The sequence below is a fragment of the Mesoplodon mirus genome, assembly GCF_964341445.2.
Source record: "Mesoplodon mirus genome assembly, chromosome: 2".
In the NCBI taxonomy this organism is placed as follows: domain Eukaryota; kingdom Metazoa; phylum Chordata; class Mammalia; order Artiodactyla; family Ziphiidae; genus Mesoplodon; species Mesoplodon mirus.
In genome coordinates this window covers 817,721-961,899 of record NC_138977.1, presented here as the reverse complement: position 1 = coordinate 961,899, position 144,179 = coordinate 817,721, and the positions used below count along the sequence as shown (strand labels likewise).

Sequence of the window (144,179 nt, the reverse complement as noted above, 5' to 3'; positions counted from 1 at the left end):
TGGATGAATAAATTACTGCATCGTAAATTATATTAACCTCTTTCTCTTCAAGTTTGCATAAAAATTGCTTTCCCTCACTTCCTGCAGGATTCTAAATATATTAAATCCACTGCTGATCACTTTTGGTTTCTTCCAGCCATCTTTAAACCAACATAAAGATGAACAGTTTAAATCATTCAATTCTCTCATTATTTTTGAGGGTTTATCTAACATCACTTTTCTGTTGTAGAGACAAACAAGTTGCCTGGCCTTTGTGGGGATCCAGTCATCTGCTCCCTATACAAGCAGATTATTGGGGTGTATTGGACTCTCACAAGGGGGAATGAGAGCCAAATTTTTCCAGCTGGCATTCCAGAAAGAAGTCATCCAGACCTATTAAGGATACATATTAAGCATTCAAGGAAAAATCTGGTAGACAAAGTTCCCTAATCTAGAAGAACTTACAGTCTAGTCAGGGAAACAGACAACTAAAAAAATAATTACATTACAAGATAAATAATGCTGCAATAAGGTGCAAACCAAAGTCTAGTGGGACTCAGAGGGCAGCTTCACTTTCATGCAGATCCAATGTGGCTAAGAGACTTCATCGCTTTATTTAGTTACCTGTTTACCATCTGGTCTGCCCCTACTCTAAAATGTCAGATCCTTGTGTATTTTATTTACTTCTCTGTCCCCAAGTCCCACAACAGTATTGAATTAATGCAGGTTGGCACCATTTCAAATCTATAGGTTCCAACCTCAGCTGGGTCTCCACAGCTGTTCAATAAACCCTTCAATCGACAAATTCCATTCCTTGAGTCATAAGAACACCCACCCCCACATTCACTTCAGCAAATGCTCTGGCCCACTCACATCACAATGGCAATGCTCCCGCAAGGGCTCCAGTGGGTCTCCAGCAACTATATTTAGGGCACTTCTAATACATATCTTGTTTGGCCTCTCTGCTGCATTAGACAAAGCTGACAAGTCCCTCTTTTAAATGTGTCTCCTGTGGCTTACACAAAACATTACTCTCCCGGTTTTCTTTCTCTTGACCTGCTGAATCAAAATCTCCATGGACAGGACCCAAGCATGTGCACTGTTTTTTTTCTTTTTTAATTACTTTTTATTAGAATATAGTTGCTTTACAATGTTGTGTTAGTTACTACTGTACAGAAAAGTGAATCAGCTATACGTATACATATACCCCCTCTTTTTTGGATTTCCTTCCCATTAGGTCACCACCAAGCACTGAGTATTGTTTTCAAGAGCCGTAGGTAATTCTGGTGTACAGGCATGGTTAACAACCACTTTCCCTGGCTTTCTTCCCTTCTCACTTTCTTGTCCAGAAATGGGTTTAAACTTCAGGAGGAGGTAGAGGTTAATGTCAGGATGGAAGTAGAGGGAGAGGACTAGAAAACTTGCCTTAAAACCACCTTTGTACTGAAAAGACATCTCTTTTACTTGGATTACATGTTTCCAGAACACTACGATAGGACATTTTAATCAAGATGCCCTTAGACACAATTTACATGAAAGCAATTGTTGTAAGAAAATATTAGTCACCATACAGAGAATATTGTTATTACCATGGTGATTATTATTTAGGAAATAAACTGTCCTCCACCACTGATACCCCTGCGCTTGCCCACTCCCAGCTTTCTATCTAGACCCGAACTATGAAACGCTTTCTTTCTCCTTCAAGCGCTAATTCCTCATCCTTATCTGATGGCTAGTCTTTTCCAGATGATATTTTACAGGCACCAGGCACCCCCAATCCCAATAAACTATTTTCTCCCCTAAACTTATTTTCTCTCTCTGATATAATTCATTTAGTTATAATAATATGACTATCTACCCAGTCACCTAATTTAGGACTCTCTCAAAGCCCAAAGCAATCACTGAGTCCTATTGACTATACTTCTAATTACCGTTCAAATCTCTTTCCATCTCTCTGACACTGTTTTAATCTAGACAATTAAGTCTTGTTTAAACCATTGGATCTGCTTTTGACTGGCTAGACAGCCCCTAGTATCTAAACATGCTCCTTCCTCTCCATTGTCAACCTATAAAATACTGCCATAGCTATCTTTCCAATGCACAATCTGATTATACCTGTCGCTCCCCTTGTTTAAAGACCCACCAGTGGGACTTCCCTGGTGGCGCAGTGGTTAAGAACCTGCCTGTCAATTCAGGGGACATGGGTTCGAGCCCTGGTCTGGGAAGTTCCCACATGCTACAGAGCAACTAAGCCTGTGTGCCACAACTACTGAGCCTGTGTGCCACAACTACTGAAGCCTGCACACCTAGAGCCTGTGCCTTGCAACAAGAGAAGCCACTACTAAGCCCACGTACCTCAACAAAGAGTAGCCCCAGCTCGCTGCAACTAGAGAAAGCCTGCACACAGCAACAAAAACCCAAATGCAGCCATAAATAAATAAATAAATATATATATATATATATATATATATATATATATATATATATATATATATATATATATATATATATATATATATATAAAGACCCACCAGTGGCTCCCCAGTGAGGACCAGAACCAAATCTCCTTAGTCCACATTTCTGCAAAGAAGATATACAGATTGCCAACAAACACACAAAAGAATGCTCAACATCATTAATCATTAGAGAAATGCAAATCAAAACTACAATGAGATATCATCTCACACTGGTCAGAATGGTCATCATCAAAATATCTACAAACAATAAATACTGGAGAGGGTGTGGAGAAAAGGGAACCCTCTTGCACTGTTGGTGGGAATGTAAATTGATACAGCCACTATGGAGAACAGTATGGAGGTCCCTTAAAAAACTAAAAATAGAACTACCATACGACCCAGCAATCCCACTACTGGGCATATACCCTGAGAAAACCATAATTCAAAAAGAGTCATGTACCAAAATGTTCATTGCAGCTCTATTTACAATAGCCCAGAGATGGAAACAACCTAAGTGTCCATCGACAGATGAATGGATAAAGCCATAAAAAGCCATAAAAAGAAACAAAATTGAGTTGTTTGCAGTGAGGTGGATGGACCTAGAGTCTGTCCTACAGAGTGAAGTAAGTCAGAAAGAGAAAAACAAATACCATATGCTAACACATATATATGGAATCTAAGAAAAAAAAAAGTCATGAAGAACCCAGGGGCAAGACGGGAATAAAGACACAGACCTACTAGAGAATGGACCTGAGGATATGGGGAGGTGGAAGGGTAAGCTGTGACAAAGCGAGAGAGTGGCATGGATATATATACACTACCAAACATAAAATAGACAGCTAGTGGGAAGCAGCTGCATAGCACAGGGAGATCAGCTCGGTGCTTTGTGGCCACCTAGAGAGGTGGGATAGGGAGGGAGATGCAAGAGGGAAGAGATATGGGAACATGTGTATATGTATAACTGATTCACTTTGTTAAAAAGCAGAAACTAACACACCATTGTAAAGCAATTATACTCCAATAAAGATGATAAAAACAAACAAACAAAAAAAAAAACTCCTTAGTCCAGTAGGCAGTGCCCTTCATTATCTCACCACAGCCTCATCAGCTTCTTTTCTTCCCAAGGTGTCTACCAGCTCTTATGTTTTGAAAGTTCTAGAAAAGTTCACTGAATTGTAAACATTCAAATATATTCAAGACCTAGGCACAAGCTCATCCTCCAGAAATGCACATTTCTGGACAATCAGGTCATTTTTCTTTGCTCGTCGGTTGTATTTCACATGCTAAGTTTCTTCCACATCATTTAGTCTGATTTCCCTATAGCAGTTCTGCCCAATTCCATTTTAAGTCATTACTACATTAGCGAAGCTCAGAAACACTGCCATCTTGTGATCAAAGAGGAAGGTGGAAAGCAAAGTGATCCTCCCTTCATACATTTTTCCATCAGTAAGAGGAGCTGAGAACTGGAGAGATCCTCTCACTATTCCCCTTTCCCTTAAAATTAACAGCCACTTGATCACCAGTAGAAACTCCAAATTACAAAACTCTACATTCAGTGTCTCTACCATTAATTACTCTCTTTTGTAGAATCCTACTGATTTCCATCAACCAGATTATTGAAGGATATTGAAGGACACATTTATTTAAGTACCTTTTGCAGGCTCACATGTCTTATTGGTCCAGAGAACATTTTTAGAGTCTTTTAAGAAGCTCACATGAGCTCCAGGCCACGGCTGTTAGCTCTATGAGGGCAGCAATGTATTGACTGTTTACCAAGATAAACACAAAACAGGGCATATAAAAAGTCCTAAAGAACTACTGATTGAAAGAATAAATGAATGACTTACATGGACAGCAGATATGGTGACAACTTCAAAAGTGGAGGCAATTTTTTTTCTAATATTTTTGAAACCACTCATTTTATTTTGAAATTTTAAGTCCATCTTGAAACTTTCACATATTCCTTAATCTTGACCCAAGCACCAGCAGCACCTGGAAACATGTTACTTTTAAGGTGGGGCTGAGAAAAAATAGTAATGGATGTGCAGAGAGATGAAGTGACATATCTAAATGCATATCAAAACTAGGTTCAAGGTCACTGCAAGGAGAGAGTAGGCATGGCTGGGCAGAGAGTAAATGGAACATTTAGAAATTCACACACTCTTACTTGTTACCGCTTTGAAAAAAATTCTTTGTCAGAATCTTCTCATTTCTTTCTTTAACTCTATTTCTCAGCTATTGTTTCACTACATACACCAGCTTATTTTAAGAAAATCTGTTCTCAGGATGACTGTTTTCAAATGACTTAGAACTGGATTAATCATAAGCAGCACTGTAGCCACCGGGCACGTTTGTGCAAAGATATAAACTAAGCTGTTTTGAAAGGTCATCGGTCATGCTAAAGCTCATCTGTATCATGTGACATCATAGACCAAATGCTTTATAAATAATTTGTTTTTCCCACAGTCAATAACTAATTACCAGTTCGTGCCCTATAAATAAATCAACATTGAAAAGTAAGTCTGAGTGGATTCATCAGGGAAACAATTAGCTGACTGACCAGAGAGCAAACTCTTGGATCACTGCTTGGCTTAGTTGCTCTCTTCATGTTTCTTTTTTAAATGGCCTTCTCCTCCCTCCATCATTATTATGATAAAATATGCAAATAGAAAAGATGAGGCAATGGTAGCCAAAGATGTGAATTTAAAAATCATTGATTCTAGAAAATGTTTTTGGCTTTTGAGTCGTTGAGAATACGAAGCAGTTTTCAGGACACGGAACAGAATTCACGGAAAGTCGGGTGGACAGCCTGACAATGACTTAATTCACACTCACAGCAATAAGCCAAAAAGAAAAGTATATGCAGAAGGAAGAAATGGCAGCGATCCTGTCAGTAGCTCCACTAGTTTTAAGTGTTTGAAACAATGTAACATTGTCTCTGAAACTCAATTATCCTTCTTAGTCTCCTTCAAGGATCTTTACCATTTAAAAAAAATTAAGTTTTCAAGACGAAGGGACTCCCTTGGCCACAGCGAAGACTTTGTCCAGGCTGGAGGCCAATCTCAGAGGAAATCCAGGCCCTTCTCTCTCTCTCAGTCTCCTCAAGCCCCACACCCATTGGATCCATTTGGCTAAGTTGTCTGTGCTACTTCTGACTTGCTTGTACACACGTAAAATTCCGGCTGGCACAAGGAACATGGGGTGATCTATTCTAACAAAATACCCCCGATTTGGGTACAATAGAGACTTTCATGACCGCTGAGCCCTGGACAAAACGCAAATATCTGTTGCCTGGCGGAGTTAAAGTCAAAATAAACCATCAGAGGAAACAAGCAAGTAGCAGACTGTAAAGCCAAGAAGCGAAGCTGGCCTTGCTCCAGAAGGTCAGCCATGCTCTGTCCAGATGATGGGAGAGGGGTGTGAGGGGGCCAAGGCACCTGCCAGAGAGAGCTGGGAGAGACTGTGTGCCCTGATGGGTTTTCAATTTTCATCATAAAATGTTTTTTTCCCATCTTCACTGAAGTATAATTGACAGATGAAAATGTACAACTTGATATTCTGATCTACATATACATTGTGAAATAATTACCACGATCAAGTTAATTAACATATCCATCACCTCACATAGTTACCATTTTCTTTCTTTTTGTTCTTTTTTTTTTCTGATGTGGTAAGAGTAATTAAGATCTACCCTCTTAGCAAATTTCAGCGTCCAATACACTATTGTTACCTGTAGTCACATTGCTGTACATTAGATCTGCGGAATTTACTCATTTGCATAGCTGAAACTTTGTACCTCTTGACCAACAGCTCACCATTTCCACCTTCTCCCAGCCCTGGCAACCACCATTCTGCTCTCTACTTCTGTGAGTTTGACTATTTTAGATTGTTCATATAGATGAGATCATTCAGTATTTTCTTTCTGTGGCTTTTTCACTTAGCATAATGACCTCTGAGTTCATCCATGTTGCTGCACATGGCTGAATTTCCTTCTTTTTTAAACCAAAATAGTATTCCACTGAGCATTTGTGTGTGTATATCTCTGTATCTCTATCTCTACCACATCTTCTTCATACGTTCATCCACGGACACTTAGGTTGTTTCCGTATCTCGACTGCTGTGAATAACACTGCAGTGAGCAAGGAGTGCAGATATCTCTTTGAGATGCTGATTTACATTTCCTTTGGAAATATAGCCAGAAGTGGGATTACTAGATCATATGGCAGTTCTTTTTTTTAATATTTTGATAAACCTTCATACTATTTTCCATAGGGGCTGTACCAATTTACATCCACCAACAGTGTACAAGGTATCCCTTTTTTCCACATTCTCAACAACTCTTGTTATCTTTTTGACATTTTGATACTAGCCATTTTAAAGGTGTGAGGTGATGATAGCTCACTGTGGTTTTGATTTGCATTTCCCTGATGATTAACGATGTTGAGCACCTCTTCATGTACCTGTAGGCCATTTGTATAGCTCCTTTTAAAAAAGGTCCTTTGGGGCTTCCCTGGTGGCACAGTGGTTGAGAGTCTGCCTGCTGATGCAGGGGACACGGGTTCGTGCCCCGGTCCGGGAAGATCCCACATGCCGCGGAACGGCTGGGCCCATGAGCCGTGGCCGCTGAGCCTGCGCGTCCGGAGCCTGTGCTCCGCAAGGGCAGATGCCACAGTGGTGAGAGGCCCGCGTACCGCAAAAAAAAAAAAAAGTCCTTTGCCCACTTGTCCATTTTTGCTTTTGTTGCCTGTTCTTTTGGTGTCAAATCCAAAACCATCACCCAAACCAACATCAAGAAACTTTTGCCCTATGTTAAGTTCTAGTAGTTTTACAATTTCCAGTCTTAGGATCACAAGATGTTCATCTGAACTGCCAATTTTTCACATTCAGCCATCTGTCATGCAGATAAAATTCCCAGGACAGTTTCCATACAACCCCGGGATAAAGTGGCAAACACTCAAGACCCTTGAGTGGTAAACCATGTAACTAACTAATTTTTTTTTTTTTTTTTTTTTTTTTTTTGCGGTACATGGGCCTCGCCCCTTAATACATTCTAGATGAAGCCTTACTTGGCTGTGGTAGGTAATTGTCTTATACTTGCTAGCACATACTAAGTCATTTATGACTCTCCACATTTATGGCTATCCTGACAGTTCATGATTTCACCCCTAATATGTAGAAGAGTCTACCTTCATAATTAGAGAACACAGTTGGGAGATGTAAGTGCTGGTGATTGACAGGCTAACTCTCTGGTGGCCCCATGTGCATCTTCTCATGAACAGAATTCAAAACCCGTAGTTAACCAAATTTAAAAGAGTGACAGTTTACAAACTGTCAAATGAAGAGAAGCTAATAAATTGTATTTCTGATTACATATGTACAATCATAAGTGACACTAGTGTCAACTCAAATATCTTCAGGAACCAGCAAATAATATTGATGTGTGAACCAGTCAAGTATAAGATAGTAGGGAGTAAGTGAAGTTAGTAATGTGTGCCCTTCTTAGTAATATAGATATCTTTAGCAGGATACCTGCCTTGGACGGGCACAGATATGCAAGTCAAATGTGGCCTCTAGACCATTATCATTATTGTATTGGGAAAACTTACATTTCTCTTGTGTGTCTTTTTTACTACTCACACAGAACACTTCACTTCTAATTACTAAACGTGGGGATTTCCCCCACCATCAAGCAATTCTCTGTGACACCAGCTAGGTGTCCTAGAATTTAACTCAATTCTGACACACTCTACATGGAGAGAGCATCAGAACCCACCAGTCAAGGACTCAGTTCCACAAGGCTGCCCCCACCCCACTTCAAACACTGATCACAAGGCCAAGTTGTCACCTGTGCTTCAGCTACTGATCAGAGGTTCCCAGGATCCCCTCCTTGGGTTCAATTCATTTGCTAGAGTTCCTCACAGGACTTAGGAAAACTGTGATTTATGTTTATCCGTTGATTAAAGGATATGATAAAGGATACAGATGAACTGCCAGGTGAAGACGTCTGGGAGGGTCCCAAAAGCAGGAGCTTCTGTCCCTATGGATTTGGGTTGCATCACCTTCCTGGTATGTGGATCTGGAAGCTCTCAGAAGCCCATACTTTGAAATTTTTATGGAAGCTTGATCACATAGGCAAAATGGATCATTAACTCCATTTCCAGTCCCTCTCCCCTCCCTGGAGAAGTTGAGGGGTGGGGATGGGGCTGAAAGTTCCAAGCATTTAATCACAGCTTGGTCTGTCTGTGACAAGCCACCATTCAGGAGCCCACCCAGAGTTGCCGCATTAGAGCAAAAGACGCTCCTAGGGCTCTCAACACTTAGGAATTTACAAGGATTTTAGGAGTTCTGTGCCAGGGAGTGGGGGCAGAGACCCGAATGCATAGTTTCTGTTATCTCACGTTAATAGTTTCATTTTTAGACTATCTTCATCGGTTTTTCTCATATTAGGGTAATGTAACTCAGAAAATGAATTGAGTAGCTTTTCCTTTTTGAGCGCTCTGACACAGTTTTATATTGGAAGTTATCTTTTCTTTCAAAGTATGAAAGAGTACCTAGTTAACACCACATGGAGAAAGTGCTTTAATAATTCTTTTCGTTCTCCCATAGTTTGGGGGACATTAAGGACACCCAGCAGGGAAGAAGCATGTGGAGATTCTGAACAAGGGCCCCAGACTCAGATCATAGGGGTTCACACCCTTTCTCCCCTAGTTCCAGGCTGGACAATTCCAGTCACGTTTCCCAGGCTCCCTGACACTCAGCTTCTTCATCAGTAACGTGGGACGGGAACAGTGTTTACTTCACGGAATAGACCCAAGGATTACAGGAGACAGGGAAAGAAAGGTCTTAGAACAGGGCCTGGCAAATATCAAAAGCTTAACACGTGATAGTTATCATGATCGCCACCATCACAGCATCTTATTTGGCCTAGGAACTGATGTTTTCATTCTGGGATTCCTCATGGCTTCTAGTTGAGTTGCCCCTGGGCTCTCCACCCAGTGAATCAATGGCATTCATTGTTTCCAGGAGGACATTGGGTAAGACCTAGAACAAGACCTCAATTAAAGTGCTAAATTAATTTTTGTAAATCTGTAACAGAAATAGCAAACGAGGAAGCAAGGCATTCACTTTCAGGAGCCTGGCTTTGTTAAGAGAGACAAGGATTTGTGATTCCAAAGGCCCAGAGAGTGGAGCCCCTGGGCATCAAGTCCATGCTGTAAATCACACCAAGAGGAAGGGCACACAACGATGTACTCAGTCTCCCTCCACACCGGGAAGAGACGACAACCCTTGCTGGATGGGAGGGCCAGGAATGGAGAAGATGAGAGAGAGCAAAGGCAGGTAGACACCAAGAAAATGGCCTCTCCAGGGCCCCCTCCCTGAACCCGCACCTTGTCATCAGCATCTCAACCCCAGAAAGAGGCAGTGCTGAAATCCCGCACGTGTGTAGGGATACAAAAGCACAGGGGCGGGCCCAGAGCTCCTGTCTGGAGCTCCAGGAGAAGACAGCCTCCCAGGGGACCATGTGACAACCTGAGCCACGGGAGAGACAAGCAGCTGCATCCCAGAGCTCCAGCTCGGGAGAAAGGTGTGTGTGTGAAGGGGGAGAGCTCAGAAAAATTCATTTAATTCCTGGTCCGACTGTATTTCAAATCAGAAGTGAGTGAGTCTTGTTGAGTTGACAAAACTCAACAAAATGGTTTTGAGTTTTTCCTACTACAAGGAAGGTTTTTTCCTACTACCAGGCAGAAATAGGGGCTTGAGGATGACACCAACTTGCATGAAAATAAAGTGGCCAAACTCAGTCTGTGACTGTTTATGAGTCTTCTCCTTTATTGCTATTTATTCACTGATTTCTCAGAAGGTGGTTTTTTCTCCTTCCCTTTACTCTGCTCTGGATGGTTGGCTGCCAGCTCTAGTTACTAAGGAAAGAGCATCACCAACTTAACAACAGTTTAGTCTCTCGATGGGGTCTATGCATCTAGTTTTTCTCTGCCCTGGTCTCTTCTCTACACGTTGCAGCCATGTGGAAGGAGTAGTGTTTTAAACCTCCACTACTGCTATGGATCAATTCTTGCTTGGATTCTAACCTAATATTGATTCTCTGTGGCCAGAAACAGGGTGCTGACCACCTGCCGAGTGTGTCAGTAAACACCGTCCCCTGGCATCACTGTTCAGTCACGTCCTGTCCAACGTCTTATGGGAACAGAAGCTCACAGAGCCCTTCCATTTGGCCATTTCCTAACAACCCACACTTTAATTTATATAGGATAGATCAAGGCGTCAGAGATTTCTTGCTCTGGCTTCTTCTACTTCACCTCTCAAGCTGACATATACTTTTTCAGGTTAAAAGACTTCTGGAGATGTATACGTGCGTGAAAAGAATATTTTTTGAAGAAAGAGTTTTCAGTTGTATGGAAAAGGAAATATCAGCCTAGAATTGCTTTATGGTGGCATACGATATATTTTTATAAATGTGGGCTTACCCTATGAAAGCTATGGAATTAAGATTAAAAACGTCAGCGTTTTTTTGACTAGTGACACATGGGTTTGGCCCAGTTATCCATTTCAGCAGGGGCGGAAGCCCCTCCATCCACAATGGACAGTGTTGTCCAGAAGGAGAGTGTCCATTGTGGACGGAGGTCCAGCAGAGCCATGGGGGAGTGGAGGTCCAGTTGGGGCATTTGTGCTGGTGGTGCCTGGGCCAGATGTTTCACTGACTAGTCCTGCCGTCCCGTGCCCTGGAGTGTCCATGCAGATGCATTCGAGCACAGGATCTCTGCTTCCTCTTCTCTTCCAAGGCAGTAAGCTGTTTCACTGGATGGGACACCGAGAGAGCGGATTATGGCAGTGCACAATGAGGAAAGAGAAAAAGAGATGAGGAAATCCAAGAGAGAATCTCAACCTGTCTTGAAATCCTTGTTCAACCCAAGCATGAATACCAGCATTACCTTCCGTGCCAGCCAAACACGGAGATCCAAAAATAAGAACCAAAATAATCAGGCGCTCAGACTATGCTGTATTGAGTTATCTTGAGGGAGAATTTTGTTGCTGTGACCTGCTGTTCCTACTGCTGCTGTGAACCTTTAGATTTAAATCTGTAGGAAACATCAATTGCTTGATTGCAAAAGATACTTGTCCTCTCACGTTCTTCCCCTCTGTAACCCTGAGTCACATTCATAACATACCTAACTAGTTATTAAAATGATTCTTCCAATTGGAGAGGACTACAGGAAAAATAAGTATCTAATGTAGAAATACGGTGAGAAAAATTTCAAGACGGAGGTAAAACTCAGGGAGATAATACTGAAGCTCTTCATTCAGCCAAGCCTGCCTGACTGAAGTTTCTCCATAGGAATCCCTCTGCAGAGCAGCGGGGGAGGGGAGGGGGGGGTGCAACACTCAACTCTGCAGTAATGGAAATCTTCCAAGTCCGAGCTGTCCAATATGGTAGCCATTACTTCATGAGACTGTTGAGCACTTGAAATGTGACTTGTGTGAATGAAGAACTGTCTTTTATTTTATTTAAGTTAATTAAAACTTAAAATTAAATAGCCATATGAGTCTAGTGATTATGAACTGCGTTGCCCCAGAGGATTTCCAGACCTTGGTTATAAAAATGCTGCTCCTTTAGAAAGGACAAAGTTCCAAGGGGGTGGGAAAGAAAGAGGCCCCAGCACCAAGCATAGGTATAAGGTAGGCCACTGCATTTGACCTTGGTGGTGACCCTGTTTGGAGCCTCTGAGGATTCCAGAAGCTGACACTGAGAGGATGGAAATGGGCTAAGATACCCTTTATGATTCTCTTCCAGACTCATGAGAATTCTACTCCATTCATTGTGTGTAATTGTAATTTCTCCCTTCCTCCAGACATTTTTCTCATTTGGAGAAATGTTGGTTGCTAGGAGACTGAATTGCCTTTTCAAGTAGAGTATTTTAGAGAGGAAAAGTTCACATGATTTTCTTCTTTAGTAAAATGAAGATTTGTAAAATGTTTGAATGCGTAGTGAAAAAGTCAAGCTTTTACATTTCTTTGTGTATTTGTTTTAGCAATCATAGAAACTTTCATTTACTTTTCCTACTGCTTCACACTGCAAGAGAGAAAACAAAAACTGACTGCTTTTTCTGTAGAATTTATTAAGGAAGAGTAACATTTCCAGGCTTCTTCCCAGAGATGGTGAGGTGATATCCATCTTGCTCACCTCACAAGGGAGCTGTGAGTGAGAATCAAAAGTAAAAACATTTATAATGGAAATGGAAACTGAAAAGCACCATCCACCAAAAATATATTAGTATTGCATTCAATGGCTCATAGTTTTATCCAACGACTTCTTCTTACCATGATTTTCATAAATTTATAAAATCAATCCATCTGAACACATCATTTAGTAAACAAAGAAAATGCAACTTTGAGAAATGAATAGGTTCTTCCAGGCTCCTAACTTCCAGACAAAGATTTCACTGTTCCACAGCAACTTCTTGGGGGGTGTGAACAAAACTCTTAAATGTTTGGGTTGACTTTTATAATCACTCTCAATAACATTTGAATCCTGAAAACAGAGTTGTGTGAATGAAATAAGATTTCCTATATAACTCACCTAATTCAATGTCTGACATATAATAGGTGTTCCATTAAAAAATAGCTATTAACTAATAATAGTAATGATGATAATAACTTAGCTAGTAAAGGTCTTTTCTTTCAAATTGCTTGGCTCTTGCTTTGAAGATCCAGTTGCCGAAATTTTTTTTCACTAACAGAATTCTCTGAGTATTGTTCGAAGAAATTTGACAATGTTAATTGATAGTCAGAATCTGTGTACCTTGCCTTTCTGTGTATCTAAGCAGCAGGAGAATTCCCCAAAGAGGGAATAGGAACATTTATTTGACAAAGAAATATTTTATAATGTAAAAATCATGTAGTTGAAAGAGCTGTTTGATAGTTCTATTGGATGCCGTGTTTTTCTAGGTTAACTATGGCTTTTGAGGAGCCCAAATTACTTAGAAAGTGTCAGCGGTGGTGAGCGCCCTGGAGGGCCTCTTCTTTGAAGGAATTAGTAAAAACAAGCACTTTGACACAGTCACACTGCGAAAGGTGACACTAGCTTAACGACAGCATCCCACAAACACAAGGAACCACGTGCATGCTGCCCCAAGGTCTCTGGACCTACCCTGAGGTTCTCAACCTGGTTGTGCCTTAGAACTGCCCAGAGCTTTTATAAACACCCAGGCCTCTCCCCTGGCCAATCGGTACTCTCTCTGGGAGGTGAGGCAGGTCCAGGCAGCTTTAAAGCTCCCAGGGTGAATCTAATGTGCTTTCAGACCCATGTTAAGAACAGGGGTTCGAAGGCATTCCGATTTCAGGTTTCTCTGATGTACAACAAGCACATCCAGGCCCACAGCACCACTCTGGCCGCAGCTTAAAGAGCTCTGAGAGCAGAAGTCCTCTGCATCACCTCATGAGAGATTGCTACCATGCGATGAGCACAGAATCTCCACCTGCCCCCGTCTTCCTCCTCTTGTAACTGAGCAGGACCCTGTAAGGCCTTCCCAGAACAGACCCCCTACACATGTCCTCCGCCTGCCTTTTTTCTGTAGAAAAACTTTCGCCAAAGAATACATTTAATCAGAGAAGTGAGAAAATGCAGAAAGAAAGGAAGACAGTCAAGCAAGACAAAATAATACTTTAGCCATTAAACAAAAACAAGGACCTTTAGTTCTTCCTCAAGGGCTATAGATAATATTCTGAGCCATGTCCTTTGAGCCGTCTTGCAGATACTGAAACCCCCACCAGGTGGAAGAAGTTAACTGTATGCTGCCCACAAGCACACAGATCCCAGACTACCAGAAGGTTGATAATGCTGACCCCCATTACCTCACCACCGACCAATCAGAAGAATGTCCATGAGCTGGTCACACCCTGCTCCTTGAGCACTATATGACTCCTCACTACCCCCTCTAGGGCAGGACACACAGTCTTGAGGGCATTAGCCCACTGTGGCCCCCTTTGCCTGCCAAAGCACTGGAAGCTATTCTTTTCTACTTCATCCAAAACTCTGTCTCTGAGTTTCTATTTGGCACCTGTGAAAAGAAGCCAAAGTTTGCAATGCTCTCTCCCTCTCTCCCTCTCTTTCTCTCTGCCCACCTCTCCACACTTGCTCTTGAGCTTTCTTCTATCTCTTATTCACATCTCTCTCCCTTAACCCTCTCAGTTCTGCCCTGAGAAACCTTCCCCACAATATCCTCTTTGATCTTCCTTCTTTCTCTTCCTTTTCCCACTTCCTGTCAGTCTATCTCAGGAATCTTTCTTTTCTTCCATTTCTACATATTAGTTCCATTTGTGAGCCAAGCTAAAATCTTGTGGGGGAAAAGGCATTGGTCCAGACTTATGTAGAAACACTGAAAAGAAATGGGTTCAAAAGGAATCAATGCCACCAACTTTTAAAACCCTTGAAAGTAGCCACAAGTCCCATTTGGAATCTCTTCATCCTCTAATTAGACTTGCTTTTCCTTAAGCACCAGCATTCAGAACAACACACTGATTTGTTTTTAACATAGCTTTAAGCTCTTTTCTTTTAATTAAGGGCATTGGAACATTACTCTGCTATCTTTTTCATTGCTTTCACGTTCAATTCTCCAGTTCAGTACCTGGATGCCTGCAATCCCTGTGGCAGTAAAGAAGTGGGAGATGGAGAAATTTAAGATATGAAGGAAAAACTGGTTTGAGGTCATCAAGACTGAGAGCTAAAGCCATTAGTCATAACTATTAGTGTCCATGTGACATTCCTTACCCTCTTGAATCTTTTGAGGATCTCCCACCTAGGCCATTTTAGGGAGATGCTCATAAATTTATTTCACTTTATTAGAAGTAAAATGCATGCTAAAAGGCATTGGTCTCTGTGTCTGTTCTCTCATTGAAACTGATCAACAGATTTCTGGAATTTTCACTCAGCAGTTGTTTGTGCCCGTCTCTGCCTCTGTGTTCCTCAATCCCTCAAGCTGGACTTCTTCCCCAGTTCTTCTCCTGTTTGCCCCAAGAGAAGTTAACATTCTGCCCTGGTTTTGCCACCTCTGAATCCTTCTCCCCTTAGTTATCTCACTGAACTCTAGAAGGAGTGGCTTAAAGCTAAACTAAATAAGAATTTAATTCCTTGAGATTGTTGTAAATGTATACAGAAATGAATTCAGTGTACCAGGACTTTGTTTTAGTAAAAGAAGGGAGGAGGATTAATTAAACAGTTGTTAAGCGACTGACCTAGGAACCTACATAAAAGAATGGCGATGTTTTTTTGGAAAAATGGATTCTGAGTTCCTAACAGCCAATTTGCAGCAAACACATGGCACAAAATTGGCGCATAACTAGTCACTATATACTTGCCATCTGAGAGTTATAAACTGGCGACTGCCTAAGGTGATACGAATCCAAATGTGCTGTGTGAACAAATAAGATAAATTTGCCTTGAAAAGCCTACTGAGGAATTCTTAAATCACACTAGCTAAAAATATTTGGAGAACAGACACTGAAGGAGCTGGGGGTGAAAGAAGCCAAAGGAGTAGGACCATACAGCGAAGTTGATGGGTTTCAACATCTTCCATCTCCAAGGTGTGAGCATTTTCTACCATGGTCATCCTGTGCCCAGACTTCCTTGTTGTCACCATCAACAATGTACCAAAACCCAACAACAACCCAAATCCCTCCAGAAAGCCAAAGGTTAAAAAAATAGGATTTAGTGTTTAAGAAATAACAATTCTTAAAACTAAGTTAAAAATGGAGAAAAAGGGGCTTCCCTGGTGGCACAGTGGTTGAGAGTCCGCCTGCCGATGCAGGGGACACGGGTTCGTGCCCTGGTCCGGGAGGATCCCACATGCTGAAGAGCGGCTGGGCCCGTGAGCCATGGCCGCTGAGCCTGCACATCCAGAGCCTGTGCTCTGCAGCGGGAGAGGCCACAGCAGTGAGAGGCCCGCATACTGCAAAAAAAAAAAAAAAAGGAGAAAAAATAAACAGAAAGGGCCAAAAAAGCCAAAGTTATGTTAAAACAGCTCAAAGAATAACTCAAAGAATAAAACTTAAAATAATGTAGATTATACTTTAAATTAAAATTTCATAAAGAATACTTTGAGATGTTACAACTAATAACACAGAAATACAAAGGATCATAAGAGACTCTATGAACAGTTATACATCAACAAATTGAACAACCTAGAAGAAATGGATAAATTCCTAGAAACATACAACTTCCCAATCATGATGATATAGAAAATCTGAATAGAGACCCATTTCTAGCAAGGAGATTAAAAACCAGTAGTCAAAAACCTCCCAACAAACAAAAGTCCCAGATCAGGTGGCTTCACTGGTGAATTCTACCAAACGTTCAAAGAAGAATTAATACCAATCCTTCCCATATGCTCTCAAAAAATAAAAGACGGGGAACTTTTCCAAATGCATTTTAAGAGGCCAGCATTACCCTGATACCAAAATCGGACAAGGATGCTACAAAAAAGTTTAAAATGACAGGTCAATATCCTTGATGAACGTAGATGCAAAAATCCTCAACAAATTATTAGCAAATTGAATTTAATAATACATTAAAAGTCTCATACACCATGACTAAGTAGGATTTCAGGGATCCAAGGATAGTTCAACATCCATAGCTCAGCCAATATGATATATCATATTAACATAATGAAGAATAAAAATTATATGATTATCTCATTTAGATGTGTAAAAAGCATTTGATAAAATTCAACATCCACTTATGATAAAAACTCTGAACAAAGCAGGTATAAGGAGAATGTACCTTAACAATATAAAGGCCATATATGACAAGCCCATAGGTAACATTATACTCAATGGTGAAAATCTGAAAGCTTTTCCTCTAAGATGAAGGATAAGACAAGAATGTCTACTCTGGCCACTTTTATTCAATGTAGTATTGAAAGTCATAGACAGAACAATTAGGCAAGAAAAAGAAGATCAAGAAATTTAAATTGGAAAGGAAGAAGTAAAGCTGTCACTATTTGCAGATTACAAAATATATTTTAGAAAACCCTAAAGACTCCATCAAAAAACTTGTTACAACTAATAAATGAATTCAGTAAATTTGCAGGATACAAAATCAATACACAAAATTGGTTGCATTTCTATATACTAATAATGAACTATCAGAAAGAAAAATTACAAAAACAATCCCATTTACAATTGCATCAGAAAAAAAAAAAAACTAGAAGAAATTTACCCAAGGAGGTGAAAGACCTGTAAACTGAAAACTATAAGACACTGATGAAAAAAATTGAAGAAGACACAAATAAATGGAAAGCTATTCCATGCTAATGGATTGGAAGAACTAATACTGTTAAAGTGTTTATACTACTCAATATACAGATTCAATACAATCCCTATCAAAATTCCAATGGTATTTTTCATAGATATAGAACAGTCTTAAAATTTGCATGGAACCACATAAAACACCAAATAGCCAAAGCAATCTTGAGAAGAAGAACAAAGCTGGAGGCATCACACTCCCTGATTTCAAACTATATTACAAAGCTATAGTAATTAAAACAGTATGGCATTGTCATAAAAATGGACACATATCAGTGCACCAGAATAGAGAGCCCAGAAGTAAACTCACACATATATGGTCAAATAATTTATGACAAAGAAGCCAAGAATATACAGAGGGGAAAGGACAGTCTCTTTAATAAATGTTGTCAGGAAAATTGGACAGCCACACGCAAAAGAATGAAACTGGACCACATTTTTACACCACACACAAAAATTATCTCAAAACAGATTAAAGACTTTCCTGTAAGACCTGAAACCATAAAACTCCTAGAAGAAAATATAGGTGGTAAGCTTCTTGATATAGGTCTTGATGATGATTTTTTTAATCTGACACCAAAAACAAACGCAAAATAAACACAAATAAATAAGTGGGACTACATCAAACTAAAAAGCTTTTGCACAGCAAAGGAAACCATGAAAAAAATTAAAAGGCAACCTACAAATGGGAGAAAATAATTTCAAATCATATATCTGATAAGGGATTAATATCAAAAATATATAAAGAACTCATACAACTCAATAGCAAAAAAGATCCAATTAAAAAATGGACAGAAGATCCGAATAAACATTCTTTTCAGAGAAGACATATAGGTGGTCAACAGATACATGAAAAGATGCTCAACATCATTAATCATCAGGGAGATGCAAATCAAAGCAGCAATGAACTATCTCCTCACACTTTTAAGAAAGGCCATTATCAAAAAGACAAGAAATAACAAGTGTTGGTGAGGATATGGAAAAAAGGGAACCCTTGTGTATTGTTGGTGGAAATGTAAATTGGTGCAAGCCTTATGGAAAACAGTATGCAGTTTCCTCAAAAAAATTAAAGATAAAACTACCATATGATTCAGCAATTCAACTTCTGGGTATTTACCTAAAGAAAATGAAAACACCAACTTGAAAAGATATCTGCACCCCTATGTTCATTGCAGCATGATTTACAATAGCCAAGATATGGAAGCAACCTAAGTGTTCACTGATTAATGAATGGATAAATTGTGGTATATATATATATAATGTACATATATATATAATTATGGTAGATATATATTATATATATATATATATATATATATATATATATATATATATATACATAATGGAATATTACTCAGCCATAAAAAATGGAATCTTCCCATTTGCAAAAGCACAGATTGACCTCAAGGCCATTATGCTGAATTAAATAAGTCAAACAGAGAAAGAGAAATACAGTATAATCTCTTTTATGTATAGAATCTTAAAAAAAATCTATAAATAATAAATGTTGGAGAGGGTGTGGAAAAAAGGTAACCCTCTTACACAGTTGGTGGGAATGTAAATCGGTGCAGCCATTATGGAAAACAGTATGGAGGTTCCTCAAAAAACTAAAAATAGAATTGCCATATGATCCAGCAATCCCACTCCTGGGCATATACTTGGACAAAACTATAAATCGAAGAGATACATGCACCCTTATGTTCGTAGCAGCACTGTTTACAATAGCCAAGATTTGGAAACTACCTAAATGTCCATCAACAGATGAATGGATAAAGATGTGGTATATATATACAATGGAATATTACTCAACCATAAAAAAGAATGAAATAATGCCATTTGCAGCAACATGGATGGGCCTAGAGATTATCATACTAAGCAAAGTAAGTCAGAAAGAGAAAGACAAATGTCATATGATATCACTTATATGTGGAATCTAAAATACAACACAAATTAACATATCAATGAAACAGAATCAGACTCACAGACATAGAGAACAGACTTGTGGTTATCAAGGGAGATGGGTGGGGAAAGGAAGGATTGGGAGTTTGGGATTAGCAGATACAAACTAGTATATATAGGATGGATAAACAACAAGGTCCTACAAGATTTGGTACAGGGAACTATATTCATTATCCGGTGATAAACCATAATGGAAAAGAATATATATATATGTATAACTGAGTCACTTTGCTGCACAACAGAAATTAACACAACATTATAAATCAGCTATACTTCAATACATTTTAAAAATAAATTTAAAAAACAAAACAAAACTATTAGATACAAAGAGATACAGAGAACCGACTGGTGGTTGCAAGAGGCAGGGTGGGGACAGGAGAAATGTATGAACTTTTTTTTTTTAAGTAAATGTATTTTTTTAAAGAAAATGACAGTTCAAATAAAAGGCAGAGATTGTTAGATTTGATAAAAGAACAAGACCCAACTGTATGCTGCCTAAAAGGAAGCCACTTTAAATATAAGCATACAAATAAAAGTATAAGGATAGAAAATGACATACCATGCTAATAGTAATCAAAGGAAGCTGGAGTGGCTATGTAAAAACAAAACAAAACAAAACAGAAAAACAAAAATCAAAGAATATTTAGTGTGGTGAAATCAAAAAATCTTTATTGAATACGTAAATATTTTAAAAGAAAAAATATTTTCTATAAATTCTGTTAATAGTCGTTTTGCCAGAAAAAAAAGGCTATCATAAATATTGATTTCTAAATGCTTAATTCACTAGAACACATTAAGCAAGCAACTAGTAAGGCTGCTAGATTGTGGAAATTCTCTCCCTATCACTAAATTATCATAGTACTATTTAAAATAGTTCTCTGCTTATACATATGCATGTCCTTATACACAGTCCACACAGCTACCTAGGCAAACACTAAATGACTGTCCTATAAACAGTGCATGAATTATAAATCCCTATAGATGAATGCACATAACAATTTGATATTACTTTTCAAGACAGCAAAAAAATAAGATGTCTTGCTCACACACAGAAATTTTCTATGCAGGCATTATTCCCTGGTTATTCAGAGCTGCATTGTTAATGCTATTTAATTTTAATAGCCTGTTCAATTCTGAATCCTACTTGCAGAATGTGCATTCAGTTCTTCCTGTTTCATGCTTGACTTGTCCACACACTTGGGAGAAATTTCTATTTTGATTTGCATTCAGGATATTTTTAAGTCATCAATTTGGAAACAACTAATATCTGATAGCACAACCAAATAAATCTTCTCCCATTCATATCACCCAGGAAAACCAAGATTAGTAAGTATGAATGTACTTTCTAACCCTCAGTTTTTGTCAATATTTCTTTAGGATCAAGGAGGTTTTGCCTTATATTTTTGCATATACAGAAATAAAACTGAAAAGCACACACATATATTCTATTTTTGAATTAAGTTTTTGGCTGATTATATCGCATAAAAATATTCCCTTTATCTATCTATCTATCTATCTATCTATCTATCTATCTATCTATCTTTGGTCTGACAGAATCTAGTGTCGCTAAAGGAGATCACCTGAGTAGGATACATCAGATATGTTTTTAATGGTCATTAAATGAAGTCTCAAGAGTGAGGATACCTAAGAAGATCCATTTATTGGAACTATGTAGAAAAAAATGTTAGGAAAGTAAAATTGAAGTGTCTCTTTCATGGATTTAGTGGAAATTCTCTCTGAGAAATTGATAAATTTCACTATGGAGTGGTTGCTGTGATGCCCCTCAAAATCTATTAACGTTAAGCTCTTCACTTTAAAGTGTAGGGCAGGGTTTCCATTATTTCAAAATGACTTTGAAAATTATGATGTGTGTTCTAAGTGAACAAAACAGGTGAATGGATGACCCTTTAAAAAAAAAGATTATCAAAGTCCTAAAAAATAATTAGACTCTCTCATATGGTTTATTTAAAAATTTGGCTTGTCAAAGGGGTTCAGGTTCTCAGAGGCCAAATGGACAATGCAAAATTCCTTGGGAGTTGTTAAAGGCCTATTACTGAAGGAAACAAGGGAGGGAATTCACATTTACAGTGAACCTATTATTGCCAGGTGTCATCATAAAATTCCTTTTACTCTGGAACTGAAAATAGCACAGATGGGACTTCCCTTGTGGTGCAGTGGTTAAGAATCTGCCTGCCAGTGCAGGGGACATGGGTTTGATCCCTGGTCCAGGAAAATCCCACATGCCACGGAGCAACTAAGCCCATGTGCCACAACCACTGAGCCTGCGCTCTAGAGCCCATGAGCCACAACTACTGAGCCCATGTGCCACAGCTACTGAAGCCCACGTGCCTAGAGCCCATGCTCTGAAACAAGAGAAGCCCCCACAATGAGAAGCCCGCACACCACAATGAAGAGTAGCCCCTGCTTGCCACAACTAGAGAAAGCCCATGCACAGCAACAAAGACTCAATGCAGCCAAAAACAAATAAATAAATAAATTTATTTAAAAAGAAAAAGGTCTCACACTTCCTAATTTCAAAACTTACTACAGGGCTTCCCTGGTGGCGCAGTGGTTGAGAGTCCGCCTGCCGGTGCAGGGGACATGGGTTCGTGCCCCGGTCTGGGAAGATCCCACATGCCGTGGAGCGGCTGGGCCCGTGAGCCATGGCCGCTGGGCCTGTGCGTCCAGAGCCTGTGCTCCGCAACGGGTGAGGCCACAACAGTGAGAGGCCCACATACCGCAAAAAAAAAAAAAACAAAACAAACAAACAAAAAAACTCACTACAAAGCTACAGAAATCAAAACAACAGTATCGGCATAAAGACATACACCAGTGAAATAGAATAGACATCAGAAATAAACCCTTGCATATATGGTCAAATGATTTTCAACAAAGCTGTCAAGATAATTAATGGAGAAAACATAGTCTTTCACAAATGGTATTAAGAAAACTGCATCTCCAAAAGCAAAAGAAAGAATTTGGACCCTTACCTTATACTACATACAAAAATTAACTAAACATGGATTAAAGACTTAACATAAGAGCTAAAACTTTAAATCTCTTAGAAGTAAACACAGGGGAAAATCTTCATGACATTGGATCTGGCAATGATTTCTTGGATATGACACCAAACACACAGGCAACAAAAGTAGAAATAAATAATTTAGCCTACATCAAAATTAAAAACTTCTGTATATCAAAGGACACAATCAACCGAATGAAAAGGCAATAACTGGAATGAGAGAAAATGTTTGCAAACATGTATCTGATAAAGGGTTAATATTAAGAATATACAAAGAACTCCTCAAAAACAAAAAAAAAAAATGCCAACAATACAATTTAAAAATGGACAAAGAACTTGAATAGACATTTCTCTGAAGAAGATATACAAATAGCCAACAAGCACATGAAAAAATGCTCAACAGCACTAATAATTAGGGAAACACAAATTAAAACCATAATGAGATACCACCTCACACCCACTAGGACAACTACTATAAAAATAAAAATAAAAACAGAAAATAAGTGTTGGCAAGGCTGTGGAGAAATTGCAACCCTGGTGCACTGCTCATAGGAATATAAAATGGTGCAGTCACCAGGGAAAATAGTATGGCAGTTCCTCAAAAAAGCAAAAATAAAATTACCATATTACCCAACAATTCAGCTTCTAGGTATATACCCAAAATAAATGAAAGAAGGATCTCGACAAGATATTTGCACACCCACGTTCATAGCAGCAGTGTTCACAACAGCCAAAAGGTAGAAACAATCCAAATGTCCAAATGACCATTGACAGATCAATGGCTAAACAAAATGTGGTATTACACACACTGTTAAGGTCAAATACAAAATGACCAAATTTGAAAATTCCCTGAGCAGACAAAAACCATTTAAAACACATAAGTGAAACAATTTAGCTTATTCTTTAAAATGAGCTTTACTTGTGCTGCTTCTTGTAAATGTCACTGAACATCATAATCAAAACTTAAGCTGTTCCCCAAAATTGACATGAGGTAACGACTTTTAATGAGTCCCCTATCACCAGGAAAACTCTAATGTTATAACCGATTATTGTAAAGAGTAAACAGCCTCTGCATTTTCACTATATATAAGCTGTCTGTAACAATATATCTCTGAGCTTCTTTCCACTCTTGGTTTGAGAACACCCAGTCTGTGAACTGTTTTATATGCACAATAAACTCTTACTAAATACTATTTTATTGATTGGGTGGCTTAATTTTGCTATTTTTGGGTTTTTGACAATATATGGCATATTGTTCAGCCTTAAAGAGAGAGGAACTTCTAACACATGCTACAACATGGATGAAACTTGAGGGTATAATGCTAAGTGAAATAACCCGGTTACAAAAAGCCAAACACTGCATAATTCCAATTGTATCAGGTATCTAGAGTAGCCAAATTCATAGAGACAGAATTTAGAAGGGTGGCTTCTGGGGGCTTGGGGAGAAAAGAAATGAGGAGTCATTGGTTAATGGGTACAGAGTTGCCATTTTTCAAGATAAAATGAGTTCTGGAAATTGGTTACACAAAAATGTGAGTGTACTTAATACTATTGATGTGTATACTTAAAGGTGATTAAGATGGTAAACTTTATGTTTATTGTGTATTTTATCATGATTAAAAGAAAATTAGAACAAATGAAAATTTGTGGGGAAATACAGGATGTTAGTGACAGGAGGCCCTGGCTTTTGAAAACAAAAATAAAGCACTGTCCTAAATATCCCCAGGGGAACAAAACCTTGAGCACAGTCAGTAGGATCCTGATCCATGTGAGTTAAAGCAAGTCTAGTGTGAGGTAAAGGCTCTGGAGACTGAAAACGGTGTCAGGTGTCTCCAGCTGATACTGATTTCAATACAAGAACAGAAGTTACGAGATTTGATTCCCAAGTCTTTCTCCCATTTACTTACTTTACAATCATAAATCATATATATTAAATTTTTACCTATCATATAAAAATAAAGCAACCAGCATATTTAAAATTTGTTACTTGAAAAAGAGCAACTTGAGGAGGAAATGAATGAGAACCAGGACTTGAAAGCAAAAGAAGGGATTCACCTTGTTATAAAGCAGAAACTAACACACCATTGTAAAGCAATTATACTCCAATAAAGATGTTAAATAAAAAAAAAAATTTAAAAAGGGAGTTTAAGGAGGGGTTTATCTACCAGGTCCTGGGAAGACCAAGGATGTTGAGGATACAGAGAAAGTTACAGCAAACGACATGAGGATAGAAAACCTTTGAAGAAAAGAAGTCTCATTAGAGTGTTAGAAAGATTTTTTAAATGTTTTTCACTTTGTTCTGAGAAGAGTGTGAAATTTTTGCTGATGATTCTATAAGGTTGGCTGGGAATTTTTTTTAAAAGTAAAGCTGGTGTCAGGCTTTGCTTTGGATATTTTCACCTATATATGTTTTTCTGCCTTTAATAAAGTAGTATGTATATTTTATTTCAAGAGATAGCAAAGATCACATTTTTATGGGTTAGTGTGACCAAATCAGAAGAATGTTGTGGTTTATTCAACTTGTCTCCTTATTTAAGGTAAAACAGTTAATCCCAGAGAAGTTAGATCTCTATTCACTGCCTGGGTTTTGATGGAAGGATGAGGGAGATGAGGATTCTGCAGGACGGTCAGGAGCTGGCGGAATGAGCATTCACTGCCCTGTGCGCACCCTGCCCACAGACAGGCCTCTGCGGGCTTTATACCTTTTGTGTGAGGAGAATTCCCAGATGCCCAGTTCCACTCCCCTGGCTGCCCCAGGACTGGAAGAATGGAAACCCTGCAGTGCATGCAAGAACGAGGGGAATTCGTAAACTGGTTATCCTGAGAAAGTTGATTTTGTCCACAAGTGACTTCCACCCTGTGCTGGGCGTGGGACAGGGACAGGGAACAATGGCAGGTGGCATTTATATTTTTCTCTGTTTACCAGGAGACTTATAAATGGAACTCTTCCTTTCTTATATGCCATTGTTAATAAGTACAGACCTCGGAGATTTAAAATCAGCTACCTGTGAAATTAAACTAGAATGAATTTTTTATTACTATGTCAAATCCAAGCCTCACTTTAAAAGTATTTAACAGAAAATACTTAAAGGAATATCTCACCATTTTTCATCCCTGATTCAAATCAAGTTATAGAATAATACTGACCCATCCACTCTCTCCTTCATACATATTTATCAATAAGGCAATTTTATTATCAAAAATTGATTTGTCTTAGTACCAAGCAATTTACAAACAGACTAAATGTGAAAAGCCTTCTGCACTCTGATCATTCGTTGACAGGCAAGTGACTAGATTCCACAAGTAAATGACAATGTGTGGCTAGATTCCACAAGTAAATGACAATGTACCCATCCAAGTTTAAGTTTAGAATCCAATATAAAGCTACAATTATGGTCAAGTGCTTGAAGAATTTTTCCACTGATATGAGTTTCTAACCCATGTATCTCACTCTTCTGTTACTATGCTTGATAAAAAAAAAATTCTTGCTCACTAGAATGGACTAATACTTAGGAAGTTCCATCCCTGGTTGCATAATTTAATAAATTAAAAATTGATAAAATGAGCTAGAAAAATCAATAATATTACAAAGCAATAAAATTTAAAATTAAATCTATGGCACATTTGAAAATCAAGTATAATTTTTTGCCCACACTGTAATTCCTATACACCCGAATAGTAATGTATGTTACATTGTAGCCAAACTTCTGTTTTTCATAAATGATTTTTCAAAATTCAGCAATGATTGGAAATAAATATGTACATATATATGCACATTTTGCATACAGTTCCAGAGTTTTCCCAGCTGAAATGACTAAAAGAAATAAAAACAGAGGAAACTCTTGTCTGTGCTGAAAGGAAGGAAGGAGGACAAGTCAAGAAATGTTTGCTGATGAATGAGTGAATCATGAGAAGATCTACTGTCTTATTAAAATAGATAGTAGATAACTTGCAATAGTCAGACCCAGAAATAAGATAGTTACTTCATTCCATCTGGAGTACATGCCTGCAGCTCTTTCTACTAGTGTTTGAAGTTTTGTTGATCATAAGTGAATATCAAATTTGTCAAACACCAGCGGAGAGCAAAAAGGGGGTGGCGCTCTGACCCCAGTAAGAGTGAACTCTGGTCCTTTCTCCCAGTCACAGACTCATTCTTAGAATCTTGTTTCTTTTTCCTCACCAATACTCCCAATCATGTCACTGCTTGAGACTTTTACTCCATCCTGTGTTCTTATAGCTGTTGTGGTATCCCCACCGTCTCATGGACACTCTCCACATTTTGTTCTTTTAACATTCCCAATATAAGGGGTTGGTTGTAAAACATCTCCACTTCACACCCTGTAAGAGTGAAATGAAAAATTCTACTACTAGTTCCGTATGGAAAACAATAGTTTCACTCACTTCCAATGCCACCAAAGGCATTGGAAGCAGTGTGACTGCAAATAGCTTTTAAGAGGATGGGAGACATCAAGGCTGTATATTCAAATCTCTGGTTTTCATACATAAAATGGTGTATTAAAAGTTGATAATGTCATACTTACTTTTTGGCAAGATCTATTGATACTATATTCATGGGTTCTCCTTTTGAGAATTTTCTCTTGAAGTAGGCATGCTCAATACAGAACAATACTTCTTAGGGGATTTGATGGATATTTTTCTTTTGTTAGTATTTTTTAAAGTAAACAGAAACTACACTGATAGTGATTTCCTTGAGCAAATGTGTTTTCATATTACCACAGTGTTAGAAGATATCCTGGTGGCAGGTGCTTGTAGTGAGATAATATCATAAATTTTTAATTTCTGTGTTTTTCTTCCCTTACGTCCTGACCTTTTCAACCATCACTCAGAGGCAATCATATTGCCCAGAGGAGAATTAAGATTGTTAGAGCAGAATTTCAAAGAGAAAGAAACTATTTGTAATATTATTTTTGACTCCCAAACTAGGATTTTAGATTTAAAAGAGAAACAGAGAAGGAAACAGGGGAACAGAGCAGAGTGTTTACAACATTTTCAAGGGAGAGAATCAACCAAATGCCAGATGTAGCCCCTGGCAGCATCAGGAAGCCAAGCCAACACTGGGGACCATCCCTCGTCATTCCTGTGAGCTCATCATCTTGCCCCTGGGAGCGAAGTTACAACTTCCTTTCACTGTGGTCTGCACCTTGACCATGGGTCATTCAACAAAAGACCCACCCACCTCCCTGCCCTGAGACTTTGATGAGCTCCCATCTGTATTGCCCCAGATGAGGACCCACTTCTCCTATGTCTGTTAAGATTCAATAAGGCTATATATAATAGAAAAGCTGAAGAAAGAGTAGCTTAAGGAAGATAGAAGTTTATTTCTCTATCATATAATAGAAGTCTAGAGGTAAACAGTCCAGGGCTGATATAGCTGCCTGTGGTCATAAAAACCTCAGGCTTCTTCTGCTGCATTGTCTTAGCTCTGGCTACCATCTTCAAGGTCACCTCTTATTCCTAGATGGTGGCTGGAGTTGCAACTATCACATTGCATTTCTGATGGAGAAAGGGTGAAAAATCCACCCCTCCCAACTGAGTCAACAACTTTTAATCATCCTTTCTGGAAGTCCCACACATTTCTTATTAAATCTCACTGGCTACGACTTTCCGCTGTGACTGCACATAGTTGCAAGAAAATCTGAGATGTGATGAATTATCCCTTCTCCCCACAAAAAAATAAGGGTTCTCTTACAAAGAAAGAGAAGAGAATGGATACTGGATATTAACTCACAGTCTCTATCATATGCCTTTCCCCTCAAAAACAAACAAACAAAAAAACAGGGTCTTTGAAAGGGAATTGGTTAGAATCGAATGTAGAGGTACATACCTGTGTAAGAGGCTGTATAGTGTGGAAATTCAACCTTGTTTCATCATAAATAACCAAGTAAATAAGTTTCCATTAATATCTTTAAATAATTAAACAGCAATTAGCAAAGTCAAAGATTTGATGTGTATTATATATTTATGTATTTTACATATGTATATGTATATATATATAATATATATATACACATGTGTCTATATGTGTAGATTAGCATATTCTGTAGCATCTATCAGTATAAAGGAATAACAGCTACCCTTCTCATTTCCAAATAAATGTAAATGAAATGTACTTTTTTGGAAAGCTTTAAATTTTTTTCCCAAGTGATTTTTTTCTTTTTGTAGGAGTCTTATTTTTGATGTAAGAAAAAAATCTTAATTAACATCAATCTTGGATGGAATTGCAGCACTAAATAGACAATTCAAATTGCTATAGTCTTATTTAATGGAAGAATAAATTCCTGTGAGTGGCATAAAAAATGTGCTAATCTATACAGTATAAATGTATATATATATATATATATATATATATATACATATGTAAAAAATATATATATATGTACACATATGTAAAATATATACACACTCTGTGGAAGAAAAAAAGCATGTGGTGTGGAAAGACACTGAAACACATTTTGTAGGGAAGCCTGTAAGTAGCCCGGATGCCTCTTCCAAGACTGTGGATGGTGTTGTACAGGGACATCTTGATTTGTGTCTAAGCAAAAAGAGCTGCTTTGCCAATGGCCTTGGGAGAGATAAATGTCCTTGCGTCCAGAACTAATTTACCAGCTCAGCGAGAAGTTGGAGTGAAGAACCTGCAACATTTTTTAGGCAATTATAAAAGACGTAAGCAGCAGTGACTAAGAATCATGGATGTCACTGTATCCAGGAATTAATAATTAATACTTATAGAGTGTTTACTATTTGCCTGGCCCTGTTATGACCACTTGACTATTTAATAGGCCCAGCAACTCTATAGGAAGGTACTATTATCACCTCTCTTTTATCAGATAGGAAACTGAGAAACAGAAAAGTTCAGTAACTTGCCCATGGTATGTTGCACAGTTAATCTTGGCAGGGCCAAGCATCAAACCAGGTGGGTGCTCTGTGGGCTGTGCTCTGAACCACTGTCTTCTCATCTTCCTGACACAATCATCAGGATGGTGCTGAAAGTGGAAAAACTGAAATGTCTGAAAGTTTTAAAGAAATTCTTAAGCATTATTTTAAAATGATGTCAGAGAGACCAACCAAATACTGCTTTTCTGAGTGGTGGGCCATTTCTATTACAGTTTCAGAAATTTCCAGTTGCTTCAGTGAGATATATGAACCCCCATGTTTATGGCAGTACTCTTCACAATAACCAAGATATGGACACAACCCAAATGCCCATCAACAAATGAATGGATAAAAAAGATGTGGTATATATACACAATGGAATATTACTCAGCAGTGAGAAAGGAAGAAATTCTACCACTTACAACAACATGGATTAACCTTGAGCACATTATGCTAATCGAGATAAGTCAGACAGAGAGAGACAAGTAAGTACTGTATGAGCTTACTTATATGTGGAATCTAAAAAAATCAAACGTTAAAAAAATGAAACCAGAGAGTAAAATGGTGGTCACCAAGGAAGGGGGGGGGGATAAAACTGATGGTGTTTAAGCATACAAACCAGCAATGAGTACTAAAATAGGCATAGAAATTTAATGTACTGTTTATTGAACATAGACAATAATATTGTACTATAAGTATGTAATGTGATGAATATCATTACGATAGTAATTATATTACAATATATAAATATATCAAAGTAACACAGTGTACACACCTGAAATTTATACAATGTTATGTGTCAAATTTATCTAATAAATAAATTAAAATGGGAGGGTCACAATTTAAAATCAGGTAGAAAGCACACCCATTCCCACATCATAAGACAGAAGGATTCAGTAAACTTCAATTTTTACCAAATTAAACTACAAGGTATGACTCTTACGTATCAATATTTCTATTTTGACACGTTAATATAATTACTAACCAAGTGCCAATATAATTTTTCAAAACAGATTTGTATTATAAATTTCATAGAACTTACAAAGGAACCCTGCATGCCCTGCTTCATCAAACTCTGTGGAATGCTCCAAGGTGTTTTTCAAGGATGTGAATGCAAGTGTGTGCATGGACTTTTTTTCTGTATCTTCTAAAACGAAAGAGATCAGTTCACATATGGCAACAAATTGCACACAGCAGAAGTTTAAACGTATTAAAGAAAAATTTGCTCAGCATTTAACACTTCTACACATGGGCCTGAAAAAAGAAAGTAAGAGCAAAGTTGAGAGAAGAAATCTTGGCCTTCTGTTAGATGGTAAGCATGTATCCAACTTAGGAAGAGTTATTATGGATCCAGTTGTTTTTGTGAGAAAATAGAGACAAAAATTCTTGGTCACTATTATAGCCCCAGTGCCATCAGCCTTGACTGTAACAGAATAAGTTGTCAAAGAACGCTTGTTGATAAAGGTACTAGAAAGCCTGTTTCACTGTGAAAAATTCTGAGATGGACAACAAGAAGAATACTATTGATTCAACAAAGCAATGATATCCTTAGTGGAATCTGTGTGGACATGCGTTGGTGCCTTCCAAGACATTCCTTTGCTTAAACAGCTTCCAAACCATTGGAAAGGAAAACTTGGTAGAGAATTCTGGAGCTAAGATTTGTCTTTTGTTGTCCACACTCCTCATCCATTCACTTTCATCTCTAATTTATCTCCCTCCACCTTTAAATCGAGACCTTCAGAAGGAAACAGTTTTCATACTGCATCATGCTATGGATTTCTTAAAATTCATTTTCTGCCAAATTTATGAAAATTTTAAAAAGGTTCCAGCAGTTTTGCTCCTGGCAAGTAAATGAAAATACCCAAATTTGAATCTTAACATTTTCCAAAATAGTTTCAGGAGACCCCAGCTAATTCCATAATGCTGGATATTGGGATATCTGGTAGTAAATCCTAAAGCATGTGACAAAAAGAACGCTCCAGAAACCTTTTCTATTCATCCACTCCTAGAGAGCCCATAACCCGAGGGTGCCTAGGTGAGGCCCATTTGGGTGAGGCATGAAAAGAACACAGAAATATCATTCAAACCACAACCTGCTCCAAACACAAAATGAAGGCAATGGTATTTTAAGAAACATAGATGACGAACCCACCATGACCCCAACACCAAAACCAGAAAAAGGTGTCACAAAGAAAGAAAACTACAGGCCAATATCACTGAGGAATATAGATGCAAAAATCCTCAACCAAATACTAGCAAACAGAACCCAAAAGCACATTAAAAGGATCATACACCATGATCAAGTGGGGTTTATTCCAGGAATGCAAGGATTCTTCAATATAAGCAAATCAATCGTGATACACCATATTAACAAACTGAAGAATAAAAACTATATGATCATCTCAATAGATTCAGAAAAAACTTTTGACAAAATTCAACACCCATTTATGATAAAAACCCTGCAGAAAGTAGGCATAGAGGGAACTTTCCTCAACATAATAAAGGCCATATATGACAAACCCACAGCCAACATCGTCCTCAATGGTGAAAAACTGAAAGCATTTCCACTAAGATCAGGAACAAGACAAGGTTGCCCAGTTTCAGCACTATTATTCAACATAGTTATGGAAGTTGTAGCCACAGCAATCAGAGAAGAAAAAGCAATAAAAGGAATACAAATCAGAAAAGAAGTAAAGCTGTCACTGTTTGCAGATGACACGATACTATACATAGAGAATCCTAAAGATGCTACCAGAAAAGTACTAGAGCTAATCAATGAATTTGATAAAGTAGCAGGATACAAAATTAATGCACAGAAATCTTGCATTCCTATACAGTAATGATGAAAAATATGGAAGTGAAATTAAGGAAACACTCCCATTTACCAGTGCAACAAAAAGAATAAAATACCTAGGAATAAACCTACCTAAGGAGACAAAGGACCTGTATGCAGAAAACTATAAGACACTGCTGAAAGAAATTAAAGATGATACAAATAGCTGGAGAGACATACCATGTTCTTGGATTGGAAGAATCAACATTGTGAAAATGACTATATTACCCAAAGCAATCTACAGATTCAATGCAAGCCCTATCAAACTACCACTGGCATTTTTCACAGAACTAGAACAAAAAATTTCACAATTTGTATGGAAACACAAAAGACCCCAAATAGCCAAAGCAATCTTGAGAAAGAAAAACAGAGCTGGAGGAATCAGGCTCCTGCACTTCAGACTGTACTACAAAGTTACAGTAATCAAGACAGTATGGTACTGGCACAGAAACAGAAATATAGATCAATGGAACAGGATAGAAAGCCCAGACATAAACCCACACACCTATGGTCACATTATTTTTGTTAAAGGAGGCAAGAATATACAATGGAGAAAAGACAGCCTCTTCAATAAGTGGTGCTGGGAAAACTGGACAACTATGTATCAAAGAATGAAATTAGAACACTCCCTAACACCATACACAAAAATAAACTCAAAATGGATTAAAGACCTAAATGTAAGGCCAGACAGTATAAAACTCTTTGAGGAAAACATAGGCAGAACACTCTATGACATAAATCACAGCAAGAGCCTTTTTGACCCACCTCCTAGAGAAATGGATATAAAAGCAAAAATAAACAAATGGTACCTAATAAAACTTAAAAGCTTTTGCACAGCAAAGGAAACCATAAACAAGATGAAAACACAACCTTCCAAATGGGGGAAAATATTTGCAAACTAAGCAACTGACAAAAGATTAATCTCCAAAATTTACAAGCAGCTCATGCAGCTCAATATCAAAAAAAAAAAAAAAAAACCCAATCCAAAAATGGGCAGAAGACCTAAATAGACATTTCTCCAAAGAAGATATACAGATGGCCAACAAACACATGAAAGGATGTTCAACATCACTAATCTTTAGAGAAATGCAAATCAAAACTACAATGAGGTATTACCTCATACCAGTCAGAATGTCCATCATCAAAAAAATCTAGAAACAATAAATGCTGGAGAGGGTGTGGAGAAAAGGGAACCCTCTTGCACTGCTGGTGGGAATGTGAATTGGTACAGCCACTATGGAGAACAGTATGGAGGTTCCTTAAAAAACTACAAATAGAACTATCATACGATCCAGCAATCCCACTACTGGGCATATACCCTGAGAAAACCATAATTCAAAAAGAGACATGTACCAAAATGTTCATAGCAGCCCTATTTACAATAGCCCGGAGATGGAAACAACCTAAGTGTCCATCATCGGATGAATGGATAAAGAAGATGTGGCACATATATACAATGGAATATTACTCAGCCATAAAAAGAAATGAAATTGAGCTATTTGTAATGAGGTGGATAGATCTAGAGTCTGTCATACAGAGTGAAGTAAGTCAGAAAGAGAAAGACAAATACCATATGCTAACACATATATATGGAATTTAAGAAAAAAAAATGTCATGAAGAACATAGGGGTAAGACAGGAATAAAGACACAGACCTACTAGAGAATGGACTTGAGGATATGGGGAGGGGGAAGGGTAAGCTGTGACAAAGTGAAAGAGCGGCATGGACATATATACACTACCAAACGTAAGGTAGATAGCTAGTGGGAAGCAGCCGCATAGCACAGGGAGGTCAGCTCGGTGCTTTGTGACCGCCTGGAGGGGTGGGATAGGGAGGGTGGGAGGGAGACGCAAAAGGGAGGGGATATGGAAACATATGTATATGTATAACTGATTAAATTTGTTATAAAGCAAAAAAAAAAAAATAAATAAATAAATAAATAAGAAAAAGAAAAAGAAGAAATTAAGATACAAATGCAAAATAAATTGTTGAAGACTTTGCTGTCATTTGGCTGTCTACATGAAAATGGGGGGATCTATATATATGACCTAGTAATTTTATTGCTAGCTATTATCTTACAGAAATACTCATTATGTACACAAAATCAATGATATGAATTCCAGGACAGCTTATAGTAACCAATTAAAAAAGAAAAAAATATATTTCTTCAAGTAGTGTAATATTTAAATGAATAATGACACGCTCACACTATAGAATACAAGATCATTAAAAACAATGAAGTAATGTACAAATACAGGGTGGGGGAAGAACCTTAAGTACCTTAACCTTGGTTAAGAAAACAAAGCATACCTCAATAGGTATAGTGTGATGTAGAAATCATGTCAGTTTCAGTTTGGGCCACTGTAATGAAAATACTATAGACCTGGTGACTTAAACAACATTTATTTCTCACAGTTCTGGAAGGTAGGAAATCCAAGATCAAAACACAGTGTACGGTGATGGCCTGCTTAGTTGTTGGTTCATAGATGGCCATCTTCTTGCTGTGTCCTCACCAGAAAGTTCTCAGAGGTCTCTTTACAAGGACACTACTCCTTTTCATAAGGGCTCCACCCTCAGAACCCAATCACCTCCCAAAGGCCCCATCTCCTAACACTATCACATCCTGATAGAATTAGAGGGGGGTTAGAATTTTGACATATTAATTTTGGGGCACTCATTCAGTCCATAACATTCTGCCTAAATACAGGTGTACCAATAAAGCCTATATATATATATATATATATATATATATATATATATATATACACACACACACATACATACACACAAGAATAGAAAAAATAGGCACATCAAATTGCAATGAAATTGCATTGCCAAATTGTTCATGAAATAACTTTAACCATTTACTTCCATAGCTTATGAGTGTGGCATTAATATAATTTGACAAGCAAAATATTTTTGGATTATATATATTTTGATTTAGGGAGAAAAGTTTATTATTTTTTTCAAAATACTAGAAGAAAGATTGACAAAATTGGGTTTGGCTGGGGTAAGCAGAAGAAAGCAGTGGTTTACAGTAAGTGTCATAAAGATCCCCCAGGGTAGGCATCTGTGAGTATTCATCTGTTTATCAATAAGGGCCATGGGTTCTACAAGGTTGAGACCCACATCTCTATTCTTGCTTCCTGAGAAATCTCATCCATTAATCTGGCCTCAAATACACTTGGTTCACATCTAACTTTTTCTTTGGTTTCAGTGTCTTTGAATGATTTCCCATTGCTTATGCATTATATGGCAGAATAAAAACCAAGTTCTTAACTGAGTATTCAAGGCCCTCCTCCAACAAGGTGCTCTTCCCACAGGACCAGACTCAATCCCGCATCCACACATCATCTTTACTCAGGTGCACCCCCCAACCTAGGCTACTCTGAGATTACACTGCACACTTCCTCACTTCTGGTTTTGATTTCATTGTCCATCTGGGAATGTCTTTCCCTTTCTTCCTCTTTCATTGTGCAAATGAAGTCCCATTCGAATGCCACTCATTCTGTAAAGGGCCCCTGATCAGAATGAACAGTCCTTCTTTCACATTCCTATGGCATTTCCAAGTGGACCTCCAGTGTGGTACTTGTTTTAGGACACCTCACATTCACTTATCATTGCTTTTTTTTGCCCACTCCCAAAAGAAGAGGTGAAAATGTTTGAGCGCCAAAGTAGGCAACCAAAAGCATGGATAGAAAGAAATTAACCAAGATGCACCTTCGTATTTATAGGTATCTTAAGCTAAAATTCTACATCGTTCATATAGGAGGTTGCTGGTTATTTACTTACAATCTGTTATCCCCAGACCCCTCAATCTATCCTTTGCTCTGTAACTGTGACTAGGGGCCAAAAAAGCCAACATTTCCTAGGCTTTTTTGCCAACTGGCTTCCAGCTAATAGAACACACTGTTAGGAACTCACAGGACAGGGAGATGGGAGGAGCCAGTGTTTATTCTCTCTACACCTCTCTCCTTCCTTTGTAGAGAAGCATTCCTGGGGGCGGGGGGTGTCCATTCCAAGTAAGGTTGCCCGATTTAGCAAATGAAAGACAGCCAACTAAATCTGAAATTAAGGTAAGCAATGAATGCTTTTTTATTATAGATATATCCCATATGATATTTGGAACACTCTTATACTGAAAAGTTATTGTTTATTTGAAATTCATGCTTATCTGGGTGTCTTGTATTTTACCTGTCAACTCTAATGACAAGGCCACAGCATTTTGTGTAATTATCTTCCTTTACCTTAGTTTCTGGTTCGATACTGTCCATTTCTGAGTCTTTGAGGATTGATTCTGCTGCATGAAGTAGGTTTCCCTTTTTAGCTTCCCTCATTGACCGCTTAAGATTCAGCTTTCTCCAGTGTGTTGGTTACCACTTGTCTACATGCCTTCTGATTTCCAAAATTTTATTCCTGTTTTTTCTCTTTGCTTATTCCTATCCTTGTGGTTTTATGCCTAAAACAAACAAAAACAATTCTACTGTCATTTTAATGAGGTTTTGGGAAGAAGTAAAAGTAGATGTATATATTCAATCAACCACCTGTATATTTATTTAATAGATTCTTGTTTTTTTTTTTTTTTTCTATTTTGGCCATTTTTCTTATATCAGCATGTTTAAATCTACTTCATTTTTTTAAATGGCAGGATAGTAGTCCCTGTGCCACCATCTCCATGCACTAGAAGTTACTACTATACTAATTTTTATTGAATGAACTTCGAGCTCTCTTTGAGAGCTGGGAGTTAAAGACACATGTGGAAACACTTTCTATGAATGTGTCTGGGTGTGGAACAGTTATGTATGAGTGAGGAAATAACTAATGGATGTGATTATCTGGTTGATAGTTTCTATTTTGACTGGACGTAGTAGTTACTTCCAATGAAATGGAAAGTAAAAGATTTACCTTAGCTTCTACTTTATACTCCTGTTAAAGGTTTAATGGATGTCATTCTAGATTTATATCAATACCTATGTTTTATTAAGATCATGCTATATATTCTGTTCCTCACTTCCCCAATACTCTGTGCCTATCTTTCTACATCAACATTAATGTGTACTACATTCTTTTAAAAAAAAGGCATGTTATTTCTTTGGTACTGAAAAATGTGTTAACCAATCCTCTATTCATGGGAAGATGCTCTGTATACCAAAGAATGTACATTAAAAGAGTGTATCATCTAGCATCAAAAAGAATAAAATAAAATATTAGAAATGCATTTAACCAAGGAGATGAAAGATCTGTACACTGAGAACTATAAAACATGGATGAAATAAATTGAAGAAGACAAAAACAAATGGAAAGTTATACCATGTTTAAGGATCAGAAGAATTAATATTGTTAAAATATCCATACTACCCAAAGTGATATACAGATTCAATGCAATCCCTATCAAAAGTCCAATGGCGCTTTTCACAGAAATAGAAAAAAACAATTCTAAAACTCATATGGAACCACAAAAGACCCCAAATAGCCAAAGCAATCTTGAAAAAGTAGAACAGAGTTAGAGGGCTCACACTTCCTGATTTCAAATCATGTATTAGTCAAAATTATATGGTATTGGCATAAAAACAGACACAGAGACCAATGGAAGATAATAGAGCCCAGAAATAAACCGAAATGTATACAGTCAACTATTCTCAACAAGGGTGCCAAAAATACACCACAGGGAAAGGACAGTGTCTAGAATAAATGATGCTGGGAAAACTAGGTATCCACATGAAAAGAATGAAATTGGTTCTTTATCTTATACCATACACAAGAAAAGGTAACTGTGAGGAGATGATACGTGAAGTACCTGACTGAGGTAGTTATTTCACTATGTATATGTATATATACATAAAATCATCATATTGTATGCTTTAAAAAAGAAAGAGTGTATCATCTACCCAAGACCCTATTCCATTTCAGAAGGTATCAATGTTTAGTTTCTTAAATGTCCTTCAACATACATGTCGTAGAATTTATATTAATAAATTTTACATTTAGATAAGTGTAAATAAATCTTAGACTAGTGCCCAGCTTTTTAAATTTTAATAAAATACTGGGATTTTTCGATATCAGAGCCCTACTAAGTTTCCATATATAACTATATCTGTTTCTGGGCTATCTATTCAGTTCTCTTGACTTGAATTTTTATTCCTGCATTAATAAACAACTCTGACATAACTAACTGTTTTTTATACCTGGTGCCCCCACCTCTCGTGATTCTGATCTTTTGAAAATTTCTTAAATATTATATTATTTACAATATAAACTTGACCATCAATTTGTCAAGTTCTTCCAACAAAACTCATTGAAAGTTTGATTGGGATCATATTAAATTTATGTGTTAATTTTCATGGAAACAGCATAGTTAAAAGTTTGTGTCTTTTCCTCCACGATCAAGGTGTGTCTTTCCATTTAAAAACCTTCAATCGAGTTTTACAGTTTTTCGTTCCTTTACATAGAGTTTCCACATTTCCTATTAAAGCTACTCTTAAATATTTTATAGGTTTTGTTCATAGTGTGAAAGTGGTTATTTTGTAGACAATATGAAACAGCTAGCTCACTGCTGTTGTCAAGAAATACTAATTTTCAGGTCCCATATTCATCTTGTATGGAATCATCTTATAGGGCATTTCCACGTTTTAACAGATTTTCTATCTGCTTCCTTTATATGCCTTACCTACAAATCATTATAATTTGACTTTTCTTATCCTGTTAAAACTCCCAGAAACATACTGAATTAAAAAATGAGTGCAGATATCCCTTTATTATTCCTGTGCCTGCCTCTGTGTTCCACCACAAAGAATAATTTAGTATATTAAATACTTCCTAATAATTACTCTTTAAGGAATTTTGACATATCTCCTCATTCTTTCTCTCAGGCCTGGTATTTTTCTTGAATTCTGTCAAATGACTTTTCTGCATATATTGGTTGATAATCTTGTTTATCTGAATTATTTACAATAAAATGTTGTCTGACATTTATCCAGTTTTCAGATAATTCTTTTTCCAGATACATAATTGAGTCATCTGCTAGTAAGTTTATTTCCTACTTCCCATTTATTATACTTCAATTTCTTACTTAAATCTAAATGTAGTGGAAAGTTATTTTTAAAAAAGTTAAAAGTAGTGATGACGGACATACTTGTCTTGTTTCTGATGCTAATAGGAATGCTTCTAGTGTTTCCCAATTAACAACTGAGGTAGTTAGACTTCATCAAGTTTTAAAAGTATCCATCTGTTCCTATGTTTAGTAAGTTTTTTATTTAATGAAGAATGGATTTTAAATACTGAAATGTCTCTATCTTCTATGAAGACGCTGATTTTTCTCCTTATATAAAACAATGTGGTGAATTACATTAATTTGTTTCCCAATAGGAAATTTTTCTAATGAAACCTTCCTTGCACTATTAGAATAACTTCCACTCAGATATGTGAAGCTTGATTTTTTTATTAGACTTTACTATGATTTTTGCATCAATATTCATAAACAAAATCATAATTTCCTTTGTGCTTTATGGAATTTGGGTATCTTTGTTATACTTACATTTTAAAACATGAAAGCTTTCCTTCTTTATCTAGGTCCTAGAAAAAATTAAAGTGCATTGTAATTAGAGTCTCATTCTGAATCCCCATGAGATTTGTGATGTATGCAGGTGGTTTTGGTAGGAGTTGACAATTCTATTTCTTCTATGGTAATCTGTGTTGGGTTTTTTGCGTGTTCTGCAGTCAGTCATAGGAATTTATAAAAATAAATTTAAGAAAACTTAATCATTTTATTTGACTCTGTAAATATAATGGCATGGATTTGGACATAATTGTCTCCCCTCTCCCCTTTATCATTTTTATTAGGATATCTATTATTCTTCTGTTTCTTAATTGGTTTTTATCTACTTTATTTTTGCACCAAAAAATTAACATTTAGCTTTATATACTAACCCTACATCTTTTTTATTTCACGATTGCTTATCAACTTTTATACTAACTTTTGAAGTTTCTTCTCTTTATTTTTTTTGCGGTACGCGGGCCTCTCACTGTTGTGGCCTTGCCCGTTGTGGAGCACAGGCTCCGGACGCTCAGGTTCAGCAGCTATGGCTCACGGGCCCAGCCGCTCCGCGGCATGTGGGATCTTCCCGGACCGGGGCACGAACCCGTGTCCCCTGCATGGGCAGGCGGACTCTCAACCACTGCGCCACCAGGGAAGCCCCTTCTCTTTTTATAAGACTTATGTTTTGTTTTTTGTTTTTTTTTTAAGAATTTTTATTTTATTTATTTATTTTTTTTTTTTGGCGGTACGCGGGCCTCTCACTGTTGTGGCCTCTCCCATTGTGGAGCACAGGCTCCGGACGCACAGTCAGCGGCCATGGCTCACGGGCCCAGCCGCTCCGCGGCATGTGGGATCTTCCCGGACCGGGGCACGAACCCGTGTCCCCTGCATCGGCAGGCGGACTCTCAACCACTGCGCCACCAGGGAAGCCCAAGACTTATGTTTAACACACTTATTTTCATTACTTTTGGATTAGTCAGTTAAGAGAAAGGGAAGTGAGGAGTCAGAGATGAGGTTAGAAGGTTATAAAAGGGAACAGAAAAATGGTGCATACCTAGAAGGGAACATTACATTTGGTGATTTTTTTTTAAAGACAGTCATATTTAAAAACATATATTAAATACTTATTTAAATACAACATACTTGTTGATGAGAATCATTTGGCAAAAAGGGAAGGGATTTACGGTGCAGAAAAGAAAGGGGTTAATTGTGGAAGCAAAGTTCTTGAGTAGGCGAGAGTATAAGGCTACGATTGTACACATACTCAGCAAAGTTGTTCTTAGGTTGGTAGTTCATCCTTTGCTAACAGGAGGCAGAAGGCGTAACTGTGGAAATGTGTGTGGTCACTGTTGATGGCTTACCTGAGGTGTGTGCTCATTAAACGAAAAATGAGTCGTTAGCACAGCTGTCTTTCTCTAACATTATTTTACAGCTTGAGTGTACTCAAGGCATAGGTAGAGTAAGAAATTTAGGTTGGGGTTCTGCCAAGTAAACTAAAAAAAGGCACATGAATGAAATTCTGCTTAAAATTTCACGGGGTTCATCACCATACACAGTGGATGAACTTTTTGCGAGAGGATTCAAGAACACCATAATACAGGACAGCATGAAGCAGGGAAATGGAGTTTTTCATGCTCTTCAGAATTTGATACTTGTGTCTAACGAACATAATAGTTGAAGTTCTGCTAGGAAGGATAACAGGAGCTATCATTCTCACCACCTTGTGCTAGTAATTTCTCCTTGGCCTTTGGACTAGGCTTTGGGATACTATTCACCTCTGATTTTTCTTCTTTTAGAAGGCATATTAGAATCTCCCAGGGATGCAAGTCTAGTGGGGTTTTCTTCTTTAAGTTTACAAAATACATGCTTATAGAAAATTAAAACATTATAGAAATATATAAAGCCAATCATGAAAGTTCTCCCATAATCCCACTCTCACAAAGCCACTGATAACAATGTGGTGTTACTTCTCCAGTATTTTTTAGAGCATTAACAAGTTACTCTACCAAAAAAAAAAAAAAAAAAAAAAAAAGCTTGCAGAGCTTCCTTTTTTATATAAGGGTAAAATTTGGACATCTTATTATTCCAGAGATATTTCTTACTCTTAATGGAAACGGCATGAAGATACCATAATCTATTACACCAGTCCCTTATTGTTAGGACATATGGGTTAGTTTTAATTAAAGACAAAGGTGAAATAAGTATGCTGTGTACAGTTGTCATATTATTCCCATTAGGCAGTTTCCTAGTAATTTCATGTCTAACGAGGAGTTAGCAAAAGATTCCAAGCATCTTCAATATACTCTGGAAAACGACCCTCCTAAAGGTTGTGACGACACTCCCACCTACAGCATGCAAGATGGTTTATGCATATTTGGAAACGCTTCTTCAAAATTATGGTATAATTTCTTAATTTGAAACAAAGTTTAAACTGATTGCTCCTGTAATTTTGTTTTCTAACTGTAGAAAGTGAAGTGTGACAAGTTTTCTTGCCTGATAGGGAATCAGGATCCTAAGGACGGGGTTTGTAAAACTCGGTACATGCCAGAAAGAGGCACAGGCATCAGAAACTTAGGGAACACTTCTCTATGAAGTCTTCACAAGCGACTGCAGCCCGTTATAGCTTCAAATACGTCCACTGGTATCTCCAGTTATTTCTCCAGGGTTTGATAGCTGTATTGGTAACCTGCTGCTTGTGGAATACAATTGAAACTCAAAACATGAGCTTTCCCTGCCACCACCAGCTGTTCTCATTCAACTGCAGCAGACAACTCCGTACTCCTGGGACACACACCTCTCACATGACAGTGTCTGTTCTGTCACTTCACACCTCATCTTAGAGTACCCTTTTTCTTCTCTGACCTCTTTCAAGGCTTAGCTCAAACACCGCTGACTCTTAAGAGGTCTTCCATAATCCTCCTCAGGGAAAATAAATGGGCTTTTCCTCTGTGTTACCCTGGCTTTTCGCTGGTGCCTCTATGACAGCATTTCTGTAATAAGCTACTACAGTGGAAGTCTTAAAGCAGCGGTCCCCGACCTTTTTGGCACCAGGGACCAGTTTCAAGGAAGACAATTTTTCCACGGACTGGGATGGGGTCAGAAGGGCAGTTTTGGGATGATTCAAGCGCATTACATTTATTGTGTACTTTATTTCTATTATTACTACATTGTAATATATAATAATTATACAAGTCAGTGGGAACCCTGAGCCTGTTTTCACTTGCCACTCACTGATAGGGTTTTTTTTTGTTGTTGTTTGTTTTTGTAATGGTACGCGGGCCTCTCACTGTTGTGGCCTCTCCCGTTGCGGAGCACAGGCTCCGGACGCGCAGGCTCAGCGGCCATGGCTCACGGGCCTAGCCGCTCCGCGGCATGTGGGATCTTCCCAGACCGGGGCACGAACCCGTGTCCCCTGCATCGGCAGGCGGGCTCTCAACCACTGTGCCACCAGGGAAGCCCTACTGATAGGGTTTTGATACGAGTCTGCAAGCAATTGATTTATTGTCTCCGTGCAGTCAAACCCTCTGCTAATGATCATCTGTATTTGCAGCCGCTCCCCAGTGCTAGCAACACCCCCTCAGCTCCACCTCAGATCACCAGGCATTAGATTCTCATAAGGAGCGCGCAACCTAGATCCCTTGTACGCGCAGTTCACGGTAGAGTTCGCGCTCCTATGAGAATCTAATGCCGCCGCTGATCTGACAGGAGGTGGAGCTCAGGCAGTAACGCCAGTGACAGGGAGTGGCTGTAAATACACATGAAGCTTCACTGGCTTGCCCGCCGCTCACCTCCTGCTATGCAGCCTGGTTCCTAACAGGCCGTGGACCTGTACCGGTCCGTGGCCCAGGGGTTGGGGACCCCTGTCTTAAAAGACAGACACATCTCACCTGTCTACTTCCTGAACAGTATCTAGTGCAGAACTTTACAGAACATGCACTCACAAACTGTTTGTGGAATAAACATACAGAAGTTAACGCTTCAAATCCTTTAATCCCAAATTATCAGTCACAGACACCAGTTTTTAAGGGATTAAAAAGACTGCTCCCCTCAAAACATGTCCTACTACAGCAAGCACTTCTGTAAGTTAAAAAAAAAAAAAAGTGTGTTTTAATAAAAGTGATAAGTCATTCTATCTTTAGGATAGTTATGTTCAACAAACCCACATATGCTTGATATCTGCACCTTTCCTCCTAGAATCTCAAACTGTTTATTTTAGAAATAAAAACATGGGGAGAGGACAGCTCATTGTAAAATATGAAAAAGCAATGATTCAAGCATGTGACTTTTTGCTTTATATTCCTAGCCAGAGCACAAATGACTGGATATTCTCATCAACACCAAGCTAAAAAAGAAACAAAAAACAAAACTGGAACCACCATGAAGACAACGCCACATTAAAATCTCTTTCTCTTGATAATTTCTGGCTTCCAGCTGACTGGATGAGTTTCTTCTGTCTAAAAATAGAAAAGTAAGTAAGTTAAAACAAAGTATTTCTGGTCTGCTTCATATTTAATAGGTTTCTTTCTAACAAAAATACGGCACTTATTCAAAATTATATTACTTGGCATTATATATTTAGCAGTTCTTTAACAATTTTAAGATAAGTGACAAACTTTTGGCATTATCTGAATCTAACAAAGGATGAATGCATTCGCTACAAATTCAGTTTACGGTTTTTCATTTTAAATAAAATTGCTATTTAGACATTCTAATAACACCAAAGCTTATGATTCTAGAATTTGCATAGTAATCAACTTATTTGCTGTGATTCTTAGTGTAAGATTTTCCCAATAACTCTAATAAGGAACGTTGAGATAAAATCAAAACTATGGATTTGCTGTCATCAATGAAACCAATAACGAAATCTATGAGCAGACACTATTCAAGATGACAAATACTTTAATATTATGAAGATTACGTTCCCTTCTGATAATTTCAGTAACTTTAAAATGAGAAAACGCTTGCAAAGCTGGCACGGCTGATTTATTCGATTATACTTTACAATGTGTATGAAACAGAGATCTTACCGCTGTGTCATCCTCTCTGTACACTTTAATGGTTTTATCAGCTTCAGCTGTTAATAACCGACTTTCAGACTGATCAAAAGCACAAGCAAATATTCCTGACTCACTGTCCAAAGACCCAGGCTGCACTGCTGCATGAACTCTCTGGAAATTGTAGCCAGTTCTCCAGTCCCAAAGATGCATAGTGCCATTGTCAGCTTAAAGGGAAAGATATAGTTAAACCTGGTGTCCTCTCAACAATTCAGCTTGACAAATGTTTATTAAGCACCACAGTAGTAACTGCAGTCACTACTACAAAGATATATAAAATGCAGGCACTCAAGCTCCTCTTAATATCAGTTTGTCTACTTTCATTTGTACTTAATTCAGAATTTATTATAGATCTCAAAAAGCACCACAAAACGACATTCAACTCCAGAACACACAACCGAACTTTAGGCGATTTCTGGCATAAACCCCTTAGATTTATCAATGTGGGAACTTAAAGAGAGCTAAACTATGAAATATGCTATGTGCATTATGAATATGCATGAACACGTGAACATTCAAACAAACGTTAAAACAGGCAAGTTCTGCTATAATACTTAGGTGTGATGACTTAGAAATTTTACTCACTAAAAGATAAAAATGACAGACTAAAACATATTTATCATAAAAATCTTATTTTACCTCCAGATACAAGCACTCCATCAGAATTTACTGTCAGTGTATTAATAATAGCATTGTGACCAGAAAGATTTTGAATGAAACTTCCATCGGGGAATTTCCACTGTTTTATGTTATCTGGAGAACCAGATGCAAACGTGTAACTGAAATAAGATAAAGAATAAAGTAAACCAAGTTAAATACAATGGTGTATTTTTAAAAATCTGATTATGGTTGTATTTTGCATGTGTAGTCAGGATCTATGCAGTTTTAGCAAAATATTATCATCATACCAAGAGATAAAAATATCAAGATATTTGTTCCAAGTTACATCAGATTTTTAAATTATTTTAAATGTACGTTAAGTCCTACATTGGAGTTTTATTTTCCTCTCATTTCCCCGATGCTCTACACTAAGCTAAAGCAATAAACATACAAACCCCTAAACTCACATAAAGGGCAAGGGGTGATGTAGCTATTTTCAAGAAAGAGAGAAAGCCAGAGAGAGGAGAGAGAGACAGAACAAGAAGGGAGAAAACGAAAGAAAGAGGCAAGAGGAAGAGAGAAAGGGAGGGGGAGGAATAAAGGGAATGAGGAAGACAGGGAAAGGGAGGAAGGACAAGAGTGAAAATAAAGGTAAGGGAGAGTGGGAAAGAGAGGAGGAGAAGCAAGATATGACTGTGACCAGGAAAGTGCCAGGTGATATAGTTTCATAGACAACAGGTTGTGGTACTATGCTCCATTTCTCAGGATACTCTGACTATAATGTTCATGATTACTACTATTTTTTCCGATTATATTAACTTCTTCCTTCAGAATTAACTATTCTATGTATAGCTCAGCGCCTAATAATATTTACGTCCATAACATTAAATAGCGCTATTAGCTTCGATTATGACATGCGACTTTTAACCATGATTTATTCGTATTATCTCATTTGACATCATTTTCACCATGTAGAAAGCTTCCCTTGTCTTATAGAGGCCATGAAGCAAATACTACACAAGGAAAATAAAAGAAATGCATGTTCATATGTGGCACAGGTGAAAAAATGACAGTGGCTAAATGACTACCAAAGTAGTATTCATGTTGATATTTCTGTATTATACTAAGAACTGAAGAAAGAAGAGAAGCTGCTTAGGAAAACACACTTACTGTCTTGGATGTAAAACCACAGCCCTGACTGATTTTTTGTGATTTGTTAATGTGACTCTTGTTTTTCCAGCCACCAAATCCCATAATCGTATTGTAGTGTCATGGCTTCCTGTAAGGAGAATACACACACATCCCCAAGATACACACAGATCAGAAAAAAAGAATGTGAAAGTTAAATATAATAAAATTGGAAGCATTCTTCCACAGACATATATATATGAAATAAAAGTCATATTAACTCTTGGCTAATTGTTTTCTATAGTTCCAAAATATTTGGTTGATTTTAAGTTTAATTATTAAAAGAATGTAATAAACACTTGTTGCACTGTCATCTGAATAACTAGAAAAAATCTGAATAACAAATAAAACAAATACATGATGTCATCCCCTAGTGGAGAGAAAGGAGAAAACTCTAATAATCATTTAGTTAATAAAACACACAGGAAGGAATTATTTTCTAGTCTTGAAGATTCAATGTTATTAACCATACTTTAAGCAAAACAAGACTCAAACCAGCTCTAAAAGTCTGAGAGTATTTTGTCTTCTAACTTTAATTTCCTAGACCGGTAATTTTGATACTATAAAACAATGCTTAGTTGTATCTAATAGCACTATTTTCTAGTCAGACATTACCTGATACAAAGATTCTATGATATGTAAAAAGTATGAGATAAAAACAATGGGATGAAATGTTACCACAAAAAATTTCAAGTGCACACAGAAACACTGTATATACAACACAAAGCAAGTCATAGTAAATATGAAAAGTATATAATCATAATGCACTCTGATATGAATATACTGTAAACTTGAAAAGTATCAATCATACCAGTAATAATTTGTGGTTCCGCAGCTTGACACCTCACTGTAGCCACTGCATTAGTATGTCCAGATAACGTGTGTACACTGGCTTTAGTTCTCACATCCCATATCTATCAAAACACAACAGACATACCACCAAAGAGAACAGGTATTCATATCTCAGGCAGGTAACTAGATCAATGCAAGCCTGGGAATCTACTCGACAACTTTGTGTGCCTGCCTTGAATATAATGAAGAAAGTGAGTAAATGAAATAATCACCTGTAAGCTGGCTGGGGAATGCAGATAGGAGGCAGCCAATGGGGAAAAAAGCTACAAGATCAGGGGACCTACTGACTAGAATGGGTATAATGGGGCTACTGAATGAAACAGCTAATGGACCACAGCTGTGGTGATAGACTGGCATGTGAGAGGTTGCATGTCAGGGGCGGGGCCTCCCAATTATAGACATAGTGGGGCCACAGAACTCAGAAGATGAAGACTAGGTAGGGTACTGATGTGTCAAGGCAACTATCTTTAAATTCTCTATCAAAAAATACATGACTTTAGGACCAAATAAGCATACTGTAAGATGCAATATATGTACAAATCAGCTCTATTCCATTTACCCGTGCAGTTGAGTCTCGGCTACAGGTCACCAGCACGTCGATTGTTGGGTGCAGATCTAAACCATACACTGCACTCAGATGTCCGTGATAGTGCCTTATAACCTAAAAAATAAAGAAAGAAAGTTAAAATTTCTACAATTAGGAAGATAAACAGGGGCTCATAATGTCTCCAATCCTTAACTTCATGCTTACCTTATTATACTCAAGATCCCAGCATTTGACTTGTTTGTCTTCTCCACAGGAGAACAGGTACGGGCTCCTCGTGCTCACTATCACACCACGCACCGTACTGATGTGCCCAGTTAATGACAGTTTTAACTTGCCACTAGCCAAGTCCCAGATCTGCAATAAAAAAATATTTAATTTTTCTTGTTTATTATTCCAAAGCAAATTTTTAGAATCTTGATGTTAAAATTGTCTTCAAAAAGTGAAAGATAAAAACACATAAAAATATGAAAGTTTGCAAAATGACCCCATCACCAAAAATAAAATCAGGGAAAAGAGAATTAAAGGGCAAGATCAAACTGGGAAAATATTTGCGTAGATGACAAAAAGTTAATATTCTTAATATATAAAGGATATCACTGATAGTAAAAGTATGAATACTGAGGTATTAAATTAGTCAAGGATGGCATCAACTTAAAAAAAAAAACCCTAAAAGTAGCAAATAAAGGTATCAAAAACTTCAACATCACTATAAATTTTATATACACAGTTTTTGAAAGATATGCACTTCTGCTTATCACAATAGTAAATATTTTTTAAAAGACACAAGCAATGTGCTGAAAAGGATCCTCTCGCATGCTGCAAGTATCAATTCACCCATTTTGGAAAATAATTTTTAACTTTGGGTGTCAACTTCAAGAATGTCTGACCTTTAATACTTTTTTCTGGGAAACTATCATAACAAAACACTTTAAAATACAGAAAAAGCGCTTTAGGCACATATTAATTACAGCGTTACTTTTGTTAGTGAAAAATCAGGAAACTAAAAAGCTTTAATGCCTAACAAAAGGAAAACAGATTATAGAATATCTAAATGATATAATACTATGGAACCATTTAAAAAAATGTTCAGGAGAGGAATGGATTGGGAGTTTGGGATTAGCAGATGCAAACCACAATATATAGAATGAATATGTAACAAGGTCCTACTGTATAGCACAGGGAACTATATTCAATATCCTGTGATAAACCATAACGGAAAAGAATATGAGAAAGAATGTATATATATGCATAACTGAATCACTTTGCTGTACAACAGCAATTAACATATTGTAAATCAACTATACTTAAAATAAATTTTTAAAAAAGATGTTCAGTTTTTGACAGGAATATGCCTTTGACACAATATTAACTGAAAAAAAGCTGGGAACAAAATTACATATCAATCATGATTTTTAAAAGATACACATTTACATACACAGGAAAAACAATCAGAAGAAAATGCAGATACACATACACAGAAATAAATGTTAAAAAGAAAATTCAAATATCTGACAGCGGTAGGTTATGTATGGGTCTATATTCTTTTTCTTTTCTTTCTTTCTTTCTTTTTGGCTGCGTTGGGTCTTCATTGCTGCGCGCAGGCTTTCTCTAGTTGCAGCGAGTGGGGGCTACTCTTTGTTGTAGCATGGGGGCTTAGCTGCTCTGAGGCATGTGGGATCTTCCTGGACCAGGGCTCGAACCCAGGTCCCCTGCAATGGCAGGCGGACTCTTAACCACTGCGCCACCAGGGAAGCCCTGGGTCTATATTCTTTTATACTCCTTTACATTTTCCACATTTTTTATAGATAAGCATGCTTTAATTGTGTAACCAGAAGGAGAAAAAAATATGAAGGAATTAGTTATAAATAGTCAGCGTGTACTATTTGGAAAAAAAACTGTTGCTTAAATACCACTTTTCAAACAGATATTTATTTGAGACTTTTTTTTTTAAATTTATTTATTTTATTTATTTTTGGCTGCGTTGAGCCTTCATTGCTGCACGCCGGCTTTCTCTAGTTGCGGTGAGCAGGGGCTACTCTTCATTGTGGTGCGTGGGCTTCTCATTGCGGTGGCTTGTCTTGTTGCAGAGCATGGGCTCTAGGCGCACGGGCTCAGTGGTTGTGGCTCGTGGGCTCTAGAGCGCAGGCTCAGTAGTTGTGGCACAGAGACTTAGTTGCTCCACAGCATGTGGGATCTTCCTGGACCAGGGCTCGAACCGATGTCCCCTGCATTGGCAGGTGGATTCTTAACCAATGCACCACCAGGGAAGCCCTATTTGGGACTTTTAACTGGTATAGATAATAAATTTTACTCCACACTCAGGTCTAAGAAATCAGAGAACTAGAACAGCAATTCCCACCAGAGGAAATAAAACATTAAAATTACATGGCAAACACAAAATCGTGTTTACATTTTTCTTCCTTCCTTATTACCTTTATAGTTCTGTCAGCAGATCCAGTAACAAACCACTGGTTTCCAGGTTCCACAGCAATACATCGAACCCAGCCAAGATGCCCACTGATCACCTGTATTTAAAAAGGTAGAATGAGCAGGCTCACTACACAGAAGCTAAAGTTTATTCAATTTCAACTCATCACACTTATGTTAAATATGATACAACTGAAGAGCACAACTACAGTGATCGAAAAAAGATGAATGGTTGGCAGGGGTGAGAAAGGATATAAGAAAACAGCACAGGGGTGTTTTTGAATCAATGGAACTTCTATTATCCAGATTGTGGTAGTGGTTACCCAAATTTATATATCTATTAAGATTTATTAGATCTATACACCAAAAGAAAGTCTATTCTAAGGTATGATAATTTGTCTAGCTGTATGTTTCCTACTATTTACATTTTATTTTAGATTTGGTACATTTTGAATCATTTCAATTTACTATAATTAAAAAGATAATTGGTAGGGCCACAGAATGTCCTGATGCATGGATTTTCTCCTTGGCCTTCACATAGAACACCTTGAACACTTTCCTGAATTTATTTTGTCTGCTCTCCATTTAGTAGCCTTCTATCAATATTTTATACTGTAGTTTATACAAAATACAAGTATAGCTTCCATTTAATGAAGTCTCCTTCCCAAGGTATCTTTTAAGATACTGTCTAAGCCCCTCCCTCCACCCCACCTCAGATCACTCTACCAGCCCTCATATTCACTCTGTTTCCTCCTTATTCCACTCCTCGGCTCTTGTTTAACTGGAAAGCAGTGATCATGTTTCATGTAGTGGAATAATATACAGATTCACTCACTCTGTAGAGTTTCCACGGTGGGTGCCACTGAGGTTTCGGCATCGTAGGGGCTTTTTTAGCCATCAGTGCGGAGTTCTTGGCATTGCCACCGTCCATAACAACCTAGATATAGAATAGATTAATTATTAAAAGATATCTTACCTAAGGTTTCATGTTATCAATTCAAAAATGGAAAGTCAAAGGATTTATGAAAGTTTTTTTCCTTAAGTAAAGAAAAAAAGATATCTGAAAAATACCTGCATACCTAGAAAATGAGTCTAAGACTTCCGATCAGAACTATATTTTCCGTATGTTAATTTTAACTTTAAAAAACAATTAAAAAATCTCAGAGAGGCAGAACGTTGAGAGCACGTATCACTGTGCACGGGTTCAAAACCCAACTCTGTCCATTACTAGCTAATGACCTTGGGTATAAATTATGTAACCTCTGTGCCTCATTAGTAAAATGGAAATAACAGCAACTACCTCATACAGTTATTATGAAGACTGTAACAGAGTAGTAAATGCTAAATGTAAGCTCTCATTATTATCTAAGTAAATATATGTGGATCAATGCCATTGCTTTTGTCATATTTTAACATTGTTGATTTCATACTACAAAGGAGAGACTGAAAGTTCCTTCTATTTATCTCCCACAAAGGTATTTCAATACTATCTTAAAGGGTATACTAGCTGATATAACCATATACTGCTAGCATCCACCTATCCATCCATCTAAAAAACACTGAAGCCTGTAAAGTTACTGCCCTCAAGAAGCTTATGTTATATCCTAAGGAGGCAGAAAGCCTGGGCAGATGCTGTGAATGGAGGCTAAAGACCCTGGTAGGAGGACTACAAATTCATTCACTTCACAAAGCAACTGCATAATGAACTGAGGAAGTAAAGACTGCACTCACTTCAAGTAACAGCATAATAAAGCAAACTGCATATTTTCAGTTCTTCTTTCTATAACCACTTTCACCAATACCAACAGTAGCTGCCATTTACTAACAAAGAATATATTTCTAAATGTTCATTTATAAGATGTTAGTTGTACAGCCTGTGAATATTATGATACTAACAGCACTCAACTCTAACCGTACAAACCAACTGAGAGTTTAATAAAAAAAACACTTTCGTATCTAACACGTACTAATACAAGCTTCCGAATAATCGTGCTTGCCTTTTTAATAGTGGGTAATAAAGAGCTTCATCACATTATCTTCATCAAAATAAATGTTATGTCCAACGTGCAAGTAGACACAGAATTAACAGAACTTTAAATTATTTTGTCAATTCACTAGCAACTTAAATTTTAGGGCTATGAAATATTAGCAACTAGCTCAGGCCGCTGTTCACTTGAACAAGTCCAAGGAAAATGTTCATTTATTTAATATTTAAGGTAAGAATCTTGGAATAAAGGGAAATAGGCAAAATGTTAAAGTCAGAAACCCACAGTGTGATGTGATTTGACACAGACAACTTACTGCCCCTGCAGGCTGTGACCGGTCAGAAGCCCCAGGGTGTCGGTATTCACCTCCAGCAGGTGCACTACGGTTTGCATCGACCCTGAGGCAAAAGAAACACCATATTCTAAGTAATTAACGTCTCCAGTCAGGTGTTCTGGAGGACTGACTCTATATTTTAAGTTTTTGTAAGCACTGGTAAAGGAAAATGTCATATAATATGTAACTACAAAAAACAAATTTAAAAATGAGAAAAAATGTGAACAGTAAACTATGCTTTCAAAATCTTTGTTATTTAGAAGCATAATATCTCCTACCTAGCTTGAGAAGTAGGTAATGCCACAGCTAAGGACTGTGCAGCTGATTCACTTGGCATTCTTTGGATCTTAGTGTCCGCTGTCAAAGCAACCCCTGTTGAAATAAAAAAAATCAACTCCTTTTGGTATCTATCTTTGCTTCCATTTACATGCATTTACAATAAAATAGTGGAGGAAAACATAACAAATAGGTAATGGTGATTATCTCTAGGTGGTGATATTACAAAAATTTTTATTACATTTTGTAGGTCTTTTGTTTCTTATTCTTTTACAATAAATATTGCCCAACAACATATATCTCAAATTTATCTCATATATTTAATCAAAACAGCTTAATATTAACATAGCCCAAGATAGTAAAGTTAAATTTCTATTATTTGGGATATTACCTTCAAATATAAAAATTAAGCAGTTCCCCAAATACTAACAGAATGTTTCGAAGGGTAAATGTAAATTCCTGCAACAAGAAGCACCAATTCATCTATACTTTGAATATGGTGAACTCCGTCCTCTAAAATTACTAGAACCTGGATATACTAAGCTTTTTGTCCTCCACCCTGTTATACTGGCCACTCCATTTGTGTGCTAATTCCTCTTCACATACAACACACTCAGGATATGTTTCTATCATACCTGCTTCTATACTAACACTTCTAACTTTTATAAGCTTCGTGATATTTATGTGTCTGACTAAACTTCCAGGTAATAAGCTTGTCTTAGCCTGGAGCAGTCTTATTGTCTTTGAATTCTTAGTACAGTGCCTGAAAAAAAATAGGTGCTTAAGAACATTTGCTGAATGAATGCATGTGAAACTTAGTTAATTATTATCTAAACAGCTATGCCTGGATGCCTGGTTACTGAGCTTATCTTATATTTTACAGGCAGTGGGAATCATATTATTGGCTCAGTCATGGAAATGTAAGTGACAATAAGACATTTTCAAATATGACAGCTACTTACCAGGTCCTGGTGGATATGGATGTGTACCTGTCACCAAATATTCAACTTCTTGTCCTATTAAAAAAAGAGAGAGAGACAAAAAGAAAATTCATCTGTGGCAAAATTATCTTATATACAAGTATCACGTCTTTTAATGAATTAAATAATATTAAATTATCAACTGGATATCTCAAATTTTCCCAACTAAGCCCAAGCCTCAGAAATAAGGTAAGTTGATCATTTTTGTTTTGCCTTCTGAAGACGATGTACACAGGTAGTTCCTTGATCATTTGCTGATGTGATGTCAAGAAAGCTTGTACATTTGCTATATAGCAATGGTGTGTAGAGAGGTCATCTTATCAAGTAATAATGCACTCAGGTTTATCTTCCAAACAAATGGTTTTCCTGTGGAATCTTGGATTATCTTTATTCACTACAATTTTAGTACTTAATATGATCTTTCTGAATTATAACCAAAACAGACAGATGAAAGAAAAATTCCCCACAGGTTAGGAATTTTTCCTTTAGTCTCCACTATGACTATCTCTATATCCTAAGAATTTCTGCCATCATTATACCACTGTTTTAATTTCCTATAAGGGAAAAATTCACCAACCAAACCAATAATCTCACTCACTACTCCAATGAGGAAATCAAGCGTTAAATAGGGTATGGTTCTAATAAGTCCGTCCAGAAGAAGCACTAATAAGACATTTCATTTTTCTATTTTTAAAATTCACATATAAATCCTGACATTTCTGACAATGCCATACTCACCTTGATTGGCAGGATACTGTTTGTGTCCATATGAATCTGATGCATTCTGAGGGCCTTTCTCTTTAAGATTTTCTTTTGAAGTAGGCATATGCAACACAGGACCATACTCATTCCGCAGCTTGATTGCCATTTTTCGTTTGTGACTATTTAAAAATTATAAACATAAAAATGTATCTTTGAGTACTTTAAATATATTCACCAACGTAAATACATTCACAGATAGCCAGGAAACAAGTTTTTACGTAGCTTAAGTTTGCCTAATCACGTAGAAAAAGTTACTATTAAGATTTTAAAGTTAAACAACATTTTAAAAAATTTCCAAGTGCATTTCCACATTTTGTTCACAATCTACCACACAGCATCCATTAAGTCAAGTAACAGTTTAGTTTGTTAACCAATTATATAAAAACTTTCATGTTGATTTATCAAAGGTCTAACTGATTTTAAAATATACAGAAACTAATATATCCTTTAAAAAACCTCAAAGTCAGTATACTTTCCTTCAAAGTCTAAGTATAAAAATACTGTCAAAGCTCCTATAGTAACCTTTCCTGGATATACCTAGAAAAATTAGTTCAAACTAATCCAAGTACTTAATTCAGCATTTTAGAAACAAATGCACTTATTATGCTACTTTTAAGGATAGTCCACTTGGTAAATTAAATATAAATGCTTGTTTGAGGAATTGGGTAGATTTTAAAAGAAGCGTAAAGGACAAAGAAGGAACACTGCACATAATGCAATCCCAGGCTGGAGCTGGAGATGTAGAACCAAAAATATGCCACCACTCAAAACTCTTCATCATACTAACGAGAAAAGATGGGAGTGGAGGTACTGGCCAGGTACAATTTCAGCTCAGCAAGGCTCTGAGAGCAGCAGGAAGCTGAAAGCACATACAAAGTGATGGATTGTAAAATATAACGCCTAAAAGGGAACTCTCCTAATTACTGGGTATTTGTAAAATGCAATTAACTAATGGGACTTTTACTGTAAAAGGCCAAAAAAATAAAGTTAAATCAGCTTAAATTATGCCCAAACACCACTCATTACTGAATAGATATCCTATGAGTTAGTATTACTTACTAATCTTTAAACCTTCCCCTCTCCCTGCTCTCTTCCCCCAATATCATAAGCTGAAATATTCTAGCAATTGAAAAGGAACTATCCCTACCTCTCTTCATCCAAAGGCACAGGTTTTCCATTATCAGCCACAAACATGTCATGGGTTCTCTTCAATGACCTGAACACAAGTGTGTGCACAGAATGTTTCTGTACCTCCTAGAACAGAAGAGTATCATTACATATCTAGCTAACCTAAACTAAAGTCAAATTAGTTATACACTTTACATGTTTAAATATGTAAAAAGCTTTGTACCACTCACCACAGCTATCTGTAGCAAGCTATAGGAGTCAAGTTCAGAGAAGAGGCTGGCTCCTCTTGGGCCAGAGCCCCAGGTATACCAGCTGAGTGATGCCTGAGATTAGTCATTTACTCAATAAATATTTACTGAACTCCTACTAACTGAGTGGCAGGTATTGTGCTAGAAACTAACAACAGACTGATGAAAGGCAGCCACGGTCCCTGTGCTCAAGAGGAAACAGGCAAATAAAAATAAACAAAGTAACTCCACATTTTAATAAGTGCTATGAAGGAAACAAGCAGGGGGCTGAGACAGAGGACAGAAGAAGACCTTAGGGTGGTAATGAAAGATCTCTCTGAGGCAGCTAAGCAGAGAGGGAGTTAGCCTTGCACAAAATAGAGGTAAGAACAATCCAGGCAGAGAGAAAAGGCCATGTAAATACAAAGGCGTTCGGTAACCGAAATAATGCCAGAAGCTTCATTCAGTACAGCTGTGTATGTTCGGTGAAAGGGTGGGTTGATGATGCAAGATGAGGTTGTAAGGATAGACAAGGTCTAGATAAGTTTTTTTTTATACCATTGCAACAGTCTGTATTTTTGCTCTAGATACACAGGGCCACTAAAGGGTCTTAAGCAAGAAAAGCTCGAACATCCTACGTTTTAAACTGATCAATTTACTGGGGGTGGGGGAGGGGTGACAGAAACAGAAGCAAGGAGACCACCTAAGAGCTAATGCATCAGCGCTGGTGGAAGATGATATGGTCTGAATTCATGTGATGGCAGTGGGCCTGGACAAGAGTCAAGAATTCTGAGATAAAACGTACAAGGTTTGCTAATAGTTGTTCAAGCTAGAGGAAAATGCAAAAATTCAAGAATGGCAGGTTTTCCCGGGGAAGAGCTTTAGTAAGACAAAAAATGAAGACCAGAGAAGACCGCCAGTTTTTTAAGACACAGAACCACTGACTCGACCCAGCAGGCAGAGAGTACCACTGGTCGAACATCGACAGAAACCCCGCCTCAGAGGACAGTGCCCAGCTCAAGTGCCCAAGGGCCAAATGAAACTGGAGGAATTATCTCAGGCTTCCCGCCCAGACAGAACCTCCAACTTGTGCTCTCATCCGGCTTCTCTGCCTCCCTAAAAACCTTAAGAGACTACCCGGCCTCGGCCAAACAGCCTCCCCTCGCAGCCGCTACTCTCCCATGACTCCCAGCACCCTCGATCCCTCACGCCCGCCGCCAAAGAAAAATAATCCAGAACAGATGGCCCCTGGGCACCCAAGTGTCACTTTACCTCGACCATGACGCCGCGGTCTACCCAGTCGCTCCGGCAAGGAAGAAACACCAACCAACAGAACGGAAACCGCCGCCACAACTACTCGGCCCCTTCCTGAATCGGGCGTCCTGGCGCCGGATGTGACGTAAGACTCTGCGCACGCGCGTTGGTGGCCCGAGGCAGTCTGGGGCCAAAGGGCGGGCTTTTCTCCTCGGGGGCCGCCTGTGGGGCGGAGCTTCGGGACTGCGGGGCGGAAGCTACCGGAATCGCGGTAGTAAAGGTTTTACTCGCTTCTGCAGAAGTCTTGAGATAATATCGTTTTCTGCCTTACTCTCAGCCTTAAATATTTTGGTTTAGGGCTGTGGTTGTTTGCACTCTGTTCTCTGGAATCTTAATACTTTTTTTTTTTCAGACAACCTCAGCAGTCAGTTCTAGGGAAGGTCCGGAGAGAGCGCGAAGGCTCTTACCCCTCCTTGCTTTCTTCGGGGGTCGCCTCCGTGATTTTTGTCGCCTGATTCCGCTACTTGGCTCAATTTGGCTGGAAGCATTTAGAAATCTTTGTAGTCTTGGTGCCTAAAAACAATTCCACTTACACTGTCCATTAAACACTTGTTGAGTGAATATTGCGGAATGGTTTCAATTTGAGAAATTTTGCAAAAGATTTTGGCTTTAACAGCATATGGCAAAATCTCAAATTTATTTTCAGCCAGCATAATTTTTTTTCCAATATCCCAACAATGGCATAACTCTTGGCCATTTCCTCGTTGTCTGATGATGAATGTGGCTTCAACAATGCCAGGGTACAGTTTGTCAAAGCTGGTGGAAGAAAAACACAACTGAAGACTTTAGCCATTTTTGTGTGTATACAGACTGGTGCCAAAGGATTGGCATTTTGTTTTATACCCAGATAAAATCTGCAGTTTGTGATCAGTCATGCCTATTTTTCCACATAAGAAGGAAAATTGATGGAACTGGACATTTGCAAACTTGAATAGACAAGCATTTTACTGGCTCTGCTTGTTCTTTAACCTTAGTCAGTTTCCACAGATCTTGTCACCAAAGCATGTTGTGTATACTTTGAGAGAGAGAAAAATCTATCAAAAGTATAGCAATGTGAATTGATCATCTCATTTAGGAATTAATTTTTAATTCATTACAAAAATTAAGGCCATCCTTCTATTTGAAAATACAATCATCTCTGAATTTGAGTGTAAGTTTGGCCTTAAGAACTGATTTTCTATAGCAGTGACCACTGATGGTAGGCCTTGCAAGGAAATTCCATAATTATAAAATATGTACTTGGGAAAATAAATCAGAGTATACCTTACCTATAGATAGAAATAACTATCCAAAAGAACATGACCAGCAAAGGGCAATAAAATTATAGAAAGGTAAGCAAGATTCTAATATATCTATGGCAATATAGATAAAGATGTGGTACATGTATACAGTGGAATATTACTCAGCCATAAGAAAACAAAATAATGCCATTTGCATCAACATGGATTGTCATATTGAGTGAAGTAAGTCAGACAGAGAAAAACAAATATCGTATGATATCGCTTATATATGGAATCTGAAAAAAAAGGATACAAATGAACTTATCTACAAAACAGAAATAGAGTTACAGATGTAGAAAATAAACTTATGGTTACCAGGGAAGGGGGAGGGATAAATTGGAAGATGGGATTGACATATACACACTACTATATATAAAATATATAACTAATAAGGACCTACTGTATAGTACAGTGAACTCTACTCAATACTCTGTAATGGCCTATATGGGAAAAGAATCTTAAAAAGAGTGGTTAGATGTATATTTATAACAGATTCACTTTGTTGTACACCTGAAACTAACACAACATTGTGAATCAACTATACTCCAATAAAAATTAAAAAAAAAAAAAAAAAAAAAAAAAAAAAAGAATCCCTGTCCTGGCTGACACCTAGAGCTGCCTTATTTGAGCAGTAGGGGTCACTGCTGCTCTTCATAAGCGTAGGAGGATTGTTCCCAAAAGCACACATGGTGAATACTTTATTAATATATATTGTTAAGTCTGTTTGGGTGAAACCAATAGTACAAATCTTAAGGAAAGTCTCCTTTAGTTAGCTAAGCTAAATTTTTTTTTACTCACCAATATAGGACATCTCTTTATTCTCTTTCAAAAATCAATAGCTTTTATGTATGCAGTTAAAACATATAATGGGGGAAAATCTCATAACAATAAATGAAAAGTATGCAAGTCATATGAAAAAAGCTTAAGGGACATAAAGCAGAAGATTTGAATCAATGAAAATGCATACCTTATTCTTGGATCAGAAGACTCAAAATTATAAATGTCTGTTATGTCATTAATCTAATCTTGGGCATACTTTATAGAAAATACTGTTAATTTAATTCAAGACATTTTTATTAAATAGTGTAAGATTTTTTAAATGAATGTTATAAAATACTCCAAATAAAAAGTTTTCATTTTCTACAGAGTTTTACTACTGGTACTATATACTTAATCACCTTAAGTGCTTTATTGTATTGTGTGAAAATACAGCTTCTGTTTCCAATGTGTGATTTATGCTTTTTTAAAAAACTCAGTTTGATTCCCAAACATTTGATCTTAATTTTCCCTTTGAAATAGTTCAGCAAACCCCAGAAGCTATCTCAGCCATTAATTAACTTACCTTTTAGAGGTTTATTTATTTATTTTATTTATTTATTTTTGGCTGCGTTGGGTCTTTGTTTTTTTTGTTGTTGTTTGTTTTTTGTTTTGTTTTGTTTTATTTTAACATCTTTATTGGGGTATAATTGCTTTACAATGGTGTGTTAGTTTCTGCTTTATAACAAAGTGAATCAGCTGTACATATACATATATCCCCATATCTCCTCCCTCCTGCATCTCCCTCCCACCCTCCCTATCCCACCCCTCTAGGTGGTCACAAAGCACCGAGCTGATCTCCCTGTGCTATGCGGCTGCTTCCCACTAGCTATCTTACATTTGTTAGTATATATAAGTCCATGCCACTCTCTCACTTCATCCCAGCTTACCCTTCCCCCTCCCTGTGTCCTCAAGTCCATTCTCTACATCTGCCTCTTTATTCCTTTCCTGCCCCTAGGTTCTTCAGAACCTTTTTTTTTTTTTAGATGCCATATATATGTGTTAGCATACGGTATTTATTTTTCTCTTTCTGACTTACTTCACTCTGTATAACAGTCTCTAGGTCCACCCACCTCACTACAAATAACTCAATTTCATTTCCTTTTATGGCTGAGTAATATTCCATGGTATATATGTGCCACATCTTCTTTATCCAATCAAATGTTGATGGACACTTAGGTTGCTTCCATCTCCTGGCTATTGTAAATAGAGCTGCAATGAACATTGTGGTACATGACTCGTGTTGCTGTGTGCGGGCTTTCTCTAGTTGTGACGAGCGGGGGCTACTCTTCATTGTGGTGCGCGGGCTTCTCATTGCGGTGGCTTCTCTTGTTGCAGAGCACGGGCTCTAGGCGCCTGGGCTTCAGGAGTTGTGGCTCGTGGGCTCTAGAGCTCAGGCTCAGTAATTGTGGCGCACAGGCTTAGTTGCTCCGCGGCATGTGGGATCTTCCCGGACCAGGGCTCGAACCCGTGTCCCCTGCATTGGCAGGCGGATTCTTAACCACTGCACCACCAGGGAAGCCCTGACTTACCTTTTAAATAGTACTCCCCTGCCATTAACTTACCAAAAAATAATGGGGGGTACTATTTAAAAGAACAATCAGGTGTCTCAGATTTGGCAGAAGAATCAAATGATCAAGTTTGGAAGTTTTGGTGGCTCCTGCTGCTGAAGTTGGTAGGCTTTCTCTCTAGAATGCTGCCATGAATATGACATCAGGCCAATCAACCTAATTATTTCCTTTGCTTATTTCCTTTGCAAACATAAAACTGGGGGAGAGAAGCTGATAGGGCTTAGCTTGGGTAAGGGATCTAACCCTACTCACTCACCTGTGGCTAGAGGGTCAGGGTATCACAATACTAACAGGACTGCAGGAGCCCCACTCCTGCATTTTAGGGGTCATTCCAAGAGAAGGGAGCAGCACTCCAACTGGTGTTGGTCACACCCTTTGTGGTTTTGAGTCTAATGTGACAGAAGCAAAAGAGCATCTCTGTCTTTTCTCTAGCTCCTGTGATTGGCATTGGGTTGAAGGAGAAAATGTCCTATTTTTCTCCTTATTTCCATGGTATCAGGTTCCGTAAGAAAAGCAAACTGATATCTACCAAGTCAATAGAAGGAGACTTTCCATAAGAGACAGAGCTAGCCCTACCCTTCTTCCCTGCAATGTGCTTTCCCATTTCAGATGCTAACCAGTTATGGCTGTCACTGTCACATTAGTCTCAGGTTTGCCCATCAAGCTCTGGTCCAAGCTGGCTTCCAACTCTTCAGTATTAATTTCCCCGTGGATAGTGGTTCTCATACTGTGGTTCAGGGTAAGACAAAAAGAAAAAAAAAACATACAGAGACTAACAATGATTTAATATGGTTCTCAAAACCTATACCCTCTTAGACAAAGAGAATCAGTATTTCATTTTATTTATTCAATCATTCACTCATTCTATGTTCACAAACTAGTTCAACAGATATTCGTGAAGTACCTATCATGTGGCCGGTGTCTGATGTAAACCACACCGTCATTCAAACCACAAGTTTCAAGTCCAAAAGCCTTTTCCTTTCTAGTCATTTTTCCGCTGGAAGGAGGTTAGGGTCCCTCAGTTACTGTTCCCAAAGCCTCACCTTTCCTGGTTCAGCACAGGGTCTTAGGTTCAGCACATATAAGTAGTTTTTATTTTCTGTCTTCCCTTCTAGACACAAAGCTTCATGAGGACAGGGCTTTTGTCTCTCTTGGTGACCAAAGTATCCTTGGCCTCTAGCACAAAGTAGGTGTTCTTTAAATATGTGATGAACACAGAATGCCTTGTGTGCTATAACTGGGCCTGACTTGAGTAGTAAAAGTGGCAACAACACATGCTTGACCCTCAGTGCTAGCAAGTCTGCACTTCTTGCCAGAGAGCTGTTGGGCAGGACAGATAATTTCTGTTTTTTTCTGTCACTGATTTACTGCCCTTGACTTACATAAGGGGATGAGCTAATGCGAAGAACCCTGCACTATTGATCTAAAAACGTAACTGAACAAATAGTACTCCCTTTCTCCTCCACCAATGACAACAACATTTTTAAAAAATTAAGTATTTTAGCGAGCAGAATCTCTGTAAATGCATTTCTTCTCTTTGAAAACATGGTAATTTCCTTTGTAATATTAGGCACTTTAAAATGTTAGTAGAGCTGTATATAACTCTATAAAAAAATCTAGCAAGAAGTAGAGTTAAAGAAACTCATAGTTATTATTCACTGCATCAACCATGCCTCTCACACAGACATGAATATCCAACCCACACCCACATATTACAGTGAAAATGTAAGTGAAAATAAAGGCTAAGGATGGGAGTGCCTGTCTGAGACACTGTAGTCTTAAGAAAAAGAGCTGACCAAAACAACGACAACAGCAAACCAAAAAGGTACAGGTCAATTCTTTATCATGTTTGCATTTTGTTGGGCAATATGGTCTAACAGGCACAGAGCATGAACTGTCTGGTCAGACAGACATGGGTCAAGTCCTGCTACCAGTACTTACTACTTGTATGCCTTGAGTACTTTACCTAACCTCTCTGAGACTCTGTTTCATCATCTGTAAAACTTAAAGCAGATAAATGATTATCAGAACTTGGAATCCGAGACCTGTTTCAATGAAGGCTAGTTCACCCATTCATTCTACGATTTTTTATCAAATGCCTACTATGGTCTGTCTTATTCACCAATGTATCCCCAGCTTCTAGCACACTGCCTGTCACATAGGAGGCCCTCAAGAACTATTTGTGGAATGAATGTTTAGTCTCTGGTGTTATGGAGTATAAATTCCAGTGATTTCCTTCCACCTTCCTGTTGATGGTGGCAAGAATGCCTGTCAGAGTAGAAAAGCAGTGAGACTTATGAGGGAACTTTCACGTTAATGTTGTACAAGTTACTATAATATGCTAGAAGAAACAAAACATTAACAAACTTCTGGGAATTAAATAATGGTTCTATTGCTAGTTGATGTAATGTCAGTGCTTGGAAATGAAGATAATATAATGTTACCTCAAAAGAAAAAGAATTTTTTAGTTGTCTTAACGTTGTCTGTCTTTTTAAATCAGCAAGAACCTGGTATCATTAAAATAAAACCCTGCCCAGATGATTAAAATAAACTTTTCCTCAGTTACATTTTGAAGGGAAATATTATTGCACCTTCTTTTAACTGACACATGCATACACATATATTTGCTTTCTCAGTCAGAGTATGTATTCTTCTAAGAAAAAATAAAACTAAGCTAATCATAATGTATAGTATTTACCCAGTACTAATGAATGAGATAAATTTGGAAAAATCCAATCAACTATTTTACTTAATTTAAACTCAACACTTTGCTTCTATAAATCTGAGTTAAAAGGATTTGGGAATGCAACTTATGTTACCCAGAGAAGAAAGAAATTTAGTGTGTTTCATACCATTATCAAGAGACTGCTTCAAAGTATTGTTTAAAACATATTCTCCTGATCCAAACCTGGATAGCCTGCTATCTTTTTAAGAAAATCACTTTAAAAAATTAACTACAGATGTTTCGCTTTGCATACCAAAAAAACCCAGGAAAATGCTATAAAGAGCACACTTGCTGGGATTTTTGTTTTGGCTTTGGTTTTGCTATTGATTCTTGTAAGAGTTGTTAATCCTGATTGCAAAAAACAGTGAAAAGACGACAGAGATGTATTTGTTAGCTTATAGGAAATTATGAAAGGAAATGGTGTCTGAGCTTCTATTTGAAATAGATATATGGAGGCTTCACTAATGTTAAAATAACATTGTTTTTATAAATATTAGTAATATAATATAAAATATAATATAAAAATAAAGTGTTAAATATGTATCCAATCACCATAATAATGATTTTGATTTAGGAATCTGTAATCTACTAATTATTTTAATAATGTTTAGAATTATTTAAACATTTTAACATATTAGTAAAGAACAAAATATGGAAAGTGGTCAGAGCAAAAAAAGAAGACTACATTTTCTTTTTCATGTTAGTCTATCATAGCATAAGGCATGAATATTATTGATAATTTTGTTATTCTAATTAATGTCTGAAAGATAATATGAACACATGGTAATATTATTCTTGAGTTTAATGGCCTTTTTAAAAACTGAATTACAGGATTACCTCAAAACAACACTTATGGTAAACCTCTAGTGAGTTCACAATGTTAGTGGGTGCCTTGTAAGTAGGTCGAATTTTTTTGTGCTTGGATTAAAAATATTTTTTTCCTCACACATTCTTTGGGAGCCTGTGTAGCATCCACATTAATTTACAGGAAATGTGATGCACAGCTCTTTTAGGAATGTCCCAATTTCCCATCATATTGTCCGATTAAATGAATTAAGGAACTTCAGTGTTGTTACTAAACTCGGCCAACAGGGAACAGTTGTATGACAAGTAAATAAGTCTTGCTGGGAACATGTTGCTTAAGGGATAAAATGGTTCAGCCAACAAGTGAACCAAAAAATTAAATGTTAACTAAGGAAGGTAATCACTTGGAAAGGCATAGCTAACAGAGGATTCAGGTATATATAGGATTGAAGATCTTTCAGTTAAGTCTATAGCAAAGGATGGTTTCTTGGAACTTCCAAAAATTTAAAACCATGAAACATCTACTGCTGCTACTATTGTGTGTTTTTATAGTTAAGGCCCAAGTTATTGATGACTACGATGAGGTGACTTTTAAATATTATTGTATTCTTACTAATATTATTAATATAAAATATAGCCAAAACATAATCATATGTGAATATTTATTATAATGATATTAACATTGATTTTAATTATGAAATTGAATTGTTAATCTCTAAGACCTATTTTATTTAAAGAATGTTGCATAGTATTTCTTATATAAAAACAAAATAATAATTTCTCATTTTCTGGTTTATCACCTTTATTTTCCCAGGAAGAAGATGTCAGAGCTAATGTAAAATGTGTTTTTCCAGTTGTTGCTATCCTGAGTACTATCATTTTCATTGAGTTCTAACAATATGTTATTACAATTTGAGAACAGATATCTGAAAATTTCCCAGACTATAAAATAATAAAAGAGCAGCATTTTAAAAGAAAAAAGCTGTAGTAGCTAGATGGCTCTTTGGTGAAGGAGGGTAATATAAAGCTCCTGATATTACAGGCTATTTATGAATGAAAATTGTAAACTAAATCTAAAAGCAGAATAGATCAAGTGTGGTAATAGAAGATTAAAAATTATTTTTTTCAAATGAGAAATTTATTTATTGTTATTATTAGTGGTTATCAAATATATCACTCCATTTAATTTATTCATTCATAGAACAGTTTTTTCCTCAAGTACTATCTTTGCTGATTTACTCCTACTGGTTTGAAGATGTCAAAAATACAAAAATGCATTTAGAGAAATGAATATTTAAATAATTAAAATTTTATTATCAGATAACTCCGGATCAAATTTCTTGTATATAGCATAGTATCACCATACTAGGAATAAAAGTACACAGTAATACATAAATGAAGTGATTCATTTTGGATCACTTGTTGAATTTGAAGGGAACCTAAGTGTTTTAATTATCAAACTATACATATAAAAAGATAGTTATTTGGTTAATTGAATTAGATAAGAAAAATGTAAAGAATGTGTAAGAGTAAACTTTTATAAAGTACTTGGCTAAGCACTTTTAAATTCCTGCTCACCAACTAATCTACACAGAGACAGTTTACTAGTTTAGCCTTCCAATTGGATTTTCTAGTTTTATTTATTTCAATAAGTGGTCTTCAAAAACTTCATATAATTTCTTTTAAGATGTTGAACATTTTTCATTTACTTTTCTCTAGTAAAGCTAAATCACCAACACTACCTCTTTAATTATATTCTAAAATAAAAAGGAAATATTTTTCTTCTGTTATAATTTGACTTGTAGTAAACAGATGAATCACATTTCATAAAATTTCTGTCTGGCTGGGACCATGTCTTTGACACAAAATATGTATATTTCCTACAAATCTTCATACATTATTATTTTTCTTGCAGTCACACATAACATATACTATAGTTTAATTTCAGCAGTTAAGCAGGGGAATCTTGATCCAACTTGCCTGGGTTTAAAGCCTAGCACTCTACCACTTAATGTTAAATATTATTCTAACTTACTGAATAAATGACAGTGAAATTCCAAACAGTCATTCGATGACTTCTAGGCCCACAAAATAGCTAGAGAGCCTAGTCTCTGCAGCAAATCTAGTCATTTGTTAATTTGTAATTAATTGCCAAAAGGTGTAAATACTGACAAAGGTCATATGATGATAATATAGGTAATCTAAGCCAGCACTTTTGTATTGCATTGCATATTTTCCACTTCACTATCTTTTAATGTAATATTTTTTCAATTAGCAAATAATTTTAATTGCAATGCACATACCTTGAGAATTTTAAATATGAGAAAATCATGGTATTTGATAAAGGAAATCAATTAGAAAAGTTCATGAGAATGATTTGACAATTTTGTTGATAGAAGATAAGGTTGAAGTTAGTAGTGGAAAAGCCACTTACACTGTAGTATCTGTTATGTGTGATTGCAATAAAAAAATAATAATAACTCAATATGTGCCAGGTATTCTTCTAAGGGTGTCATATGCAATAAGTCATTTAATCCTAACAGTCATCTTATATGGCAGATACTTATCATTCCTATTTTACAGATGTAGTAACTTGCCGAAGATCTTTATAGCTAGTAAGTGGTGGTAGTCAAGACTTGAAACCAAGCAGTCTGTCTTCAGAATACCTTATTCTTCTTCAAACATGTTAGAGCCAATAGTTGTCTTATTACAAATAAATCCTAAGTAAATTTTGCTTTTAATAAATCTGTATTACCTCTTAAATATTATTATATAGGAGTTAGCCAAATTAATCGTCAATTCATAAAAATTGAAAGTAAAAAAATAATTAACAATAATTACAGGAATTTAGTAATCCAGTGCCTTGAGAACATTTATTCCTCCTGACGGTATAGATTTCTTACTATTTTGTGTGTTCCAAAGTATAGGTTTCAGGAATCTGAGGCCATTACCTTTCATTATCTGATGCAACATTTTTTAAAGTCTCTTTTTAAAAACTACCCCAGGCGCGATAACTTTTTGCACTGTTTTTCTTTCTACTGTTACTGAAGAGACCTAAGGAACCTATTGACTTACGAACAACAACTAGCTAGTTGATGGACCTTAAGCAAATCCTCAGTCATTTGATAACCTAAGTTATAGGATGAGGGTGTTGGAATAGCTACATCTAAACTATCCTATAACACTCTACATTTTATTTCTGCCTGGTTCCCTGAAGTTTCGTTTGGATGCCCGTGGTCATCGACCCTATGACAAGAAGAGGGAAGAGGCTCCCAGCCTGAGACCTGTCGCCCCTCCCATCAGCGGAGGTGGCTATCAGCCTCGTCCAGCCAAAGCACCTATCGGCCAGAAGAAAGTGGAGAGAAAACCCCCTGATGCTGACGGCTGCCTGCACGCTGACCCAGACCTGGTGGGTGGGCCTCCCATGCGAAGAAGGCCTGTATTCATCATGTCTTCCTGATGTTGTGTTGACCCACATTACCATCATTTTTATTTTGTTTGTTTCTTTTGGATGTAAATACAAAACATAAACTTATTGGGCCCTGGGCTAAGGGTGCTTTTCTAATTTTCTTTGGTCTGGGTCCAAGATTACAAATTAGGACACATGAAACATCATGAAACATCATCTCCTTTGTACTTTGCCCACTTTGTCTGTTCAGATGGTAACATTTTCATAGCCTAATTACCTTTGTTCTGTGGTAAAGATTATTTTTAATCTTCAGAGGAATATAATGATGAGTCTAGAATTTCTGGTCTCACATAAAGAAAATCAAATTGCAAGTTTTTATATTGGCGAATGATATCACTGAATTTTCACTATGTGCTATTTTCACAAATATCCATAACCCCAGTCCTTCATCTAATGTTGGCTATTTTCTTTGTTTGCAGGGCGTGTTGTGTCCTACAGGATGTCAGTTGCAAGATACTTTGGTAAAAGAGGAAAGGCCAATCAGAAAGAATGTAGAAGAGTTAATTACTAATATAAAGTCTGTTTCCCAGACCTCTTCTTCCACCTTTCAGTATATAACTCTGCTAAGAAACCTGTGGAAAGAGAGGCAGAAGCAAGTAAAAGGTAGATGTCCTTGTGTTTCCTGTTTGATTCTATTATAAAATTGAAACTGTCAGAGTGCCATGGGAATGCACAACTCTGAGAAGATTCATGTTTCTAGATGAGTCCGAGTAGTTCAGTATGAGCCTGATTACCCCAAGTTCCTCACTTAGGCATCTTCACCTGCCACTTGTCTGACAAGCACTATGCAACTCTTATTCCCAGTCTGGCATCAGCAAGGATGATTCTCTATGAACATTTTCACTGTGAGTCCTTATTTTTAGTCTATAAAAAAATTTGTGACTCTGAAGACAGTATATTCACAGAGTAAAAATTTAGCATTTATAGATTTAACATTTGAGGTTTTGAATATAACTGTGTCCAGGATATACTCAACTGAATTGAAGATAATGATCTTACCCTTTGAATCCTGAGATCTGAACTTTGAGTGCTATTGGCTTGGTGGTTAGGAATCAGCTAGTAAGCCAGCATGGCATAGGTGTTTCAGGGAGTAGCAAACCCAAGTTTGGACATTTTTCAAAGGAATCATGGCATTTCTCTTGTGTATTTCAAGGCTCTGCTGTACTTAAGTAAGATGAATAAATAAATCAAGTGTATCTACTCCATAAGATGTTGCACTTCTGAGATGGAAAACCTAAGTCCTACTTTCTCCTCTTTTCCTCACCAAAGTAATAAACAACTTATTGTATTTATTATTAGGCATAATTTTTAGCTTAATCTAAGGTAAGTTACTATTATAGTAGCTAGATTATATGTTAATTTGTGTATGCCATGGGGCAAATAATTTCCCCTAAGTACAATTACATATCATGACTGCCCGATGTTCATTCTGGGTCTATTAGTTTATTCTCAGAAAATCAGAATCACAATTGTGTGGTTGAATATGTTTAGTTTTTTTATCGAGAGAAAATGCTAACCATTCCTACATAATTTCATTTTTACAGCTAATGAAAATGTAATAAATGAGTACTCCTCACAGCTGGAAAAGCACCAGTTATATATAGATGAGACTGTGAACAGTAATATCCCAACTAAACTTCGTGTGCTCCGTTCAATTCTGGAAAATTTGAGAAGCAAAATACAAAAATTAGAATCGGATGTCTCAACTCAGATGGAATACTGCCGCAGCCCGTGTACTGTCACTTGCAATATTCCTGTGGTGTCTGGCAGAGGTAACTAGTTAAGACACATATTTCTAGTAGGTTCCAGAAGAACTCACACTCTCTAAAAATAAGAGAACTAAAAGAAGTCCAGTGGATTTCCCCAACAGATCCTAATGACATCTTAGCACATCATGAAGATATCCCTAGCATGCCTAATGCACTTGCCAGTTTTTGATGAGTAGGAAGCAGTGTAATGATGGTGGTAGCTCCATGGGTGTAATGTACATGCTTGCTTGAAAAGATGGTGGAATCATGGATAGATGTAAGGATTTCTCCATCACGTGGGTTCTGGAAGTTTATGGATATCACAGGACACAAAAGGTAGAGAAGAGCTTTTTCACCCCCTTGGCAGATAGAATTCCTTGAAACTGAGTTTGATTTTTAGTAAAAGGAAGATTCAGTTTCTACAACATATTCTCAAATGTCTAAAATAAAATGTTCCTTAGTATCTATGTAATCAGTTATCTTACAAAATTAGTGACTAAAAACAAGGTAATGATGTTGTAGTCCCTAAATATAATGTTATCTTATGGTTGCAGAATGTGAGGAAATTATCAGGAATGGAGGTGAAACATCTGAAATGTATCTCATTCAGCCTGACAGTTCTATCAAACCATATAGAGTATACTGTGATATGAAAACAGAAAGAGGAGGTAAGTGTTGGATAGCTTTTGACATATTATGCTGAAATTATTTTGACACCATAAAATGTCAGGAAGTAAAACCTAGCTTTAACGTAGCTAACAATGAGCCATTTGATTTGGAATTCAATCTGATGTTTTAGAATATCTCTGATTCACAATTTAGGGTAAGATAAGGCACTTGCAGCTTCCAAAGATTTTGTGAGTTTTCCTCTCACATTTATTTCCTTATTATATCTATTTTGGAGCACTAAATATCAATGGGCATGAATTAAATGGACAAGGAATTCAGACATTGCCCTCAAAGCGACATTATTTGTTAGTGGTAATGTGTGTTATTTTGTTTCTTTCAACCAAAGGATGGACAGTAATTCAGAACCGTCAAGATGGTAGTGTTGACTTTGGCAGGAAATGGGATCCATATAAGGAAGGATTTGGAAATATTGCAACCAATGCAGATGGGAAAAAATACTGTGGTGTACCAGGTAAAAGCTGGGAGTACAAAATAAAATCATTCTTTTTTATATGTTTTCTTTTTTTTTTTCAATTTAAAAAACATAGTGTTGGTAGTATGTTTTTAGGAGTTTTAGGAGGTTAAGAAGAATTTACAAAAAGAGTAGAAAAGCTAATGATGAGGGAAAAAAGCCAGTTTTTTTAAAGGTTTTATTTTTGGTGAGATGTTATTTTATTTTTGCTTTAGGTGAGTATTGGCTTGGAAATGACAAAATTAGCCAGCTTACCAGGTTGGGACCCACAAAGCTTTTTATTGAAATGGAGGACTGGAAAGGAGACAAGGTGACAGCACTCTATGAAGGATTCACTGTACAGAATGAGGCCAACAAATATCAGCTCTCAGTGAGCAAATACAAGGGCACAGCTGGCAATGCCCTCGTAGAAGGAGCTTCTCAACTGGTGGGAGAAAACCGGACTATGACCATCCACAACAGCATGTTCTTCAGCACATACGACAGAGACAACGACGGCTGGTACGTGCTGCTTCTTCCCTCCTGCTTTTAGCACCGCTGCTAACATTGCTGCTTGGAGTCATTAATGATCGCTAATGTGATTAGTGACTCTCATTTCTTGGGTACTTCCTGTGTGCCAGCCACTGTACTAAGCTCTTTCTGGGTCACTCTAAAGCACTCCAGCTATAAGGTTGCCATTACTATCCTCATTTTACAAATGAAGATTAGAGAGATAAAGTAATTTACACAAAATCACTAACCATAAAGGATACAACTGGAATTTGAGCACAGTTACAAAGTAGTGCATACTTAGATAGATTTCCCTATCTCTAAATTGGACTGTGTATATCAAAACCTCCATTTTATTTTCCAGGGACCTGTAACACTAAGGGATCTGAAAGCTATCATTTCAGGATAAAGTAACAAACATAGATTAATCTGCCACATAGGCCCAGTTCTCTCCCTTTCTTTCTATAGGGCAGAGAAGACCTTTGTTGTGTAATTGTGACTTTACATATAGAACCAGAGGGAGGGAATATTGCACCCAGCACTTCTCTGTGTGTATTTTGCAAAGAATTAACTTGAGAGCACTGCAGTTCTAATAACCCTGAATAAATTTCCTTTCAGGAAAACTACAGATCCCAGAAAGCAGTGTTCTAAAGAGGATGGTGGTGGATGGTGGTATAATAGATGTCATGCGGCCAATCCAAATGGCAGATACTACTGGGGTGGCCCTTATACCTGGGACATGGCAAAGCACGGCACAGACGATGGAGTGGTGTGGATGAACTGGCAGGGGTCCTGGTACTCGATGAAGAAGATGTCCATGAAGATCAGGCCCTACTTCCCAGAGCAATAGTCCTCCACACATAGATTATTATTCTTCCCTATGAGACAACATTTTTACATATCATATCATCAGAATTTTTTTTCATACCTTATATCCCTCTAAAACTATCAAAATGTAGTAAGTGTGACTTTTTGGAAACAGTATTTAGGCAAATGACATTTAAAACAGCACATGATTTTCTTTCATATTCATCATTTCTATTGCATACCAAGATGTAACTAAAAGGATGACTGTGGATAGTCGGTGTTCATAATTTCAGTGGATTATGAAAAGTTTCAAATTAGTAGGAGAACTTTTCTATCCTTGTGGGAAAACTGTGAGGTGAGCTAAAAACCTGTGTTTAAAAGTCCACTTTTAAACCTCTCTTTATTTATGTAAGATCTGTCACAGAAAACTCAAAAAGATTTATTCATTAAACTGGTTTCTGTTACAATAAACTAATGTTTTCTTATTTTGTACTCCACATGGCCACTGAGTTAGGCTTTGAACTTGTGAGAAAAGAGAAGCATTCACAACCTCAAGTAGCTAATGAAGTGGCAGTGAACCCCTGAAGGTTCAACATCTCCCTCTGCACCATGAAAATCCACTGCTCTGCAGGGAACTAGACTTGCGGATCAGAGATCCCAAGAGGACAGTCATGGTCAAGTCTTCACCATTTGTTTTTTGAGGGAAACAGCAAGGGAGGAAGCAGCATTTGCCTGTTGCCTCTGGAAATTCGGCCTATTGACCTCAACTGGGTTTTTGTTTTTCACATGGTCACACCAGAGCTGAAGTAGAAGTGAATTTCTCTTCTTTCTACTTCTCCTCGGCAAATGAGTATATCAACTCAACTTCCTTTTACTCTGTATTCTCCATCTGCCCTGTGCAACCCTCTGACCCTTAGTCCTCCTTCCCTCTTGTAGCGCCATTGCCACTGATTTTCATGGGAACATTGTCCTGATGCTCATCTTCTTAACCTTTGCATCTAAGCAAATGTTACTCATTTCTATCACGGAAGTACCACCACTCCCTTAATTCCTCATCATAGCCAACTTCAGCTTTTACCCGGTTTCCCTGCCGTAGGTTCTGTCCCACCTATATTCAATTTGTCTGTTACTCTGCCATCACATATACCGTCCTAAAAACAGAAAATTCTGACCAAGTTACTTTCCTGCTTAATGTTAGCTTGTTATTATCTAAGTGTTAAAATCCAGATTTCTTAGCTGGGAGTGAAAATGGTTTGTTACTTGGTCCCAGCACTGCCTCCTACCCCTGCCCCCCTTCACTATACATCTGCACTCTTGTCCCAGTAAATTTTTCACTGTTCCCGGAAAGGTCAGGCCCTTTTATATTGTGCTCCCATTGTAAACAACATCTTTCCTCCAACACCATCTGACAAAATTGCTGGCCATTTCAAGCTTCGCTTTAAATGCAATTTGTCTGTTCTACACATCTTTCTCCTTTGCTGATAATGAGCTCTTACTCATCGTTGATTCCAGAATCATCTACCTGTCAGAAAGTCAGATTTTCATAAATTTATAAATATTCTATGAGTAAATCCAATGATTAGCAAGATCTTGGATAGCCCTTTTTTAGATAGAACCCATTTTCCAATAAAGGCACACATAGAAACTCAATATGCAAGATACTGGAAATTAGAAATTTTGCAGCAAGCCTGAGTGTATCAAAAGCCCATGAAATAAAGGATGCGGAGGTGGCAGGGGCCCAATCTAAGGGCAATACCCCTCAGATCTTTGCTCAACCCCCTTATGTACTCAGAGAGGACTAAGAGAATCCTAGAGTTTAAAGTAAAACCACAGATTAAAACCCACTAAAGTAGATAATCCGATGGTCAATTTCTTAGTTAATGTACAAGTAGCAGAAACACAGAGACCACACCTGGGTAATATGTAATATCTATCTAGAAAGAAGTAAGCCTTCTTAAGGTATCAGTTGGTAAGAAATGTTACCTATATGATTTTGCCCATTCAAGCTTCACAATTTCGAATACAATCAAAAGGTAGTGTCCCCTAGTTAGAATATATAAAACAGTATCTAAAAAGGTTAACTCATGACTTTTATGAAGATAATAAAAAGATGAGTTGAAAATTAATAATCCCACACTATGGCATGAGAACTATAGTATATTTATTATACAATTAAGACTGAAAGTATGGAATAAACTATAAAGGATATATGCACTTGGGATGTAAACTTCCCATTCCTCTGCATTTAGGAACCAAGGAAAACAAGTAACCAATATTAACTGAAGCCTTGTTTTTTAAGGTGAAAACACATGGGGCAAAAACGTAGATTATCTAGCATACCATGAGCCACAGTAGTTGAACTGACATTTCTGTTCAACCATCACACACACCGATCATCTAAACCTGCAGAGCTTATTTAGAATACAGAGTTCTGGAGTCAACCCAGGTTTATTACATCAGAGCCTCTACATGGGAAGATCCTAAGAATATATATTTTTAATAAATGTTCCCAAGAGATTCTGATCACCAGCTGGATTTCGGAACGAATGATTCAGGCTATATTTGCATTCACCTGAGACTCCCATCTTTCTTATCTAGCACTCTTCCCACCCAAGTGGTGACTATGAGGCAATATTTAGAGCAAGAGGTCATCTTTGAAATTACTGTGACTTCATACTGTGACCACTGCCTATCTTTAAGGCTCAACTTGGATTTAGCAGCTAGAACTACTATTTCTATTCTGGTATCTGTCAGTCTCAGCTGATTCTTTAGTTGGACTTAGTTTTTCTGAGGTGTAGAAACAAATGAAAGACGCTACCTACCATTTGTACATAGAGCTGAAGCTGTGATCTGAACACCATGCATTCCCCCACTGTGCCATGTGATCTTATGCTCCCTGCTTGATGCTCCCACTGTCACTCAGCTCTGCACCAAGTCACAACGTGTTGGTGCATAATTATGCCTAAACCTAGCAAATGGAATAAGTTCTGTTTATTTTTTTTATTTTTAATTTTTTTGCAGTACGTGTGCCTCTCACTGTTGTGGCCTCTCCCATTGTGGGGCACAGGCTCCGGACACGCAGGCTCAGCGGCCATGGCTCATGGGCCCAGCCGCTCCGCGGCATGTGGGATCTTCCCGGACCGGGGCACGAACCCGTGTCCCCTGCATCGGCAGGCGGACTCTCAACCACTGCGCCACCAGGGAAGCCCAGTTCTGTTTATTTTAACATTAATTGTGTTTTTAAATAACGAAAGTAGTACATATTATGTGTAGACGTTTTGGGAAATACAGAGAAATGTAGAACAATTTATAATTTCAGCACTAAGAGGGAAGCAGCTAATATCTCAGTAGACGTTTTTCTTTTTATCCTGTGTGCATTTTAGAACTTGAATATTTCACATTGTGGCATGGAAAATTTTCCATGTTACTTAATATTCTTCTATAGTGTTATTTTCTATATGATTTTTAATGGCCCTATAATATTCCATTGTGTGCCATGTACTCTTTTTTTAAGCAAGTGTCTCTCATTAGACATTTAGATTTTTCTGACCTAGTCCTAATAAAGATAATACTGCAATTAACATCCTTATGCATAACTTTTTTGCATATATACATAATCTGTATTATGTATAATATAGGTTTTTATCTATTTCCTTCTAGAATAAATTCCTAGAAGCAGAGTTTCTAGAGGAAATAAAGGATTTTGGCATTCTAAACGTTTTTAAAATAAATATATTGTCAAATAGCTCTCTGTAAAGATTGCATTGATTTACCTGTAACACACAGAATTAGAGGTGTTTGTATTTTCATTTCTCTTCTCCTTCATGAATGCTGAAAGTTATGATTAAAATATTGACAATTGCTTTAATGTTCATATCTTTAATTACTGGTGCAACTAAGGGATTTAAAAATGTTTAATGATCATTTGTGTATCTTGTTTTGAGAGTTCCCTTTCAGGTCCTATCCCCAATTTTCTATTAGGAGAATCATCTTTTATATGAAATCTTAACCATTCTTTATGTATGTAGGATAGCAATCAGGAGCATGATATTACCCACTATTTACTCAAATATTTTGTTTCCTAGGTGATTACACTGGGAGAGTCATATGCTTATGCAAATAGTCTTAACTGATATGAATATTAACCGTTGTACCCCTTTCTCTCCTCCCAACCAAGATGTGACCAACAGGTGATATGGTTTTTGGTTTTGTCTTTTGACTGAATTATATTTATTTCCCCAAGGAATTTTTATTTGAAAAGTTTCAGTCTTACAAAGAAATTGTAAGAATAGTTTCATGAATACCTCTATGTATTTCACCTAGAGTCACCAACTGTTTGCTGTATTTGCTTTATCTCTCAAAAGGAGATACTTTTAATGCAGTTTTGCAACAGCCTATGTAGGCATATGACCCTGAGGTCATAGATCTATTGCAGATAGAGCCAAAGGTGGATTTAGCAAATATTTTCCAGAGTGCTCTGTTGCAATCAACACGTAGCCACCTTCAGCAATGAGCTGATGAAGAGGGAGACCACTGTTTAATAGCTAGGCATTTCTCAGCTCAATCCTGGCAGGTTACCTTAACTTTTCTTACCTCTGTGGTTTTGAAGTGTTGCTTTTACAAGTGGAAATGGAAGACAAAATATCTAACTCTCGTATGAGAATATGAATCTCTTCCCTGGGTGCAAATTCCTCACGATACTACTTACTCCCTTCTATGATGTTCAAGGCCCTGACACCTCCAGCCTCAATTAATTAAAGATTTTTCTTCATAAATGAGATTTATAAAGTATTTGAGAGTCAATTTAAAAGAGGATATAGGTGAATTAATAAATGCATAAATAAATAAATATGATAGCTCCAGAATGGTTTCTATGTAAATTTCATTAGCTACAAGCAATTTGCATAATCTTCACCAAAATCTAAATGTTGCTACTTCTCAAGTTGTTTCAGCAAATAGTAAATATTGTAATACTTTGTTCAAGTATAACAAATACTTAGCTTATGATTTTTGCATCCTGCATGTACTTATATTAATATGGTATCATTTTCTTTCAGGCTTTTCTAGACATGATTTGAGATAAATAATGAACTTGGATGGATGGGTCTTGCTTTGATTCACCAGCTGCACCCCTTGTGTTGGCTAACTTGGAAATGTATTTTGTTGGTTATAAGGGGAACACATGACAGAGTATAATTAGATCAGTAACACTACTGGGAAAGTAATTAAAATTAAATACTATTTGCAATATGCTCATGTTTATCTATAAACTACAGTATCATTGTCCTAGAACTTAGAATAAATTATGTGGGCAACTTAAGTGGTTAGAGCCTGTAAGAACACTGTTGTGAGCTTCATCCCCAGATGTGTTCCTTATCACATTATTTAACCTCCCTAAGCTACTATTTTCTCATCAAAAAATCAACTTATATAATGTCCTCACCTTTATTAAAGGAACTCTAGTAATTATCAATTTAAAATATTCTTATAATATTTTCTGGAAATGTAATACTTTATTCTAAAACGTTTCCAGACACTAAAAATAAATATGTAAATAGAATACATGAATCAACATGTAAATAATTTCTTTTAATAAAAATGAAATATGACATCAATAAATACAGAAGGGATTTATGCATTCAGTAGGAGCTTGAAATGGAAGACCTTTAAAGTTCCTTTTAACCCTTAAGTTTCTTAATTCACAAATATTTTATTGGGTCATAACTTTCTGCCATACCTTGAGTGAAGTAGTAGGGAAAACAATACAGTCTCTGCACTTAAGGAAAGAGGAATCAAGAGGTTTCTCATGCACCACTGCATGCTAAAGAGAGCCTCAAGGAGGCTACAGGCTAACAGATGAAGATGGATCTATCTAGGTGTAAAATTAAGATACAGCTGACTATTTTTTACATTTCTTACTCAGGAACAAAATCCTTAATTCAGCATTTTCCTCTGTAGCAGACATATTTAAAAACCATGTACTTTCCTGGCAAAACTTTCAGGTTCATATCTATTTTATTCATTTATTGATTCATTCATTCAACTAGGGGTTATTTTGAAATGGGTAATCTAAACAGAACTTGCAGATTAAGAGGGGGATTGAGTGGGGTGGGTGGTGGGAGGAGGAGTAGCACCATGAGTAAGTAGCAGAAGTAAAGGAAAGAGGAAACAAAAAAATTTAAAAAGTCAATGTAAAATAAAACTGTTTTAAAAAAATTCATCAACTGTAAGAAAATCTTCTACATTGAGTGATAAAGTTTGGAAATAAAGGAACAACATACAAAAAATTAAAGAAAGAGGAAACAATAATAAAATTAAGAAAATAAACTTAAAATTGTTTTAAAATGTATTTGTTATTTTAGGAAAGCTTTTTAAATAAAGTGATAATGTTAAAAATAAAATGGCTTGTAAAGATATCTAGGTAAATGCAATAAAAAAGAAATTGGGAGTAATGATAATATTAATATTTAACAAAGGGAAATTCAATTCTAAAAAGATGAAACAAGTAAAAGTGGCACATTATATAATGATTAAAAAATTATAATCCATGGAGAAGATATACTAGTCATAAACTTTCATGCACTAGATAATAAAAGAGCCAATCACACAAAACAAAATTTCTAGAACAGGAAAAGAAAACACACATACACAAAACACTGAGTGAGACCTTATTATATACACATGGACCACACATAAAAGCATGTATGTGGCACAGTGGTTGAGAATCTGTCTGACAGTGCAGGGGACAGGGGTTCGAAACCTGGTCTGGGAAGATCCCACATATCGCAGAGCAACTAGGCCCGTGAGCCACAACTACTGAGCCTGCGCGTCTGGAGCCTGTGCTCTGCAACAAGAGAGGCCGCAACAGTGAGAGGCCCGCACACCGTGATGAAGAGTGACCCCTGCTCGCCGCAACTAGAGAAAGCCCTCTCACAGAAACGAAGACCCAACACAGACAAAAATAAATAAATAAATAATAATTTATGTCCTGGAGAGTTTCTTAAAAGAGGCAAGGCACTCCTTTCTCTTCTGTCTCTCCTCTTCCAGATTGCCCAGGACAGAATGTTTGGGACATGATGTAAACTTGAGGATGGAAGTTATTTATTACGATGCAGGTTTCCTAAAGATCATGAGAACATATTCTTGTAGAGTTTTCCATCTTATTTAAGCCACTGTGTCAAACCTAATCCCAACTAATAAAAATGAGTACTAATGCTATTGCAGTGAGAAACTCCTACATTTAAGGAATGATCTGAGAAGGAACTGCCAGTTACAAAGACTGAGAAAGGTGAGACAGAAGGGCATGGCACACTAGAAAGCAAGAGAGAAATACAGCTTGCAGAGGTGGATGGAGACAATGACGGCAGATGTTTGAAAAAGATCAGGCAGAAGGGACTTGAACATAGGGCCTTAAATGTAGAACTCCAAAGTTCCTGTTGACTTCTAAGAGAGCAATTTCAAGAGAGTGGTAACCAAGTGAAAGCTAAGTTACAGTGGGCTTCTATGTGAATGGGAGTCAGAGAGGCTGAATTAGTATTTAATTTCAGGAATTAGGGAAATAGGGCAATAGGTTAAAGATAAGATAAAGTGGAAATAGAGATGTTTGGTGTCTTTTCTCACAACCAAACTGTATCTCCAATTATCATGATTCTGCTAATATTGGCATTGTTTATTAAATTAAGAGGTTGCTTATTATTTGCTAATAAACTCAAAGCCTTCAAAATAAATGAGAAATGAATGGCCCTTCACAATCAAAGTTGATTTCATTTTGGGACCCAATTCTGTCCCTAATAGTGTGATATTCTGGAAAATAAAATACTTCCAACTCCAATTCTGTGGAGGAGGATGTGTGGGTGTAAAGGTGGTAGGCCAAGAAATACTATGGCACTCTAATGTCTGAAATGAGTGAAAATCCTTTTAATTTTGAAGAAGCTCATATCCAGTTATACAAAGTTGTGGGGGACGTCACTTATTTGTATGAAGGGTTTTCAACAGCACGTAAGGAAACGCAAGAATATCGGGGCTTCTTATGTGACTCATTTGCAAGCTCTTTTGCTCACCTTTTTTCTGCTCCCCAGGCACTGGACAAGAGCCCTGGCATCTTTCCTTCTTCTCACCCCTCCTCCCTCCCGCCTTCTTCTTCTCCCTCTCTTCCTTCCTTCATTCCTTCCTTCCTTCCTTCCTTCCCTCCTTCCCCTTCTTTCCTTCCTAGGAGAAAGGATGTATTTACATTAGGATAGAAACTGTGCAAGTGAGGGCAATGTACTGGGATCCCAATAAGCTTGGAATATTTTAACACATTTCCAAGGGTAAGTGGCAAGTGGTTCTCACTAGAAGAAAATGTGAGTTAAAAATTGGGGCCAGGAGCCAAGTTCACCAAGATCAAACATGATCTATTTTTAGATTAAATAAAATACTGACCAATGTAAATATGTTGAATTTATGGATATGGCATAGATCATATTTAGTGAGATGGTTTCAAGCAAATGTCTTACTTTAATAACAAGTATTACATCACAGGATATTCTTTATGATTGGTGAAAAATGAAGTCAAATGAATGCTGTGGGGACTTTTTATTAATGTGTAAGTTCAGTGTTTTTGGACTACTTGTAAATATTTAAAAGATTTTAAATGCTTTTTTGTGTGTGTGTATTTTTCGAAAGGAATTGGTTAGACTCTGGGGAAAAAATTCTATGTGCATTATGGTCCTCCTTGGAAGACTTAAGAAGTAGATAGATCTCTATTTCTGTTAGGAAAGAATGCTTCTCCTGCCTTGCTGGATTTGCTTGCCAACAGAAGAGATGAATGTACTTAGTAATTTGTAAATTCCTATACAAAGGCCATCCAGTGTTCAGTTCAATGATTCGCAACTTAAGATATTGGTTTAAAACCATTCAATTAGAATGGATGAAATTACTTTTTTACTTTACAATGACCCCATGACTTTGGGTGGTGTGGGAAATAGAGACGTTCTCAGAACTCCACCCTTAAGTGTTGCAGAGAGGACCTTCCACTGAACACCCCCTTCCTGATGTACCAAATGTCCCTTGGTGAATTTTAATAAAAATTTTAAAACCCACAGAGCTATTTTAAAGCTTTAAAGTTCATATAACTTTATTTTTTAAAGCACTAGTATGTCTCAGTTACTACAGTACAAAGAATAATAAAATAGCACCCGAGAATTTTTAGTAGGCTGTAAAGAATCTCGACTCCTATCTCCTACTTATTTTTTTCTCCTCTTCACTAAACACAGAAACAGAGTGCTCTCACTGCCACTCCTTCAGCCTATTGTGTCCCGAAGGGCCGGATTTTCATGCGAACAGCCCTGAGGGAATAATCCGCACCTCTGAAGGGGACCCAGACCACTCCATTCTCAATCTCATAGGGACTGTTGTCCCTGGGGTCATAGGAGCCCCCGGGGTAGTAGATGCCATTGAGATTGGCTGCCTGGCAGTTGTTGTACCACCAGCCTCCTCCGTAGACTTCGGCACAGTTGTCTTCCCACTTGTCTGCGTCCCTGTCGAAGGTGCTGAAGCGCATGCCAGCGTGAGAAGTGTACTCGGTCCCTTCCTCTACAGAACCCTCAATCAGAGCATCACCTGCCGTGCCCTCGTAGGAGGAGACCTGCAGGGCATAGCCTTCTGCCTCAGAGCCTACCCTCCAGTGATATTCTGCATAAGCCCCTTTCCCAGCCCAGTCTTCTAATTCAACCCGAAGGACGGAGCCTCTCAGGGTTAGTAAGTGGAGGTATTCGTTGCCTAGCCAGAATTCTCCTTCTCCCTTGTCATTTAGGCTGCCGAAACCTTTCTTGTAGTCTTGCCAGGTCCGGTTAAAATTCAGTGAGCCATCCATTCTTTGCTGGATCAAAAGCCATCCTCCCAAACCGGTCTCTTGATCACAATAAACAGAAAAAATCTTACTGGATCCCGGTAGCTTGATATTGAAAATGCCACTTTGGGCACCTGAAGGATGTGTTTGGAGGGCATCATAACAGTCTAAAAAAAAAAATTAAGCTGGTTGGAAGAATTTACTCTCATTTAACTTTACAAAGTTAAATGGCCCAGATTAAATGAAGGCAAATACTGGCTTTCTTTCCCTCCCTCCCTTCCTTCCTTCCTTCCTTCCTTCCTTCCCTTTATAGAGAAAGGATGTGCTTACACTGGGATGGAACTTATGCAAGTAAGTAGCATTTATATATACACATTGTAAGGGTGATTTTTCTCAATGAATTTGGAATTTCACTTGCACATACTGATTAATGGCAAGTAACCAGCAAAGATATCTAAGCATCAGTTAATACTAATATCACTTGTTTTTAACCTGATCTCAATGTCAACTGAGACACACACTAAAAATATGATTAATCAGTTGAGTGACAATTTCCAATGGCACACATTTTGAATGGTAAAAGAACTTGATTAAACAAATTTAAAATTGAGTTCCAGAGGGATTCATTCATTCATTCATTCATTTAACATGTATTTATTGAGTGCTGACTCCACACTGCTAGGCATTTGGGAATACAGAGATGAACATGATAGACAAAGTCCCTGCCCCCATGGAACTTACAGTCTAGCACAAAAAAATAAGCAAAAACCTGTAATTTCAATAAAGCACGATAGAGGGCTAAGAAAGAAGTAAAAGGTGCTATGAGAGACACATTGTAGGAATAATGAACTTAATCTAGGGGGTCACGGAAGGCTTCCCCAAAGGAGAAGTGCGGATACCTCTGGCAGGGCGAGTTTTAGCATGGCCTCTCTTGGTGGCATGTGCTCCTTTGAAGCCAAGGTCCTCTTCACTTCCGGCCTCATCTGCCATTTTATAGCCCTTGCTTTCAAACGTGGAGCCTCCTCTGTTGATAGTCATGCTACTGCTTGCAAACTCTTTGCCATGACTTGAAGTTTTACTACTGGAAGAGACCTCAGGTATGCTGGGGAGGTGAGAGCTGATATCCCCTAAGTCTGAGCCCGTAGAATGGATCTTACTGTCAAGCTCTTTTAACGTAGGGGAGAAAAAACCATCATTGTGCCTATGAAAGAAATCATCTAGGCTACCCCTGCCAGGCAAGTGGAAGTCTAAATCTGTGTCACTACAATCAGAGCCATCTTCGGAGTTTACCACTTCTTTGGTCATTTCTGTGCGACCATCAGCATGTGTAATAGTCCTTGTGATGACTTTAGAGCATGAACGACGAGTGGTGGTTGTGTGACCAGAGGTGACCTTCTCACTACCAATCAGAAGCTCTTTATCTCCTTTAGTAGTGACCAGTTTACCTGTGTGGAGCTCTTTCTTTGTCCCTGGACTTACATTTCCTGACACCTCTTCAAATGTGCCCCAGTCTGGGTTGGAAGGCCTGATGTTCCCATGCCCTGAGCTATCTGGCCTAAAACTTGTAGACATAGAACTTCCAGAGCTCCAAGTGCCAACACCTCCGGGCTCAGGGCGTCCAGTGTTCCAAGTGCCAGCACTTCCGGGTTCAGGGCGTCCAGTGTTCCAAGTGCCAGAGCTTCCGGGATCAGGATGGCCAGTGTTCCAAGTGCCAGCACTTCCGGGTTCAGGGCGTCCAGTGTTCCAAGTGCCAGCGCTTCCGGGATCAGGATGGCCAGTGTTCCAAGTGCCAGCACTTCCGGGTTCAGGGCGTCCAGTGTTCCAAGTGCCAGCACTTCCGGGTTCAGGGCGTCCAGTGTTCCAAGTGCCAGCACTTCCGGGTTCAGGGCGTCCAGTGTTCCAAGTGCCAGCACTTCCGGGCTCAGGGTGTCCAGTGTTCCAAGTGCCAGCACTTCCGGGATCAGGATGGCCAGTGTTCCAAGTGCCAGCACCTCCAGATCCATAGATCCCAGGGTTCACATTTCCAATACTACCAGTTCCAGGCTTCCTGGGGCTTTCTGGTACTGGTCCTATTCCATGAGATGCAGGGTCTCCTCTGGCATGCCCATCTCCACCAGACCTCTCTAACTCCATTTTCATCTGCTGCATTTCCAGCACTGCCTTCCACTCTGGAGGGGCCTCCTGAAGCTGGCTCTTGAACTCTCTGGGAATCGGGCCTAGAACTGGCCTCATTTTTATCAGTGGTAAATATTGACTGTCTCTAGAGGGAAGTAAGTCTATGGCAGTAACCTGTTCAAGTTGCTTCTGATGATCTTTATAGTCCTCCAGATCTACTTTATGTTCTAAAGCCCTATTGCATGACCCTTTGCAAGATCGGATCTTAATATCAATGTCCACCTAGAGGGGGAGGGGAAGATAGAGAAAAAAGGTAGCTATAATAAACTAGGTCTATTGAGTTCTTAGTAGTTAATTTAATTTTTGGAAACTGGTTTCATTTCTTTGACTTGGAGGTCTACCAACCAATACTTCATTTATGTAGTATCCTCAGTGAAAGAGAGGTTGGGTATTCTAAGGCTGGTCAGGATAAGCGAAAGGAGCATCTGAATTTATCTTAGAATAGATCAAGAGCAAAGTGCTATTCCCTCTGAAAGGAGACACTGATGATGTGATCCTCTGTGAGACTGAGGCTGAAGACTCAGAGACACAGTGATGTCAGGGACAAGCAGGGGCTGGAATAAGATGCAAGGACTGAGTATTTGCTTTTGTAATTTACCATTTTACATGCCCTTGGAAATTTTACTTAATAGCACTGAGTTTTTTTCTTCATCTGTAGAGTGGGGGAAGTAATACTTACTTTGTAGGTAGATGGTGGCTATAACACATTGCTCTACATAGAGGAGGCATTTAATGAATGATTATTGCCTTCCTTTCCCTGCTATTCAAAAACAAAGAAATCTGGGGTCAGAGCCACATAATTACTCACCTCCAGTCGTTTCATATCTATCAGCTGATCCCTGACATTTTTCTGCAGAAGGTGGATATGCTGTACTTGTTCTATAACTTTGCGCTTCAGGATCTCAATTCTGCTTCTCAGATCTTCTGACACTTGGCTAAATGTATTTTCATTGTCTGAAATAGCAAATATGGGTACTGAAGTAACTGCTGAGTGATTTGCTTGTAATAGCCAGCAAAAGAAGGAAATTTGCTTATGGATATTCCCCATTTTACTTCTATAATAGTTTGGACATTTAATTTGGGATTTCTAAATCTATTAGACATTTCATATTTGGACAATATCCTGCAGTCATCCATGGATATCACTTAAGATACCTTATCAGTAATCCAAATAAATGCAGAAGACAAAAACTCTTTGAAATTTTAAAGGCATAATTGAGATAAAATAATCAGTTTGATCACATTCCAATTATTTCATTATATCCTTAATCAAGGGACGTGAATATATTCTTGGATTTTCTTACTGAAAAGGTTTTCTTCACAGTTATAGATTTGAAATTGTTCCTAAGCTTTTTTTTTTAGGTCAACAGGATCATGCACTTGCCAGTTGCTCTTGCACCATCAACTTTAAATTAGCCAAGTGCCTCCCAAGGATATAAAGAGTCAAGGCAAGGTTTCAGGAGCTGAGGCCTTACTAAACTCACTGCCCATGCCCAGAGTGAGTCCAGAGTTTCCTAGTCCTAATGAGACTTAGTCCTAGGCCTATGAGAAAGAGACAACATGGCTCTATATTTTAAATTAAACAAAACAAAACAAAGTAAAACACTTCATAATAAGCTAGGTGGAGTCTGTGGGTTGCACTCCCAGCCCCACCAAATGATAGCTTTACACCTTTGGCCTTTGATCAAGTCCCCTGACCTCTCACTTTCCTCCTTTGTTAGACAGAAACAGAAGTATCTACTCAAAAGTTTGGGCTCATCTTATTTTCCATGAATACTCTTAAAAAAGAACACACTTAAATTCTAGTCTTTAGTCCAAAATGCTGACTTACTTTGTGATCTTAAAGCAATTCTAAACTAACCTCCTTTACATGATAAAAATAACAAAAACAAGCCCCTTCCTTAAAATTCAGGGATATTGTAAAGGTATCTTTTTCTACATAAATTACTTTGGAATAAAATCACAGTGGTAATAAGGAGACATCATATCTACTTCTGATTTTTGTTGTTTTGGTTGTGTGCTATAAAGTCAAAGCATTAACTATAATACTTACTCTTAGAATTGGCAAAATCCCCTCTCAAAATATCTATTATGTTCCTGGTCAATGTGCTAGAGTCCTTATTGTTCTTCTGGTAATCAAATAGTGAATTTTTTAGTTTATTTATTCTGTTTGTAAAATCTTGATTGACTTCATCAATCAATCCTTTCATCCTGCAGCCAGAAGGGCATTTGTAGTTCTGGAATGAAGAGGAAAAATTACATTAAGAGTCTACCTCTTGGGAACAGACTTATGGGTGCCAAGCAGGAGGGAGGGTGGGGGGGAGGACTGGGAGTTTGAGATTAGCAGATGTAAACTAGCATATGTAGGATGGATAAACAGCAAGGTCCTACTGTAAAGCCCAGGGAGCTATATTCAATATCCTGGGATAAACCATAATGGAAAAGGATATGAAAAAGACAAATATATATATATATATATATAACTGAGTCACTTTGCTATACACTAGAAATTAACACAACATTGTAAATAATCTATACTTCAATAAAATTTTAAAAAATAAAATTAATAAGAGTCTATCTCTCTGATCCAGTATAAATTTGAAGGTTTCTATGAGCCCCCACTGCTCCCCTCCCCACTCTCTTCAGATCATCTCTTGACCTAAACGTAGTTTAAGAGGGCTAGTCAGAGATCTTAAAGAAATTCTGGAATGGGGGTCCACTTAACCATAAATTAGAACCCATGAAATCCAGAGGTCATAATACTCAGGTTCCTAGTATTTGCCTGAACGTACAACTAAAATCCAATCTGTTAATCCCAACAATGACCCAGAGTCTCAGAGGTAATTTAAACAGTGCTCTCAGGATAGGTTCCTTTCCACCTGTCTTTGCTAATTTGATATGTAAGGAGCTATTAGATTATTTCCCACTGGACAAGTTTTCTGTGACCTAAAGTGTCAGCCTGTGTGTGCTGCCAGCAGCACAGGAAAGGACTGTCCTGCTCCACTCCCTGTGCCCACGGCTCACCCATTCTTCATCAGAGCAGAAGGGCCAGTCCGACTCTTTGCAGGCAGACTGCTGTTTTTCCATAATCCTTGGGCCACGCACACCTCCTCCTTCAGTGATAAATTCACCTTCACTGGGATCTGCCGCCTTTAAGGATTCATAAACACACAAAAGAGAGGTCTTTAAGCAGATAAGGAGGAGATGCTGGCATGCCTGTAAATCCCAAGCAAGGGATCCAAGGGGCTCTGCAAGTTTCAGGTTTCTTATCTTTGAAATGAAAATCCTAATGCCTATTTCGTGGAGTTGTGAGATTAAAGGAGATGAGTGTACAAATCTCAACTGTGTTCTACACTAAGCAAGCATTTAATAAATGTTAGGAGTTTTAAAGGATCCATTATAAATGGAAAATTATTTGAATCAACAAGCTTAGTTAAAAATTACCTTTATATTTTCATTCATGTCTGGAGATAGAAAAATAATGGAAAAACTCAGAGTTCTTTCTCCTCTAACTCCTGTTTTAATAGGAAAAAGCCTACACCATCTTGGCTTCAGGTTCTGTCTCTTCTTCAAGTATCTGCCACAATGACCTTATGGGTCTATAATTTGAGCAAGTATATACAAGGACACAAATGTAGCCAATTCAGACTCAGAAATGCTTTTTGGGTCACTCACATAATAATTTCTTTTTATTTAAAATGAAAAAATGTACACTGAGAGCAAAAAAAAAAAAAAGGTCCATGACTGATACTTTTTTTGGAACACCTTATAATTAGAAATACAGATTTTTAAAAAAATTTCTGTTGTGATCAAGTGAAATGGGATATATAGATATTCTTCCAACAAGATGTTATATCCTAAGAAATCAATGTTGGTTTTAGGTTTTAGCTATTTTTATTTTGTACCACCAAGTTACAAGGATTTTTATGACTATCAATCTCAGTAGTTTATTCTTATAATTAGCTAACATTTTCTGTCTCATTCAAAAAAATACCCCAATAATAGTAATATTAACTCAAGCAATCAAGAACAACTTATTTAAATGAACAAGTACAATCTTTTCGTCTCAGAAATAAAATCATAAATTCAAACATACATTGGGAAAAAATGGCACAAAAATAAAAACAGGCAAAAATTAAATATTTATACCAATAAGGGAGAAATAAATGAAACATGAATTATGCAAAGTATAACTTTAACAAATGATGTTAGTCTTGTTTCCCATAAAAATGTTTACTTGTTATTTGTATAAGGGAGAAAATTATGTTAGAAACACTCTTTAGTTTCTTCTGCTCTGATATTAAGGTTTATGAGCAACAAAGGAAAAGAAATAAAACAGAATAATTCACAGTATGGAAGTAACTGAGATTTTGGAACATATTTACCATGTTTTTATAAGATAGAAGTTGAAAAATCTTGTTGAATGAAGTTTCTCTTCTTTTGCATAGGTCTTTGGAGTCAAACTTTAGGAATTATTGCAATATTTGTAATTATCTTAAAAGAATACAATTGCTTCCAAAAAATGTATTGCCTATCAATTAATCTCTTCCAATTTTGCTATGTAATATGTTTTCAAAGATAGCTAATTTCCTTTTTATTTGTCTTAAAGAAACACAAAAACAACCTTTCAGAAAAGCTACATTAAACCACTGTTCTGCTTATTATGGACAAATAGCAATAAAATAATAACTAGGTTAAAAATTCTTATCATTAGAATGTTCTGTTCTGTTAACTAGCAATCCCAAGGCTTTACAGCAACAAAGATGGTAAAAATTTCTTCTCTTTGAAAAAATCCAATGTAAGACCAAGCTATAGGTGTCGAAGATTCCCCTGTGTATTTATACGCTTTGGTCCCGCTAAGCCTCCCTCTGAGGGTGATATTACCCTGTATTCTTGAGGTGTCAAGCCCATCTAGGGACTTACCTCCACTGACTACAGCTTATAAAGCTAACAGTGTGTGAGGATGTACACATGGGTGACTCAGACCTGCAAGCTCTTTGTGGAATAAACACCAGAGAGAAAGAGGAGAGGAAATAAAGAAGACCATACCTGAACTGCGCCCATCACACTCAGGACCAGGAAGAAGACCCTCACAGAAACCATCTCTGCCGTGGGTGGGGATGGCTCAAGAGGAGCACTCCAGCTGAAAGAAAGGAGGACTGCCTCCACGCCGAGTTCCCCTCCCATTTAAGTCTGCAGGAGGTCTGATTAATCATTATCTTTGTCCCGTTGAGACAGTCAACATGCACCCTGCATCCCTTGCTCCTTCTGTAAAGTTGGTGTCCCAGAAGTTCTTGCTCAATTCTCTAAGCTTGTTTGCTTCAGATAAGCTGTTGCAAAGGTAGCCCAGTTCGTGGAAGATTCCACATTCCAGGAACAGGGTGACTTTGGGAATGCAAAGGGGAACATGGGAGGACCTATCTCTACTCGAGTACTTGAAAGAATATAGAGGGTGGTGGAGGCAGGCTATCTGTAGCCCACCGGCAGAGATCTGACTACTGAGATTTCACTTTTTGCAGGAATTATGGTTGGTTGATCTGACTTTTGACTGACTGTGGTGATGAGCTGATCCTGAAGGCCTTCGATAAGCTTCCTCTATCCAGAATGGTTAAAACAAGCTGCCTCTGGAGCCAAACATCCTAGGTTCATACTTCCAGATACACCATTTCCCAGCTCTGCTTTTGGACAAATTACTTTACCTCTTTATACCCCAGATTCCTCATTTTTAAAATGGGGATAGTAATAACCTATCACACATGTTTTTATGAAGAATAAATGAGTTAATCCTTGTAAAGCCCTCAGATTGCCACATATCCAAAGGTACAGAAACTGGAAAGAAATAGTATTTTCATGGCACTTTATGTTCTCCAATAACAATTATTATTTCTTTCCAGTTTCTGTGCCTTTGGACATGCTAATTTATTTTCCCTGATCTTCATCTCCATATCAAATTTTCTTGTCTAAGAGTTGCCAGATTTAGCAAATAAAAAACCAGGATGCCTAGTTAAATTTGAATGTCAGATAAACAGCAAATATATTTTAGTGTAAGTTTGTCCCATGCAATATTCAGATGTAGTCATACTAAAAATGTGTTTCTGTTGTTTATCTGAAATGCATATTTAACTGGGCATCCTGTAATATGTCTGCCAATCCTACCTTGTCTCAAATGCTGCCTCCTATGTGAAGCCAATCCTGATCATAGTATAACAGCCAAAATTTACTGAGTGTTTACTAAGTGCTGGGGACTTTGTTGGACACTTTACACAGTACCTGATTTCATGTCTCCAATTGAAAGCAATCTCTTGTTCTTTCATACTTCCTTAGACCATGTACCACTCATGACATTTATTACTACAGGAACATTGTCCATCTCTTCCACTAGATCATAAACTTATTTGGTGACATATTTTAATGGTCTTTATATTCTCCCCAAAAGGTGTGGGACTTCATTGAGCAAGAAAGCATGAGTGGGTTCCACTGTTGTGAAATTGAGCCCTGTCTCAGGCTCTGGGGGCATGTGAAGCTTGCTGTAAATGGGTGAGAGCCCTGGTACAAGGCAGCACCCTCCTACACTGCTTGCTCCATGGAAGGTTCTTTGTCTGATCGAGCTCACCTCTGATGTGGCTTTTCTGAAGAAGCTTCAGAGCTCAGAGAGAAACCTAGAGTCTTACCCAGGTTATGAAGGGCAATGACACCATGGAAATCTGGGTTAACACTTGTCCACAGTGGTTGAACTAGCAAAATGCCAGGAATGTATAGGATCCGAGACTGACTTCCCCAGATGTTTTCCTCTGCCCACAAGAAGTGCCTTTTTTAGGGGTAAACATGGTATATGGAAGAAGTTCCCAGACAGTAATCTGGTGAGCTTCAGGTGACTTGGCTGGACATAATCTGATCGAAAGTAAGTTAACTGAAACTAGTGTGACTGAATGCCAGCACTCTGGTGCCATGTCTGGGCTTTTCCAAGGTACCACCTGTGGCACCATCCTTGCTGTTCCATGGCTCCTTCAAGTATCTGCATGTCTCACTCCCTTACTTCATCCAGGGCTCTGCTCAGATAGCACCTCTTCAGAAATGTCTCCTTTGACCACACTACCTGAAGGACAGCCACCCTCACATGCTATTCTTTTAACCTGAGTTGGTTTTCACTCATTTTACTTTATCACTACTGGACAGTATATATGGGAAAGTTATTTGTTTATTTTTTGTCTCTTCCACACTAAGTTTCCTGAAGCCAAGGCACACTGTCTAGTACAATGCCAGGCATAGAGTAAGTACCAGTAAGTATTTGTTGGAGCGATGGAAGGCTGTCACAGTGGCAGTACAGTGTGGTGGAAAGACAGTGGGCTTTGTAGAGAGTGAGATCTGCATACTAGCTGAGTGACATGGACAAACAAAATTCTCCGAACCAGCTTGCTTATCTGTAAGATAGAGATGACAATAATTATCTTGCAGTGTAGAGATGACAGTATTTATCTTGCAGTGTTGTTGTGAGGATTACATAAAATGTAACGCTATGTAACATGTTCGATATACACATTACAAGCTCCAGAAATGGTTCCTAGAATATTCCAATGCCCCTAAATAGAAAGTTCCTATGTTATCTCTCCAGTCCCACAATTCCCTAACCAGGCACCTTTGGGGCTCTCTTTGGGCCTAGAACTGCAGGGATGAGCACCAGGCTGGGCACTTTACCTCACAAGCAAGCTTTATTATCAGCTATGGAGAAGTAGGTTTTGTTTAGACAGAAAGCCATGCAGGTGAATAGGCAACAAATAATGCAAGGAATATCATTTTTTATTGAGGTATAGTTGATGAACAATATTATATAAGTTTCAGGTATACAACATAGTGATTCACAATTTTTAAAGATTATAGTTCATTTACACTTATTATAAAATATTGGCTATATTCCTACGTTGTACAATATATAGGAGTATCATTGTTTAAAAGCATGTGACAATAAGGATAACTTTACAAGTGTAAAAGTGGGAAAAAATTAAGAAATTTCCAGTTTCTTAGACCAAAACCACTGTGTATTGCATTTATCCCACAGATGACTATATCTTATTTTCCCTAGCTCTAATGAGAGGAATGTTTCATTCATTTATCCTTTGAAATTAATATAATTTCTCACAAATTATAAGTATTTAAACTCAGGGATTCACATATTTGTTATGCCATCACATCGGGCAGCACTGGAATAGATTTTATTTATATGATGTATAATGTATGTAAAAAGAATAGAAATTCTATAGCTGTAATTATGTTTCACTTTTAAAATGTATCTACACACCAAAAGTTATACATGAGAGTAAAATACATAGCCAGTCATTTAAATATTTGCCACTGTGTAAACATAAACTTAAAATAGAAGCAAAACAAAATAAAATAAAACAATCTCCAGCTTTCTTTTGAATGGGGTGTTTGTCCTTCTGGGAGCTACATTCCAGGAAAGTAAAAGAACATCCTTTTCTTTACCAATTTATTTTAAATGTATTGAATTCTGAGGACAGTTCACTTACTTATTCATTCATTTGACTATAACAACATTTATTGTATGTCTACTATTTGTCAGTCCTGCATGCCGTGTTCTTGAGATAGAAAGACAAATAATGTATAGCCTTGTACGTTCAAGTTGCTTACAGTTGGGGAGCAAATAAATACATGTGCAGCTGAGAAGTTAAACCATTTTGATTCATCATCAAAATGATGAATGTCTGCAATTTCATATGGTTTAATCTGATATAAAACAACGAAAAAAATCCCATGAGGTAAGTTCAAAGTACTTTTAGAGCACAGAGTAGAGGCTGAAATATCGTTTCTGCATTGTTTTCTGTCACATTTTGTGTAAAATGTTCCTTAAAATATCAGATTTAATTCAAGCCTAAAAATGAAAGATGCTTTTGAAAAAATACTAATTGTAAGTCTTTTAGCATAAAAATCTGTATGAATCTATAAATTTATTATTCTCCTAATAACAAGAAGATAATGGTACCTTGACAGGAAATATTTTGTTAAAATAATATTAAGTGTACAACTGGAAAGTACCAGAATTAATTTCTAAATTTTGAAATGCTTGAATTATAAAAATATAGGAGGTTCTGGCACTTATACTACTCTTTCAGGGCCTCTGCCTCAGGTTTGGACAGCAGTGACGGATCTATAAAGGATTTACTGGAAAACACTGGAAAGGCTCCTTAGCTTTGTGTATATTATTTTCTCTCCTTGTCTCCTGCATTTCAAGAGTATTGCAGAAATTTGTTTTTAACCAATCTGCTTACAGTAAAAGGTGAATGGGATAGTATGATGATTGATCTGAGAGGAACTAATGGGACTTTTACTTTCAGAACTTATCAGTACTCTGACTGCAGATGGTTTTCCTGGAAGTTATGGCTGTAGAAAGAAGTTGGAAATTTCCTTAAATACACAGAAATAATTCTGAACTACACTTATGAAAGTGAGAAGGGAACAAAAGAGTTTTTCTTGATGGTTCCTGATTCTATCACACTGTATTTCTCTTTAATCTCTTTATTCAGGAAATAAATCTACTTTATTTCTTGTAATTAAACTGTTCCCAGGTGAGTAGCCATCTAATTGAATAATTTTTTTAACATTTTTGGAATTAAATTCTGTAATGTTCCAACAATAGAATGATCATCCTCTTTTTTGTTTTTATGCATGATTTTCATGGTCTTTTACTTAAGCACTTTTAATCAAGTTTCTGCTAAGTCATTATGTGTGTGTGTGATATATGTATGTATGTGTGATGAGTGTGTATGAGAGAAAGAGAGGCGAAGGTGAGGTCCCTGAGTTTTTGTCACTGCTTTACTTCCTTTGGTTTTTAACTGCATTATCAATTAAATAATTAATTTTTCAAGATAAATTAATTTTACTTATAATGTGCTTTGCTAAATTTTACTGGAATTATCAAATTCTTTGTTGAATGTGTATTAAGGTATAAATCCTTTTTTGAAAAGTAAAACCGTTATGCAGATGAATAATCAAGTGATGTATTAATATCAACAACATGAATTCATTCCACCATCATACAGCTTAAATCCATTTAATTTGGCACACTGCCAATTTCATTGTGGTTCTTCTATTAAAGATGAGCAAACATGATCCATCAGTTAGTATTTATTTAATAGGGATGCATTGAGATCTGGGGAAACAGTATCTGTGAGGTATTTAGACTTTCCACAACAAGGAATTATATGAAAATTATGGGGTAATTTAATTATCAATATCCATTTAATTCTCTGTGATTCTCCTTGAAACCTATTTTTAACAGACCATTCTATAGTAAAACCAAGGCAATTTAAAGAAGGCATTTTGGTAAAATTTTGCTTAGATAAAATTCAACAAAAAATTATTGAGCATAACAGAACAGAAACCCAAATTGAGGGACATTTTACACATACTTGACCAGTCCACCAGAATATACTCTAAACAGTCAAGTTCATGAGCAACAGGAAAAGACTAAGAAATTGTTACCAAAACTGACTAAGGAGGTATGACAACTAAATGTAACGTATCCTGGATGGGACCCTGGAACAGAAAAAGGACATTAGTGTAAAAACTGATGAAATTTGAATAAAGCATGGAAGTTAGAAAAGAGTGACTACTAGGGTTGGTCTCTTAAGTTTTGACAAATGAGCCATGGTAATGTCAGATGTTAACATTAGAGAAACTGGGTGACAGGGGTAGGGAACTCTCTGTATCTTCTTTTCTGCAAATTAGAAAGTATTCTGAAATTTAAAATTTATTAAAATATAAAAGCAAAAAAAATAAAGTTTTAAAATTAAGTTTCCAAACTTAACTGACATTAGATTCAAATCTCATGCAGCAATACCAATCTTAACAGCAAAAAACAATTCAGTTTTGTTTTTGCCTCTGGAGCAATTTCATATGTGATCTCATTTGACCCTTCCCATAGCTTTGTGATATAAAAAGAGCGATTTAGGAAGGAAAACATTTCCAGTCCAAGGTCTCTTAAATGTTAGATGATTTTTTTTCTAAAAGTCACACTTTACCTATTTGTCCCTGAGGGTTTGAAAGAGGCAACTTTCATCACAGAATGGAATCTGCCCTACTCTGTTTATTTAGGGAGAGTCAACATTCAGATTTATTTAGGAAGGATTCCCATCTACCTCAGGTTACTTCATACTTTTAAGTTACCAGCAGAAGCAAACCTGGGTGAAGATCTGGGAAATGGGAGAGAGGGTCAAGAATACTGGATTTGGGATTTGGAAAAGACGGTTTTGAGCCAGTTGAAGACCTGATTAAATGCTATGATCTGAATTTATCCATTTGGACTTTCAAATATTTCCCAATGAAACTGAGATGAACAAGAGCTTAAAATTTCACCAGCCAGCCTTCCCATAAGGCTTTAAAACGTGTTACAAAGGTGTGTTCTACAAGTCAGTGGTCAAACCTATTATCGATTCTCATAACGGGCCAGGGCTACAAGGCCATTTGGGCCAAAGCTCATGTTTACAAGGCCAATCACTATCTATCTTTAGTTCATTTTCCTTCTTAACGGAAAAAAAGTATTAATAATCTTATTGGATGCAGATCATTATTGGAGAGTGGTTATGATTTATGTACACTTTTATGGGACCCATTAATTCTCTGGTAATTCCTATGTCCCAAAGTAATTTTTGAACTGTCTCTCAAGAATCAGTATCATCAAAATTATGTTCTTTGACCATAATGAAATGAACTTAGATGTTAATTAAAAATACAGTTTTAAAAAGCACAAGCTTTGGAACCAAATAATATTCACTTTTTAAGTCTTCAGTTCAAAAGGAGATCACAGGGAGTTACAAAATACTCAGATTGTGGGTAGACCTTAACGGTGCTGAATGGAAAAAGTAATAAATATGATGAAGACCTTAGTAGTGTTTCTCAATGTGTTTGTTCTAAACGACCAGTTTTATTAAATTTCTAGTCAGTCACAGACCTATTAGTTTATAAAATGCAATAAAAATAATTTCTAGTAAAATAAGATGTAAAAAAGCAAAAAAATACAAAATATAGGCCAATTTTTTAATTATTAGATTCCAAAGACATATAATTACATTTGAATAAATACAATCATCACATACATAATATAGGAAAAATGTTTCTACATGCTAATTCTCAATTTTTTTACTTATAATGCTGACTAACAAAAAAATTTGTGGATCAGCATTCTGAGATATACTGATGTATAGCACAATGCCATTTATATAATTTAAAAATACATAGCACAAACAACCCATGATTTATAAGAATATGTACAAATAAACATGCATCAAATCTATTACAATGGTTGATTATTAAGGGATTAAAGGGAAGAATCAGAGTGACCCAGCACATATGAATGTGAATGGTGTGCCAGAAGTATGACTAATTTAACTTCTGTCTCTGGGACACACACACACACACACACACACACACACGGGAAAGGTGTATGAAACAGTCTTTCCCACACTCGTGGTCTCTTTATCATCAACTTAGTATTTTCCATCTACTTTAACTCATCTTACTATCTTTAACTCTTTTTTTCCCCATTCTTTTGAGCTACATCAAACTGATAAGAAATCATCAGTAGATTAATTTTCCCCAGGGTTAAATGTGTATTTTGTTTTTCACTCCGATCACCTGAATTTATATCTACAAAGATACCTACTATGTATAACTTGGCTTAGTTTATACTGTTCAGAGTTGAGAATTTTAGACCTTGTAAGCTCTCAAATATGTTGTCTATACTTACACGTTTTCACTTCCCACTCACTTTCAGCCTACCCACAAATCTGAAACATGATCTTTAAAGCCAAACTACTAAACATAACAAAGAATTGAAAAAAAGCTATAGCACTTCAGAGGTATATTTAAAAACCTTGATATCGTCCAATAAATGACTGTTCCTGTCTGCTGATTAAAGAACTCTGCCCTGTAGTTCATGACCTGAAGTCATAGTATTGGTGCATCTGTACCAGTGCCCTCCTTTTTGGAAACTTCCCTCTGTGGGTTCTTCAAAGTGTGTGACCCTGCACATCTGTTTTGTACTTAGCCGCCCTATTTTGCAATGACCTGAGTTTTGTGTGCCTGGAAAGTGAAGGGAAGTGTTGGGTAATAGTTATCTGTGATTTGAGCTGTGCAGAAAAGTAACCTGTCGCTAGGAGGCTCCAAACTATTTGTTTCACTTAAAAGTAAATTTTTAAATTTGATTTGTCAAGATAATCCTTTCATTTCTATTTTATTTGTGGAGACACGATCCAATTGAGTGTGGAAGTACATATCTTGCTTCATTTCTTAAGCTATAACCCTTCAATGTTCACAACTGAATATTAATAACTAAACAAGTAAAAATTTGAAATTCATCTTTTTATCTCTACCTAATTGGGTTTTAAGTTAACTACAAAACTAACAACGTCTCATTATAACAAATCAAACAATGCAGAGGTATAGGAGAACGTTAGAAGCCCCTTCCCACTAATCGATCCTGAATTACCCAACATGCAGACCATATATGTACTCTGGACACTCACAAAAACAGGGACCTCCAAAATGTTTATGAAAGAATGTTATAATTGATATTTTAGAAGAAGCATTGGAAAAGTGATCATGGGAAAAATCAGAAACCTTTGGACATGTTTACATTTATTTTGTTTAGTATTTTTATTAAATTTTATAAATCAATTGGGGAGAACAAATATATACAAATAATGCATGTATGTCAAGGTTACATTTTGTTCAAAAGTATATGCATATATACTTTTACATACTTATCATTGTAGAATTGTTTTTATCTTAAAATTTCACATATTATTTAGTAAATGTTTCTATGCTCATACAGAGATATTATACTTATTATGTAATCATTGCATTCTCTTCCATTGTACTAATAAACCACCTTGCTTGTCCATTTTTCCACTGTTAAATATTTCCTAAATTTCCCATTGTAATTAAATATTTATTTAATATTTAAATATTATCTATATTTCTATAAAGAGCTATTTTCTTTTTCAAAAATAATTTTCTTGGGATAAATCACTAGAGTGATATTATTGCATTTAAACATGAATATTTACATAACTCGTCCTATCTATGACCAAATTGCTCACCCAAAGGATTTTATAGATTCTCAAAGGGTAGATTATATGCATTCTGAATTTAGAAGCAGTTTGGAGCATGATAAGGTGGGAACAGGTAAGGCTGGAAGCAAGACGGAAAACAGGAAAGAGGCATTTGCCATTATCCTGGCAAGAGATATATACCCCAACTAGAACGGTGGCAGTTGGCATAGAGAAGGAAATGAATATAATAAATATTTAGGAGGTGGATTTGACAGGCTTGAGGATATGAGGAGGGAGGAATAAGGAAGACTTATTGCTGGTTTTTTTAGAACTTGAGAACTGGATGGAATAGAAGAGTACTGGGAGAAAGGAGGATGCTACTATGTGCTATATACCCAGCACAGGGACTAGTACAATGAAGGAAGTCAATAAATGTTAGTTGAATGAATGAGTGCTACAGACAATGAATCAATGTTCCTATTTTCCCAAAGCCTCACAAGTATTTGGCTGTATACCTAAAAGTTTAATTAACTGGTTTTTATCTCCTCAATAGGATGCTTTTAAAATCAGGACTTATGAGAACAAGGAAGCAAAAGAATTAGGAAAGAAATTGTGAAAAGGAAGAGAATCCAAAGCCAATGCTCAGGACTTCAGAACAACCAGACCTCCCCCCACGACCCAATAAAATTAGTCAATTACTTTCCATGTTCAACCTTATGCCAATTAATGTAAATGCAGCTATTCCTTACAGAAAGTTAGCGATTCCTGATCTCTGGCTACTGCAATAATGGCTTCATTCTGCTCAACTTGTTCAGCAGTGAGGAGCTGAGCAGATTGTTCCCTGGAGCTCTCTGTTCTGAGTTGTAATCCTCTCCAAGTGCCCACATGTGGCCACAGGAGCCCGGAGCTAAAAGGATTTACTGGGAGAATCCCCAAACAGCCTTATGTCTCCAGCTGCACTGCGGTACTATGAACCTGAGTTATGTGATTGTGACATGTGTTTATGTTTTTATATCAAATTTTGTCATTTTAGGTTACTGTATTTTTCTGTATTTGTCTTATAACCCCTGGAGGGCAAAAGCCATGATTTCTATTTCCTTCATAACTTCCCAAGAGTCAGGTACAATGTTTAGCATAAAGTGAACACTAAGCAACTACTGATGATTGTCCATCTGTAACTATTAAATTGAAGGAAAGTGATGGTTTTTAATGGTCAATAAAATGTACCATGTATCTAGTCTTAGGAAACAAAATGTTTATTGAAGTGGTGGGTAGATAAATTACAACCAGCATAAAACTTTTAGTGGAGTTTTCAACATGGGTTCTTTTTACTCTTAAAATGAAGTGAGGCTTTGCAAGTCCATTGTCCCATAGGAAAAATATTATATTTTTCTTTTTAGATAGAGTCATTTCATAAGTAAATCACTTTTGAAATGGTCTTTTATACGTCTCCAGCCTATGACCAAAACAAAAAATATATTAAAAAGATATAATTATCTCCATTTAAAAAGAATAGTTAGATAAGAATGATTTAGGGGTAATAAATATGGAAAAAATACTTAGTCATTTGAAATGCTCCTAGATTTTGCTCCTATTATATTAGTATATACTAAAATATTTAAGAAATAATTTAAAAAATCACCAAGGCACAATGAAGTGTCATCATTAAAATGCAGACTATCACAATGATTCTATTACATATTTAGGAAATAAGCTAAAATACTATTATCTCATTAAACAAATTTTAAATAATTCTGCATTCAGTAATTTGGGAATACAGTCCAAAGTGAGTTTTAATTACCATTCAAGGCTAACTATTCTTAATAAAAGACTTAAAATTAATAAATACAGCAAGAGAAAATGGGAAGAAAATTTCATAAAAGTTTCTGAAACTTTGTGGGTTAATAGAAATGAACAGCTAATCCTCAGGGTAAAATGACTTCGTCATATTCTATTTCAACATGATGTTCTGGTCTGACCTGTTTGGCTCCCCCAAGGTGGTGCTGCTGTCCTCCTCCAATGGCGATTCTGTTATATGGGATTAATTTCATGGTGGTTTTCTTCATTGAATACCACCGGGATTTCCAAGTGGCCCAAATAATGCCGTTATCATAACCATTAGGAGTAGACGATTTTGAGTAAGTGCCACCTAAAACAAATTGTAGATGCACATATCACCGCTCTTGAAGCTCCTCCCCTCAGAAAGTCTATAAAGAACTGTCTATTATGAATTCCATTGTCATATGCATCAGATTTTATAGTGTTATCTACTAACTGAAAATATCCTTAAAGACTCCTAAATTCTCCATTTAAAATTGACATAAACTTATTATTAAACAAACTCTTACAGCTGTGTTGTGCTTTCTGGTCACATCCATACTTTAAATGTATTCACTGCTAACAGGCTTAGAACCCCAAATTTCCCCAATTAGTCTCTCTCCCTAAGTTTAGCCATCCCGGATTCAGCTATTATGGACCACCTTTCTGAAAACAGGTCATAATTCCTCATCAGATGATCTCAGGTCATCTGAAAAACACAATTTTACTGGAAAATACGAGGAGCTCTAGAAAGCAGTTCTGGAATGTTATTTTATATCTCCATTATAAAGTGGTGGCTAGGCTGAAGTACCTTCACCTCGTTCCTGGACACTAGATCTCATGTGATTTTGTAAGGGATTGTCGGAGTCTAGTACTGGAGGGTACCACAAGCTATCAACACGGCTACTCTGGATCATATGGATCGGGCACCTTCCCTGAGAGCTTCTTCTAATTACATGGTTTGTTGGTGCAAAGCTAAGTTAGGTTTCAAAAAAAAAAAAAAACATTGTGAAAACCAAAAGGTAAGTTTAAGTAGTTTTTAAGAGGATTCCAAGTCACCTCTTGACTAAGACAGTGCCCTAAGGAAGGAAGATTGTTCATTTTAATGGGTGAGGGTTTCCCCATGCATACCTGTTGGGTAGTTACAATAGTTTGTCAGTAAGTAAAACCAGTGCTCAGAACTACTCCAGTCTTAGAGCAAACTATAGCTTGCCCTCCCCTTGTCCTAAAATAAGTGTCTACACTCCTCAGGCTGGACTCCTCCCCTCTTAAGCTTTCATGGACATCTGCCCTCACCAATACACCCCTGCTCTTTGCTTAATTCCTACAGACACCTACTCACTGCTTACTGGATCTATCTGACACATAGTTCATGGGAAGCTGAACCAAACTACTGTGTTAACAAGCATAAACATGGTAATGTTAGTCCATCCAGATCATATATATGGTAAGCCTAGAGGAGACACCACAATCCAAAGTATCAACTCTGATGGAGGCACGATGAATACCACTGCATAGTTTGTAGCAGTTGGATTTCTTGTAGAAGGACAATTTCAGATATAAGCTAGCAGTATTCAATTCTGATTTAAAATAAAGAACTATATAATAAGCTCTCAATATCTTTATTCATTTCCTTATATTTATTTATTACCTTTTATAAAAATATAGACTATGCACAAATTCATGCATCTAAGGAAGAAAGCCATACCTTGGTAATAAATTCCATTGAGGTGGCCAGCATGACATTTGTTCATCCACCAACCAGATCCATCCTGTTCAGCACAGTTGCCTTCAAACTTATCATTGTCATTGTCCCAGGTACTGAACTGCATGCCATTGTGGGATGTGAAAAACTTGTCACTAGTATCCTCGCCAAAATCGTAGCCATCAAACGCATCTCCAGCATCTCCACCAATGAAGTAGGCATATGTCATGCGGTATTTGTCATTTTCACCTGTCACCCTGAACGTAGCATAGTCTGCAGTACTACAAAGAAGGGAATAGAGACCTTAGACCCTGAGCCTCAGAAGGCATCTCAGAAGTTCTCTCTTTCATAGGACAATTGTTTGGAATTTTTAACTTTGCTTCTTAATCTGAAATATGCTCATTGAATAAAAATTTCTGCAAATCTGGCAAGGGAAAATGGATGTGGGAACCAACACCACTCAGGATGGGTCTAGACGCCTTCAAGGAAGGCTTCTAGTCCCAGGAAGACTAAACATTTCAGCCTTCTGAATGCTTTTTGCCTATAGGATCCTAATATCTAACCCAGATATGTGGATGAACCTGACTAATTTCATATTTTCCACTTTTATCTCAGTATATAGCATGTACACACAGTTCTCATAAACAACATTAATTATCTGACAGTGAGTGACAAACAATGCAGCAAACTTGAAGGAGCTACAGTTTCATTAGCCACTCATACCATCTAAAGTGTGAAGTCCTAAAGGGGTTTTCCTTTCCCAAGGTAGTGTGGCGGTGACAAGAAGGAGGGTTTCCTCAAGCACCACAAAAAAGAAGTTCCCTGTATGGCCCACAAACAATGAGCTATAGGATCAGAGAGAGATTCTCCCCTGGAAAAAGTTGTGAATGAGGGCCAGAATTCTATGGAGTTCAGGGATGAATGGGTTTTGGTGCATGAACAGAGATTTCCAGAAAACATTTAGCTTCCCTGATCTCTAGGACTTGGGATATAGGAGATGTTCTCATAGGAGGTCTACTGACTATGGTATTATACTTTCTGGTTAAAAACTTAAAAAAGTAAAAATACGTATTTGGGCACAGACTATATTTCATCATGCCATAGACATAACAAGAGGGTTGGATATTGTTTTTAATTTTAATTAGGCATACAACACTCAACGTGCCCAGACAGCTCTAGCTCACCAAAGAAGCCAGCTGGTTTCATTTTAAAGTAGCTCATGGATTTGACTGACTGAATAGTCATTAAAGCACTGGGAAATCTGAAGAAGCTAGATTCACTCTTTAACAAGGATAATCACTAAGAGGATGGGTTGTAGAGTTAAGCTACCTGAGTTTAAATCCAACCTTTACCATATACCAACGATGCGACCGTGGAAAAGTTAATCTGTAAAATGGGATTAATAGTAGTTCCTGCCTCATGAAACAGTTATTTGGATTAGATTAAATTATAATTTCATGTTCAATTTATGGTACATATTAAATGCTCAGGAAATACTAGCTATTATTTTGTATGGTTCCAGGGTAAGTGGATTGTACCAGAACACTTAGATCCTGCCTAAATAGGACCTAGCAACTTGCACTGCCCAAGAACCAAACTGACTTCTGGGGAACATAGTTGGATGTGCTCTTCGCATCTGTCAGACTGTCTTCCCCACTGTTCTGTTGAGAGCTGGAAAGTGCACACTCCAGACTGTCTCTACGGCAAAAAGTTAAAAGTCCTTTCTAATAGTACCTGGTTCTGCCATTCCAGTCCTCCAGCTGCACTCTTAATACATATGGGATGGTAGACTGTGTGCTTATCAAATGAATCTTCTCATTTCCCAGCCAAAATTCTGTGTTTCCAGTAGGAGACAGATGTCCAAACCCTTCTTTATATTGAATCCAGTTTTTCTTGAAATCCACACTGCCATCAAGCCTCTAATTACACAATTGCATGGGCAAAAGGAGAGAGTGGATTATCAGTGCACATAAAAAAAAATTATAAACATTTTGTCCAAAATATGGAGGGTATGATTTCATCATTTACTAAGTGACCCTGGGCTAGCTGCTTCAGTTTTCTCACCTATCAAGTAGGAATAGTGATGCTTACTTCTTAGGGTTGTTGCAGGGATTACACCAGAGAATGTAAAAGTACTTAAAAGAGTGACTGGCACATGATAAATTATAAATTAGTAGTTTTAAAACTAGTAGTTTTTTTTGTTTGTTTGTTTGGGTTTTTTCTGCGGTACGCGGGCCTCTCCCTGTTGTGGCCTCTCCCACTGCGGAGCACAGGCTCCGGACGCGCAGGCTCAGCGGCCATGGCTCACGGGCCCAGCCGCTCCGCGGCATGTGGGATCTTCCCGGACTGGGGCACGAACCCGTGTCCCCTGCATCGGCAGGTGGACTCTCAACCACTGCGCCACCAGGAAAGCCCAAAACTAGTAGTTTTAAAGACTCCTAGAAGACTCCAGAACACCAGCTTGATGTTGCTGATTCTTGTACTGATGGTAGAAAGGTCAACCTATTGCTACCAGCCAGAGCTCCCATCACTCACTGGCTCTGAGTGCCCCCTGCAGGATTAGTTGTAACAATGGTCAAAGGTAAACAGAATGCAAGAGGATTTGCAGTGGGTGCCTGGGGCTGGCAAAGACAATTGTGGGTCCTGGTCTTGGAACAGCCTAAGTGTATGCTCTGGGTGACATCATCTTCTTCTGATGGGCAGCCCTAGGTCTTGATGTACCTGTCAAGAGAGGTCTCTTCGAGTTCTTTGTCACTATGATATTGTGATTATGTGCCATCATGAATCTACAACAACAGGGCCAGCATAGTAGAGAGTCACAGCACAAACTGAAACCAGATTATATCCTTACTCTGTTACTTATTAGTTATGTGACTTTGGGCGAGTTATTGATACTCAGCCTCTTGTGCCTGTTTCCTCCTCTGTAAATAGGGTTAAGGAGGCAAAAAGTACTGCAAAGGGAAGTTGTGAGTGTTAATTGAGTTAATGTTCACAAGGTGCTTGGAAACATATCGGGCATATAGCAGAACAATTAGGTGTCTATTAAATACACACGATGTGGGAAAAAATACCATCTGAAACACAGTCCATCCATTTCCAGACCCGTCAATTTCACAGTAGACTAAGAACGGCTGCTTAGCTTTCAGAGGTTTGATAAAGTAAATCCCACTCTCTCTGGCCCCCTTATTGGCAATGTCTTGACAATCTGAAAAAGAAGAAATTTTTGTGGTGGTTTGAAATCCAGGTAAGACTGTGCCAGCCTTGAAAATGAAATTTTTAACATGTCGTAAACTATTCATCTCCTGAGAAGTATTTTCTTACTTCTCACGTGATTATTCCTTTCAAAGTATTTTTTCAGCTAGTCAAGAAAAGTATGTTTAGATTTAATAGCTAGACATTTCCCAATGTATTTGTATACATTCCAATACATATAACCTCCTTTACTTTTTATATTTGCTTTGATGAACTTAATCCCAATATAAAAGTTTCACTTACCTTTCCCAGTTGTATCATGTATCTTCACTGTATCTTGACAAGGTTCCTGACACTTTGCTTCCAGTTGGACCACTTTCTGTTTCAGGTTGATGATTTTTTGATTATTTGAATTATATATTTCCTGCAAAAATCTATAAGCAAAATAATAAGATAACAGAGTATTCCTTTTAGAGGAATAATTTTGTATATTCTTTTTAAAATATCACCTTATTTTCTCAAGAATTATTTCCTGATAAATTACTCCATTCTTGGAAAATGTGTAAAATGATGTTAGTAAATAAATTGAGGTGAATTAAAATTCTAAGCTTTTTGGAAAAGAAAGTAACAGGGTCCTTGCCAATAAACAGTATCATTGTTAAGTGGCCTTTCTGAATTTTATCTTTTGCATAAAGAGCAGCAGATAATGATGTACACAAGTGATGAGGCTGCTTAATAGGAAGACCATCTGGTGATTATTCTTGAGACAATATTCTTAGGGAAGGAAAGTCCCTGTTCCAAAATTCACATGTGCTGAAGCATTATTCCTTTTCACTTGTGGATTTCCTGAGGATCTGTTTATGGACTTCAATCTTATAACTTACATAGGAAAAGTATCTGGGGCACTATCTTTCCTAAAATAAAATAACAGACATTTTCCCTTTCTTCTTAATGTTTCTATTTACATAGCTTCAGAAAAAGCCTGGGGGAAGTGAACAATCCTGCTTTTGTTGTTTCTCACAGGGTTGCTTGTACATATTCAGAAATGATAGAAAACTATCTACAGTACATAGACTGTCATCTCTTTCTTTGAGGTACAGGATAGACAAACTATTTGACCACGTTTTTCTCTACTGCGCCTTAGAAAATTTCTGCACTGTAGTCTCCTTCAACTTCAATGATGGGCAATAATAATGCAAATCATAATGCTAATAATATCACAATAACAATAATAATAATAGCTCTCTGATATCAAAAAGAGGATAAATCCCTCCTGGGCCACTTTTCCTCAGCCACCATTTATCTCAATTTCTTATACTACTTTGAGAACAATTTAGGAAAAAAATTGAGGAAGAAACTAAAACTGTATCTGAGACCCTATGTTCAGAAAGTCTACGAGTCCCTGGGAAGTTGTTAACAGAAACATTTTACTTTCAAGGGAAGGAAGGAGAATACGTAATTGCAGGTTCCATGATCAACAGGTAGCTTTACAATGTTTGTTACACTTATCTCTTAAAACACATTTTTTCTGCTCTGCCTTCAATATGATTTACTTTTGCAGCCAAGATTCTTCCTATGTCTCTGCTTACAAATTCCTCACCACACATTTGTTGACATCCTTATAAAAAGAATTTTATTTTCAACACCCATATTCCCATCAGTTTGAATTTACATTGTAAGACAAATGGGGGTGAGGGGAAACATTTTGGTAAATACGGTCATAAAGCATTTGAAAACACCTAAAACATCTTTCTCCCACATGATTATTTTCTTCCACATCATTATTAAAAAGCAATTACAATCCAATACAACTCATATTGCCTAAATACTTCTATCTCCACTGTGTTCTAGATGGTCAGGCATCATGTCAATTAGCTACAAGTAGAAAAAATTAAAAGATTTCTTCTACTGAAGCTTGGAATATTGAGTAAACACTAGCTCAGTCTTGGAGAGCAAATTGAAACAAAAAGTGCTTACCGAACTGTTGACTCATGTGTTAAAATCATTGTATCATATTTCATAATTTCTTCCAACATTTTCTTGGAATTCTTGGTAGCACTCTCTATCCCATCTGTAACATGGGATCAGAGACATAAAAATACGTAAACAAACAGAACCACTGAAATAACAGCAAAAGAACTTCACAGATGAAGTTCTCAGTCAGTGGTGGTTAGATTCTCACTTGGCTTTGCTGATCCATCAGAGTGGTAGCTGATCTGGATTGCTTTGACCAACTCTCTGGCTTCCGATGTCTTGTTCTCAACCTGACGTAAGATGCCTTCCAAATTCTGTAGATCCTTGTCTATACTGGTTTGGTAAGTAGACAGGAAATCTGCAATTCCACAGGTAGTTGGGCAATAACTACCCTGAAAATGCAATAATAGAGTGCTTTAAAATCCTGATAAAAACCTACATAAGATCTACTAATCAAAATAGGTAAAATCTAGACTACCTTTAAAAAAATGTCTAAACTGCCAAATGATATTTGTGAGAGAATTTCTTTTATTTCTCTGCCCACGTCCAGTGCAAACACAGCGAGAAACATAAAAACTACTTACAAATCTTTCATCTAAGATGCAGCAGTTGTCTCGGGTAGCAATATACTAGAGGAGGAAAATACAGACATTTCACTAGTTTATCGTATATTTTCTTATTTTTAAGCTTTCCGTTTAAAACAAATACATTTTGTAAACAGCACACTTACTGCCAGGCATGTTGAATAGAGCAATGAAAGAGTGTAGAAGCAGAGGATTAAACTCCGGGGGTGCGAGGACCAACTCATGGTGTCGGGGGTGCCCAGTGGTCCAAGCCTGAAGGGTCAGAACTGTGACATCTCGGCTCCAACTGTCCCTTTATTTAAGCTCCGAGGATGGCAGGACCGCCAGTGGCTGGAGCTGATCACGGGGCTTTCTTACCAGGGGGGCGGGATGTCTTTCCAGTCTCTTTGTCCTCATCCTGGCCCCGGACTAATGTTTAGTCAGGTTCCCAGGTTTTGCACACTGGTCTAAGCTCCTCCTTTCTGGCCCAGCTCAACCCTTCTCCTGCGAAGCCAACTCTTCTGCAAAGGCTAGTGAAGCATTAGCCTTAGTTGCGATGAGGAGGGAGGGGGCCGGGGAGGCTGCGTGTTGCAACAGCTTCCAGTACAGGCTGAGAGAACAAACACACAGTTGACCTCGGCCAGAACAAACCGCCCCAACCCTAAGACGGAGCCTGGTACCATAACCCAAATACCCCAAATTACTGCAAGTCCTTTCTTAGACCTGCGATGAAGGAACATCATTACTTTTAACCTGCCTATGGCAGGTGGAGGCTTTGGCTTCCACCAGGTCTCAGCATGTCACTCTTGCCAGGAATGAATGACACTGGAAATGTATTCCTGTCCCACTGTGTTGGCCATTTTCTTTTTTTTTTTAATTGAAATATAATTAACATATAACATTATATTAGTTTCAACTGTGCAACATGATTTGATATTAGTATATATTATGAAAAGATCACCACAATAAGTCTAGTTAACATCTGTCAGCACACATAGTTACAAAAAACTTTTCTTTTTTTCTTGTGATGAGAACTTTTAAGATCTACCCTCTTAGCAACTTTCAAATATGCAATACGGTACTATTAACTATAATCCCCATGCTGTACATTATATCCCCTGGACTTATTTTATAGCTGGAAGTCTGTAACTTTGGACCCCCTTCACCTATCTATTGACTATTTTCATAGGCTCTCAGTTTGCAGTGGTTTTTTTTCCCAGATGGTAGCCTAAGGATACATGCCCCCCTCTCATTTTATTTCTTTTATTTTGTTAACCTTTTTTTTATTGCAGTATAGTTAATGTACAATGTTGTCTTAGTTTCAGGTGTACAGCAAAGTAATTCAGTTTTATATATATATATATGTGTGTGTGTGTGTGTGTGTGTGTGTGTGTAGACTTTTTCAGATTCTTTTCTTATTACAGGTTATTACAAGATATTGAATATAGCTCCCTATGCTATACAGTAGGTCCTTATTTGTTATCTACTTTACACATAGTAGTGTGTATATGTTAATCCCAAACTCCTAATTTATCTTTCCCCCACCCCATCCCCTTTGGTAACCATAAGTTTGTTTTCTGTGTCTTTGAGTCTATTTCTGCTTTGTAAAAAAGTTCATTTGTACCATTTTTTTAAGATTCCACACAAATGTGATACCATATGATATTCATCTTTCTCTGTCTAACTTACTTCACTTTGTATGATCATCTCTAGGTCCACCTATGTTGCTGCAAATGGCATTATTTCATTCTTTTTTATGGCTGAGTAATATTCCATTGTGTATATACCACACAGCTTCTTTACCCATTCATCTGTCGATGGACACTTAGGTTGCTTCCATGTCCTGGCCACTGTAAATAGTGCTGCAATCAACACTGGAGGGCATACATCCTTTCGAATTATGGTTTTCTCCAGATATATGCCCAGGATTGGGACTGCAGGATCATATGGTAGCTCTATTTTTAGTTTCTTAAGGAATCTCCATACTGTTCTCCACTGTGACTGCACCAATTTATCAATACATTCCCACTGACAGTGTAGTGAGGTTTTGAACTCAACTCCTCCCTCGGTCTGGAAGCACCAGCTGGTGGGGCACCACACCTGCTGCAGAGGGGAAACAAGTCAGAAGCCTACTTTGTTTTCTCTGAGGCTCCATCTCGTTACCGCAGAGGACCCCCTAGCTACAGGAGGCAGGGGCTAGGACAATCCACGTCGCATATATGTGACTGGGAGCATAACTGAAGGAAAGGGCACAAAATGAAATATTAGGCAGGAGCTGTCCTTTTCACTCTCCCCTAGAGCTTCCTTGTATATTGGGACAACATTCTTATCATCATCTCCTACTGACAATTTACAATTATGCAGTATCATTACCCCTACTTTTAATATCCCTCATTTCATTCTCTGAAAGCAAGCTTACTGCAAATTTTGATTAAATATTTAGTGGGAGAAATACATCTAAATTGAAAGAAATACTAATACTTCAACGTTTAATCCTAAATCTTTACAAAGGAATACTTGTTTTGACTTGAAACAAAGATAAATGTTCCTACTCAGTAAATAATAAATAATTATTATAACAAAATGAGTACATCAAAACCAGATTTGTTGCCTTTTCTTTCCTCCTTAACAGTTACCCTCTCTGACTTACCAATCATTGCCAATCACATCACCAACCACCAGCCAATTAAAGCCTCACAGTCATCCTCCTTGCTTATTCATCTCATCAGTTGTCGAAGCTTATTATTAAAACTATTTTCTCACTGTCATTTCTTTTTTTTAAATAAATTTACTTATTTTATTTATTTATTTTTGGCTTCATTGGATCTTCATTGCTGCATGTGGGCTTTCTCTAGTTGTGGTGAGCGGGGGCTACTCTTCATTGTGATGTAAAGTCTTCTCATTGCAGTGGCTTCTCTCTGCAGTGTTGCAGAGCACTGGCTCTAGGCTTACAGGCTTCAGTAGTTGTGGCACGAGGGCTCAGTAGTTGTGGCTTGTGGGATCTAGAGCTCAGTCTCTGTAGTTGTGGCACATGGGCTTAGTTGCTCTGTGGCATGTGGGATCTTCCCAGACCAGGGCTCGAATCCATGTCCCCTGCATTGGCAGTCTGATTCTTTTTTAATTTTTTTAACATCTTTATTGGAGTAGAATTGCTTTACAATGGTGTGTTACTTTCTGCTGTATAACAAAGTGAATCAGCAATACATAAACATATATCCCCATATCTCCTCTCTCTTGCATCTCCCTCACACCCTCCCTATCCCACCCCTCCAAGTGGACACAAAGCACCGAGATGATCTCCATGTGCTATGTGGCTGCTTCCCACTAGCTATCTATTTTACATTTGGTAGTGTATATATGTCCATGCCACTCTCTCACTTTGTCACAGCTTACCCTTCCCCCCCCCATGTCCTCAAGTCCATTCTCTACGTCTGCGTCTTTGTTCCTGTCCTGCCCCTAGGTTCTTCAGAACCTTTTTCTTTTTTAGATTCCATATATATGTGTTAGCATACAGTATTTGTTTTATCTTTCTGACTTACTTCACTCTGTATGACAGTCTCTAGGTCCATCCACCTCATTACAAGAAACTCAATTTCATTTCTTTTTATGGCTGAGTAATATTCCATTGTATATATGTGCCACATCTTCTTTATCCGTTCATCTGCTGATAGACACTTAGGTTGCTTCCATGTCCTGGCTATTGTAAATAGAGCTGCAATGAGCATTGTGGTACATGACTCTTTTTGAATTATGGTTTTCTCAAGGTATATGCCCAGTAGTGGGATTGCTGGGTCATATGGTAGTTTTAGTTTTAGTTTTTTAAGGAACCTCCATATTGTTCTCCATAGTGGTTGTATCAATTTACATTCCCACCAGCAGTACAAGAGGGTTCCCTTTTCTCCACACCCTCTCCAGCATTTACTGTTTGTAGATTTTTTGATGATGGCCATTCTGACCAGAGTGAGGTGATACCTGATTGTAGTTTTGATTTGCATTTCTCTAATGATTAGTGATGTTGAGTATCCTTTCATGTGTTTGTTGGCAATCTGTATATCTTCTTTGGAGAAATGTCTATTTAGATCTTCTGCCTATTTCTGGATTGTGTTGGGTTTTTTTTGATATTGAGCTGCATGAGCTGCTTGTATATTTTGGAGATTAATCCTTTGTCCGTTGATTTGTTTGCAAATATTTTCTCCCATTCAGAGGGTTGTCTTTTGGTCTTGTTTATGGTTTCCTTTGCTGTGCAAAAGCTTTTAAGTTTTGTTAGGTCCCATTTGTTTATTTTTGTTTTTATTTCCATTTCTCTAGGAGGTGGGTCAAAAAGGATCTTGCTGTGATGTATGTCATAGAGTGTTCTTCCTATGGTTTCTTCTAAGAGTTTTATAGTGTCTGGCCTTACATTTAGGTCTTTAATCCATTTTGAGTTTATTTTTGTGTATGGTGTTAGGGAGTGTTCTAATTTCATTCTTTTACATGTAGCTGTCCAGTTTTCCCAGAACTGTTTATTGAAGAGGCTGTCTTTTCTCTGTTGTATATTCTTGCCTCCTTTATCAAAGATAAGGTGACCATATGTGTGTGGGTTTATGTCTGGGCTTTCTATCCTGTTCCATTGATCTATATTTCTGTTTCTGTGCCAGTACCATACTATCTTAATTACTGTAGCTTTTTAGTATAGTCTGAAGTGTGGGAGCCTGATTCCTCCAGCTCTGTTTTTCTTTCTCATGATTGTTTTGGCTATTCAGGGTCTTGTGTTTCCATACAAACTGTGAAACATTTTGTTCTAGTTCTGTGAAAAATGCCAGTGGTAGTTTGATAGGGATTGCATTGAATTTGTAGATTGCTTTGGGTAGTATAGTCATTTTCACAATGTTCATTCTTCCAATCCAAGAACAAGAACATACCTCTCCATCTGTTTGTATCATCTTTAATTTCTTTCATCAGTGTCTATAGATTTCTGTATACAGGTCTTTTGTCTGCTTAAGTTAGGTTTATTCCTAGGTATTTTATTCATTTTGTCGTGATGGTAAATGGGATTGTTTCCTTAATTTTTCTTTCTTATCTTTCACTGTTATTGTATAGGAGTGCAAGATATTTCTGTGCATTAATTTTGTACCCTGCTACTTTATGAAATTCATTGATTAGCTCTAGTAGTTTTCTGGTATCATCTTTGGGATTCTCTATGTATAGTGTCATGTCATCTGCAAACAGTGACAGTTTTACTTCTTCTTTTCCAATTTGGATTCCTTTTATTTCTTCTTCTTCTCTGCATGCTGTGGCTAAAGCTTCAAAAAATATGTTGAATAATAGTGGTGAGAGTGGGCAACCTTGTCTTGTTCCTGATCTTAGTGGAAATGGTTTCAGTTTTTCACCATTGAGAATGATGCTGGCTGTGGGTTTGTCATATATGGCCTTTAGTATGTTAAGCTACCTCTATGCCTACTTTCTGAAGGGTTTTATCATAAATGGGTATTGAATTTTGTCGAAAGCTTTCTCTGCATCTATTGAGGTGATCATATGATTTTTCTCCTTCAATTTGTTAATATGGTATATCACATTGATTGATTTGCGTATATTGAAGAATCCTTGCATTCCTGGAATAAACCCCACTTGATCACGGTGTATGATCCTTTTAATGTGCTGTTGGGTTCTGTTTGCTAGTATTTTGTTGAGGATTTTTGCATCTATGTTCATCAGTGATATTGGTCTATAGTTTTTTTTGTGACATCTTTGTCTGGTTTTGGTATCAGGGTGATGGTGGCCTCATAGAATGAGTTTGGGAGTGTTCCTCCCTCTGCTGTATTTTGGAAGAGTTTGAGAAGAATAGGTGTTAGTTCTTCTCTAAATATTTGATAGAATTCGGGTAGGTGGATTCTTACCACTGCACCACAAGGGAAGCCTTCACTGTCACTTCTGTTTTATTGCTATTTTCTATTTTCACAGCCAATGTCCTAGAGAAGACCCTTTTATTTCTTGTCTATACTGCTTGTCTACGCTGCCTATTAACTGATTTCCCTTCCTCCACTTCAGTTACCTCCTGCTCCAAATCAGTTGTCATATTGCAGACAGATTCATCTTCTTATAAATGGAGCTCTGATTATGACATTCACCTGCTCAAAAACCTTCCATGACTTTCTATATCCCATCACAGTGAATGTAAACATAATAAATGTCCCTTCCTACCACTGCTACTTTTTCTCTCTTGATTCTGTCTCCTGCACTCTCTAGTCTAACCAAATTGAATCACATAATATCCCTAACGTGCACCATATTTTCCCATCTCTCACATGTGTTTCATTTTTTACATGCTGCTCCCTCAACCTAGATTGCCTTTACACAACCTCCTGCATCTCTGGCTATGTCTTGATTCCTGCTTCCTCCAGAACCAAAACCCAAGCTCTGGAGGCCAGCTCCACCTCTTTCATAGCATTTATAGCAACCTAGAATTGTATATACACATGCTGCATCCACCTCATTAGATTATAAACTGATTTTTATGGCTATTGCCCCTAGCATAACAATATTAAACACTGAATAATGATTTGATGACACTAAAATGAATTGGGCTGGAATAAATAAATAAAGTTTACATTTCTAATAGCCCTTAAAACTTCCAAATTGCAAAAATAAATGACTTCGGCAAGGGTAATTATGTAAAGATAAATGAATAATCAGTTAGAAAGTAGCTATTGGTAAGGTGGGTATATAAAAATTACTAATTAGAAATCAATATAGCCATCATCTACAGAAACAACAACCAGTTAAAATATATAATGGAAGAAAAAATTGCACTTATAATTTCCACCACACAGACTCAACTAGATAAAATATCTAAGGAAAAATTTAACAAAAAATAAGCAGGAAGATTGATATTATTAAAAATTCCAAATAATACTATCAGGATACAAAATAAGAACTTGAAAAAAACTCATGTTTTATGCCTAAATAAAAAGAATCAATAAAAGTATCAATTATTTCCATGATAATTTAGAACTGTATTGATATTGCAATAAAGCTAAAAATGAGATTTTTTCTTCTTCTCCTTCCTTTCTTTCTTCCTTTTTTAAGAACTAGATAAGATGTTTCTAAAGCTCAAGTGAAAAAAAGAGATAAAATTATCTTGGAAAATTCTAAACAAGAAGAAGAAAAATGAGGGCAAAACTATCTCTCAAATATAAAAACATATTATAAATCCATAATTTTTTAAACAAAGTGATATTGATTTTTTAAACAATGTAATACTATAGGTAGATAGATAAATATTGTTGAGATATAAGCCTAAATATATTTTGGTGTTTAGTACAATCTAATTGGCATTGCATATCAGTGATGATAGAAAAAATTACTCAATATACGACATTAGTATGGTGTTAGGATAATTGGGAAGCTATCTGCAACTAACTGCAGGTTGATACTGTAATGCTCCCCAGAGGAGAGAGCATCTTGTTGTCTAATTTAGGTGGAAATGACACCTAAATTAATTCTACCCATCAAAGATGAAATGATAATAGAACCAGTCTGCTCACCTTATGAAAAGGTGTACGTCCTACCAGTAAGTGTGTTGGGCAGAGCATGTTGTCATTGTAGTTCTTTTTGTTGAAGACTGTAAAATATTGATTTCTTGAATGTAAGGTAACAATTTATAACTTTATGTTTACCCTCTATGTTAACATATATATATATATATATATATATATATATATATATATATATATATAAAACTTCATACTCACAAGGTTAATAAACAGTTAAATTGAGGAAATTGGAAATTCTTTCTTATCCAGTTTTAGAAGTGCAGTATATTCTGGTTTTTGCTGACTTGCTTTGGAATCTAATATGTGTTATCAGAATTTTATAGAAGAGACTTGTTTTTTTTACCACAATCTCAAGTCCTAAATCAGAATCCTATCAGAAAAGATGCTCTCTGAGAGAAAATGGCCAACAGTGACTTAGTGACCTACATTGGCCTTGCATTCAGTCACTTAGGTTTGTTAAATTTTAACTAGTTGTTCTCATCCATGTTTGGGACACATTTTTTCTCTGATAAATTATAAATGATTAATGAATTCCAGGAAAGAAGAGTATTTCTTAAATCAACTTTCTTCTACTCCCCAGTTGGTTTTCTGAGAAAATAGCAGAGGTAATATTTAAGCCAAAATAATCATTTTATTTCATGCAGAGGTCAATGAGCTTGCTTACTGGAATAATAATTTTCCAAATCACCTATTATCCAACTATTTGTGCTCTGATTTAAAAATATAATTTTCAAATATTTCAAAATATTGCTAACAGTCTTCATGTATATTGATAATTCACCCTATGAGCCCCCTTTTCTGTTTTGTTCACCTCTGATCCAAATTGTTTGCTGAATTTGAATTGGATTATGTAGAGTTAAATTTAAGACTTCCTGACCTGTAACAAATGATAAAGGCCTAAAGGAATAATAGAAAAAACCACTGATTCTGAGCATCATCGTTATGTTTCATGTCATGCTGTACTTTAATTGATGTTGTTTTGTATATTCTGTCATTTATCCTCACAACGAACCTTGTAGTTAGATCTGATTATCTGCATCTTATGAATGAAGAGAGTCTTTGGGAGGTTATGATGATATATGCAAGGTCACTGTGCCAGAACGGGGTTCCAAACCCATGGGTCCAATGCCTGCACTCTTAACCATGACTGTAACTAGAATCATGAAACACTTCTTAATCTAAGGTGATATACAGATACAAAATGTTATTATGAGAACCAAAGTTATTCACTGATGGAATGGTTGCTAGTGGAGTTTATGGATTTTAAAAAATAATGTGTGTATGCATATGCACAAGTGTGTGTGATTGTATGAACATATATTTACATCTATCTTATCTATCTAATCTGCCTATCTGTCTCCTTCTCTGGATTAGAAACAAGGTTGGCTGTTACCGTCTTTCTCAAACCTGAATTTTACTTATTTTATAACGCTTGTATTTTCATTCCAATTTTAGATGGAAGCAGTTTTTCAATGCTGACCACATGGTTCAAGTAAATAGGAGTTGATAAATTGAATTCTCTCAGTAGCTTAGAGGAAGATACATCAGTTGGGTGGTCCAAGGAAGCTCAAATCAATGCCGACAATGATATGTCCATTTTTCTAATAAGAAACCATCTATAGACCTAATTTATAGCCTTATTCTTCAGAATTGGATATCCTCAAAATAGGCAGAAAGAAATGAGCTGTTGACACTGTTGAAAATCAGTCCAACCTAAGTTGTCTGTTAGAATATTTGCTTTGTTTATTAAAATAGCCCAGGGAAAGTGAAAATGAAAATGTTTTCTTGATAGTCTATGAACAATGTGCTTTTGGTTCCACTATGTAAATCAAAGACAGAAGAACAACGTGGGGCACATAATATACAGTTCTCCCTGGGGGCGGGGCAGCAGTCACAGGTTGGGTTTTGAGCTTCTTAACTTTACAAAGAAATTTTCGTTGGATGTGTCCATGGAGGCATCTGGCTGAGGGCAGGGATGCTCAAAAAGTGCTACGGATGGGATTTAATTAATTACGGATGAAATTAAGCAACTGGGTGCGTTAAGAGAGAAGGATTATCCTAATCTGAATTACATCCACAGCCCAAAATGGCCAAGAATCAGCCATTTTTAATATTGGCTGGAGATTAAGGAATGTGCTGAGGCTGCCCTGGATTGACACAAATTGGAATGGAGAAGTTAGATTTAAGTGTTTGCTGTGCCAAGTTGGTCTATTACTAAGTTTCTGGTGTGTTTGTTTGTTTCTATCTTCATGAAATTTGCAATTTGAGATCCCTTGCCCTATGAAAGAATTTTCGCTATTAATTTTCATTCCTCTGAGAAACTCTGGTCATTTTTGGCCAACAAATTATCTTTGGAGAAAAACAATTATCTATTCCCAAAGAAGGAGGGAAGATAAGAATGCTGTCAGATCAACAAAATGAGTCATCTTATCTCACTTAATGCCTACATTTACTTTAACATTCTGTCTTGAATGAGGGCAAATAAACATTTGTAAGACTTGTATCTTTGTTTTAAATTGTAACTGCTTGGGTTAGTTTACTACCTTACTGTGATTGTACTATAATCCTTTCTGTTCCGAGTTAAGTCCACAAAGAATACACTGTGTATAAAGGCTAACTTCTCACTGACATTTTGAAGGCCGTTGCTTCATCCCTGAAAGGTGACATGTGTTGCTACCCTTCTTCAAGCAGAGATTGCTGTGTATGTTTTACCTTCAGTGATGGCACGGTGACCTCTGATCAGTAAACAAAGATACGATTTGTAAGAGCCCAAATATTTACTGAATGTTTTGCAAGGAAGACCAGAGTGTAAACCACACTCTTGGTTGATTACTACTGTGCCTGCAGGACTAACTAGGACAAACTTATCCATCAAGAAACAAAAGAAGTCAAAATTTAGAGCACTGTGTCTCATAGTTTATAAACAACACAGAGGAAATTCCATTAATCAAGATCCAGGAAACCAATTGCTTAATCATGCACCCCTCTAGGTCAGAAAACTACCCAATATTATTATTTCAGCACTTCCTGTGGATCTCACCCAATATGCCATATTAGGTTAATTTCATCAATATCTAATTCTGCATCATCAAATTATGGGTGTGGAAGGCCCCTTCTCTACACCCCTCCTCATGTCCTCCTCACGTGGCAAACTGCCTCGGCTCTGACACATGGACTGTATAGCATCATCCTAGGAAAATTCCTGAAATAATGCTTAATCAAATATGCACCCCCAAATTTGGTTAAAGGGTCACTGAACACCTTCCCATGATGCTCCTCCGCTGGATCTCAGACCAAATGCTTATTGAGCATGTACTATATGCCAGGCCCTCCTTGTCCAACACAATAAGCAAAATAGACAAAATCCTGTTCTCAAGAAGTTTACCCTCTAGTGGAGAGAAGGAGGCGATAAACAACATGCTATGTAATGTCAACCGGTGAACAAAGACTGTGAACAAAAACAGAAAAGACCTCAGGGAGTCAGTGCTAGTTGTGGTCTGGTGATCTGGGAAGCACTCTGCTGGGTGCTGTGACTTTGCTGGTTTTGTGGTGGGAGAGTTGCCAAGTGCATGGCTGGCTCACCATTGCCACTTGGAGGTTCCCTGCAGGGTGGTTGGTTTGGAGCCAACATACATATATTTTTGGTTTGGGGTTGTCAGAAATTTGACAAGCCCACGTAAGTGACAGAGTGAGAATAAAGTAGAGGAACCCTGTGAAAATTAGCCCCCAAACACCACGAAGTCTATCTACTCACATCTACTCACTACTGTCAAGTCTGGGATCCTCTGATGATGCCATTTTCCTCATCAAAAGCCTCCAAGGATTCCTTATCTCCTACCCAATTAAATATAAACTTCTTGGCCTTGTATTTAACCTTCTCTGCAAAAATATGCCCAGTATAACTTATCAGCTGGATCTTCTAAGTCAGATTGAGGTTATCACAGTCCCATAAAATTTTAAGATAGTATTATACTCATGTAACAACTAATTAATTAAAATAAATTTTATGTCAGCCCCATGAAGGCAAGGATTCTTATCCACTGTTATCTGAAGCCCTTCAAACAGTGCACTCAATAAATATCTGTTGAATAAATAAAACATATTTCATGAAAATAATACTAAATACTAAATATTACTGGAACAATGAAATAAAATATTAAAATGCAGTTTGCGGCAGAGCACATGACCATTAAGGGGTTTACAAGGTCCGTCAAGAAAAGAAAAGACAAAGTACACCGGCCTTGAAAACATCTGTTTCAGAGCGAAATCTGTTCTCAGATGCAGCAAGACAATCAGATACCACAGGGCGGGTCAGTTATAAAATGGGAGCAGCTGCCCATGTATGAACCATGGGGATTCTTCTATGTCTGCATTTGAGTGGCATCAGGAGGGGAGAGAGACACTCACTGTGACTTTGTGACTGATGGGGACCTCACATGTATTTAATTTTTGGAAAACAAAAGCAAAACTATATAACACTTTAAAACAAATACAAGTTTGAATGATGGCCATAAAATAGGCTGGACAAGTCCCCAGATGCCGAAAACCAGGGAGGAACTTCCAGGACCTGACAGTCACTGCCTCTCTGGGTCCTCTCTATGAAGTGTAAGGAGAGAAGGCTACACACAGCCCTCTGAGCTACTCCCACTTGCCTGGACCAAGTGGGTTCTAACCAAACAGCAATACCTTAACAAAGTTAAATAAAATTCTAGAAGATGGGAAATAGAAGAATTTATAATAGCACTGTGTTTGGGAGCTACATTAGGCCCCTGCACTAACATAGAAAGTCTGGAGCACACAAGACTTGGGTTAGTGTGTGTGGTACGGAAAGCCAAAGGCCCTTCACCTGCCCTTTCCCTTAGGCTTGTCTGCCTGGTCCCGTGCTTTAGCCCAGCTCACTCACCTGTGCCCCAGGCCAGGATTAATATGAGGGGTCATGGCCTATATTTGGGAAGCTTGAAGGATTTTGGGTTCCTGAGCCCATTCCACTCCTCAACTACCATTTGCAATGAGCCTCAGACTGCCACACCCCTGCTTGCTGTGAGGAAACCCTGGCCCAGCTCCCCAGCCTACGTGAGCATGTTGTGACACCTTCTTTCTCCTTTCAAGAGTCTTGCCTACTTCCTGCTCTTCCAAGAACAGGGTCTGAAACACTCATGTGGTATGAATGGATTGATCTACGCTGAGGTGTTACTTCTACCAAGACTGAAATTTAAACTTAAGATAAAACTAGAAACCAAAGATATGAGCTTCTAAACATAGGATTTTAGGAAACAGTCAGCTCTTGGGAGAGAATTATGGGATCAAATAACATAAATGAGGTGACTAAGAGTAGTTTTATAAAGCAATTTAATGGTGTAAGGACAATATTTTATTTCTATATTAAATACTTGGATTTTCTTCTCCATGACTTTTCCTTAAAATGCTCCTTAGATTTCTGTTGTATTTTGTTTAAAGATGCAGATTCCTCAGCTTCCTTCCGAATCTACCGAATCAGTGTATCAGGGTATGGACCCTAAGAATTTGCATTTTATCAACAAGCTTCCCCAGATGATTACTATGCCCAGGAAAGTACGGGAATTCCCTGCCTTACACTGGGTTGCAGAGTCATCACACCTGCTTTACATAAGGGGCCCAATTTCTACTCAGCAATCTCAAAGCTCACATAATTCCGCTTTGTTATATTTTTTTCTGAAGACATGTGAAATCATTTATTGCGACAAAAAGAATAAAAAACCAAACTGCATCAGTTCCTTCTATTTAAGTTAAAATTATATTTTTGGTAATTCAATTTACTGATATGTACTGCTTTATGAGTTTTGCTTCAATGTTGCCAAAAGAACGAAAGGTGGACTGGCGCCAAGTCCAAGGCCTTAACACAGCACAGGAGTCCTTGCACGTACAAAGGGCTCAAGAAATAGTTTGGAGAGACGCAAGCACTTTACAGAAATAGACTAGAAAGGACTTAGGGAAGGACTGAATTGGGAGGATGTGGAGGGGAGGAAAGGGTCAAAGATAATAACTCTGAGGGGTAGAGGAGATGGGAGGCCATTAACAGAAATAAGAAAATGAGAAGAAGGAAGTTGTTTAGGGGAGAGAGAAGATGGGCCCAATTTCCAACGTTTTAAGTTTGAGCAGTAGCAAGACCTGTAATAGGTGATGGCTTAGGAATGCTGGAGACAGGGCTTTGGGCATGAGAATGGACGTTGAGTCGATGGTAGACAATGAGAGTTTCCCAGAAGAAAATATGGTGTGAAAATAAAAGGGCCTGAGAACAGAACTTGGACCTGAATTTCAGGCTAACAGGACAGATAAGGAAAGAATGGCTCTGTTCTGCCGCACGCCCCAATCCTACAGACGTACAAAGACTTTCAGATCTCCAAAGTGAAATCCCTCAGACTTGAGTTCACCTACTTATCTGGGCCTTGGAATGCTTTCAAATTAAAAAAAAACAATAAACAATATTATATAGAGAGAACCTTCTCTGTGAGATAATATGTTCAACAATACAGAGTGAGTAGTGGAGTAGTCATTTTATTTATTTCGTGTCCGATGGAGCCAGGAGCAGGTAGACTGTCTGGTAAATAGATTTTGTTTTGTTTTCCAAAAATTAAATACGTGTACTGAATTTCCTGAGGGTCTTGGAGGAATCTGCTGGATTGCATAGTGAATGGGTTTAATATCACACGTGTTATTGTAGATGTCCATGATTACGTAGGGCTTGGCTAGAGCTAGTGACCAGAGTATAAGGAATTTAAGCACGCTTTCTTTTCAGGCCCTAGGGTGGAAGGCAGACCCTCTCCGATACGTAATGTAACAGCGCCACCTGCTGGTGAAATTAGACAACAACAGTCACACTTGGGTGGACGCATACCCCTCCACTCAAACTGCCTCATAGATTCTTGCAGGTAAAATATCCTCCTACACATTCCTTTTGCATATATATTATTTATGGTCTGAATGTTAGATTTCTCTGCTTTTGTGCTGATGAAGGGATGGTGAGGTGGGAATCGATCATCAGCCACTGCCAATGACCAGCATTCAAAGTGGGTTCTCAGGTCAGAACCCTGAATCCAGAATTCAGGTGTGCATCAGTTTGGGCCTGGTGGAGCAGTGGGTGCCGGGTGTGTTTGGCTGCACTTCCTACTGGGTCTTAAGATGTTACATAAATAAGCAAAAGATGGCCCCTGTATATTGGCTCCTGACTTGTGAAGACAACAGGCTAGGATCCATGAATTCAAAAGCCTGTGGGCACCAAAGCCAAATTTTCATATTTACAACGAATTCAGTTGTTTTAAACACAGCCTAGATGAGCAGACTTTTAGCTGTTTAGAAATGGCCTGCTTTGCATACCCTAAGAAACCGCATCCAGCATCTGCGAGCCACAGACCAGAGAAGCTTCGTAGCTGTTAGAGTCTTCGCTCTGCTGCTGGCCTTTGGTAGAGCCCTGACCCAGAGACTCCCAGAGGGGCTGCTGAGCGCCCTCATCTAAATGTGTAAGTACCTCCCCCACCCCCCCTCCCTGGGAGTTCCCTTACCCTCCTACTCTTCTGGGTGCTGCCCTGTTCCGCCAGAGCCTCTGATGGTCCCATGCTGTTTGGGACTCCCCTCCCCGCCTTCTGCATGCAAACCTATCAAAGTGTTGCCCCAAACCTTTGGTCCTATCTTTTTCCTTGATGAGACCCAATATCCCTCGAACTCAATATATTGGGCAGGATAGGCCTTGCCTGGGCAGGGAGAAAGAGATGAGCTTCACAAACGGACATAAACCAAGTTGTATATGGTCATGGCCGTACACATCCTCTGTGCTTCCTCTTTGATCGCTCTTGTTCTCCTTCAGAAAACAACAACATTTCCCAACTAGGAGCCCAGAGGGCTTGGTAGTACTGGCTGTCCCTTCTCAAAGTGTCCCGGGGGCCCGGCCGCAAAGAGGATGGAAACTCAGTGTGTAGGTCCTTAAGTCTGCTGTGCGCTCCTCAGGGAAGAGAGGTCCCCTCTGTGCACAATGGCAGGACTGCCTAACTCTGCATTTAGTCAAGGGCGCCTGTGTTCTCAGCATTGCTAGTGGAGTGCAGGAATGATGGAGCTGCTTGGAGAGAAAGTCCAGCTCAGCATTAAGCCTGAGAAAGGGCATGAGGGACTGAGTCTAAAGCCCAGGGGCTCAGTATTTGAAGGTTATGAAAGCTTCACACGCTTTCCAGGCAATTCCTTCTCTCTCTGGATGGCTAAATGTATGAAAATAGCATCTCTTTTCCTGTGGTTAGATAAGGATCAGACTGATGGATACCAGTCCAGTCTTGCCTGAACCACTTACCAGCTCTCTGCTCCTGGACAGTTCCTTAGCCTCCCAGTGCCTACATTTTTTGCCTGTAAGATGGAGACAATAACAGTACCCACCGTGTAGATTTGCTGTGAGGGTTCAGTGAGGCAGTGTAACATGAGAGCTGAGAGCAAGGACACTGGAGCCAAGACCACCTGTGGTTGTTTTTTGTTTGTTTGTTTTATTTAAAATTTTTGAATTTTATTTTATTTATGTTTTTATAAAGCAGGTTCTTATTATCCATTTTATACATATTAGTGTATATATGTCAATCCCAATCTCCCAATTCAACACACTACCACCCCCCCCACCACTTTCCCCCCTTGGTATCCATACGTTTGTTCTCTACCTCTGTGTCTCTATTTCTGCCCTGCAAACCGGTTCATCTGTACCATTTTTCTAGGTTCCATATATATGCGCTAATATATGATTTGTTTTTCTCTTTCTGATTTACTTCACTCTGTATGACAGTCTCCATATCCATCCACATCTCTACAAATGACCCAATTTCGTTCCTTTTTATGGCTGAGTAATTTTCCATTGTATATATGTGCCATATCTTCTTTATCCATTCATCTGTTGATGGGCATTTAGGTTGCTTCCATGTCCTGGCTATTGCAAATAGTGCTGCGATGAACATTGGGGTGCATGTGTGTTTTTGAATTATGGTTTCTCTGGGTATATGCCCAGGAATGGGATTGCTGGATCATATGGTAATTCTACTTTTAGTTTTTTAAGGAACCTCCATACTGTTCTCCATAGTGCTGTATCAATTTACATTCCCACCAACAGTGCAAGAGGGTTCCCTTTTCTCCACACCCTCTCCAGCATTTGTTGTTTGTAGATTTTCTGAGGATGCCCATTCTAACTGGTGTAAGGTGATACCACATTGTAGTTTTGATTTGCATTTCTCTAATAATCAGTGATGTTGAGCAGCTTTTCACGTGCTTCTTGGCCATCTGTATGTCTTCTTTGGAGAAATGTCTATTTTTGGATTGGGTTCTTTGTTTTTTTTAATATTGAGCTGCATGAGCTATTTATATATTTTGGAGATTAATCCTTTGTCCGTTGATTCATTTGCAAATATTTTCTCCCATTCTGAGGGTTGTCTTTTCATCTTGTTTGTAGTTTCCTTTGCTTTGCAAAAGCTTTTAAGTTTCATTAGGTCCCATTGGTTTATTTTTGTTTTTATTTCCATTACTCTAGGAGGTGGATCAGAAAAGATCTTGCTGTGATTTATGTCAAAGAGTGTTCTTCCTATGTTTTCTCTAAGAGTTTTATAGTGTCCAGTCTTACATTTAGGTCTTGAATCCATTTTGAGTTTATTTTTGTGTATGGTGTTAGGGAGTGTTCTAATTTCATTCTTTTACATGTAGCTATACAGTTTTCCCAGCACCACTTATTGAAGAGACTGTCTTTTCTCCATTGTATACATTTGCCTCCTTTGTCATAGATTAGTTGACCATAGGTGCGTGGGTTTAGCTCTGGGCTGTCTATCCTCTTCCATTGATCTATATTTCTGTTTTTGTGCCAGTACCATATTGTCTTGATTACTGTAGCTTTGTAATATAGTCTGGAGTGCGGGAGCCTGATTCCTCCAGCTCCGTTTTTTTCCCTCAAGACTGCTTTGGCTATGCAGGGTCTTTTATGTCTCCATACAAATTTAAGATTTTTTGTTCTAGTTCCGTAAAAAGTGCCATTAGTAATTTGATAGGGATTACATTGAATCTGTAGATTCTTTTGGGTAGTATAGTCATTTTCACAATGTTGATTCTTCCAGTCCAAGAACTTGATATATCTCTCCATCTGTTTGTATCATCTTTAATTTCTTTCATCAGTGTCTTATAGTTTTCTGCATACAGAAAACATATTTTGTCTACCTAGGTAGGTTTAGTCCTAGGCATTTTATTCTTTTTGTTGCAGTGGTAAATGGGACTGTTTCCTTAATTTCTCTTTCAGATTTTTCATCATTAGTGTATAGGAATGAAAGAGATTTCTGTGCATTAACTTTGTATCCTGCAACTTTACCAAATTCATTGATTAGCTCTAGTGGTTTTCTGGTGGCATCTTTAGTATGCTCTATGTATAGTATCATGTCATCTGCAAACAGTGACAGTTTTACTTCTTCTTTCCCAATTTAGAATCCTTTTATTTCTTTTCCTTCTCTGATTGCTATGGCTAGGACTTCCGAAACTATGCTGAATAATAGTGGTGGGAGTGGACATCCTTGTCTTGTTCCTGATCTTAGAGGAAATGCTTTCAGTTTTTCACCATTGAGAATGATGTTTGCTCTGGGTTGGTCATATATGGCCTTTATAATGTTGAGGTAGGTTCCCTCTATGCCTACTTTCTGAAGAGTTTTTATCATAAACGGTGTTTAATTTTGTCAAAAGCTTTTTCTGCATCTATTGAGATGATTGTATGGTTTTTTTTTCTTCAATTTGTTAATATGGTTTATCACATTGATTGATTTGCATATATTGAAGATTCCTTGCATCCCTGGGATAAATCCCACTTGATCATGGTGTATGATCCTTTTAATGTGTTGTTGGATTCTGTCTGTTAGTATTTTGTTGAGGATTTTTGCATCTATATTCATCAGTGATTTTGGTCTGTAATTTTCTTTTTCTGTAGTATCTTTGTCTGGTTTTGGTATCAGGGTGATGGTGGCCTCGTAGAATGAGTTTGGGTGTGTTCCTTCCCCTGCAATTTTTTGGAAGGGTTTGAGAAGGATGGCTGTTAGCTCTTCTCTAAATGTTTGATAGAATTCACCTGTGAAGCCATCTGGTCCTGGACTCACGTTTGTTGGAAGATTTTTCATCACAGTTTCAATTTCATTACTTGTGATTGGTCTGTTCATATTTTCTATTTCTTCCTGGTTCAGTCTTGGGAGGTTACACCTTTCTAAGAATTTGTCCATTTCTTCCAGGTTGTCCATTTTATTGGCATAGAGTTGCTTGTAGTAGTCTCTTAGGATGCTTTGTATTTCCACAGTGTCAACTGTTACTTCTCCATTTTCATTTCTAATTATGTTGATTTGAGCCTCCTCCTATTTTTTCTTGATGAGTCTGGCTAATGGTTTATCAATTTTGTGTATCTTCTCAAAGAACCAGCTCTTAGTTTTATTCATCTTTGCTATTGTTTCCTTTGTTTCTCTTTCATTTATTTCTGCTCTGATCTTTATGATTGCTTTCCTTCTGCTAACTTTGGGTTTTGTTTGTTCATCTTTCTCTAATTGCTTTAAGTGTAGGGTTAGATTGTTTATTTGAGATTTTTCTTGTTTCTTGAGGTAGGCTTGTATTGTTATAAACTTCCCTCTTAGAACTGCTTTTGCTGCATCCCATAGGTTTTGGATCATCATGTTTTCATTGTAATTTCTAGGTATTTTTTGATTTCCTCTTTGATTTCTTCAGTGATATCTTGGTTATTTAGTAACGTATTTTCAAGCTCCATGTGTTTGTGTTTTTTACATTTTTTTCCCTGTAATTGATTTCTAATCTCATAGCGTTGTGGTCGGAAAAGATGCTTGATATGATTTCAATTTTCTTAAAGTCACTGAGGCTTGATTTGTGACCCAAGATGTGATCTATCCTGGAGAATGTTCCGTGTGCACTTGATAAGAAAGTGTAATATTCTGTTTTTGGATAGAATGTCCTATAAATATCAATTAAATCTATCTGGTCTATTGTGTCATTTAAAGCTTGTATTACCTTATTAATTTTCTGCTTGGGTGATCTGTCCATTGATGTAAGTGAGGTGTTACAATCCCCCCTATTATTGTGTTAGTGTTGATTTCCTCTTTTATAGCTGTTAGCAGTTGTCTTATGTTTTGAGGTGCTCCTATGTTGAGTGCATATATATTTATCTTTTTTATATCTGCTTCTTGGATTGATCCCTTGATCATTATGTAGTGTCCTTCCTTATCTCTTGTAACATTCTTTATTTTAAAGTCTACTTTATCTGATATGAATATTGCTACTCCAGCTTTCTTTTGATTTCCATTTGCATGAAATATCTTTTTCCATTCCGTAACTTTCAGTCAGTATGTGTCCCTAGGTCTGAATTGGGTCTCTTGTTGACAGTATATAGATGGGTCTTGTTTTTGTATCCATTTAGCGAGCCTGTGTCTTTTGGTTGGAGCATTTAATCCATTCATGTTTAAGGTAATTATTGATATGTACGTTCCTATTACCATTTTCTTAATTGTTATGGGTTTGTTTTTGTAGGTTCTTTTCTTCTCTTTTGTTTCACACTTAGAGAAGTTCCTTTAGCATTTGTTGTAGAGCTGGTTTGGTGGTGCTGAATTCTCTTAGCTTTTGCTTGTCTGTAAAGCTTTTGATTTCTCCATTGAATCTGAATGAGATCCTTGCTGTGTAGAGTAATCTTGGTTGTAGGTTCTTCCCTTTCATCACTTTAAGTATATCATGCCACTCCCTTCTGGCTTGTAGAGTTTCTGCTGAGAAATCAGCTTTTAACCTTATGGGAGTTCCCTTGTATGTTATTTGTCATTTTTCCCTTGTATATTATTTGTCATTTTTCCCTTGCTGCTTTCAATAATCTTTCTTTGTCTTTAATTTTTGTCAGTTTTATTTCTTCATGTCTCAGCGTGTTTCTCCTTGCGTTTACTCTGCCTCAGACTCTTTGCACTTCCTAGACTTGGGTGGCTATTTCCTTTCCCATATTAGGGCAGTTTCCGACTATAATCTCTTCACATATTTTCTCGGGTCCTTTCTCTCTCTCTTCTCCTTCAGTACCTCTATAATGTGAATTTTATTGCGTTTAATGTTGTCCCAGAGGTCTCTTAGGCTGTCTTCATTTCTTTTCATTCTTTTTTTCTTTATTCTGTTCAGCAGCAGTGAATTCAACCATTCTGTCTTCCAGGTCACTTATCTGTTCTTCTTCCTCAGTTATTCTGCTATTGATTCCTTCTAGTGTATTCTTCATTTCAGTTATTGTATTGTTCATCTCTGTTTGTTTGTTCTTTAATTCTTCTAGGTGTTTGTTCTTTAATTCTTCTAGTTCTTTGTTAAACATTTCTTGCATCTTCTTTATCTTTGCCTCCATTCTTTTTCTGAGGTCCTGAATCATCTTTAACATCATTATTCTGAATTCTTTTTCTGGAAGATTGCCTATATCCCCTTCATTTAGTTGTTTTTCTGGGGTTTTATCTTTTTCCTTCATCTGGTACATAGCCCTCTGCCTTTTCATCTTGTCTATCTTTCTGTCCCACCTGTGTTTAAATTCCAGCTTAATGACTTCTAGCTGTGTGACCTTCTCTATGTCTCAGTCTCAACTGTAAAATGTGGATGATTACAGTATTCATCTCATAGGGTTGTTTTATTTAATGTGTTAATAAATGTAAAATATTTAAAGCAAACTCATAAGAGCTTATTTTTATTATAAAGTAAATAAAACTCTTAGAACAGTTTCTGGTAAACAGTAAGAACTCAATAAATGTAAACTATTTTATTTTTAGTCACATAACTGCCCAGATAATCCATAAGATTTATTAATTATCCTCTAAAGAAGCAAGGCCTGGTTTCTGTTTCCTTCCTTTTATTTTACTTTTTCTAACTTGAACTTGTGCTTTGCTAAATTCAAACTAGGAAAACAGCCAGCACCAGGGGACTTGAAAGAAAGATAAGTGCATTAATGGTAACAAAACGATTCAACTATTAAGTTTAAAAAAAGGAGACTGGCTCCCCTTTCTTTGTTCACTAATAATTAACTAGATTGTAACTCCCTGTGCATGGTTCTTTTGTATCCCTTTAATTACCTAGGAATTAATATTTGCAGTCATCCTGTGTGCCAGCAGGCTTTGATTGGATGGTATTTATAACTATACAAAGACAAAACAAAATAAAACAGGTTCTTCATGGTCCTGGCTGGAGAAACAGAGCTGACCTTCATACAGTTCTCTAGCTCCTTGGAAGAGAAGTTGGGGGCTCCTATATCTTTATCTTGTTGGATTTTTCCTTCTCAAACTCAGAATTTGGAAGGGAATGGGGCGTGCAGGGAGAATCTTTAAGTTTTTGGCACAAACTCCAAAAACGGAGGGAAGGAGCTGAGCCAGCAACCATAAACAACGTTTTGCAGTCGTGGTTGCTGGAATTGATCTCAGGGGGGCCTGACGTGGGGCCAGGCCAGCAGGGGGCGTGCGGGCGCTGTCACCCTGCGAGTTGGCAGAGTGGGACACGGGCAGGAGCTCAGGCATCTGGGCTTCCCAGCATGCGGCCATGGGCAGAGCCCTGTGTGCTGCACCTGTTGAGGGTGACTCTCCCACCCAGGCTCGGGCTCCTGCAGCCGGCTGCCTCAGGCGTGGAGCCCTGCACACTGGGCACCCAGGCCGAGGTGGGTGCAGGGTGCCAGTAGGGGCTGGAGGGCTGTGCCATGCTCCGCTCCATGCTCTTGTGCTGTGCCTCCGCCTTCTGGGGACACACAGCAGTGTCAGGTAACCGAGCAGCTGCCCGCAATCCCGGAAGGAGAGGTGGGAAGAGAGGCACGCCGAGTCAGCTGCAACCCTGGACAGAGACCCCAGGTCTGGGCCCCGAGTTCTAGCGGTGGCACTTGGACTCTGCCAGGCCAGAACCTCACCATGCACCCAGCTCTGGAGGAGGGTCGGCCGGGTGCACCCTAGTGCAGCCTCTCACTGGCCTGGCGAAGTGCCTGCCTTCCCCACTTTCCCGGCCCGTGATGGTCAGTCCCTCCCTCCCCACCTCGTCCTCAGTGATTTTCCTGTTCTGAGCCTTGTCCAGCTCTTTTTCATTCATCTCCCGCTCTTCTTCCCTTTAGAAATCTTCACTTCCTAGTCTGCAAAATCATTGAGCAGACGTTGACAACAGAGTGGATTCCCTAAATGATCCAGCCTCTTTGTCTGTTGGGGGTTGTGAGTTTGAGGGGCGGGAAAGGGACTGTTTATACCTGAATGGTTTAGGACTTTCTTGTACCTTTGGCCCCCTAAAAATTTTGTTTGAATTTTTTAAATTGAAAGTGAAAATATATCTTCCCTCTCTCCCCCTTTTTGAGCACCTTGATAAGTCAAATAAAGGAAAGAGGATGGAGGATCCGATCCCCTCTATTCACGTCCTGATTATATGTAGCACTAGTAACATATGGTAATCAGGCCTGGGGGTATTGATTCATCTAATTATTTACATGGGAATCATCTAGCAAAAGAAGTGTGTTTGACACCTGGGCCTGTCCTGGTTGCAGTGTCTGTCTATTTGATTTGAGGGCCATTGTCTCTGTCATGAAATGCCAAACCATTGTCTGACTGTCATTGTGCCCAAAATTCTACTGACGTTTATTCCTGTTGGTTTGTGGTCTTAGTGTTCTTTTAGAGCCCTTCTCATGCATGGCAGTTACCACAGGAAGGATGGCATCATAAAAGGTTATTGTAGAAGAGCCCGGTCTGGGATTCAAAAAGAGGGCTAACTTCTGAAGGCCTGTGTTCAGTGTTTTCTTCTGGGCCCAGTTCTCTTGCTAATTGGCTATGTGACCTTTGTTGTTCAATTTATTTAATCTCTCAGAACCTTGTTTTTCTCATTTCAGGGAAGCTAGCAGTACTACTAATCATCCATTGGCCAATGACTGTGCGAAATTCAGTGGTCAATTTTGGCCCTCATCCTTCTTGACCTATCAGTGGTATTGGACCAAATCGATCACTCTCTCCTTAAAATGCTTTCTTCTGGAAGTCTTTTGAAGATTTCTGCCTTCCTTCCTGCCCACTCCTTCTCAGTCTCTTTGACTGGATCCTCTTCGATTTCTAAAAGTTAAAGTGTGGAGAGTCCCAGGCCTCTCCTCTGTCTCACCTACTCTTTTGGTTTGATAGACTCCACATTTATGCCTCCAACATGGACTAGTCCTCCTGTGAAATCCGTATTAAGGCATCCTGCTGCCTTTTTGACATCTTTTGTAAAAGGCATCTCAGAAGTAACATGTTTAAAGCTGAACTCCTGATCTTCACCCCCACATCTGATCCCCACCGCTACCCCCAGTCTTGCCCATCTCCATAAATGGCAACCCTATCTCTCCACGCTCAGGCCAAGACTTTTGCAGTCAAATGTCTTTCACCATCATTCTAGTATAAAGCACCATCCCTCTAATTGGACTATAGCAATAGCCTCCTGCCTAGTCTCCCCTTGCCCTTCTGCAATCTGTTGTCCTCACAGCTGCAAGAGCAATCATGCAAGTTAGTCATGTCCTGCCTCAGATGAAAACTGTCCAATGGTTTATCTCACAGTAAAATCCAAAGTCCTTACAGTGACCTAAAAGACTATGTGATTTAGTCTGGCCTCATCTCTTTCTTGCCACCCTCCCCTCCCATTACTAATACTGCTGGGGGCTTCCCTGGTGGCACAGTGGTTAAGAACCCACCTGCCAATGCAGGGGACATGGGTTTGAGCCCTGGTCCGGGAAGATCCCCCATGCTGCGCACAAACTAAACCCATGCGCCACAACTACTGAGCATGTGCTCTAGAGTCCACGAACCACAACTACTGAGCCTGCGTGCCACAGCTACTGAAGCCCACGCACCTAGAGCCCGTGCTCCATAACAAGAGAAGCCACCACAATGAGAAGGCTGTGCACCACAATGAAGAGTAGCTCCCACTCGCCGCAACTAGAGAAAGCCCTCACATGACAACAAAGACCCAATGCAACCAAAAATAAATAATAAATAAATAAAAAAGTAAAACACTGCTGGCACATTGACCTCCCAGCTATTACTACAATAGGCCAAGAACATCCCTGTCTTGGGGACTTTGCACTTATTAGTCTCCCCATCTGGAACACTCTTTCCTCAGACAACTCATGGCTGGCTCCACTTCCTTCTGCTCACTCAAATATCTTACAAAACACACCTGCCCTTGACCACTGCACATCCAATAGGTACAATTCTACCCAGTCCCTCTTGGTACCTCTTAACCCCTTACGTTGCCTTATCTTTCTCCACAGCACTTGCCAAATAGCTGTTGGAATTTTTTTTCCTCTTCCCACCCCCTTCCCAGAATGTAAACTCCAAAGAAAATTTTGATCACTGCTGTGTCTCCAGTGCCTAGAACAGTGCTTGGCATATGTCTTAGTCTCTTTGGGCTACTGTAACAAAATACCAGAGACCAGGTAGCTTACAAACAACAGAAGTTTATTTCTCAGGTTCCTGGAGGCTGAAAGTCTGAGACCAGGGTGCCAGCATGGTTGGATGAGGCCTCTCTTCCAAGTCAAAGGCTCCTTGCTGTATTCTCACATGTCAGAAGGGGCTAGGAAGCTCTGTAGGATCTCTTTTATAAAGGCATTAATCCCATTCATGACCTAAACACCACCCAAAGGCCCCACCTCCTAATACCATCCCAGTGGGCATTAGGATTTTAGCACATGAATTTTGATGGGGACACAAACATTCAGTCCAAAGCAGCAGGTAAATTTATCAATACATCTTTATTGAATGAATGAGTCTGTAAAGTGATTTGTAATATTTATATATTACATAGGCCCATAGGCCATATTCTTAAGACTCTAAGTTTAGAAGCTTCTAGGGCACTGCTGTGGGGGGTAGGGGCTGAGACCCAGGCCTAGTTTTGTATTCTTATGGGTGGAGATTTAAAGATCATAGTGTATAGGATGGCTACATATATGGAGACAGCTTCAAAACCTTCTTGAGGACTCCCAAGCAGTCCTACTTAGGTTGTGATGTGCCTTTTAAGGTGTGATGTGCAACACCTTCTTTAGTACATGCAGGTTCAGAATGACTTCAAGAACCCAGGTACCTTCTAAGGTTTCCCTAGATCCAAACCCCATCTCCCTGACAGCCCCATCTGAACAAGACTAGGCTCCCTAGGGGCCCAAGCAGAGTGCACCACCTGGTGTTGAGAGGGAGATGATCCCAACGTGTGAGGGTTCAACCAGGACAGAGCTGTCCTAGACCTGGAGAAGAGATGGGTGTACTTGACCTTGGGACATTACACTTGAAGAAGGGACTTCTTCAGTTAAGAAATTGGGTGTGGGGCTTCCCTAGTGGTGCAGTGATTAAGAATCTGCCTGCCAATGCAGGAGACATGGGTTCGAGCCCTGGTCTGGGAAGATCCCACATGCCACAGAACAACTAAGCCCGTGCGCCACAGATACTGAAGCCTGCACTCTAGAGCCCATGAGCCACAACTACTGTGTCCATGTGCCACAACTACTGAAGCCCATGCGCCTAGAGCCTGTGCTCCACAAGAGAAGCCACCGCAATGAGAAGCCTGTGCACCACAACGAAGAGTAGCCCCCGATCGCCTCAACTAGATAAAGCCGTGCACAGCAACAAAGACCCAATGCAACAAAAAATTAATTAATTAATTAATTAATTAAAAAGAAATTGGTTGTGGCCAATAAATGCCTTTATTTTTCAATAAAGTAAAGACGGCCTGGTAAGCACTCAGAGGACTGGGACCAGGTTTTATTCATTCTTGCTTGGTATAGTGCCTCTCACACACAGTATATCAGTCATTTATTGTACATCAATTTATTCTTTAGGAATATCTATGAGTCCCATATTTATTCATCAGGAATTCTGGAACATCTACATAATTTGAATTGTTTTAGTTTAGTATTTACTTAACAATAAATATTTCTTGAGCACCGTACTGGGCCTTGGAAATACAAAACAGAATACAACCTATTTCCTGAACCCAAGATAAATTCTATTGGTCTTTCTTTGTTTTATCTCCAGGTTTATACCAAATTCAACATGTTGTTTACCTTTCAAAAACCCAGGGCTCTCAGCAAACAACAATAACTTTTTAAAATGTAAATATAAACCGTAGAGAAATAATTTAAGATGATTATTTTTATATTCTCATCTCTATTTACTTTTTTTTTTTTTTTTTTTTTCTGTACGCGGGCCTCTCACTGTTGTGGCCTCTCCCGTTGCGGAGCACAGGCTCCGGACGCACAGGCTCAGCGGCCATGGCTCACGGGCCCAGCCGCTCCGCGGCATATGGGATCCTCCCAGACCGGGGCACGAACCTGTATCCCCTGCATCGGCAGGCGGACTCTCAACCACTGCGCCACCAGGGAGGCCCTCTATTTACTTTTTTTAAGAGTTCTAATTAACACAATGTACAAGCAATGTCATTCATTTAACTCTTCAGTAGCTCTCAGCCCCACAGTTAGAGTGGGACAAAGTCAGATCCAACTCCGACCCTCAGCTCTATCTCCACAGAGGGTGACTTCAGTGAGGACGCCTTGCAGCCCTTGGGAGAGCAGCATCTAGCTAGGTCTCTGATGCTTCTGCATCCTTGCACCTTCCCTTTTTGGCTTGGGCTCTTTGCATGTTCCTGTGCACTGTGGGGAAGGCAGACTGACAGCCAGTTCTGCACCTTCTTGAAATTTTCCACTGTGTCTTCCACTTGTTCAGATACCTTTTTTCAAGAAAGCATATTTCGTGAGCCACTTCATTTGCTTCTGGACTATTGAAACACTCACTGGCAGGTATGATGATTTAAGAATCTGAACAAGGAAACATTTAAAAATACATGATACTCATTTGCAATGTGGTTTCCATCACTATCTTGGAGTTTGCATTGTCTCTGCAGCCTATGGTGGTCATGTGATTATCTGTCAGCCACAAAGCGGTCTTTGTCTGATCTTTGTGCCATCCATTTGTTCTCATCTTTCTTTTCGCCCTTCCCACAATATTCCCACGATCGCAGACACAACCACTTGTTATGCCTTGTTTGAATTTTGCACTTTTACTAAACATCCTGACCTGAAATTCCAAAGTGAGATTTGTCATCATTCTCTGAAATCCCTAATGAAAAGATTCTGCTGTGTGCAGTCTGTAGAACAGTTTAGTTGGAGATTGACGGACGTTTCATCAGATGGTTCTGTTTCTCATCTCAAAGTAGTTTCTATTGACCTTTCTGAGCTGAAATGTCCTGGAGAAATAACATAGAATTAATTATAGAACAAATTGTCTTTCAATAATTTCTCCTCATATTTTAAAGGGTTTTTCATATGTATATCACATCATGTCTGAATTTACTCTTATGATTGTAAAAGCCATCCGTCTGTCTTATAGCATACTGTAGCTGCATTATATAGGGAAAAATGTGTAAATGACTTCTCAGTAATTAAGCAATACTTCTACACTGCACTTATTTTATGTATTCACATAAGGTTTTGCTGTGCCAAAGTCTCTGACATAGTGGAAAATGTTTCCCTGTGAAAAACTTTTACATAGAATCTTTACAGTGGGTCTGGGAATTTCAACAGATCAGAAGAAAGGGATCTTATGGCAGTTAATAAGAAATTAGAGGTTTAAGTACCCCTTGGTTATGCATAATAGCTTATGAAAAATGAGAGATATGATGTGAAGAAACCTTTAAGAAGAAGAACTGTTTTGAAATATATTCTCTTATTCATTCAGCCGTTAATTCAACCAACTTTTGCTAAGTGCCCGTCGAGTACAGTGCTGGAGACTTCAGGACCCCACATTAAGACAAAGCTCCTACCTTTAAACATACCACTGTTTAGGAGGAAACAATATCTTTTGATAGTATTTTTCTTTAGACTTTTTATACCTCTTGTTTTGCATTTTGGGAACTGCCTTTGAGGTTTTCAATTAGGAAATAACTTGAAGACAGCCAATTATCTTAGAACCATGGAAGGAGCAAAACTAGGGGCTTGGTCAGAGCAGATTTCCCCTTTGACCTCTCATATTTGCATCAGAGCAAGTTTCATGAGGGGCAGTGTTGATTTTTGCCTGAATTGATTATAAGCTTGGAATAGCAAAGATTTAACACCTGATGAATTAGAAATATATCATTTCTTTTACCAAGAGATCCTTGCCATTTGAGGGAAATAATTTTTGGAACACATTGAGAATAGGAATATCTGCTACCACTGCTATAGATATGTTTCTGTTTTCTTGTCTTTTCTGTTACCCTGCAATAATTTACTTTTCCTTTAATCAGCAGGGTTCAGTATGTGGATTTTCACCCTAAAATGACAGTGCTTAGATGTAAAGTACAATGACCAAAAACTCATTGCGATAGAAAGGGTTCCCAGGGCATAACCCAAAGCATAAGTATATAACTACAGCTTCTGTATTTGGAAAATATAAAGCAAATGAGATCTTACACATTTTTTCCAATTTTGATTAAATTATTATTAAACTTAAATTTTAAAAAGTAAATTACACTTTGTGCTTTACTTCCAGTTCCTCAGCTACTATACGGAGAGCAGCTGGATTATTTGTTTTTGATTATCTCTCAGAGATATGTCTGCTAACTGCTACAAAAGAAAAATCATCTGTAAGTTAAGTACTGTTGTCATTTTAATGGCCATGTAGCCACACATGACTAATTATACAAGACAATGTTTATGTGACTTATTGTAAGACTTTAAAATGTGAGGTCTTCTTGTTATTGGGGAAAAAATGTATGTCATTTGGCTATTTACTATCAGTTTGTCAGAATTGTCTTAAGGAAATATAGCTAACCGCGGAAGAGCTTTGCTCTCAAAGATGGATAATACAGCCTTATATATAACATACACAAAAACCTAAAGGCCTAAATGCCCAACAATAAGGAAGTGATTAAATAAATGATGAGAAATCAAGGCAATGAAAGCTTATATACCCACTAAAATTATGTTTGTGAAAAGCTTTATTCGTTTAATTCGTAAGGAAATTCGTTTATGCCGTCAAGTATGGTGCGTGATAAATGTCTTAGTCTTAACTTTGAAATATTTCTGTTAGTTCTATTAGTTCCAGTGGATTAAGTTTTCTTATATTAATATGTAGGACCTAGATGTTGGCCTGAGGCATGGACTATCCCAGTAGAAATTCCATTCAGACTAGAGAAACATTCGCATGATTTAGCTTGTTAGAGAATATGTAAAAGTGTTAGTACAACTTTGTTATTTAGTCTATGTAGTACCTGCTTTTACTTGGTAGAATTAATTTTTTAAAAATGAACCCATAGTAACATAACTAATTATCTAGTTTGTGCTTTAAACTATAGTTTGACTGAAAGTGAGTTACTTTTTAATAACTACATCACTCCTGGTAACTCTTACCCCAATCTACCTTTTTGGTCTCTTGCATCTGTTTCTATAATCTATCAATTACATGTGAACTCACTGGCTTCTACTGAGAATTAGTGTTGGATTTTCATAATGAATGCTCAGGGCATGTATAGTGTTGGAAATTTTAGATTTTAATGGAAATTCGGCATTAAAATTGCTAATAGATCACAAAAGAAAAGTGATTACTTTTTAAAGTTATTATCCTTATTTCATCACTTTGGTGCTGATGAAAGTTCCATTTATTTTGAACATAATGTTAGACATTTCCATTGATTGATTGTAAACATAAATATTACAATTACCTAATATTTAATGTAGCTTTGCAAGTAATTAAAAGATTGATTAGTCTGTTGCCTTTGAGTTGATTACATACATTTTATAGTGCATAACACATTTATTTTTATATTTTAGGACATGGGCTATGTCCCTGATTTTGTACAAACTGCCATGGCTCCATATATAAAGGACATGCATCAAAAAGGTAATCTGAAAAATGTTTGTCATTAAATCATCCTAATTTCCTGTTTTCAGTGCCATGTCAACTTTTAAGAATGAGAGGATTTATATATAAAAAATATATAGGGGCTTCTTTGGTGGCGCAGTGGTTGAGAGTCCGCCTGCAGTGCAGGGGAAACGGGTTCGAGGCCTGGTCCAGGAGGATCCCGCATACCGCGGAGCCACTGGGCCTTTGCGCCACAACTGCTAAGCCTGTGTTCTAGAGCCCATGAGCCACAACTGCTGAGCCTACGGGCCACAACTATTAAGGCCCACTCGCCTAGACCCCGTGCTCCGCAACGGGAGGGACCACCACAGTGAGAAGCCCGTGCACCACAACGAAGATTGGCCCCCGCTAGCCACAACTGGAAAAAAGCTCATGCACAGCAATGAAGACCCAACGCAGCCAAAAATAAATAAATAAATAAATTAAAAAAAAAATATATATATATATATATAAAACTGTTTGACTGATATAGTCACTAAAAGTAAATAAATAACTCAATGAACATTTATTAAAAGGGCTTTATTAGCCACATTGATGTAGTTCTGAGGAAAGCAGGCAGTTGCCATTAGAATACTTAAAATATGGCCACTGTTAACTCACCAGCATATTTGGGTTGACTTCTAGTCAGAGGGTTAGAATTGTGGTTGTTTGCTCTCTCTCACCCTGGGTCTTCTGTGGCTCAGTTCAAATCTTACTAAGATGACTTGCTGGACTCAGGGTGAAACTTGTGGATTTAGGACGCATAAAAGGTGCCAACCGTACTTGAACCAAATCCAGGGCTCTGGCCTTATTATCACAGTGCTGTGATTTATTGGGCTAACAAAGAAAGTCTTACAGCTGGGTACAGAGGTGGCATTACTGAATATTTCTTTTTTAAGTACTGAAAATGTATCTCTGCTTAAGAAAGATAAATCCCTTAGAGTATGTTGTTATTTAAGATCATAAGATGAAGAGCTTTGAATAATTAATAGTCTGGAAGTAGTTATACCCGTTAGCTTTATTGTTGATGCACTTCAGAATACACCAGTTAGGAGGGTCTGGTTTTTTAATATCATTACTTTCCACCAGGAGGAGCTATATCCCGTTTTAAAAAATTAGTTACCCAGAAAAAGTAAGGCAAAAACAAAGCAAAGTGTCAGACTTACCAAAACTTCTCATGAACCCCAGGTATTGGTTATTTATATTGTATAATTCTGGAATAATAAAATGTCTAGTAATCCACAAGAATTAATACTGCTCTTGCTACGTGGCAGAGAGCAAGATGCTCCCCTACAAATAAGGCTCAAGACACTCTCCTTAGAAGAGAGGGTGGAAGCAGAAGCAGGTTTGGAGGAGGGAGCTTCATTCAATGGAAGTAGCAATTGAAGCCCTTATTGGGAAGGATTTCTGTGTGAGGGTGAGAATGGATATGAAGGAGGGTAGGGCTGAGCTTTAGGGAACCCCTGGGAAGAGGAGTGGGGCGGAGGTGGTGAGCCCTTGCAGAGACAGGGGAAGAACCTGGAAGTGCAGTCACAGAACGCAAGGAGGAGGGAGTTTTAAGAAAGTTTTGGTGGGTGGAGGGAGGAGGGAAGGAGGTTGGGGGTGGGTTCAGATGTAGCTGAATATGTTGAGGAGTGTGAAAACAGAGAAAGAATGTTGTCCTCTGTTAGAGGATGAGTGGGTATGAATTCTAACTGCATATACTTCCTCATTCTCTGGACAGTTAATAGGAGTGGTTAGCAGAACACTCAAAGCTCTACAGATATTGTCTGATGGCTCTTGTCATTAACCCCACCTCTCCCCACACGCAAAAGTCCATAGAGAGCCTGACCCCGCAGACGCAGCAGTTGTACAATAAGTGGGAAGAGCAGGGTTTCATCCGCCCTCTGTCACTAACAAGCTGTGGCCTGGGACAAGGCACTTAGCCTCTCTTCACCTTACCTTCTTCATCTGTAAATGATGTGAGTGGATGAGGTCAAGGTTTCTTAATCTGATTTCCAAGGATGGGCTTCAAGGAATCTGAGATTCCCCCTAAATTATAAACAGAAAAATGTTTTTCCCCTCTAAGGAGAGGATCCATAACTTTTATCAGATTCCACAAAGGATACTGGACCTTAGAAAGATAAGAACTAGTGTAATAGGTGATCACTAGAGTCCTGTCTTCTTTAGAATTCTGGAATTTTGTTCGCCTCTCAGGCTTTAGTGTTCCACGTGGCCTGTCTTAGCAAATCACTGTCAGAGACGGAGTTAAAGATTAGAGCTTCTGAAAGGTAGTTGATTGGATCAGTCCTCTCTAGAGGATTATTTAGAAAATCCAGAGAATTTTAAAGATTAAAACTAATCATTTCTTTAATAGGCCACAGATATTTTTATTAAGGTCTAACTTTTACATCTCGGTTCACATCAGTTACTAGCCATGCATCTGAGGAGCATAAACACCAGAAATGGCTACAGCCACTTAAATATTGTACAGGGATGCCATTGTCTGTGGTGTGCTTGCCTCTAAAAAGAAAAACAATAATAATACATAAACAACATAAAAACAATATGAAGAGAGAGCAGTTCATTGAATGTAAACTGGTGATGGGACTCAGGTCAAAGTGGCTGCCATGGTGTTTCTATTCTGGCAGGTGTGCGCATGATCAGCAATGCTGAGGGTATCAATCCTCTGGAGTGTGCTGTTGCCCTTGACAAGATGGCCAGGAAGGCTGGCGTCAATTTGAAAATAGTTGTCCCTGGAGATGACATCAAGGGAGAGGTTACTGACACTTATGTGATACCTCCTAAGCAAGAAGTTATATAATGTGATAAACAATAACCATAATTCAATTTGGTCTAATTATTGGGTTTTGGTATAACTCAGGACTGAGCTCTAGAAATCGCTTTCTGGTCTGTTACTCTATAAAATCTGCCTATAAAAGCTGCTTAGGGCTTCCCTGGTGGCGCAGTGTTTGAGAGTCCACCTGCCAATGCAGGGGACACGGGTTCGTGCCCCAGTCCGGGAGGATCCCACATGCCGCGGAGCAGCTGGGCCCGTGAGCCATGGCTGCTGAGACTGCGCATCCAGAGCCTGTGCTCCGCAACGGGAGAGGCCACAACAGTGAGAGGCCCGCGTACCGCAAAAAAAAAAAAAAAGCTGCCTAGATTGGTTATCCATTTATGTCTATTATTTATGTTTAAACCACTTATGTGTGGTATGAAAGATTTATTGATTCATTGAAGGTAGTGTTTAAAATGACTCTGGATCCTTCTTTGGACATGAAGGTTAAATTGAAATTGTGCTTCTTACAAAGCATAAAGTTATTTGGTATGTCATTATCTACCGCTCTAATCTTACCATCATTTTATTACAGCTGATGGATTTTGCTGCAAGTGATACATTCTGTGTCACAACCGAAGGGAAATTAAATTAATAAATTCTTTTATTAACACTTCAGTGTGAAAAGCTGGATGTTTCAGGCAAGCATCATGTTTTGCATGGCACTCTTTCCTTAGTACCATCTGAGCTTGGTTCCTGGTAAAATGCAAAAGATGTAAAATCCCACTTGTGAAATGCAAATATTTTTTCTGGGTCTTTGGATATTTGTAATATTAGTAATAGGTGTCAGGAACCCACAGAAAACCAATTGACTCATTTTTTGGAGTGTACACAGAACAGATCTGATAATTAGCTTATCTTCCTAGAGCCAGGCCTGCTAAATGTACTATCTGCAGGGTTAGATTTATGATTTGTGAAAATTGCTGTGGAGAGAACCTTGGGAGCCATCCTATTTCTGTGTAGATAGTGTATTGTTAGTTCATCTGTGTCCTTCTTCTAAAACAGAGGTTCTTCTTTTTACCCTACTTAAAAAGTAACTGCTATGAGTGAATTTGCTGCCATAACTATCTATTGATATATTTTAAATCTGATGCAACATTAACATGTGACAGACTTCTGGTTTTTGGGGTTTTGTTTGTTTGTTTTTTTGTGGTACACGGGCCTCTCACTGTTGTGGCCTCTCCTGTTGCGGAGCACAGGTTCCGGAAGCGCAGTCTCAGCGGCCATGGCTCACGGGCCCAGCCGCTCCGTGGCATGTGGGATCTTCCCAGACCAGGGCATGAACCCGTGTCCCCTGCATCGGCAGGCAGACTGTCAACCACTGCACCACCAGGGAAGCCCAGACTTCTGTTTTAATAATCCCAATGTGATGACGAACATGCTAAATCTTATCCAAGAGAATTAAACTGTAGGCATGTTTTTCTCTTATGGAAAGGAAGATACTCCTCGGGAGATTTAAACTTATTTAATGTGTTTATAGAAAACAAATATGGAAACAGTAATACCTTGACCTCTATCATGTCACATAATTATTATTATTTTTTATTAACATTTTTATTGGAGTATAATTGCTTTACAATGGTGTGTTAGTTTCTGCTTTATAACAAAGTGAATCAGTTATACACATACATATATCCCCATATCTCTTCCCTCTTGCATCTCCCTCCCTCCACCCTCCCTATCCCACCCCACTATGTGGTCACAAAGCACAGAGCTGTTCTCTCTGTGCTATGCAGCTACTTCCCATTAGCTATCTATTTTACATTTGGTAGGGTATATATGTGCATGCCACACTCCCACTTTGTGCCAGCTTACCCTTCCCCCTCCCCATATCCCCAAGTCCATTCTCTAGTAGGTCTCTGTCTTTATTCCCATCTTGTGCCTAGGTTCTTCAAGACTATTTTTGTTTGCTTGTTTTTTAGATTCCATATATATGTGTTAGCATACGGTATTTGTTTTTCTTTTTCTGACTTACTTCACTCTGTATGACAGACTCTAGGTCCATCCACCTCACTACAAATAACTCAATTTCGTTTCTTTTTATGGCTGAGTAATATTCCATTGTATATATGGGCCACATCTTCTTTATCCATTCATCTGTTGATGGATACTTAGGTTGCTTCCATGTCCTGGCTATTGTAAATAGAGCTGCAAAGAACATTGTAGTACATGACTTTTTTTTTTTTTTTTTTTTTTTTTTTTTTTTTGCAGTACGTGGGCCTCTCACTGCTGTGGCCTCTCCCATTGGGGAGCACAGGCTCCGGACGCGCAGGCTCAGCAGCCATGGCTCACGGGCCCAGCTGCTCCGTGGCATGTGGGATCTTCCTGGACCAGTACACAAACTCGTGTCCCCTGCATCAGCAGGCAGAGTCTCAACCACTGTGCCACCAGGGAAGTCCCTACATGACTCCTTTTGAATTATGGTTTTCTCAGGGTATATGCCCAGCAGTGGGACTGCTGGGTCGTATGGTAGTTCTATTTTTAGATTTTTAAGGAATATCCATACTGTTCTCCGTAGTGGCTGTATCAATTTACATTCTCACCAAAAGTGCAAGAAGGTTTCCTTTGCTCCAAACTCTCTCCAGCATTTATGGTTTGTAGAATTTTTGATGATGGCCATTCTGGCTGGTGTGAGATGATATCTCATTGTAGTTTTGATTTGCATTTCTCTAATGATTAATGATGTTGAGCATTCTTTCATGTGTTTGTCAGCAATCTGTATGTCTTCTTTGAAGAAATGTCTATTTAGGTCTTCTGCCCATTGTTGGATTGGGTTGTTTGTTTTTTTGATATTGAGCTGCATGAGCTCCTTGTAAATTTTGGAGATTAATCCTTTGTCAGTTGCTTCATTTGCAAATATTTTCCCCCATTCTGAAGGCTGTCTTTTCGTCTTGTTTATGGTTTCCTTTGCTGTGCAAAAGCTTTTAAGTTTCATTAGGTCCCATTTGTTTATTTTTATTTCCATTTATCTAGGAGGTGGGTCAAAAAGGATGCTGCTGTGATTTATATCATAGAGTGTTCTGCCTATGTTTTTCTCTAAGAGTTTGAGAGTGAGTGACCTTACATTAAGCTCTTTAATCCATTTTGAGTTTATGTTTGTGTATGGTGTTAGGGAGTGTTCTA

The 144,179-nt window shown here is 37.9% G+C and overlaps 4 protein-coding genes across 6 annotated transcripts; 1 reads left to right on the top strand and 3 right to left on the bottom strand.

Moving 5' to 3' along the window:
- Positions 1 to 43,962: 43,962 nt before the first annotated feature.
- PLRG1 (pleiotropic regulator 1) lies at positions 43,963 to 62,538 on the bottom strand. Of its 2 annotated transcripts, XM_082633882.1 has the most exons (16): positions 61,951 to 62,538; positions 57,625 to 58,422; positions 56,145 to 56,251; positions 54,974 to 55,116; positions 54,218 to 54,271; positions 53,258 to 53,351; positions 52,962 to 53,043; positions 51,496 to 51,597; positions 50,666 to 50,758; positions 48,438 to 48,587; positions 48,246 to 48,347; positions 47,646 to 47,748; positions 46,817 to 46,925; positions 45,686 to 45,825; positions 45,020 to 45,213; positions 43,963 to 44,446 (listed from the first exon to the last, which is right to left on the bottom strand). In XM_082633882.1, exons 2-16 carry the CDS (start codon positions 57,631 to 57,633, stop codon positions 44,387 to 44,389), a joined length of 1,542 nt encoding a protein of 513 aa, XP_082490008.1. In that variant the 5' UTR covers positions 57,634 to 58,422; positions 61,951 to 62,538; the 3' UTR covers positions 43,963 to 44,386. The 2 variants fall into 2 exon arrangements, with proteins under 2 accessions (XP_082490008.1, XP_082490007.1); XM_082633881.1 differs by lacking the exon at positions 61,951 to 62,538 and having other exon boundaries at positions 57,625 to 59,207.
- Positions 62,539 to 65,323: 2,785 nt separating this feature from the next.
- On the top strand, positions 65,324 to 72,987 carry FGB (fibrinogen beta chain). The gene is made up of 8 exons (XM_082629293.1): positions 65,324 to 65,446; positions 68,080 to 68,271; positions 68,751 to 68,934; positions 69,876 to 70,103; positions 70,634 to 70,747; positions 71,095 to 71,220; positions 71,436 to 71,721; positions 72,328 to 72,987. Exons 1-8 carry the CDS (start codon positions 65,342 to 65,344, stop codon positions 72,557 to 72,559), a joined length of 1,467 nt encoding a protein of 488 aa, XP_082485419.1. The 5' UTR covers positions 65,324 to 65,341; the 3' UTR covers positions 72,560 to 72,987.
- Positions 72,988 to 81,602: 8,615 nt separating this feature from the next.
- FGA (fibrinogen alpha chain) lies at positions 81,603 to 89,723 on the bottom strand. The gene is made up of 6 exons (XM_082608680.1): positions 89,570 to 89,723; positions 87,545 to 87,670; positions 86,574 to 86,757; positions 85,329 to 85,474; positions 83,245 to 84,742; positions 81,603 to 82,512 (listed from the first exon to the last, which is right to left on the bottom strand). Exons 1-6 carry the CDS (start codon positions 89,705 to 89,707, stop codon positions 81,803 to 81,805), a joined length of 2,802 nt encoding a protein of 933 aa, XP_082464806.1. The 5' UTR covers positions 89,708 to 89,723; the 3' UTR covers positions 81,603 to 81,802.
- A 10,098-nt stretch (positions 89,724 to 99,821) lies between these two features.
- FGG (fibrinogen gamma chain) lies at positions 99,822 to 108,160 on the bottom strand. Of its 2 annotated transcripts, XM_082638090.1 has the most exons (10): positions 108,006 to 108,159; positions 107,860 to 107,904; positions 107,484 to 107,667; positions 107,279 to 107,372; positions 105,605 to 105,735; positions 105,181 to 105,314; positions 103,844 to 104,028; positions 102,113 to 102,390; positions 100,566 to 100,735; positions 99,822 to 100,042 (listed from the first exon to the last, which is right to left on the bottom strand). In XM_082638090.1, the coding sequence occupies exons 1-10, from the start codon at positions 108,081 to 108,083 to the stop codon at positions 100,028 to 100,030; spliced, it is 1,314 nt and encodes a 437-aa protein (XP_082494216.1). In that variant the 5' UTR covers positions 108,084 to 108,159; the 3' UTR covers positions 99,822 to 100,027. The 2 variants fall into 2 exon arrangements, with proteins under 2 accessions (XP_082494216.1, XP_082494215.1); XM_082638089.1 differs by lacking the exon at positions 99,822 to 100,042 and having other exon boundaries at positions 100,091 to 100,735; positions 108,006 to 108,160.
- Between the last annotated feature and the right edge of the window lie 36,019 nt (positions 108,161 to 144,179).

Bases quoted from the DNA above. Each gene is read 5' to 3' on its own strand.
- PLRG1 (XM_082633882.1), bottom strand. The intron at 47,749-48,245 runs GTAAATGGAATA...GTGTTTTGATAG, and splicing joins GCCGAGACTCAACTGCACGG to ATATGGGATGTGAGAACTAA. The intron at 45,214-45,685 runs GTAAAATAAGAT...TTTCCCTTTAAG, and splicing joins TGGAGTGCTTGTATCTGGAG to CTGACAATGGCACTATGCAT.
- FGB (XM_082629293.1), top strand. From the start codon at position 65,342: ATGGTTTCTTGGAACTTCCAAAAATTTAAAACCATGAAACATCTACTG. The intron at 68,272-68,750 runs GTGGGTGGGCCT...CTTTGTTTGCAG, and splicing joins TGCACGCTGACCCAGACCTG to GGCGTGTTGTGTCCTACAGG. The intron at 70,748-71,094 runs GTAAGTGTTGGA...TTTCAACCAAAG, and splicing joins TATGAAAACAGAAAGAGGAG to GATGGACAGTAATTCAGAAC.
- FGA (XM_082608680.1), bottom strand. From the start codon at position 89,707: ATGGGAGGGGAACTCGGCGTGGAGGCAGTCCTCCTTTCTTTCAGCTGG. The intron at 85,475-86,573 runs GTAAGTATTATA...TTGCTATTTCAG, and splicing joins GGATTTTGCCAATTCTAAGA to ACAATGAAAATACATTTAGC. The intron at 82,513-83,244 runs GTATCCGCACTT...TTTTTTTTTTAG, and splicing joins TAAAACTCGCCCTGCCAGAG to ACTGTTATGATGCCCTCCAA.
- FGG (XM_082638089.1), bottom strand. From the start codon at position 108,083: ATGAGTTGGTCCTCGCACCCCCGGAGTTTAATCCTCTGCTTCTACACT. The intron at 105,315-105,604 runs GTAAGTGAAACT...CTTCTTTTTCAG, and splicing joins ACATGATACAACTGGGAAAG to ATTGTCAAGACATTGCCAAT. The intron at 104,029-105,180 runs GTATTTTTTCCC...TTGTGTAATTAG, and splicing joins GATGGACTGTGTTTCAGATG to AGGCTTGATGGCAGTGTGGA.